Source organism: Haemaphysalis longicornis, unplaced genomic scaffold (assembly GCF_048455015.1).
Source record: "Haemaphysalis longicornis isolate Haplotype H1 unplaced genomic scaffold, Haemaphysalis longicornis Haplotype H1 scaffold_5, whole genome shotgun sequence".
In the NCBI taxonomy this organism is placed as follows: Eukaryota; Metazoa; Arthropoda; class Arachnida; order Ixodida; family Ixodidae; genus Haemaphysalis; species Haemaphysalis longicornis.
In genome coordinates, this window is record NW_027526385.1 from 164,851,046 (window position 1) to 164,995,224 (window position 144,179).

Here is a 144,179-nt window from a genome sequence, read left to right on the forward strand (position 1 = left end):
CAGGAACAGCGGCCAGGAATGAAGAGCGGTGTTGTGAAGAGCAGCTGCTGGAGATACTGGCTGGGCCGAGCCGGTGTTCAAGAGCGAATTGCCGTTATTCGACGGCACGATGCTTTTCGTTCTCCTCATTCTGCTCGCTGGCACTCGAGCCGTGATGCGCCGGTAAGCAGGTGCTATGCGTGAGGCAATCCCATTTAGCTGCTATTCATGAGAAGAACTCTCGTTGGCTGGAGGCTCACACCTGGAACCCTTCGAATACAGCGGTACTGGGTTGGACGGCTTCGAAACTTGTGATGCATGGGTAGAACTGCCGGGAGCCGTTAACTTACGCATGGTGCAGAGCGACCCCTCCAGAGGCTTCGGCAATGTCGCAAACGTGAGTGGGGTTTGCCTTTTCGGCGCTTGAGTTCGTGTTGACCTCCTGATCTCACAACTCGCTGGAGTAGCTCTTCTGGCAGGGCGGCGCCTTGACTTCCGTCGCTTGTTCGGCGACCGACGAGTGCCGGGTCGGGTGCAGCATCTGGAACCTGTGTTCAGGTATCTGTCCTGACTTCCGTCACAGGCCACGACATTCCTGACCGTCCTGGTGGTAGGCTGCGTGGCCATGCAGGCTTGTATCGGAAGTGTAACCGAACTGTCTTGCGGTTCTGTCGCTGACATCTGCTCCTTGCAGCGTCCAACCAAAGAATGTCTCGGAGGCAGTGAGATTGAGAGTCAACCGCCAGATTCTTCCGTACAAGGCTTCCCAGTATGAGTCGTAGCCAATAAGGGTGCTGACTCGATCCTCCGTGTGGCTGTCTGCCAGCCGAACGTCGGCAGCAGTCAGGTTCCATCCTGCCATCTTACTTACTACATCTCCGTTTACAGGTGTACTGGTCACGGAGCAAATTAGGGGGACCACTAATGCCTCGATTGTGACGCGTCTCCCATCGCGCTGACTCTTCAAAGTGACTGCTACGCGATTGCAACGCACGGATGACCTCGGACGGGAGTCCTCGAAATTAACGAGCGACAAGTCCACGACACCCAGAACTGGGCAACACAATGTACGTGAGAGGTCACGCCGAATACACTGGCGCTGACTGCCCGAATTCAACAGTACGCGGACTAGCAGCTTGTGGCTGGCTCCAATCGTCCACGTCCTCCCGGTTTGGAGCTAGATGCGCGCAGCGTTGCAGTCCCGAGACAATGGGGACGTGACGGTATGAGTTACCTGTACGTCATTCAGCGCACTGACTTCACCCGCTCCGGCCGTTTGACATAGTCTATTCGCAGCTGCCGCCGGCGGGTGTGCTAGGTCGCAGATAACTGTGAGATGTCCTTGGGAGCAACGGATGCAAACCAATGACCTCGACACCTTGCAGCACCGGGCAAAGTGACCCTTCGAGCCGCAACGGAAGCAGATTCCAGCCGTTTGCAACTTGCGGCGCGTTTCTTGAGGCGACATCTGCACCGTGCACTCTTCTATAAGGTGGGTTGCTGCACATAGACGGCACTGCAAATGTAATGGTTGTGACCATGGTTCCACCCTGGTTGGGGGCAGTAAAGAACCTGCTGGTAAGGCAGCAGCCGATGGAAGGCCTGAATCGGAGGTTGGGGCTTCGCGCGTTTCGTGAGGGCGCCGCTCTGGTACCCTGAGATGGTTGAAGTGGCCTTCTTCTCGGACTTTTACCGAGATGTGCAGGAAGTCCAGTATCTTGTCCACCTGCTTCGCCTTTCCGACGAGCTGGCTCTCTCGTTCACTTGCGTCGCACTTTCGGACGAACTGGCTGCTCTGTCCGACGAGGATGCCTCCTTAACCCTCTTTCGGTTCAGGATTCCGAGGTCGCGTGGCAGGGTCTTCATTATTACACGATGGAAGACTACCGCGTATTTCTTCGCTGCCACCCCCAACACTTCAGAGCGTCTACAGGGAAAGATATCTGATCGCCGCTGCTATTCAACTTGGTAATGATCGGCTTGGCCCGTCGCCTGGACGAGCTGCCCGATGTGCGCTACACCGTCTACGCCGACGACATCACGCTGTGGGTGCCGGGCCGCAGCGACGGCCACATCGAGTCGGCGCTGCAGGAGGCGGTGGACGGCATTGAGGAGAGCCTGCGCGGCACGGGTCTCCGGTGCGCCCCGCAAAAGTCGCAGCTCCTGATCCTGCCCCCAACGTGACGTTACCGCAAGAAGACGTCGGCTGAAGCGGAGCGCAGCATCGTGTTGCGCGGGAGCGACAGCACGGCGATTCCCGAAGGGACAAACATCCGCGTCCTCGGCATGCACGTCGAAGCGAGCCGCCGCTTCAACAACACCACGGTAGAACGACTGGTAACGAAGATGGGCATCGCCATGCGCCTCGTTAAGCGACTCGCTACGCGCGCGTGCGGCATGAGAGAGGCGAGCCTGCTGCGCCTGCTGCGGCTGCTGCAGACGTTCGTGGCAAGCGAGGTGGCCTACGTGGGATCATTCCACGACTGGCGGACCCAGGAGCGAGCCAAGATCGACGCGGCGATCCACAAGTCCTACCGGGCGGCTCTGGGCCTACGCAACAGCACGAGCAACGCGGCCCTCGCGTCTGTGGGAGTGCACAACATGCTCTCGGAGATCAGCGAGGCGCAGAGAACGTCGCAACTGGAACGCCTGGTGTCGATCCGGACGGGCAGAAGGCTGCTGCAGCGCGTGGGGATGAGCTGCCGCTTCGACGAGGAGGACGAGCTGGTCCCGCTGCGCGACGACATGGCCAACAGCTTGGTGGTGCCGCCGCCCCCGAAGAACGTCGCGCCGGGACGAAACCCGGAACGGAGAATGGCACGGGCGTGCGCGTCGCCAAAGAGTACAACGAGAGGAGCGATGCGTGTACGTGGACGCTTCCAAACGTCGCGACAAGGAAGACGCCTGCGCGGGGGTGGCGGTGCGTGCCGCCACGGGAGAACTACTGAGCTCGGGCAGCGTGCGCGCCAAATCCGCAAGACAGGCGGTGGAGGCGGCGATCGCGCTGGCCCTGCTCCACCCCGGGACGAGGACAGTGTTCAGCGACTCCAAGTCGGCCATCGCCATCTTCGCCACGGGTACGGTGTGCAGGATGACGATGCGCATCCTTTCCGGCATCGGGGAGGGAGCGCGCCCGAACATCGCAACGACCGTACGGTGGTTCCCGGCCCACATGAGACGGGAGCTCCGCAACGGCCAACGAAACGTCAACGAGGCAGCCGACGCTGCGGCCCGTGATCTCGCCGCGTGCCGGGCCGCGCCAGCGACGGACGCCGACGACGACGAAGAGGACGACGACGCAGAACCCCTGACTACGTACGGTGCGATGCTGTGCTGGTACAGGACAGAAAGGCAGGCGTACCCTCCGCCCCACCCGGGACTCGTGAGAAGAGAGGCAGTGCTTCTACGACAGTTGCAAACCGGGATGGTGCTAACGTCGGCGCTCGCGCGCCACGTGTGCCCGGGCATGTACGAAGACGCGGTGTGCAGTGTTTGTGCGCGTGTGAATGCGGACTTGGCCCACTTGATGTGGGGATGCGAGGAGCACGACCGCAGTGACGGGAGGCCGATCCTCCCTCCGGACGTTACGAACTTGATCCGCTCCTCGGAGCGCGAAAGCCAGCTGAGGGCCATCCAGCGGCTCGAGGCTGCCCTGGGCAAGCAACGGTGAATGGGGAACCCGCACTCCTCTCGGCCTCCTCCCGCGGGAGCGAGGGCTAGGAGCAACCGCGGTGACACTCCGAGTAGCCCGCGCCAACCGGACGCAGTCCTTAGGGTCCGCAAAATACCGCAGTGAGCGGAGAAGACTACGGGACGGTGAAGCCCTGCGTGGCCTGATCCGGCTCCGACTGCAGGAATCTCAATAAAGTCCTTTCTCTCTCTCTCTCTCTCGAAGGCATAGACTCGACGCCTCGATATTGAAGGGTCAGCAGGATGAGTTGGTGTGCAAGCTTGTGCCCTTACGTTAGTAGTATCGGTTGAGATTTAGGACCTGCACCATTTATAATCTTGGACTTCGGCGGGAGGACGAGTTCACTGCAACTGGGCGTACTTCATAATTGTGGTCGCCAATATGAAAAAGTAACTTACGTGGGCAAAGTGCCTCTTCAGGAGCTATTCGCTAAGACCACGCCTTACGAGTGTCGAAATCCAAACTTTGTCTCCTGAGGCAAAATATACAACACATCGACGGAGGTTGTAGCGAACAGCAACGACGCATTGTTGACGTCGAATCATGACACTCGGGATTTCCCATGCTTTTCCTGCTCGTTGGGATACTCCTTGCGCGTGTTCGGGGGTAAAACCACTCGGCAAGTGAGAAAATATCACGTCGAGCATTTTTTTCATGCATCGGTCGTGTACAAAATGAAACGGAGAGAGGCCCGTCGCTTCTTGAGTTCGGGTATTATACGAGAAAGTTAGAAAAAGAAGTACTTCGTCTTATATCCACCTCGATCATTTACGTAAGTGCTGTGCAGCGGTGCTGTGCAGCGGTGGCTGTTGTTGCTCATGCGGAGTATGTTCAGGGGGAGTTCGGAGGTGAATGCACAGACGCGATCTGTGATGAACCCTTTGGGAGCACCATTTCGTCAAACAAACGTTTCTATAAAAACTGTATTTTAAGGTCTAGTTCTGAACGGGTGCCTTTTTAGATGGGAGAATTCTAGGCTGACGGGTTGGGTAATTTTCCTCTGGCATTCCTGGTTTGTTTGCGTGCAATGGCGGACTGATTTGGAAAGACGAGGCAAGCACTAGTTTTCCCGCATGCGCGCTAATGAGCACCTGAAGCCACGAAGTCCAGCGGTTTGGTGGTCATGGCCCGCGTCTATGATCTCTTCGGGAAGGTATCCAGCACGATGAGGAGCCATGAACTATCAATCAGGTTAATGATATCCCTGTAATGGGCGTTATGCCGAAGACCGCACGATAGTACCATAAGCCAAAAACATTATGAAGGTCTACTTGTTTGTCTCAGACGTACGCAATCACCTTAAGCAGCTAAGCATTTTGTCCATCTCTGCAATTCAATCTCTGTTGCTGTAAATAGCCATCTGTTGAAGCTGGAAGGGCAAGCGATCTGTTGCACTTTCAGCAATAGATACCTTTTCACCTCCCGGATTTCCTACGACTAAATAGTCATTTCAACACATCTTCGCACAACGCGCCTCCAGGAGACCGCGTTGAATACAGAGCAGGTAGGAGATCCTGCCTGTGTGCAACTACACCATAACTTCCATTTTTAAGGCAAGAGATAAGTCAAGAAGTGTTATACGAATTAGTGTGATTAGTATATAGGCTCATAGAGGTACCACCGGGTACTACATTCAGTTATGTATAAATCTAAAGTAATAGGCAAACCTGCCGGAAGCACCTTTTCCAGCTCGAAAAATCGACACTAGTACGAATACAAGAATAGGACCTCTTCCTACAATTCTTATGGAGGTCTGATATAAGTATTGTTACATGCGGGGAACGATGGTTTATTGCGAAGTAAACAAGGGGTTGCTCAGTATGTCCGACTGCCGCCGCTACCGCTACCAACCTCGTCTTCGTCTACCTTGCCAGCATCTTCTCTTAAAATCGTTGGTCAATTCCTTGGGTCACTTGACCTTACGGACCCTGAGTAGACAGGGTAACATTCCCCCCGGTGGAGAAGCTACCCTCCGGGCTACTCAAGGGATGCCGCATGAGTAGCAGGGTTTGAGTCGGGGCGACGTGAACTGTTTGAGATTTGCTGCTTCGTCTGCCATTTTCAAGGAGCCGTGAGATGACGTAGTTCACATCGCTTATACGATTCAAAACCACAAATGGCCCTGTGGAGTGTGCCAGCAGCTTCTCAGACCAACCGCGTTGTCGGAGGGGGGTCCACAGCCATACAGAATCTCCTCTTTTGAATGAGTTGTCTCGGTGGCAGCTGTAGTAGAGCAACTTCGACCGGTCTTGCGAGGCCAGTGTACGTAATGCAGCAATTCGACGGGCTTCTTCAGCGAGACGGAGAGTCTTGGCTACGCTGCGGTCATCGTTTAGAGAAAACGGGAAAATCGTGTACAAAGTGCTGGGCGTTGGACGCACATAGATTGTAGAAAAGGCTGTATCCTGTGGTCTCGTGGCGGGCGGTATTGTATGCGTACGTAATGAAGGGCAAGATGGCTTCCCAGTTTTTGTGTTTAGAATCAGTGTACATAGCTATCATGTTAGTAAGTGTCCTATTGGTGCGCTCAGTGAGGCCGTTCGTTTGCGGATGATAAGGGGTTAAGTGCTGGAGCGGCGAGAAAGAATACCAGAGCAGTTCTTCGAAAACATCAGCGGTGAATTGGCACCCATGGTAACTAATGATGACCCGAGGGGGGCCGTGCCGGAGCAGAATACGGTGCAAAAGAAAGTTTGAGACCTCGGTGGCAGTAGCTGATGGGAGCGCAGCTGTCTCTGTGTAACGGGAAAGGTAATCCACGCAGACAATTATCCAACGGTTACCGTGAGCTCACCGTGGCAATGGACCGTGCAGGTCGATACCAACTTTCTCAAATGGAGAGTGCGGTGGGTTTACCGGGTGCAGTTGACCAAGTGGCCTTGACGCTGGAGTCTTGTGCTTTGTCATGCGGGGCACCTTGCGACGTATCGTTCTGTAGCCTGACGCGTTTTAGGCCAGTAAAAGCACTGGCGCGTGCGGAGAAGGGTCCGAGCAAGTCCCATGTGGCCCGCAGTGGCATCATCGTGAATGGCGTGGAGAACCGAAATGACTAAGCTTTGGGGAACCACAATAGGCAATCGGGAACCGGTTGACGAGTAATTCTTTTTGTCGAGTAACCCATCGTGCACACAGAAGGAGCTGCGCGTTGGACTAAGACGTGCTGAATTGAACAGTGATGCTTGGTCCGGATCTTGCAGTTGTGCTTTCTGTAATGTATTGAGGTCGGGAATCTCCGTGGTCCACGCTGCAAGATTGTGTCGCGGTTATCAGAATCGCCGTTTGCTGTTTCCTTGGGGAGGCGGGAAAGACAGTCTGCGTCAGAATGTTTGCGGCAGCTCTTGTATGTGACCCTAAAGGTCAATTCTTGAAGACGAAAGCCCACTGGGCAACACGGCCTGAAGGGTCGCGGAGGTTCACAAGCCAACACAGTGAGTGATGGTCCGTAACTACAGTGAAGCTGCGCCCATACAGGTAAGAACGAAAGCGTTGCGTAGCGAATATGACTGCCAGGCACTCTTGCTCCGTAACCGTGTAATTACGCTCGGCTTCGCTGAGCAAACGGCTGGCATAAGCAATAACGTGTTCACGGCCGTCGCGACGTTGAACAATCATGGCACCAATGCCCACTCCAATAGCGTCTGTGTTAACTTCAATAGGAGCCAGGTGGTCGAAATGACGCAGGATTGGCACCGATGTAAGCACAAACTTCAACTGGCGGAAAGATTCATCACATTCTGCAGTCCAGATAAATGGGACGTCTTGCTGAAGCAGGGGCGTTCGGGGAGACCTAATGTCAGCAAATCTGTGCACGAAGCATCGAAAATACGAGCAGAGGCAAAGAAAACATAAATCCTTGACAGATTGACAGACTGTGGTTCCTTGAAGGACGCGAGAGCTTCAGTCTTGTGCGGGGCTGGTCGCACACCAGCCTTGTCAACCTAAAGCCTAAAACAAGGGTTTGGCGCTCGCCGAAACGATATTTTTTTTAGTTTAAGCCGAGTCCAGCGTTCTGTATGGAGTCAAGCACAACAGCTAGGATGAACTGGGGCATCGGTCAGTGCATAAATGGCGGTTGGGGCATATTCGTCGTACAAAGCAATTTTCATACCCTGGAGAAGCACGGTGATTTCGTTGGAGCAGATCACCACCCACACTCTGGCACGGCCATCAGCAACTGAGCGACACAGCGTGAAGCCAGTAGGTTCTTTTTGGCACAGTTTTTATGTAGTGGCTCCACCAAGTCTTCGAACTGGCCTGAACGGATTGTGGGCGAAGTAACAACAATAAATCTTGCAAAAAGCGCTGGTACGGCATAGTATTCTAATAAAGAAAGAGCGGCGATATCAGTCGAATCGTCCATCGGCTGTAAAAGCACATCAAGTGGCAGGTGAATTTCTCCATTCGCCCAATCAACAGTAGCGCCACACTCTTTGGGGAAGTCAATACCAAATATGACATCCTGTGTGGAACGGGGAAGTACAGTGAATTCTGTCTTGAACTTCTCTCCATCGAGATGCACAGCTGCTAAGCAGGTCCCAAGCGGACACAACACTTCGCCTGCAACTCCACGAATTGTAACCAGGTGATCCCAATGAAACATCACCTTTCGGCGAAAACTCTGTTTAAATCTCAAACTCATAACGGAAACCGTAGACCTAGTGTCCACTAAACCGCTTACAGGAATCTCATCAATTATAGCGTACACTTTTTTCTTTAACATTAGGACAGGCAGAGGTATTTCCGAAAAAGACTGTCCCGCGACCTCACCCCAATCGGCCGCCCCGGCTAGTTTCACGGCGGGGACGAGCGACGTGTGGAGAGGACTGCCGTACGCACTGACTCGGGGGTGTGACACTTCTTTCAGAGGCTGGAGAGTTGTTGCGAAGAGATTGCTGGAATGCGTCCTGTCTAGGAGGATGTCCGTAGCCCCCAAAATCGTGAGGGTACGTAGTGCGCGAGAACCGGGGTCGTTGTTCGACTCTAGGTGTTTGGCGACGGCGGCGGCAATAACGGGAAATGTGATCAACCCATCCGTAAAAATAGCAGACCGGAGGTTCTCTGCGAAATTAGGCCTGACCATCTCTGTATTCGAGGGCAGGGCGTCCGACATAGCTTGGGTACTGGGACAGGTATGAAGGCTTGAGGAGCTCATTACGGCTCCTGCTATGCCGGTCGACATGAGGTGCCAGCTGCGGGAATCCCCGAGCGTCATTGAATCAAAACGAGTGTTCCTGGTTGGGAAAGCGTTCGAGGACTCTTCTTTTATTGCACAGCTATCGCGCACGTCGTCAGGGCGCTGAGTCAACTCTGCGTGCCATACGAGTTCTTCTCGCATAATACGACGCACAATCTCGGCGAGGTCGCCTGACGCAGCCACGTCAACTGCAGCGACAGTGGTGAAATTTGCAAGACGTCCAAACTTCGTCGTAACGCGCCACATTTTCAAAGCGTCAAACGTCATGCAGTGCTGGATCACACCGGCCGTAGTGTTGAGCTGATGTTTGCTCATCACAAAATTGTAAACATCTTCAGCGATGCCTTTAAGAAGGTGACCCACTTTGCATTTTTTTTAAACTGGAAAGCAAGTTTTGGTGTGTCTAAAGGCTTATGGAACTAAGAATGATAGGAGCAATGCTTAGCTAGAGCAAGATAGCTTTCTGGCTGACGAAACAAGTTTTCTAAATCATAAAGCCGAAAAAAAAGATATATGCTGGGACTAGCAATGTAGTTAGAAGAAATGACAGCCTATGGTCTACCGGGATAGCAAAGTGGACACCGAAAGACAGCACTGCAAGAACAGCAGGGCCAATACCTTGATCAGGGTAAGAAATTAGGAAGTTCGGAAAAAATGTTTTCGAACAGTGCAGGGCAGGTGTGGTTGGAGGTCAGTGGGCCAGGCCTTTATGCTGTGCTGACTTAAATAGGTGGTTGATGCAGATGATGAAGGCCAAGAGAATGGAGAGTTTGAAGTGGTGGGCGTGTCCTGTTTTGAGTATATTGTTATCGTACTGTGTCCATACCACTTATTATAGGAGGCAAATTACCTTCCGAAAAAATCGGCTGCCTTTTCCGTACTTGATTAGGCCCCTGATCATTCTTTGATCGCAAAAAACGCAAGCAGGGAGAAACGTTTCTGCCTTACGATTGCCTGTCTAAATACGAAGGCATACGATCCAAAACATTCCGGTCATAAACAGTTACCACCAATTAGGCGAACTGGTGAATAAGTGATGGGGCAGTCTGTTTTACTAAAGAAATAGCAGACTGTGTTTATTATAGCTTCAATATGAGTGGGAAACCCGAGTTCTATTGAAAAATGTTGATGCTGACGAGTTGTGACACAGGGCTTGCCCTAGTGTGGAATGGCAAACCAGCTACGCTAATGGGGCCAGAAAATAATTGGTACTTTCCTTCTCAACAAATTATTAACAGCCTGTGTTACTCCTTCGACAAAAGTATGGAAGCACAGTACTTAAAAAAATCGATGTCCTGGTGTTATTACATTACACATATCAGTAACCTGGAAGTATAAAGAAGCAAAACAAACCGTGTAGCAAAATTCAGGCCAGAAGTGAAAAGCTTGTACAAGGAAGTGTACTTCACTAAGAGATGTTCGAGTGTTATTCACTTCTTTGTTAGTTACCCAATAAGATTGGTAAAACTAATACAAAAATTAAAATATAAATTCCGTTGCGCTATCATATTAGGCATCTCATCCGTCTTCAAACAACAATGAGCTGTGTAACGTATAAAACAATTTCGGCCGTAATTATGACCACCCAAAAAAAACGGGCATTAAGATGTGATGCGGACATCTATTTTGTAAACAGTTCCGCGATGTTAGTACCTCTTGTATATGGGTTGCGAATCGTAATAGCAATGGTAAATGTCGATATGGTTGCAGTAGCAAAATAAGCTTCCTATGAGACTCAATTCTCAAGGTGACTTTGCGAACGGTACAAAAATGCCGGCAATGATATATTTACGCTTATACCGCGAACTGACAGATTTAAGTTACCGAGTAGTTTTCCCTGTTCTGGCTAAATATAAAAAGACTGGTGCTCCTCTTTCTATAGGTGGCAAAGCGTATTTCTGAGAAAAGCAGCGGGCTCGCAGTGGCAACTAATAAAGCCTTACCAGTCTGAAAAAGCAAGAAACTGCCAGAGGGAAAAAAAAAGCTGACGCTGTAAGGGGTGTCTCCCTATAAAGGAAACTTACATTAGAAAGTGGCGGCGATTTTATTTGTACTGAGAATTTACGAGGCGTTGGTTGTTATTGCTACTAGACAGGCCGCAGTGCGAAGCATTGAGGAAAAATGCGTGTCTTGGCTGTATCTATACATTACTGTGACTTAGGTACATGAAGTGGGCAATAACAATTTGGGCATAGCTTGTTGACGAGCGAACTAAGTCTACGAGGTGATGAAGACAGTCAGTTTTTGCTAAAAATAAGCAGCCTGTGTTCTTTAGAGCGTGTATATGAGCTCAAAGGGTACACTGAGGGAACGCGCACATGCCACAGCGTAACTTCGTTAGTAATACTTTTCCAAAGACGCGAATAAGATGCATGCACAGGGCTGGAGAATTCAGGACAGGTACAATTCTTTGCCTACAAAATGATCCGATCGCACAAAGTGATAGGTGTGTCTGTTTTGACGAGATCTTTTTTTGTGTGTTTTTTACAGGTTCCGTTCTTGTTTAAAAACGGTAACTAAAGGGTTTTTTTTCGTTTTTACATTATGCGTTAGGGCTGTCTCGTTCCATAAATAGGCTGCTCAAATGGACGGAGAAAATTACTGCCATTTGTTGTTTTCTCGTACAGTGGTTACGGAGATTACTCAACGATGAACCAGTTGTTTGAGTATAAAACATTTGCCATACTGTGAGTTTTACTTCTTTCATATGGGTAGAAAAGCTCCACTGCTACCACCACGACCATCATCATCATCATTACCCTTCTGAGGTCCACTGCAAGAAGAATGGCTCTTCCATTGACCTCCAACCGATCCTACCCTGAACTGCTGGAGTCCACAGTTAAACCCCCCCCCCAGTTCCATATTTCAACCCTCCATCGTGTTATTGGCATTACCCTTCCATACGCATCCCTTGGTATCCCTTTCTCTTACCCTAGTATTCCAACGGTTGTCGCTTGGCCTCGCTACATGGCTAGCACAAGTCCATTTTTTTTCTTCTTTGAACTATATCGCCCACTCTAGTTTGTTCTCTTATCGAGGTAGCTCATTTATTTACCCGGAGTTCTTCCAGTTGGTTTGTAAGGCGCTAAGTTTCAGCTTGGTATGGCATCCCCAGGTGTATGAGCTGGTTTTAATTATTTCTTTTGAGTGATAGAGGCAGCTTACTTTTCAAGTTTTCGACTGCCTGCCGAGTTCTTCCCAACACAGTCGTATTCTGCGAGGGATTTTTCGCTGTTGGTTGGGGTCATCCCTAACCATGTGCCAACGTAGCTATATTCTTTTGCTTCTAGCGTTTCGTTGCCTAAGCTGAAATAATCGTGCTTGGAATGCTCATTCCTCCTTTAATTTATATATGTTCATATATATTGCTAGCCCCACCCCCATTGTTTCTGTTTCTACTTCCTCAGGCATACTTTCTACGTGTTCTCGAGTCTCAATCAGCAAGACTATGTCCACTGCAAACCTCAAATGGATCAGGCATTGAACGCGTATCCCTAGTCTTGTGTTTTTCTCGTCCACCTTTAAAAAATCTATTTTGAAATTCTGTGAATAATTTTGGACAGATGATATCTTACTGTCCTAATCTCTTTCGTATTGCAAATTTATCCCATTTTTTGTGCGGGTGACCCTTCCCGTGCATTCCTCTTATATATTTCCAGATGTCCTGTAGGTTTCCCCTGTTTGATGCTGTTATGGCGGTTATCAAACTCTGGGGTGAGTATGGGATCAAACGCTCTCTCGTGATCTACAAATTCCATGCAAAGGGTTTCTTTGTACTCTGCAGATTTTTATCACTTCGTAGACGACATGTATGTGATCAATGGTGGAGTACCATTTATAACGTCAGCCTGTTTTCTAGGTTGATGGTAATCCAGGCTGTCACATAAGTGGCTAAGTGTAACTTTGTTAAACAGCTTTAAACACACTGAGGGTAGGCTAATGGGTTTGTAACTCATGAGGTCCATGGGATCTCCCTTCCAAAGAGTCAGAATATTGCTGACGTTTTAAAAGGCAAAGGGCAGCTTTTGTCGAGTCTACAAGCATTCTGATAATAGCGGCGCCAGCTTTTTTTAGTAAAGTACATTCTCTATCATTCAAGAGCTCACATTTTGTCACATGTCAAAGAGTCACATGTTTGTCAAAGAGTCAGAATGTTTGTCAAAGAGTCAGAAGTTTATCAAAGAGTTTTTCAAATTTTGTCAAAGAGTCACATGTAGCCTTTTCTAGTTTCATCAGTTTGAGAGCCTTCCCAATTTGCTCTTTGCTTACTAGTGGGACATCGCAAGTTTATCTTGTAGTCTCCGTTTTTTCTCATCGTGTAACGTTGGCGGCGCATATATAAGTTTGAATTGTTCTGCTTGCTTATTCTCTCGTCAAATTTTGCGTAATGTTTTTGCGCTAACCTCTGGGTGCGGAAAAACTGTATTCCCTATGAGTAGCTTCCTGTTGGTTGGTTTAAAACTTTCCCCTACTTGCAGCGTTTTCCCGATCATTGCCGTGCTATATGCAGAAATGTATTTTTTCTGTTGATAAGTTTTTTACAGCTCAGACAATTCAACCCGATCAACCGTACTTGAGACTTTTATGTTCGTACTTTTGGGAATTATTTTTCATTTTCTTATTTCTTTTTTCTCTTTGTTCCTCAGATGTTGCGTTTGGCCTAATATGCGAGAGTAAATGGTTACAGGGTCAATTTGTCGGCTAGTTTGCATGAGAAGGGGCCAAAGCTAGTGCTATCACAGTGAAGGGTTTTGCTTTGAAGATATGTTTAGGACATTTGACACCGAGGAAACAGGAAACAGGTAGGCTGTAGAAATCCGGGTGAAAGGGGATGGTGGGATAGGAAGGATGGAATCTAAAGTACATGGCGCAAGATGCAGCTGTTTATTTACCTTTTCCTCACCTCAGCTTCCACTGGTGTTCAAGTAGCGAGCTCGTCAAACCTGCCACGCATGCCCTGATCGTAGTGGAACATGTGATTTTCGAGTTGCTCTCCCTTGGGCATACCCTTAAACATATATTTTGTGGAAGAACGCCTATGTTTCCTCGAATTTAGGAGAGTTCTAAGTCATTGTGTGACGTTCCCGCCAACAAATATTTACCACATATTGATTTTAGGTACTTTTGTTGGTTTTTGTCTACCGAGTTTGCCATTCTCGGCACTGAGACATCATAAAGCAAGAAAATCAGGAAAATTGAAGTCCAAAGCAAGAATTGCAAAAATCGTAGTCCAAAGGAAGATTCTCTTCCATGCGCTTTTGTCCAAGGGCTGAGCTGAGATTTAATTTTTGAATTTTTGAAGGGAGTAAAACGTTTAGCTATCGTACTTCCAGAGAACATTTCGATGCACTTTGGGAGTCTATATTTTTGTTTACGCTTCGGTTCGGTACCTTCCGTAGTCGGGTTCGCAAAAGGATATCCGTCACTCCGGTTTCCTTGTTCCCCTATCTGAAAGAATTATACAGTCAGAAACATTTGGTAAGCAGCTGACTGCGACTGTTACTACTTTGTTCTTTCGTGGGTTGCGGAGTCGCTGTATACCCCGATGTCATGATTTTGGAATTTTTCTGAAATGAACTCATTTCTACCATTGCACCTTTTACTGCGTTAGTTTGGGTTCATGTTTTTAGAAGAGGGTGATTATGCAGAATAGCTGGATTGGGGATATGTCCAGCTTGGCACAGAGTTGTTTTTCATAGGACTAGCCAGTCTTCGGTACGATTGCCCATTCTCATTTTGTTTCCCCGCTTCCTTGGTGCTAGGAGCGTGGCTTATCTGATTTCTTCACAGGCGTTAGGAATACACAATCTGAAGCCTATTCAATCATCACCATCATCAGCACGTTTAGGTCGACTACGGGATGAAGGCCTCTCCCATTGACCTGCAGCTTTCTCGTCTTGCGCTAGCGGAGTCGGTTCTTTGCTTCCCAAAGTTGTTTCTTCCGTTCATTGAGGTATTATCTTTTCTTTTTAACGAGACCTTTCTCTGCCTGCCAATTCTGTTACCGCTGTAGTCCAATGGTTGCCAGTTCCCTTTACGGTCAACATTGCGAGGTTGAAGCCTGCCTTATCAGCTGCACTGAAGATGGCGTTTCTTTTATTTTCTTCGGTGCGCGTAAATTTGTTTTATGGTAGGCTTGGCAATATCCGGCTCACTATCAGTGGCTGAAAGACCCTTACCGTTTTTCTTTCGTAATATTCTGCTCTGCTCTTAGTTAGGCGCTTGAAGTTGTGGGAAAACAGTTAACAAATTTCCCTTTTTTTGGCGATTGTGAAATTCGCTAGGCCGCTGTACGCTAGTCACGCGGAGCATCCTTACGGCCTTTTTTTCAGGAGGACATCCGTGCCAATTTTAGTGTTATTTTAAATATGCCGGGTGGTATCATTCAGCTTTTTCCAAATGTAGCTTGCAGCAGAGACACACCACACCAATGTTGAAAAGCGGTGTGAGCATTTATGCGAACATAACGCGGCACTCTTTTCGCAGCGGTTTCCTCCATTCCTCCTTGGATGGCCCCTTTTGCATTAACCGCCTACTGGCGGGAAAAGGGTTAGTGGAAATAGGGGAAAGGGGGGAATGGGTGCACTCATGTAGCACTCAGTAAAAGTGAGTGAATATGTTTGGGAGAACATGATTGGGAACAAGTGGCCGTGGTGCCCACATTGCTCCTGCAGTGGGTACAACGACACTGAAGATGGTGATACTGTTCGGGTTTTAGTCTAGATCGCTATGCTCATATTCAATGCCTTTTTTATTTATGAGGCTGTAATTATTTCTTCGCCGAGTGTTTTAGTTCGGTGACGCAATGCTGGTGCCCGGATAAGTTTTTGTGGAAAACACGCCGGGGTGTAATAGTGGGTAAAGCGTTGCGCAGCTAGGAATAAGTATGCGGTTTCGATTCCTGGGCATTGCGGCCGTTTTCCTTATTGAAGCGACAAATTACAATGCCCGTCTTTCAAGGTTTTGGGAGAGCCGAATCATCTCCCAGTGGTTAACATTCTTCAGGTCTATCCACTACCGTGTGCCTCGCAGCGCAGTTGTAGCTTCTCTGTGTCAATAAACGGAAAAGGTATTATTATATTCTGGTGGAAAAACGCGTACGTGTGTAGCGTCAGTTGCCGAGACGGCTGGTGACCATGTTTCTCGAGTATGCTACCCCTGCCTGGGTGTTAACGAACTTCACTGCGCAGGCGCACCTGCTGCTGAACCTGGTAGTCCGTTTCTTCCTCTCCGTGGTAGTATCATTATCCTCCTTTCCAAACTTTGCTTGCGTGTGTGTCACACTCCATATACAGAAAAACCCGCAAATCTTTTAGCTTTAGTAGTACCTTCTAGGTAGCAGCGATGGCGGATTTCTACGGACTCATGGTGGCTACCGCTCATAGCGGAGAGCCAGCAGCTACGCGGAAATACAACATGAGTTAAAAACGCTATCCTGCAGAAACTGAGAATAAAATACACAGTCCGTGATTTTCAATACGCATCCTACATCGCACTTTTTGTAACTGTAGCCAGGTGATAAGGCGTAACAAATTTGTTTATGGCCCCGCGTAAAGTGAAGACAGTGTGCCCAGCTATACACAAATAGGGTAAATCTACAGTAAAGATAGCAAATCTGAGTATTAAGAAAGAAAAAATTGGGCCAGTTTGTAAAAGAATACTGGGTAAATTATACTAGCACAAGCCCAAAAGAAAGAAAACCACATTACGAGTGCTATCCTTAACCTGAGATGTTTTATAAAACAAATATACACGCTACATCGTTGGTGAACGCGTCGGAACAGAAAACAATAACACAAAAGTAGCCTTTCTTCATCTCGACGAGGGCGAAACCCGCGGCGGTGGATCAGTGGCTAAGGCATTTCGCTGGTGAGCACGAGGTCATAAGTTTGATTCCCTGCTGTGGCGTCCGCTTTTCTAATGGAGGCGAAGAGCTACAATGCCCATTTGTACAAGATTTCGGCGCACGTTAAAGATGGTCAGGTGGTCAAAATAATTCCGGAGCACCTACTTCGGCGCGCCTTATCGCCTGCGTTGCATGGGCGCGTGAAAGCTCTACCATCAATAAATTAGACGTGTGCGAGTTATTGTTTGCTTCCGAAACCACACCTCTTTTTCGGAGAATACCACAGAAGGGGAGCGGATACACGCGTCACTTTCTTGGCCACTACTAGACTTTTCATATTCTCGTTTTTCTTCCGTCTCATGCGCCGACCTTGTAGCGCATAAATATATTTTTTTTCCTTCGTCCAAGCTTAATGTTTGACCTGTGGTTTCCTACCTCTTGGGTTCCGTCCTCGCGCTTGTACTACTCAAAGGGAGGGGCAGCCTATTTTTGTCGCGTATATGTTCTCTAGCTCATATGAAAGCAGGTGTTTTATATAGCCCGGTAACCACAAGCAATTTCTAAACAGATTGGGCGAAATACTTTTAATTTGGCAGTAAACTTACTGAAATTTGAAGGGTGGTGGTATGTAGTGTTGAAACTTGACACTACAATGTGTCCCTGTCACGTGAACTGCCAACGTAGCAGCTACTGTATACGTTTATTGACGTATTGACAACCTTTTCACAAAATTATTTGTACAAGGTATATTGTTTATGTAAATCTAAAGAATATTTTGAATTTTTAAAGACACGCCACCCGCCGTCACTGCGTTGCTCTCAGTGTGGGCAACTGAGCCTCCATGCTCAGAATCAACGTCAACGTTCAGTAAACAGACCCAGTGAAGGATCGTTGACGATCTTGCCTGAATAAGGGGCGTTTGTTCTGCCAAAATATTTTCAGTTTCCGAATACGCAAATGGCAGCTTAAAAAAAAGTCGCGCCCGGGGAGCATCGACTTCTCACGTCCACAACGTGAAGCCAGATTCTACCTATCGTCTATCATCAGAGATCGCGCATTCGTGCAAAATAAATCGTTGCAAAAAAACCCATAAATGAAAAGGAAAGCTTGCGACCTAACTTTTTTTGGATGGGGAGAAGTTTTTAATTATCGTTTTTCTTTCGAGAACAGATAAAAGTGTGTTGCCAAGCTACGCTATGTCATGGTTGCCAGCAATATTTTTGGGAGGGACACATACGGCTCGTAGACCTAAAAATGTCGTTGTAGGAAAATCTAGGACAATATCAGCAAAACCCTCTCTTGTCCAGGTGTTTTAAATGATGCGCTTTCATTTCAGATAGAGAATATATACTCGACAAAAATCGGTTCTCTGCTCCTTTAAGTAAACAAGGGTAAATGTGAAGTTGATGGATTTTTGGTCTTTCTACATATAGCATGTGCAGCTTGAACACGTGGCTGATTGGTTGGCTTGAAGGGGGCATATGTAGAATTGTTTGGTGGTGGGCCTCTCCGTACATAGTTCGGACAACGGTGAAACCCAGCATCAAATACGCGTACACCACGAAAGAGCAGGCAAAAACCAAAGTGTGGTGTCCTGCTCTCTCATCGTGGATGTGTCTTCTAGGCTGCTTTTAACCGTTCTTGGAAATGATATTTCTGTTTTCCGTGACAAACTTTTCAGTTCGTAGTAAATGCCCTTCTCGTCTCCTTTCCCAAGCATCTTTTCGCATGACAGCCATTTATGCCCACACAAATTTGTTAATTGTATCCCAAAACTCCGAAGCCACAAGACAAAACATGGTTAGGGAAGACACTGGAGTCAAATTTCGGAACGTTGATGTAAATAACCACAAACCTAACCACTGGGCCAAACCAAAACGCCTGATGGGGTTCAGGCTAACAGTGGTTGGGAACTAAAACATGTAAAGCCCATTGCAAAGAAAACAATGCGTCGCATTGTCAAACTTGAGCCTGGGTTCCTCGCGTTATGAACCGGTGTCTATTCGGTTCACCTATCATCCTTGCTATCTCCCAGCCGGCTAGCTTGTTAACACCAAGCTAGACTTTGCACTCGCAGTTAGACAGGTTACAATAATTAAATAATATTTGTATGTCGTTCACATAGATGGAGCAGAAAATTGATGGTGGCATTGCTTTTCTGAGCGAATTCCTTTTTACAGTAAACACAGCGCAACTCAAAACTCCGCCTTGCGGGATGGCATTTTCGTGCACATGAACCCTAGAGAGTGCACGTCCAACGCTTAGAGTAAAGGTTCTTTCAGACATGTAGCTGGCAAGCGTGTTTAGCATCTTAACCGACATGCCAAAGGACTTCAGGTCACTTAGGGTGGCGTACAACCATGCGGTACGTGCGCTTGTTCCAGAACAAAGAATACCGTCATACAATACTGCTCGTTGAGAAAAGCATCTTTGTTATACGACTATAATGCAACGAGTTGATCGTTAGTAGATCGTTCCGCCCTAAAGCCTGCCGGCAGCTCTCGAGAAGATAGTTCTCTAAGAAGTACTCCAGTCTCCTATTTATGATCTTTTCGAAGAGCTTGCACAGGCAGCTTGTCAGAGCGATCGGACGATAACTCTCTGGAGAAGAAGGCTCTTGCCCCTCCTTTAAAACGTTCACTACGATGGCTTCCCTCCAAGAATCTGGGAGCCGCCCCGAAGGAAATATTTTATTGTAGAGGTGAAGCAGTGTTTGAAGTGTGTCTGCATGTAAGTGTCGTATCATTGTGTATAAAAACCTGTCTGCACCTGGAGCTGAAGGTTTACAAGTACCGAGTGCGACCTTCAGCTAATAAAGTGAAAAGGGGGTCGTATAGGACGAGTTTCACTGATACTGTGTTGCAAGGACTTCACAAATGATGTTTTGTGTTTATTGAAAGCGTTGGTGTAGTGTGCTGAGCTGGACACGTGTTGGAAGTGTTGTGCGAATTGTTAGCCTGGTCCACCAGTGGGTCCCCTGTTGTTCTAACCAGGGTCAGTCGGTGTGTGTGTTTTCATTTTAGTTTTCGTATTCGTGTCCATGCTTTGTGTGTGTCTGTGAATGAATTGATGGAAGTAAGGAGGGTGCACAAACTCTCCCTTTTCTCATCGCGACATACTTGCTTCCCAAAAGCCTTGCCCGTTTTAAAGAAATGAGGTTATCTGACGTGGGGTACCGGCGAAATACACCCCACGCCTTGTTCTTGGCCTTAAGCGCACGCCTACAGTCCTCATTCCACCAGGGCTTCACCTCCTTGGGTTGCACAGGGCACTGCATGCTTGAGAAATGGACTTTTCGGTGGCGGCGAGAATGTGCGCCGTGAGAAGTTGGGCGGCTTCTTCAATGTGTAGGTGAGTTCTCGATGTGTGGTGGGGTTTGAATGTTTCTGTATATTCACACCAGTTCGCTCTAGCTTCATTGAACCTGTTATGGGACGATGAACTGTTCGGGCCTTTACCTAAGTATGTTAATGTGGTTGGGAAGTGGTCACTACCATATGGGTTAGTGCCAACATTCCATTCAAAACAGGGAAAGAGTACTGCAGAGCCAATAGCCAAGTTGAGGTGTGAATAAGTGCTGTGTCTTCTATTATGGTACTTAGGCTTGTTTTTGTTGAATAGGCATGCTCCCAAAGATGTTAGATATTTTTTGATAACGCAACCTCGGGCATCCGTGCGACCAGAGCCACAAAGTGAGTTATGTGCGTGGAAGTCGCCTAAAAGAATTAAAGTTGTGGGTAGCTGATCTACAAGGCCCTCATGAATTCGAGCTCGAGAGCTGGAATTCAGCAGGGGTGTATACTGAGCATAGTGGTATTACCCTATTGAAAATAATGCACGAATGGTAACAGCCTCAAGGACGGCCAGTAACTAGATAGCGTGTCACGCCAAGGACTTTCAGACAATAATGGCCACACCCACGGAAGACGTATCACCATCATCACTATCCTTCCTAAATACCAGGTAACTATTCAAAAATTTGTATATTTGCAATATAAATGTGTTTCTTGTAGACACATGACACTAGGCTGGTTGGAGTGTAGTGTCTAGTACACATCGTCAAGATATTTAGGAAGACCTCTACAGTTCCATTGAAATATGTTTTCATTTCTCATTATTTATTGTGAGAGCTACTGGAGTGTGTATGTTTATGTGTCATCTTTCGGGGCTGTGACTCAGGGTTGGGATTTCGGGCCTTTCTTTAGGCTTGGAAGTCGGACACCGCTCCTTGAGCTGCGTTGCAGGCAGGAACGGCCCGACATCCATCTCTTCGTCAGACGTCGAAGAGGCGCCCGATGTACCGGGCTTCCCGGACTTGGCTCCCTTGAGGGACCCATCGTTTGACCCAGCACCGCCGAGTACGTCGGGAGCGCCAGAGGTGGCAAGAGTGGTGCGGTGGCTGTGGGAGTCGATGTAGGCCCCCGGTGTCCATCCCCTCGGCACCCTCCAATGCACTAGTGGAAGGGGAATCAGGAGTGGGAGCGTCACCGGTCCCGACGCATGCGGTTGGCACCACAACCGCTGCTTCCTCAGCAAGCGGCTTGGTGGCGGGTTGGGCTGCCTGAAGCAATCCAGCGGGGCGTATAGGAGGGACCGGGTCAGACTCCCTCATCTGGGTCCCTGTGGAAACCAGATGCCACTCCACCCCCCCTGCGAGCTGCGTCGGCGTACCTCCCAAGGGGGAAAGAGGCGAACCTCTTTCGCGCCTCAGGAAAGGCGATGTTCTCAGTTACCTTGGTGTTTATTATCTTTTTGTCCAGTAGGAATTTTTCACACTTGCATGCCGCATGCGCCCCCCCCCCCCAGTTCTCACAAGTGAGGGTGTCGGACGGGCAGTTGTCGCTCGAACGATCGTGCGCCGCGCATTTGGCACAGGTCATTTGGTCCCGGCAAGAGTTTGTACTATGCCCGAACCGCTGGCACTTAAAACAGCGCCCTGGGTTCAGTATGAACGGACGGATGGAGCTTTAAATGAAGCCAGCATTTATGTGTTGCAGAATTGCTGAGTGGTCAAAGGTCAAGAATATGTGTTTGGCGGTAATATCCTTGTCTCTGCGGATGGTGATGCGTCTCACGGCAGTGACGCCCTGATACTTCGAGCCCGCGAGGCGATCCGCATCCGTTTCGTTGAGATCTGTCTCCGATATCACACCCACCGAGCTGTTGAGGCTCCAATAGGGTGTGACCCTGCTGTCGAGATCAGCCAGTCTAGTCTGAGCTAGAAGCTTTGAGGACTCCTGCGTTTCAGTTACCTCGATCAGGCGTTCACCAGTCCTTTGTTTTTGGCATTATACGCATTTCTATTAGAGCTTCAAGATATATGGCGATCAAGAAGACTGACCGCGAGGCAAGAGGGTGGGCTTGACTGATTGACTCCATGAAAAGAAATTGGGAGTAATTATTCGGTTCAGGAAATGTTAAATATGGCAATGAGTAAAAGATACTTCGCTGCGGCCCCTTCTGAGGGACCGGTCACGTTTGGAGGGGGGGGTTAAAAATACCATACAGAATAGTAAACAACAGGTAGACGAGGGTACTTTCTGTGTCAGACTTACCCTGATAGCTGAGGAGGCCCTGGGGCTCCCTGCCTGGTAAAGAGACAGGGAGCGCACCCCGGGAGCTTGACTTGGGCTCCGCCGGCCTTTCTTTGTGGTTTCTGCCCTTCACGTTACAACTCGTAGCCATGGTAGATTACAGCAAGAGGATGAGGGCTCGGGGTCCGCGATGTCGCCAACACCATCACCAAGTTTGCTCAAGGGGCCCCGCGCGGGGTGGGTGGGGTATTGATAAATTCAGATGTCTTCGGACGTTACAAAATCAGTTTTAATTATTATCCTTGGGGTCCACGAAAATTCGCCAATAGACTGACCTCAAGGAAATGGAGGAAAAGTAGGAAGCTGAATGGTGGCAGTGTATGGCGTCGTCAATGCGGGCAGCCTGTAAACATTTTTTATTGCAGCACTGAAGCGCCAATAATAAATGTAAAACCACAATTAACCGCAGTTTTTTCACAAGAATAACAGGCTCTGTCCAGGAAAAGCAGAAGTCTTGAATAACGCCGTTCGTAGGCATTTCCTGGAGTGGTCTTTTTATTGCTCGTCACTCCGACGGTGAAAAACTGTAACATTTTTGGCGAATTGGGCGTGCGCTTCTGTGATGTGTTGAGTGGTAAGTCCGATTATCAGGAATTGCAGAAAATGTCTCTGCTGATGAAAATCGAAGAAACCCGCGTACTCGGCGAGAAAATCAGTTAGAGCCCGGCGTTCATCGGGTTCAAGAGGTTTGTTAATAATGTGCAGCAACTCGAAGGGGCCCATTTGGCAGTGCTAACAAATCTACAAGAACTTTCAGTTTAAAGTCTTCGTGGGCCAGTTTCAGACAACGAGGAAGTACGACTGTTCGGCTGGAGTTGTTAACCGTCCAAAACTGCGACGGACCGTGGATAAATAAAATGTCGGCACGGGAAACTGGGACGTTCTTTTTGGCACAGTTCTGGGGTGTAGCCACAACTACAGCGTCGAAATGACGAAGCGAGGATCTCGGTCATGAAACATTCATGAATAGTGCACACAGCGGTGGAATGACTGTGTCCTCTAAAACGCAAATTGTGCTCTGATGGTGAGCAATGTCTTGAACAAGTGCGGATAATGCAGCCCCATAAAAGAGAACTTCGGCACTTTTACAGTCACATTTGGCACCGCAATCCTTTAGGAGCTCCGTGAACGCCTTCCTGAAGTACTAATTTTCGCAGGGAATATTCACCAAGTATACTACACGAAGGCGCAGCGACTCCCCACCCACACCACAAAATGTAGCCACGTGGTCCGTACTAAACATCACGCACTGTCCAAGCCTCTTTTAAAATCATACTCATGAATTTCGGACGTAACAAAATATTTGAGAGCCAAAAATTGTTGAGAACAATTCGAAATCAAATAAATGATGGTCGTCAATGTTATTAAAACCACCGCTATCTCATCAAGGTTTTCGTTCTGTTAATTCAAAAATATCAAACCGACAAAGTCACGCTTTCTGTCAAAAAAGGCTACAGAATTAGTTCAATAGCGTAGCGAAGTCTTCAAGCATTCCACTCAGAAATTTATGAACCAGGAATGCCTCGTTGAAAGTGAACTGACGTTTAGGCCTTTGACCCAGTCAAAAAATACAAACTTTACAAACCATTATTAAAGAGTATTTAGAGAAGAGCGGCAGCTTTCCCACATCAAAGCTGCGCCAAAAGGGCTAAAATCTTTCGCTAAAAGTGCGTACAGCGTTGGCTGATTGTGCGGTCAATCGAACCTGATGTCAGTAAGCACTAAGACTCTCAAACAAAGAACCAACTCATATGACAATTTTTCGCAAACTAATCCAAACCCATCGACAAACGATTTAAATTAATTTTGATATGTGGTTTGTGAGACAAAGGTATTTGATGTACTCCTTTTCTCCAAATGGTGAGTGTACTGCCCTATTTAAAACCGGCAGTTTTGGCGATTTCCCAATAAGCATTCAAACCCAATAAACACCCGTTTTTAAGCACGCATGTTTTTCTCCGAGCTCTTACCAGCGCATTTAAGTGAACGAGTCTCTGTACGGGAAAAATGCATTAGCTATTTTACAGGGCCCATGGGTCCTTTCAATATAGCTTTCGAATTTATTGAAAACATTATATAAAAATGATTGTATTGGGGCGGGTAAGGTATTTCATTGTATGACACAAAGGCATTCATGTTTTGCAATATTTCCAAATGTGCTGGTGTACCGTTATTCAACTTGATGCTTTCACTATGCTTGACGAAATAAAGGTTTAATGTGATTCTAGTCTTTTTTTAATAATTGTTGGTAAAAATGTCTATTTATAACAAGGACAAAACTCTCCTAACACTAGGATGCAGATATTACAAAGGACTACATTTATTCCCCTCACCGTGTTCCTGGGATTCTCATTCCGAAAATTTATGAAACCCAGATTCTGCTCAGCAGCATCGACGGCTTCATTAACGCATTTCAGTATGATACCAAACAATCATTTGAAATAAAGGTAAGTAAGCTCCTTTTTTTAAGTTTTCCGTTTTATACGGGACCAACTTCTTCAGTAGATTTATTTCCTTCGTTTTTGATGCAGGACAAACTTGTTCGGAAGATTTTGTTCAATTAGATGAGGTTGTTTTATTCATAGTTTGTGAATGTGTGCTGTATTTTAGAGAATAAAACCATCTTTTGACGAAATTGTATCGTATATTACATGTTTGTCAATTCATATTCCGCCGGTAATGAGCGTAATATTTTACAGGTATGGAATAAGTGTTGGAAAGCTTAGGTTGCTTAGGTAAATTGAAGGCAACGTAAGACAATATAAAACCGAATTTTTCACTGCTATCTGTTATTTCCTCTTTTTATTGGTTTTCTTGCATTTGCGCTATAACGCTTCAACCGTTCTTCAGTTGGTTCATTCACTTACTTTGTTTACAGCGGGAATTATGTGATCAAGCAGCTTGGATCGTGTACAGCTTCCCTATTGTCGAGATTCATCCCTGGTTTGTGTCCACGTTTCTATTTTTTTTAATTTCAACTTCATTTTGTCGGCTTTTTAAGTGTGCATTTTCTCTGTCAAATGTCCAGATTCCTGCTTATCCTTCAAAGTGTGTTTGTGTCGCTCAAATAGGGAGAACTCTTTTTTTTGTGTCAACAGAGGAAGATAGCAATGTTGGTATATCACTAGGCTACATTTGAGGAATCCCGGGTTCAAGTACTTACGATCACAAATGTGCTTACTTTGTTTATATCCAACAATGTCGCTTTTTGACGCAAAGTTGCACCCACTACAATGAAGTCGCTGTATCGCCCTGATGCTATAAAAATGACACTGTTGCATCATAATCGTCGACAGCATATCTGGGTACACTGCAGGATGAAGGCATCTCCCAGTAACCTTTAACTGCTTCGGTCCTGCGCTGCGTGAGTCCATTTTACCCCTGAATTTCATTATTTCTTTCCTTTAGCGAGTTGATGGCCTTCCACTTGTAGTCTTGCCTCTTGGTATCGATTCTTATACTGCCATGGTACCCATGCCAATGCGTTGTAAAACATAGCGAACCCAAGTCCCTTTTTTTCTGAACATGAACAATGAGACCCTCAATTCGACTTTGCTTTATAATCCAGGCTGCTAGTTTTGTGCCCATAAACGTTGCTGCTAACAGGGTTCTCGAGATGACATGAAGGGCGGACCTATGCTTCCTCTCCAGTTGTTTGGTAAGCTGAAAAGTTTCTGCACCGCGTGTTATCACCGGCAAGTTGCGTTGGTCGAATACTTTTTAGGGATAATGGTAGCTTGCTCTCCATACGTTCTTAGTCCTTGCCGAGTGTACCACAACCCATTACTATTCTGGGTTGAATTTTGTTTTTTGTGGTCGTGGTCTGGGCTGACCACCTGGCAAAGATACCTATAGCTTTCTACGTGTTCCAGTTTTAAGATATCTCTCCTCAAAAATATGGATTCAGTTTGTTGATTTATCGTTACCTAATATATATATTTATGTTTTTGCCTTTAGCACCCTCTGCTGTCGCGCTGGCCTGACCGCCGCTGTAGTCAGTAGGTGCCATACAGCCGCTGGTGGCTGAGGGACGAGTATTTGGTTGGTAAAACACCGAAGGTTTGTCCACCTACTACACCAAGGTGGTCATATCCATCCCTGGTGAGGGGGGTCTATGGGTTCATAAGACCTTTCCAAGCAAGTTTGCAGCTATTTAGTTTAGCCCCTCAGCTACCCAGGCCTGTGTTTGCTTTCACGTCAGACATCCCCGCATACCTGGGGTTTTGACAGCCGAAAAACCAATAAAAGAGCAGAAAAAAAGCAAAGGGATAGAAAAGATGGTGAGGAAGTCGAAAGTATGATGGAATCCCGTCTGGCCGGTAGGGTACATTAGGAACAAAATAAAGACTCCGAGCAGTCCAGACAATACGTACTGACGTTTCGGCTTCCAGCACGGAAGCCTTGTTCACAATAAATGCCTCACAAGAAGTGGGTCGTTTAAGTGGGCTTGTGTAATCGCTGCAAAAAGCATGCGTGATCGGGTGTAGATTTCCGTCGTTACGATTGAGTGTGTTAGATATGGTATGAATGATTAGTGATTCTAGATGTAGCCGTGATGCTGTCACTTTTTTTGTTGCGACGATTCTTGCATTGTCCCCATCAATCTTGTTGTCATTCACAACCGCGTGTTCGGCTAAAGCATTGTTGCGGACACTGTTATTCTTTACGCCACGTGCGCGCTGCTGCAGATGATTCTTATAATTCCCTGATTCCCCGATATACACGCCGCAAAAGTCTGCACAAGGTATCTCGTATATCACACCGGGGAAGCGCTCCTTGGGCAAGAGGTCCTTGACTCTCACGAGCTCATGGCGAATATTTTTGGCTGGAATGTGGGCCACCTGCACGTCATATTCCCGTAGGACACGTGCCAAATATTCAATTGTTCCTGGAAGGTAGGGCACAGGAGCTCCCCTTTTCGGGGCAGGAGGCGTGTCCAGTTGTCCCCGTCGGGTCAGTTGGCGTTCCGTTGCGCTTATAAAGCGTTTCGGGAAGCCCCAGCTAGCCAGGTCGTCCCGTACCTTAGCAGTGTCCTCCGCCGCATCCTCGGGCTTAGAGCCCAATCTTTCGGACGATGCAGTAGCATGCTAACAACAGCCCTCTTGTTGGGAAGCGGGGTGCGCGGAGCTCAATATCAGGTAGCGGCCTGTGTGTGTTTCCTTGCGGTACACGTTAAAACTTAGCTTCTGTATCGGTGCGATAAGATAGACGCAAATGCGCGCCTTATGTTTGCTAGGCACGAGGCGTGCCCTTTCTGCTGTTCCCCTTTCCCCCAACCCACGCTATAAAAGCATATAATCTACGGCTGAATAAACCGATTTGCATTGCGTTCCAGAAGGCTGCCTTGTCTCGTTCGTCGTTCATCGTCGCGAGACGATACATGGTGTCAGAAGCGGCTACCAGACGAAATGGAACTTCTGAAGCCACCAGACCGACTGCGCACGACCGGCGATACAAGCAAGAACTGGCAGCTTTTCAAGCAAAAACTGGAGCTATACCTCACAGTGGTGCAGCCGCATGACAAGCCCTTATCGGATGCTGCAAAAACGGCGACGCTGCTGAGCCTTGCTGGGGAGGAGGCCATCGAAATCTACAACAACTTCGCATTCAAAGAAGGTGAGAACAACCAGAACTACGTGGCCGTTGTGAAGAAGTTTGACGTCTACTGGGAGGCTCAAAGAAATGAAGTGTACGAGCACTACATCTTCAGGAAAAGAACACAGTCGGAGGGAGAAACCTTCGAGCACTTCTGGGGAGATGTGAAGAAGCAAGCGCGGTTCTGCAACTTTGGGACCTTGACCGACTCCATTATTTGCGACCAAATCGTGATTGGCATAAGCAGCGACAGCCTCCGTGGGAAACTGCTACGTGACAACCAACTTACGTTGGCGAATGCGGTACAACTCTGCAAGGCATCCGAGGCAGCAGCCATCCAGAACGAAGCATGGGTGACCAAAGAAATGGAAGTGCATCCAGTGAACCGAGCTATGCAGCAGAAAAAAACAGTATGACGGTGCCGCACCCGAGAAAGTCAAGGGCTGCAGATGTGGACGGCTTCACAAGCCGCTACGCTGCCCCGCATATGGCAAAACTTGTAGGGCATGTAAGGTGAAAAACCACCTTGCTGCCTGTTGCCGCAGGACTGAACAAGCCCGTATGCTAAAAAGCGACGACGAAGACTTTGACGTCCTTGATATCGGCGTCAACAGCGTGGGAAAGCAGTGAGACTGGATCGTGAAGACGGGCATCAACGGCGTACAAGTAGCCCTCAAAGTGGGCACCGGATCCCAGGCGAATCTTCTTCCTTTGTCCGTCTACAAGAAGATGCAACCGAAGACGCCCCTCAAGCACAGTCGTTCAATTCTGCGGTCGTACAGCGGGTGCGAAATCAAATACATTGCTGTTATCAGCGTTGAAGTGACCATTGGCGAGCAGTGCAGCGTTCAAGATTTTTTCATTGTCAAAAAGGGCCGACAGGCGTTGCTGGGCCTGCAAGGAAGCGAGCTGCTGGGTTTGCTGGCTCGTAACGTGGACTTGGTTGTGACAAACAGCTCTGAAGAACTGGTGCAAGAGTTCAACGACATTTTCAAAGGCACCGGTTGCATGCAACGTTAGTACAAAATGAAGGTTTGGGATGACGCCATTCCCGTGGTGCAGGCAGCTCGAAGGGTTCCGTTGGCGCTGAAAGAGCCGCTGCGCGAAGAATTGGGACGCATGGAACAATCCAGCATCATAGTAAAAAAAAACGAACCAACAGACTGGATGAGTCCCTTGGTTATCGTTGAAAAGAAAGACGGGAGCCTTAGAGTGTGCATGGACCCGAGAAGAATCAATGCGTGCCTAAAAAGAGAACACTACGAATGTCGAGCCGCGACCACATAGAAGCAGAGCTGTCCGGCGCCAAGGTATTCACTCGCCTTGATGCTAAAGCCGGGTTTCACCAAATCTCTCTCGACGATAAAACTTCAAAGATTTGCTGCTTTGCCACCCCTTTTGGCAGGTACAGGTTTTTGAGGCTGCCGTTTGGCATCTCGTCCGCGTCGCAAGTGTTTCAAAAGATTTTGTGCGAAATTTTATACTCTCTGCCCTGCGTTCACGTCTATGTCGATGATATTTTGGTCTGTGGGGAGTCACGCGAGCAGCATGATCAGCGCTTAAGGGCAGTGCTCGAAACAGCAAAACGGGCGGGCCTAACCTTTAACGCCGACAAATGCACAGTAGGCGTCCAGGAAATTGAATTTCTCAGTGATGTCATATCTGGTGACGGAATCAAACCCAACCGTGCCTTTGTGGATAGCGTAAGACAGATGTCTGTTCCCTCGGACGAGCTCGGGGTGCAGCGTTTGCTCGGTGTCGCAAAATATTTTTCAAAATACATTTCTTTTCTGGCTTACAAAACGTCAGCATTGCGCAGCTTAACCAAGCGTGACGCAATATTTGAGCGGACACTTAACCACGCAAAATAATGGCAAGAAATTTGCGAAGCTCTTTGCAAAGGGCCACTGCTGGCGATATTCCACCCAACCAAGGGAATCAGTGACGTAAGATGCGTCAATGAGCGGAGTAGGGTCGGCACTACTGCAGCGTCATGACGATAACTGGCGTCCGGTGGCATACGCATCGCGAACGCTCACATCAGCTGAACAGCGCTATTCTCAGATAGAGAAAGAGGCACTTGCTACAACCTTCGGTTGTGAAAAGTTTCATTACTTTATCTACGGCCGCAAGACGACCTTAGAAACAGACCATAGACCGCTAATCGCAATCGCCCAGAAAGCGATAGGTGAAATGCCACCCAGACTACAACGGTTTTTTTTAGATTGCTAAAATATGACTTCGTGATGCAATACGTTCCAGGCAAGCAACTCGTTCTTGCCGATATGTTGTCGCGGGCCCCAGCTGACCTCCCTGATGACACGCCGGAAAGAAACGACGTCGAGGTCCATGCAGTGAGTACTGTAGCTGCTTTCGTAGGTGAAAGCATGATGAAACGGCTTGCCGAAGAAACGGAAAAAGACTGCTACTTGCATGCGGTGATGGAGCGCCTCCGTCGCGGCATGCCTATCAATGGGGAGCTCAAACCATTTGAGTATGAACTTTCTGTCGTTCAAGGAATTCTACTGAAAGGGAGCAAGGTAGTAATTCCGGAAGCCATGAGGAAAGACATGCTGCGACGCATTCATCAAGGCCACATGGGCAAATGCAAATGCAAGGCAAGGGCGCGAAGATTTGTATTTTGGCCTCAGATCAATGCCGAAATAGCCAATCTGGTTCGAGCATGCAGTGCGTGTAGGCGATATGCATAGAGTCAACCAAGCGAGCCTCTCATTATGAAACAGACACCAGCCTTTCCATTGCACAGAGTAGGCGTTGACTTGTTCCAGTTCGACGGCAAGTTGTATGTGGCTGTTTATGATGCCCTTTCAAATTTTCCAGAGGTGGAAGAGCTGCTCGACACTTCATCGGAGATGGTCGTCGCCAAGATGAAGGCCATATTTGCGAGATATAGAATCCCCACCCAACTCTGCAGCGATAACGGACCTCAGTTTGCCAGCCGTGAGTTCGCCCGGTTCGCAGCGCAGTACGACTTTGAACACGTGACCTCAAGCCCAGGCTTCCCGCGGTCGAATCGACTGGCCAAAAAGGGGGTTCAGGTGGTAAAACGAATAATGAAAAAAAGTCAAGTGCAAGACGACTTTTGGCTCGGTCTCCTAAGCTACAGGTCAACACCTTTAAAAGACAGGTGCAGCCAGCGTTTCGAGTGCTAAAACACGTAGAGAACGACCGTTCAAGAGGCCCCCTTCCGCCTCTCGAAAGGGGACAGGTGGTGCGAATCAAAAATAGATCTTGGGATGCAAAAGCGAAGGTCGTCACACAGGTTCATCCGAGGTCCTACCAGGTTGTTACGGAAGACAACAGATTTCTCCGCAGGAACAGGCAGCATCTGCTGCCTACGAATGAACCTTTCAACCAAGGCAGTTTATCAGACGACGAAGATGACGGCAGAATAAATGAAGGTTTGCCTCTATCAGGTTTGCGTCTAGCGTCGTGCCTAACTTCACAGCAGAGCGCAGGCCTGACTACTACGCAAAATTACACACTTCCGCTACGAAGATCGGCTCGACAGAGGCAGCCCCCACAGCGTCTTCGATATGATTCGCAGTTCAATCAAATGCCCTAGACCATCGGTGTCCCGCTTGTTTTCCTTAAAGGAGAAAGATGTATCGGTGCGATAAGATAGACGCAAATGCGCGCCTTATGTTTGCTAGGCACGCGGCGTGCCCGTTCTGCTTTTCCCCTTTCTCCCAACCCACGCTATATAAGCCTATAATCTACGGCTGAATAAACCGATTTGCATTGCGGTCCAGAAGGCTGCCTTGTCTCGTCCGTCGTTCATCGCCGCGATACGATACAGCCTCTAGCCCTGCCGAGACACGAGGACGCCCAGGAAGGGAAGTTTGCATCGGCCTCCTTTTCTAACGTGAACTGAACGGCACGTTCCATACTGTTGAGGTGGGCGAGCAAAGTGTTCGCCTAGTTTTTATGAACGACGCAAAAAAAATCGTCGACGTAACGCCAGAACACTTCTGGGTGAGGGGCAAAGAAGGCTAGCGCGCGTGCTTCCAGCGCTTACATGGTCAGGTTCGCCGCCGTGACCGAAATAGCGGCCGTGACCGAAATATTGTATATGTGGCGGTGGACACAGCAAAGGTACGGGATGACCTGGCTAGCTGCGGTTACCCAAAACTCTTTATAAGCGCAACGGAACGCCAACTGACCCGACGGGAACAACTGGACGCGCCTCCTGTCCCGATGAAGCGAGCTCGTATGCCCTACCTTCCAGGAACAAGTGGATGTTTGGCACAAGTTCTACGGGAATATGACATGCACGTGGCCCACGTTCCAGCCAGAAAGATATGCCGTGAGCTCGTGAGAGTCAAGGACCACTTGCCCAAGGAGCGCGTCGCCGGTGGAATGTAAGAGATGCCTTGTGCAGACTGCAGCGGCGTGTATATCGGGGAATCAGTGAATTATAACAATTGTCTGCAGCAGCACGCACCTGACATAAAGAATAAGGGCGTCCGCAACAATGCTTTACCCAAACACGCCGTCGTGAACGACCACAAGATTGATAGGGACAATGCAAGAATCCTCTAAACAGAAAATGTTACAGCATCACGGCTACACCTGGAATCCCTAAATATTCAGACCACAGGTAACACAGTCAATCGTAACGACGGAAATCTAAACCGGATCTACGCACGCTCTTTGCAGCGATTACTCAAGCCCACTTAAACGACCCACTTCTGCTGATCCATTTATTGTGAACAAGGCTTCCGTGCTGGAAACCGAAACGCCAGTACGTTTTGTTTGGACTGGTCGGCGTCTTTTTTTCGCTCCTAAAAGATGGTAAGAAAACAAACGAACAGAAAAAGAAAAGAAAGAGGAAGGATGGTTGCGTGTGTGATTTTATATCGTGCTCCTATTCAGCCCTCTGAAACGTGTATACAGGGAATAACAAGGTACCTTTTAAAATGGGGAGGAATTTGTCGCGGTCGCTTTGCAGTACTACATAATCTCGGAGCGAGGAAAGGCCGAGCGACTTAGCAAATGAACAGGTACCATGGCTGTATTCCTCGAACGAATGAGGGAGGCGTGCAGCTGTTTGATAAGATAATCCCGCAAAGGCCTTTGTTTATTGTATATAGGCGACATCGTCTGTAGGAAGCGGATGAATTAGTGATAAGCTTTGAAATTACGGGATGGCCCTCCGAAACGTTACAGCGCAGCTGTCACTGAATATGCTTCAAAACCAAAACAAAAAGACAAGCACTTGTGGAGAAGCGAGGTCACTACCACTTTTAAAGTATTCCATCAGCTTTCACCCTCGTATTCTAGAATTCAGCGAAAAAGATGCCAGCGTGTGCAGTTTTACACTTTCGATTTAATGACACGCATTCGAAACAATCCACACGCGGTATAAGATATTAAGGCCGCCGAAGCAGACAAAGTCTGCTCACAGACAAGACAAGTAGAAATGCAAGGAGAACGCCCTTGTCCTGGCTACATGTTATTCTTCACAATACTCTGCCACGTACTAAGTTGAAGGTATTTGAAACACCTACATAAACGCAACCGTGTGCAGCAATCCTAATTCGTACACCACTAACTGCTCTCGTAACCGTGTACACGTCGAAGTGAAGCCCGCAAAAGAAGACATAATATTCTCACTGGCCGGCCGTGCGCAAAAGAGGAGAAAACCTACCTAATCAGCTAATTTATGTTACCTAATATGCTCTGCTACTAATTTGCACGTGTTAAAATAGCTAATAAAAAAACAGCGCCCGCAGCAATTTTATTTTGGATGCGATGACACTACTCTAAACTGCGCAAATGTGGGAGTACGGAAGAAAATGCAACCGTAACAGCTTTAATCTACTCACTTAAAGGTCGCTCACTATTTAGGAGAGAACGCTATCGTCTGGCTAAATCTTATTTCTCGCAATACTTCGCCACCTACTATTTTGTAGGTTTTCGAAATAGCTACTAAGAAGCCAGCGTGATCAGCAATTGTTCTTTGGACACAATAAAACACTAGTAGTAGTTCATACGCTTTGAAATGTAAAGGCTGCAGAAGGAGGCTTAATCTACCCACGAACCGCGCGCAAGAAAATGAGAGAACGCACCCATACTGCCTAATGTTGTTCGTCGCAGTACTGAGCCACTAATAAATTGAAGGTGTTCGAAATAGCTATGAATAAGCTACAACGTGCAGTATTTGTATCCTGGATGAGACGCCACACCCTCGTCACACCGCACAAGCGGGCGAAAAGAATAGAAGGCCACAGCAGCAGTCACATTCCACTCACGGAAAGGGCACGCGCAAATGAGAGGAGCATGCACCTGTAATGACCAAATTTATTTCCTGAATATAATACACCAAATACCAAGTTTCAGGTGTTTGAAATAGCCACTAAGAAGGCAGCGTACGCAAAAATTCTACTTTGAACTCGTTTGCACACTCGTTACAGTGCAGATGCGGGAGAAGAAAAAAAGATAGGTGCATAAGCAGGGTAATCGACTCATAGACAGAGTGCGTGCGAATGAGGCGGCAGTGCACATGCCTTGGCTAAAGTTATTCCTATTAATACTCCGCAACTTAGTCAGTTGTATGTGTTTACTTTAGTTACTAAGGAGCCATGGTGTGCAGCAATAGTATGGGGGTGGGATGCCACACTATCGTAACAGTGCACAAGCGGGAGAATTGACAGAGGTACGTAGAAGCAAGCATACGCCACTCACGGAAAGCCCGCCCGCAAATGAGAAAACGAACGCAACATGGCTCACTGCTATTCTTCAAATTACTTCGATACTTACTGATTTCAAGGTGTTCGAAAATGCTTCTAGGAAACCAGCTTGTGCAGCTATTCTGCTGTGGACTTGACAACATACCCTGGTAACAGGGTACGAGCGGTAGAAAAAAAAAACGCCGCTGAAGCAGGCATAATCCACTGACGCAATTTGCGCTTGCGACTGGCGAGAGAACGCACCCCTTCTTGATAAAAATACTCCTCACAATGTTCCACAACTTACGAAGTTGCAGGTCTTCGAACTATCTGCTAAGAAGCCAGCTCGCACAATTGTACTTTGGACGCGACGAACACCCTCTCAGAAGTGCACACATGGCAGAAGAAAAGGAAGGCTAACGAAAGAGGCATAATCTAAACACCGGCAGGCCGCGCACGATAGAGGAGAGAAATGACCCACCCTTGGTAAATATTACAGCGGAAAACCTTGTAGTGCTTTGTGTATGTATGTGTTGGGTTTTACCGCGCTGCTGTTCCCGGCTGTGTTGTTTGTGCCAAGCAAAGCGCTGGTTCAATTCATTTTATTGCGCAATGGTATCACATTTGATGGGGAGAGTGTTTGGCCCAGTCGTTACTGGACTAGGATAATCTCCTGTGATCTCCAGTGCTCATGATTTATTTCGATGGTGCGAGAAACGATCACGCCCAAAGATAAATGCTCGACGATCAGACGCCACATTTTAATAGCCAACAGTTGCCTGTCCACATCACTTTGTTGGTTGCTGCTTCGCCGCTTCTGTATTTTTTGAGTTGTAGGGGAGCACAAGTTGGCTCCAAACAAACGCGTTTTTTAAAGAAAGCTGCGTTGTCTTTTGCTAAGTGACATGTGGTGTATGTGCTGGGTATATGCACCCTAAGCCTTCGACCAGCCGACAAGAAGTCCAACTCGTGTCATTCGCTGACAGCAAGATCTTCAGCAGCAGTCTAGACTCCGTCCGTATAAAGTGACGAAAGAAGACGTCATGAAAGCCACCATGATCACCGCAGGCACCATAACCAGACCTATCAATCCTGGCCCCGTTCTTCAGCTACCCAGAGAGTATCCCCCTTTATACCATGGACCACTTTCGGAGGACTGCGAAGTCTGGCTGACGCAAGCGAATGGGTCAAGCTCTTTAACAGATGAGACGACGCGGAGTGAAGATTCAGCTCGCACCTTTTTCGAAACCATGACATCTTCTTTGAGTCTTACAACAAATTCGGTATACAATTTTTAATGACATTTACCACATTTGGGCTAAAAGATCGGCCGCAGTGCGGTTGCAGACGCAGATAGAACGAAAGCTCGGTTGGGTTCGTCGAAGAGATTAAGATACTTTTCAGGCGTGTTGATCCTTGCATGGCGAAAGAAAAGAAGTTACAATTTTTAATGTGCGGTGTGAAGGTGGAAATGTTTTCTGGACTTGTCCGAGGTCCGCCCAAAACCGTCGCAGAATTTATGATCAAAGCCAACTCCATTGCGAAGGCTCTCGAAACATCCTAAGCAGTAATACTGCCACTTTGTTGGCAGGGCGAATGCGAACTACGTCGGCAGCATGCGGAGTCCGGCAGATAGCCTACGCGGGGCTAGTGTATAGGGAACAGCTGCGGAACCTTCTTTCGACACCGCCGCAACCACAAGACGCTTTACCGAAGCAATTAGGGAGGAAGTACAGCAAGCACTGGGAACTTGTACGACGCTTAGAAATACTCCGCTAGCGATGGACATGGCCTACGCGGCTGCTGTCTGTCGACCTGGCCCACATAAACCCTATCGTGACCACGCACTATACCGTGGTCCCATGTAACCGGTCCAACCACTTTCGGTGGATCCCCCTGCCCAAAGGGAGACCGGGATAACGCCCGGTAATCGTCCGCAGAGCTACCTCTGCGGAGACGTCGACCACATCTACCGCCGCTACCCTTACAAGAGGCTCGGTTTGCGAGCATTCTGCTTGAATGCACCACGCCTCTACCCGGTCACTTGCCCACGGTGATGGAACAATACCTGCAACGAAACAAACCGACGTCAAGCGTGCTTCAACCGTTCACCATCACCCTACCCACAGTGATCGCCAAGCCATCAAAGCAATGCAGGCTCACTCGTGGCAGGTCCTCAAGCCCGCGTAGGGAAAACTGAAATAGCAACCTCTGGAGGTAAAACTTCACAACGGCGGGAAAATGACAACCCTCCACAGACGTCAGTCTCGACGTTGGCGAGAATGACGAAAAAGAGTGACCAAAGTTTGCTTATTGACCGCGGTTTCTCTATCGCAAAGAGGCATTAAACGCTTTAAGCGATGCCAATCGCACGTTTCGCTCAGTAATTTTACGGAGGAATACCAGCACTTAAACAAGTTCGCTGCAGTTGCGTTCCTCGAAGAAACGCAAGATGCAAATGACGTAATTGTGGTCACGAAATTTGAATGCGCACCCGAAATTGCCTCAAAGTTTCCGCATCCCTTATTCGTGAATCTGGCACTATCGCGAGACTGACGAAACAAATTATTATCTTTGCTGCATCGCTGCAGCTATTCTTCGCCGAACTCAAAATAACGTCAGACACCTGTAGACAAGCACCGAATAATAACCGAAGATAAAGGCCGACCTACCCGACAGTCACCGTACCGCGCGTCTTAAAAAAAACGGTAAGCTATCCGGGCACAGGTGAGAGACACTCTCAGCAACGACATTACACAGCCATCGAAAACTCCCTGGGCTGCGCCAGTCACACTCGTGATTAAAAAAAGATGGCATTTTAAGATGATCGGTTCACTACCGGGCACTGGACAGAATCACCAATAAGCACCTAAACCCCCTGCCACAAATCGACGATGTCCTCGAACTCCTCTGCAGCGCTAAGTACTTTTCACGGAATAATCTCAAGACAACCAGCTGAAAATTTAAGGTGACGACAGACATCGAGAAATGCCCACAATTGTAACTTCAGACGGCCTTTACGAGTTCAAGGGGATGCCGTTTGGGCTGTGCATGGCCCCAGAAACGTTTCAAAGAGTCATGGACACTCTGCTAGGTTGTCCTAAGCGGCACACCTGTCTCGTATACCTCGACAACGCTGTAGTATTCACCGGAACTTTGAGCAAAAGACTTGAAAGGTTGGAGTCTGTACTTGAGGCCATTCGCACTTCGAGGTTATCGCTGAAGCCAGAAAAGCGCCGCTCCGCACACGAGGAAGTAAAGTTTTTGGGCCGTGCCGTGAATGCCGCAGGAGTCTTCCCTCACACGGCGAATATTTCCGCAATAGTAAACTTCCCAAGATGGAAAGGCAACAAGGGCGTACAAAGATGTCTCGTCTCGGACAGTGTGCATACTATTGGCTCTTTGTCGCAAGCCTCGCACGCATTACATAGCCACTTACACGTGTAAGCGAATATAGGACCCATTTAGCAGAAAAAACGGCCACGAAAAAGCAATCTTGAAGCTGCAACAACGCCTTTAAAAACCGCCCGAGCTCGCTCAGTTCAACAAAAATGGCGAAACAGAAAAGAACGGCGACCCCATTGACTATGCTTGCTTGCCGCCATCGTCAGAAAGAAAGCTGTTCCAAAATCTAATCACCTACGACACACGTGGTATGTCGACGGAAGAGAAAAACTACGCGGGTCACGAGAAAGAGTGCATTGCTAATATATCGTCCATTTCAAATTATTGCCCTCGCGTGTGCGGTAGATCATTCAAGTTTTGTACAGACCACCATGTGCTGTGGTACCTCCTCATATTGAACGACCCGTCTGGCCGTCTTGAGCGGTGTAGTTTGCGCCTGCATGAGTTCGACATGACAATCGTCCATAAATATGGCAGGATACGCTCTGACGCAGCCTGTCAGCCATGCCTTGTCGACTTACCACCACAAGACTGCCGTGAAGACAGGTCGTTCTTCGGAGCTGGGACGAAGAGTCACCTAGCCGCCTAGCAGCCTGCCTACCCCGACTTGCGCGTCATGATCGACTACTTCCAAGCACCAAATGCCGCCGTAGCTAGCACCTTAGAAAACGCAACTTGCCGGCATTCATCCTAAAAAACTCCGTCCTTGCGAAGAAAAATTTCAACCCGGGAACGAGATGGAATTTTTTTGTTGTCATCCCCGAAGACCTTAGTGAGGAAATTTTGAAGCCTGCCACGGCGACTCGTCTTCTGGACATCTTAACACAGCTCGCCCTAGTAAATAAATCAAGACTCAGTTCTCCCAGAGTCTCCATACATACCACGTCATCCACTACGTCCGGGGCTTCCTTGACTATCAGCGACAAAAAACGATACCGACGACTCCCGCCGAAATACTGCAGCCAATGGCCGTCCATTTGAGGCAACTCTGACTGATTAGATTAGACCTTATCGGCCGTTCTTTATGTCACAGTCCCAGAACAAGTGTACTGGCGTAGCAACCGACGACGTGACGCGCTACGCAGAGACCGCTTCTTCTCACAAAAAGACTGCACAAGAACTCGGGAAATTCTTACAAAACCAAGTTATTCTGCGACATGAAGCCCATGTCCTACCCACTGATCGCGGAACGGTGTTCACGGCGGAGCTAATGCAAGGCCTCCTACATTACGGCAACACGCAGCACCACCAGACAACTTATCACCTTCCGAAGAATGGACTAACTGCACACCTAAAGAAGCTAAACAAGGCAATGGCTGATATGCTACGTTGAGTAGAAACATTCCACAAAATACTCCCTTATGGCACGTTCGCGTACACTACAGCTGTCCAGGAAACTACGCGCATGACTCCATTCGACCTTGTCTATGGTCGACAGCCAAAGACGATTCGCGACTGCATGCTGCCACACGTAGACGACGGTGACCTCAACTGGGGTGTGACCTCAACTGGGTGACCTCAACTGGGATACCATGGACCTGCAGGTAGCGGGTTCCGTATGATAAACTTTCGACGTGGAGACGCCGATTATAAACTGGGTGATTCTATGCGCTTTTGGACCCCGAAACAGTAACGCAGACTTAGTGACAAGCATCTGCGACGTATTCCGGTCTATACCTAAGTCTGCAACGTGTTGGCCAATTTACCTACGGAGGGATCCCCGACAGTGATTCCGGCACATCACGACGATGCAAGCATCCCGATGTCGTCCACGTGGTTCTGTAAAATCCTTAGTACGTAAGAGGACATGTTTTCTTTGTTCAGACTGTTGTCTTATTTTAACATCGGCTCGATGTACTCTTACAAGAAGTAGTGCCGCGAACCTTGCATTGGTTTGTTTTTGTTTGTGTGGTGTTTTAGGGTCCGGTGGTTCCCGGCACTGTTATCCGTGTGCACGGCAAAGCCCGTGTTTCCTTCTTCTTTATTCCACACGAGTCATCTTATTTGATAGGGAGAGTGTTTCGCCCCGTCGTTACTGTTCTAGAATAATGCACTGTGATCCCCAGTTTTATTGATGTAATTCCACGCTTCGAGAAACGATTAGGCCCAAAGATAAATACTCGGTGAGCAGATGCCGCGGTAGTCAATTTCACAATAATCGCCTGCGCACGTCTTTTTGTTGGCTGCTGCTTCGCTGCCTCTGCATCATTTGAATTTTTATGGGAGCACAAGTTCGCTCCGATGAACTTGCCTTTCTTCCAAGACAGCTGCATCTTGTTTGTGTATTTGACAATATTATTTACAATAATATAAAACTTACTAAGTTTCGGGGGTTGAATTAGCTACTAAGACGCCTGCATGCGATCAATTGTACTTTGGATGCCAGGTCACCCACTCGTACCAGTGCACACGTGGGAGAAGAGAAAAGAACACCAGAGAAGCAGGCGTTATCTTCTCACGTACACGGCATGCGAGAACATGAGAGAGCGCCCCTATTTTTGCGGAACTTTATTCCTTGCATTGCTCCCCACTTACTAGTTTTCAGGGTTTGGAGGCAGCTATAAGAAGCGAGCGCACATAGCAAGTGTACTTTGCCCGGGATAATACGCTCGTAGTATTCACACGTGGGAGAAAAAAAAAGGGGCTGTAAAAGCAGGCACAATCGACTTGTGGACAAGGCGCCCTCGGATGAGGAAAAAAACTCCACCGCAATGGGCAAATGGTGACCGATTACAATACTTCGCCACTTACAAAGGTGGATGTTTTCGAATCAGCTACGCAAAAGCCTAACAGGGAACCGCATTGCGTGCTACAGATATCGTGTAGGTGTAAGCAATCGGCATTGTATATGTCCAGAAGACGTGCTACTGGTGTCTAAATTACGTCTATTGCATGTTTCGACAACTACAAAAAAACCGTCTAAATCACGTGAAAATATTTCAGAATGCATTTGTCAACGTAAGTTTATAAGCTGCCTGCAGGATGTTACCTTAGTTGTGCATTTAATAGCTACTGTAGTGGTAGGTATGCAGGACCTATAGGTATATATATCCGGCATGCTTTTTATGTCCTCAGGAGAAACATATGTTTGTTAATTCTACGTCTGGTCTACAATATTATGGTGGTGGTGAGTTGGACACGTATGCATTAACTCTACTCTGTTTTGAGGGTACTTAGAGCTTTTTACAGTTACGTTCCCAATTGTGCGATCAGGTTGTGAGCGTATGAATTCAAATTTCTGAATCGCGGATTATTCTTTCTTTGCTTTTTGTAGCACAGAACCGTATTTGTATTAAGGATCTTCGATTGCTTTATATCGGCTGTGTTAAGCGGTAACCACGTACGGTTGTGGGCTGAATCCCATGCAGTCACGTACTCTGTGCAACATGGAGGCGAACAGATACAACGCACACGTTGAAGCATGTTCTCGAATGTATGACAAGGCCAGCTGTTTGAGTGGGCACTGCAAAGCATAAAAACCAGTCGGGCTTGTTGGTTCATGCCAGTATTTACAGCGCACAGACGCAAGGACAAAGAGGAACGTTACAACACACGCGCTTGTGCCGTAACATTCCACTGCGCACTTCGTACGTCTGCGCTGCAAATAATTGTCACTTGAAAGTTGTTACTGTCTGGAACAAATCACAGCCGCTGCCCCACACTCTTTTGTTTCTTCACAAATACGGGCGCTGTTAGGTGACCCCAGAGCATGCAACCAGCTGCCTCTGCAAGCAACAAAACTGCTGTTGAGTTCTCTCTTCATGATGACAAGCCAGTGTGGTTTCTTCGTAAACCGAAAGGTTTACTGAGTATATGTGCTTTCCCATGCCAAAGCTGCAAGACACAATATCGAGGAATAGTGTCTCTTCGTCAGAACCAAACTTCTTCAGCACTAAGCAGAAAGAGTTCGCAGTGCCCTGTGCCTTAATAATGGGTCTAAGCTGACACATTCCAGCACAGAGCTAATATTAAAAATATGTTGCTCTGCTATGAGATGAAGTGAATCTGCTATGTATTACCACGGGCGCTGGATGAGAGGCGCACTGACGTGCAACCTGCCGCGTGCTCCCAAACCGGCGTGAGGGTGCCTAGTACCCATCGCTGCCGCGGCGGCGCCACCGTTCCGGGACTGGTTGCGGTGAGCGCAGCCCGCGGGACGCCGGCTTTTGGGCCGCTTATTTCGAAGTGTGGGCTTATCATCGGCGTTCCACGCTCCGCATAAGGCATTTACCAGCACTAATGTTACGCCTGTTAAAAGACAAAGACGATTAGCGGCGGCCGAGCTTAATTTGGTCAAGGTGGAAGTTAAATTCCATTCACAGCAGCAGCATTACGCGTTGATAGTGTGGCTTCTGTCTTGCATTGCTGTGTCGTTGTGTCTCACGTCGCCCGGCATGCTGCTTGTGACCTCACGCACGGCAGAGATTTACGTTTTGTCTGCAAGCTGCGACTGCAGAGAATATATTAAAATTCCCGACAAGCAGAAACAATGTTTTTGTGGCGGCGCTTGTTATTTATGAGTGCCAACACTTCTCAATGTTTAAGACGTAACCAACTTTTATGTAGGTTTTTCCTCGTGTACTAAATAAAACACCCCAATTCGTAATAATCTCACGGCACATATGACTTGATTACACGTTATTTAGTTATGAAGTAATACTAATATCATGTCGGCCCTTTTTTATTTTGATAATACATATATATACACTTGAATAAAAAGCGATTCCAGTTTCTACCTGATATTTTTACTTCTTCCCTGTAGCCTCTAAAAAAATTAAGGAGAGCAGATGGGATTTCCGGGTCGACAAAAAACTTTGAAAAAAATATTTGGCGAGTTTGGCAAGCTAAATTTTTGCCCGGACACGAAAGAAAAAAGCGAAATTGTACAGAAATTCCAAAAATTGCCTAATAATGCGTAAGCATTCGAACACCGCTTTTCCACTTCACGTTTTCTTGTTTTCTTTGCTATTTTAAACCAACAATTGTACATCTTGAATATCATAATTATTAATTGTTCTAACTGCGTGAATTACACATTATTTGTGCAGATACAAGGCATTGCACTTGTTGCATTACGTAGAGATTATGCTAGGGTACTCAAAAAAGAAAGGTGACGTAATAATAACGTATGTGAAAATTTTCTTACGCTACGAAAATTAATTCGAATTGTAGCGCAGTATGTTCACAGATCAAAACTAGCGCAACGTCTTTAGAGCGCACTAATTTGAGCGCATACTGGTGCTGCTCCAGGAGCCCGGCCGTTAGCTTCAGGGATAAATGCGTATGGGTTTAAATCGGGGGTGAAATAACGGAGGATGTAGCGCTTGTTCTCATCGCAAAGTTTGAAAAATGCTTAGCAACGTGGACCGCGTACGCACTGTTTCTTGAACACAGCACGGTGCATTTATTTTTCTTTCTATACAACCTCGAGCTGTAATCAAGTTTTCATAGCGCGTTTAAAGGCATTGTCGTGCCTGCGAAAATAAAACAACCCAAATCTCTATGCGCGGCAAGACATGATCGGGCCAGTATAAGAGTATCAAAAAAAAAAGACACGCATAGCAAAATGTCTAGTCTTTTCAAATCCTTTTTCGACCATCCTATCGCCTGTCCTCGTTTTATGAGGTGCGCATTCCGCCCGGCCAACATGTTTTTGCAAAGAAGTGTCTTTAGGCAAGCTTTAATCCGCCGCCGGCAAATATTCATCGCTCTCCCGTGTGTCGACACCGCGTTTCCCGAGAAAAGGTGACATTTTTGAAATTTCGGACGAATAAAGTCCCACCAAATACCTGCCGCTTGAACTGTAACTAATGAACTTGCGGCTTTAAACTGTGCAACGCGGTTTACATGCTGTGTGTGAGACGCTTTGTACAAAGCTAACCGGTGGTTATTATGTTTTTGTTGAATATTATCTTTTTTTAACAATGTTGTCGAATATGGAGCATCTTTATAGATTTGTTAGATTTAAAATGTATTGCCTATATCTCATTCAAGAATTATTTTAACTTCTGGCTGCTTCAGTCACGGCCGGGCGGCTGGATCGAGCGACAGACTGGCACACTTACATACATACGGACAGACAGTTTTCGCGGTTGAGTAGCCCAGGAAGGACAACCACATCTTTAAAACCCGTGCGCTGGCTGTCTCTCTCAGTCGGTGCAAGCGCTCGCCTACGGGGACCGCCCCGCTCCGTCCCGAAACCAGTCCCCGAACGCTAGCGCCGCGAGGGAGTCAAGCGGCGGCAAACGTAACCACCGCCACTCACGCCCTCGCCCGTTGAAATCCGGGCGACGCGGCAGGCCGCACCTTGCGGGCGCTCTCATCCAGCGGCCGTGGTATTACATAAGTGTTGAGAATTGTAAATAGCAAGCAGTTTTAGAACTTTGACCATTTTGAAATGGCGTATATATCAAGCGCAGCGTGGCACGCATCCAACCACCTAAGCGTACTTTCTTTCCCTCACCCATGTTCTGTATTTTGTAACGCATTGATTCATAAAACAGTGGAGTATAAGTGTGTGGTATCAACAGCGCAAACATGTGCTTGTGGTAACTGCTTCAGGTGGCACAGAAAATTTATGGCCACCAGAACGCGCAACCACAGATGAACAGAAGCTTGTCATCAATTAAAACTTCACGTCAGGAAAAGGCAGAAATCAGTAACAGCCAGACTGCACTGATGAGCTTTATCTCTCTTGGCACAATAGAACCGAATCTTGCAATGTGGGCTGCCCCAGAGACTGATAAAAAAACACGGCTGCACATGACCCTATAAAAAGGAACTACCAAGTCCTTTATAGGTACAAACTCTGACCTTATGAAACGAAACTAAAAAGTTGATTAGAGTTACAAACTTTGGCACTGCTTAATATTGAGGATATTTATACTGGCACTATAATGTACTAATAAACAATAGTGACCTAGAAATACGAATATGTTATTCAAATTCCGAATGCAAAATGCGACTTGGCACAAGAAAACACAGAAATAAAAAATAGAAATTCTGAGAAAGCACACTAATAATGGCCACAAAGAAACATTTCTCTTCCTCCTCAACAGAGCCATGAAGACAAAATACAAGTTTGCTTTATTCGGAAGATTTGGCATTTAATAGTGTACCCAGCTCTTGTCCGGATGTAAACGATGTTTTATTCACTGACAAATAATTCATTAGACATAAAGGTTTTATTTTCCCTCTAAATCGTGTTTTTGTTGTCTGCAATGACCCCATTGAGCCTACAGCATTTGCAGCTGACTGGAAAGCCTTGTTTCCCGTTAGTGAACCCAAATGGCGACCCCATACCGTGGCAAGCCAGTTTCTGTCTTTGTGTCAGGGAGAAAATAATCGTTTCCTGCAAGCGAGTGCTCGCCAGACAATTGTGGTGACGTAAGACATCGTTGCCAGTATCGTCTAAAATACCCCACAGCACCGGATTCATGTGCATTTAAACCAAGCATGTTTCGCCCAGTACCAACAGCAGTACGCATCGGTACTTATATGGTTACGTTTACTTTTGTAACTTCCACTGTCTGTCCCACCATTCTTACTGCTTTAAAATGAATATGGCCTAAAATTAAGCGCAAATAGCCCGTTCAGCAGGCGTATAGGCTTTGCTTAATTTGCGTTTGCTTTTGCCGGCCTCCGCAAAATGGAGATCTGGCTCGTACGCCATCATAGGCTTTGTAGCCGGAAATGATAAAGTGGGTCGCATGGCCTTTGTTTTCTTCCTACTTTATACATCCTATTTGAATGAAGTTTACATTAAAATGGTGTCAGTATTGTTCTAACGAGGTAACGTTTTGAATCGACCAAACTTGTGTTTAGTCTTCATGACTCATTTAGAAAAGATATATTTATATATATAGATATGGTAAAAGAGCCCTGATCAAAACTAATTAACTGTGACTACGAAAGATTTGTATCACGAGACAACTCATTATTGCTTTATAAAAACAGGATATGGTAAAAGAGCCCTGATCAAAACTAATTAACTGTGACTACGAAAGATTTGTATCACGAGACAACTCATTATTGCTTTATAAAAACAGGATATCAACACAATACTGAGGTTTTAAAAATATTAATGCCGCCAAAAACAGCATACAGATTCTAAAGCTTATTGTTTCTCGTTTAAAGAGCCGTACATTATGTCCAACTATTACACAAAGATACAAAGGCGATCGAAAACCACTGAAACCCTAATGGCAAAACGCTTGAAGACCAACTGAAGCATTTTTCAAGCTAGCTGATGAATTCATGTTAATTTGTAGGAGATAAGCGTAAATACCGAGAAAAGTATTTCTATACAGAGGCACAATTAACACCAGCTTAAAGGCACGTTGACGTCAGTCATTCTCTCAGACTTGTAGTGTCTCTTTTATCCTGCTTCTTCATGGGGCTCAAGCCTAAAATGAGTAAAGGCAAAAACAGATATTTTTATGAACATGGGGATCTTCCATAAGAAGTGCTTCCTAGGCCACCGGGACGTGCACCAAGCGGCCGCCAAGCTCTGTTGCATACCTGCCATAAGCACCAGTACCAGAAGGCATAAACAATGGTGAGCAGGAATACAGGTCTCGCTGTCTTGATCGGGTGCAGTAAAAAATAGTGAGCGGTACTGCACAAACCTTTGGAGTTTTCCCTCACTGAGGATGCATTATGCTCATAGCAATATTTTCTCGATACATTCGGAATACAGGAATATTTTCTCAATACATTCATGCTCCTTCAACACGTGTTGCAAAACTCCTTCATGCCAGCTGTGTAGCAGTGTCTGCACAGCAGTGTCTGCAGGTGTACGCCCCGTGCTGGCTTTTATGCCGGAAAGCATATAAAGGCCCACAGCTTGAACAGTGAAGGGCTACGCTATGATGCATAGAAATATCGAATTTAAACTTTTCCGCCTGTTATTTCGCACATCTGAAAAGTGAGAATAAAAGAAATCTTAAAGACAAGGAGGGCATTTGATTTCATGCGATTCCGGTTGTCAAACCATTGCATGCTTTTTTGTGTTCCCATGACTTTGCCCAATTTGGTTCGAACTCGGAATGGTGCGTGGGTTTTAAAACTGCTGCAGGAAAGCCACCATAAAATCGAGAACACGAGAAAATGTAGTGCTGCTCGTTGGTACCAGAGGTTACAATACTGCCAATAGAATACATATAAGCTGTCTCTCAACCGCGATAATATTATTCACTTGTCGCTGTGGTTTGCACTTTTGTCGTCCTGAATTTCGAATGCCAGCGAGTCTTGATGGAAACCCAGAAAAGAAAAATCCTCCCTATGTCAACATCACCAGTTATGTCAATTAAATTGGGTGATGGTTCCAAAACCGGTTGCTCTAAATGGACCGAAACTCACAAAACATTAATTGCTGCCCCGGTTTGCCTTCTGGGTGCAGATTGTGATTTCTAGAAACCCATTTCGATGATGCAAGAGTGTATGTGGGTGAGCTGATTTTGTTCTTATTTGACCGCTTTTATGTGCTTAACGACAACATGGTTCGATGCATAATGATAGGACAAAACAATTTTGTTTTCTGGATTAAATGCAATAAAGCTTAACCTAGACATGTAAGCATGCCTAGAAGAAAGCGCTATAAATAAATTGATAGCACGTTGACACCTCCAATCAGGTTATAATCTCGACACTTGGATGTTTTTTTTCACACCTGCAAAACAAGTACAGCGGCAACTGTAACAATCAAACCGCATGTTCACGTCAGCAGCACGACAACTTACTGCGCTGCCATGGCATGTTAAAGGAACTCAGACATGTTTATGATAACGTAAAAATGTAAGCTAAAGCATCGGGCCCCACTACACGAACCCCGAAGTGCAAAATAAAAGTGACAGGTAGAAGTGCACAACTACTGAGGGTGATTCCCACAACTGCTGTTACATTCCGAACCCGAGACTTCACCTTTCCACGACAGGCCATCCGTGCGAGTAAGCTTTGAAGCTATAAGCAGTAGCTATCAGAGCAACTCGTCATTACCCTGACTACAGCTCTTTTCCGCCCATAGCTGGCTCATGCAGCAGGAGCGTGAAAAGGTAAACGGCAGCCCAACGCAACACTACTTTGGGCCGAGTTATAATCACTGAGCGGGCGGCAGCATGAAAGTGCGAAAGATATTCTACCTCCGTCTTCTTTATTCCAGCAACATGCGAGAGTCTGTGGTCACTATTGACGGCACCAGCGCGATATCGAGTGCTGCTGCTCTCGGTACAATCGCTACCACCTGAGATCTTCTGACCAAAACAGTACTTGTTTTCATAGGTTCGAAATAGGCTTTTATGACAGCTTTACAGCTGAAATGTTCTTGAGTAGGATACAATTGCCAAATCCTCAAAAAAAGACTTTGATGGCTCCACAAATCACAACTAGGGTATAGTGCCCCATTCTCTATGCCTGTACCTTCATTTTACCTAAAAATGCTGGCTTTGGAGTCCAGCACATTGATTAGTTGTTCTCTGAATATAGAAAGGTATTTTGGAATTTGAAATCACACAGAACATAAGTTAAAAAGGAAAGGCATTTCCGAATCTAGTTTCGAAGTTACAATGGCAAAAATCGAATACCTCAAGAGATGAAATTTGCCCGTACACTCGCAGTATTCGTTTTTTTTGGAGCATTTTATTAGTTGTGTGCACGACAGGTGAGAGCCCCAAAATAAAGTTTATTTTCTCTTACCTGCCACTTTGCACAGAAAGGAGGAAAATGTCCCTCAAATGACGTGCCGCATTTGTGGCAAAAGCGCGGCAATTTCTGTGGGGGCGACAAAATTTGGCCGAGTCCGAACGACCAAAGCAATCAGGTGACTAACGCGGGAGAAATCGCCTCACTTCTACAGCTCCAGCCGCACGTGTGAACAGGCATTACGAGTTCTATTTTGGAAAACAGAGGAAGGGGGAGGGCTAGAAAAGAAGCACTTTTTGCTCATTGGCCGAGAAGGAGAGGTTAGGTTCACTAAACAAAGTAACCACTTATGCAAGAGTGAGACAAGTAATTTAACACCCGACAATAGGAGAATCATAGAGGTACCCACACTATAGCCATTCATGTTCTTAGGGAACACGAGTGCTTGAATGCTTTTCTGCTCATCAAATCCTACAATCCTGCCATGTAAAATCTTTATCCCCTAGACTAGAGGCCTCACAAAGAATCACCAGGCCGCGGGGAAAATCTTTGGAGGGGCATCAGGCTCCATTGTGGAAATAGCAAGGCGCATTTGCTTTACCTGTCTTGGGTCACGGAAATCGGCGTGATAATTAATAATGCTGACTACTTTCATATCAATGGTCAAGCCGTTAACCTGCTGCGTTGAAGGCTGCTTACCTGAGTAGAGCGGGAACAAGTGACAAGGCGTCGCGATTTCACTCTCCATATAATGCAACAATTTCGCGCAACATAGAGGAGTGTCATCCTTTGAAAAGAATTTAGAGAAATTGCCTTTTTGTTACTGTATGCCCTTGCGGATAAAGAACATTCTCACCGATACGCTATCTGGTTGCTTACCGAATGCTTCGTAGACGGAAAAACATAACATAATAATCTGTACACAGATAGTGTAGAGAGCATGCTTCATACTTATCTGCCGCTTCAATGGTCGGATGCACGCTGTAATCCCTACGTACAATCGCAGAGGTTAAATCGTTTTCTTGACATGCTGCCTACATTTTGTGTACATTAGAAATGAATAAGGTTTTGGGAACAATAGCTCGCTCATAATTCCCAGTGAGTGGCCGCAAGAAACCAAGCTAGTGAAAGCTGCTTTGCGATTTTTTGTATGTCTCTTTTCTTAAGCGAAAGGCGGTGCGGCAGGGAGGTGTTGCTTGATACTTGCCCAGGGCCACTTCTGGATTTTAAAGCACGTGAGAAGCACCACCGTTTTTTTTCTTATGAGCATTTTTATTTTTTTATTACCCCGGAAACTTTTATATACATAAAAAAATGGCCACAAATGATATAAAAAGGCCTTGGCAGCATCTGCCTGTAACTATACCATAAACTTATGTAACTGTACCAGATATCATGAAGTTCTCACAGAACGGCCACCGAAAGTACAGACATAAGACAACAATACAGGATGGGCCCACTTTCGGTTCCGAAGCAAAAAAACTAAAAACCAGCAAAACCTACAGAGATATCAAGAAAAAATAGGCGATACGCGAAGTTTCGGGTTCAAGTGTGGGAAGGACAATTACGTGACTGTAGAAAATATGAGTAGATGATTGGCGGTTATTTTGCCCCCACCTCCGTGGTACAGCCGTCGATTTGAGGGGGTGGGAAACTTTGGGATATTGCAATAAAAAATATTTCGTTGCTGAAGGGGGTGGCTGGTGTTTCGGGGGACGGCGTCTTCTGTGAACTTTTTTCGTATGTCAACTATGTGTATATTGTACACAAAAAATATGTCGAAGTTCCATTATATATATTCTTGTTGTGACTGCGATTCTGCTACTGCCTGTGAAACGAGTGTGGTAAAAATGTTCAAAAAATATGAAAGATTTCTTCACTGTCGTTCCAATTGTAACATTCAATCCAACATTAACCTTGTTTCAGCACTAACAAAAACAAATGAGAGACACAAGGAACAATGACTTCAGTTCACGGTATTCAATAATGTCCAGGCTTAGAGTGCTCTCCCAAGGTCTCTGCTGATATGCTCTGCACTTCACGGTTGCCACAAAGGCAACCAATGAAGACGCCTAATTGAATGGAAGCTGGAAAGAAGTAATTCGCCAGCTGTACAAGGTGTACTTTTCCAAAGCATCGAAATGTCTTTGCTGCTTTTAGCACAGGGTTAAGTGTTAACAGGTGGTAGAAATTATTTCGACATGGTTACCACTATATCTCCATCATGCCGTGCAAAGAGGCCTCAAACGTTCGTGCCTACGGAATGCAACCACCCATCGCTATGGCCTTCGGTTTAGGTTTTTTGGCACGTTAACTTTCTTTAGAACAGAGAAGCATCGTTCTGACAGCTTTTAAGGTCATGGTGTAAAATTGTTTATCAAGGATCAGAGCTGCATCTGCGCGAGGCTCAAGGAACCATCTGTGAGAGGACCCAAAAGAATATAAACCATCATGCTATGCAACTCACCTGAAATCTCACATGTGGGGAAATTCTGAGAAATTCGTCAGAATCAAACGCACATGGCTGATAGTTTCACGCGTGCATCCTGCCTTCTAACGATTTTTATTATGGCAGTTCTCCATTTTAGTAACAGTATGCCAGCAGTGCCTACACATTTTACCGTCTGATGCGCAGTCCGAAAGGACTGGCACGGAGGAAAATATCGAGCCGTTTGCACTAACGTGAACACTAGAGAAGGGTGCAGCATGCGGGTTGAAAATGTATGCTTGGCGGCTAGAAAATATTGCCTTTGTACATGAAACCGTTGGTGACAGAGGCGTACAGCTCTTCAGAAAAATCTCGTGTCTTTGAAGCGCGAAGCGTTCTAGCTCGAGGAATTGGAAAACAAGTAACCCGGTGTGTTCCTTTATTACGCGTTTTCGCGCACACAGATCAAACGTTTTTAGCGCGGGAAGATGAAAAACAAGTGTCCCGATGTTTTGTTTTAGTGCGCTATAAATTCTAGCGTTAGCCGTTAGAAAAATATGGCAGCATCTTCACTCCACTGAATTTTGGTTAGGGTGCGGAGTGCAGGAACTCGACATGCATCCAAGTTGCTCCCCGAATAACATGGTATTTGGGACCCGACCGTCATTCGATTTGAGCCGTGAGTTGTACCTTGATTATTCCTGAAATGAAACTTCAACTCACGGCTGAAATCAAAGTTTTGCATGATTTTAGCTTGGTGGTTGTGCGCGAATGGATGGACTCGGACGGACGTTGGGAGGTCCTAAGGTACTCCGCGCCGTTACATCCGAGGGAGTAAGCCATTTGACTCTCGGGTACTAACTCACGGTCGTAGCCGAATGGGTAAGACGACCGAGACTAACTCATTACATTTCCTGCCACCGAAGCGTGCGGACGCGCAATCATGTCCTCCACCGGAGCGTAAACAGCGACCCAGTATGGCCACGGAAACAGGGTAGATGTAGAGAAGATAATTAGTATCAAATTATTTTGCCTCAGTTGCCTACAGGACGTATTGTTCCAAATATGTTGTTTCTTCACGGGGAAATAAAACCCCTACAGTTTCGTGTAGAAGACTTCCACGACATGGTCGGCCGTGTTGGTACGCTCCCCGACGTGATTGCGCTGGGCGCGTACGAAATCAACCAGGTGTGGTCGAAAACCTTCAAGAGTGCCGAGGCCACAAAGAAAATTCCAGCGACCCGTGAGAAGAAGGTTAGGGGACGTCGCCGTCTCGTCATCAACCTGCAAGACTGCTAAGTGAGGCTAAGGCTACATATTCTACTGCAAGGCGTTGAAGAAGAGGAAGCCCGGGCAGCGCTCGCTACGTTCGGCAAGGTCATCGAGATCACCAAAGAAAGATGGTGGGTACAAGGAGTCCTTTAGAAGAGATCTACGACGAGGGGGTGACGCTGAAGCTAAAATCGGTCGTGAGTTTGGAAGGTTTGTCCCATCCAATTTGTGCGGCGAGGGAGCTGACCCTCCACGTCATACCGGGGAGCCGATGCAATGCCTACACTGCCAGGGAACGGGTCACGTCCGAAGATGCTGCAAAGTGCCACGCTGCTTCTCCTGGGGCCAGCGTTTCGGCCACTCAGAAGCGGAGTGCGTTCGCACTTGCGCGGCGCTCACTGGGCCTGTGGAATGCGAGGAAGTTCACGAGCACCTCATAGACGGGATCGAGGCGGAAGCGTCCGTAGAAGACACGGGACACCATTCGACTGCGGAGGATTCTACAAAAACAAGAGAATTCCCTCAGAGCTCGGAGCCGAGGATTTAGGACGACGAAGGCGTAGCGGTGTGTCAGCCACCTACGGGAGACCCCAAGCACCAGGCCGAAGCGGCGTCTCAGCCGTCAACGGGGGACGCCAAGCACGAGCCCGCAGAGATGCTAAGTGGTACAGGAGGCACAGTCAAGTGCCAGCTTAACACGTCGGGCGAAAAGGGCGGCCACAAAACCGCAGTCAGCAGGAATGACCCGCCACTGAAAACGAACCGGGGGCGATGGCTGTTATCTAAGTCTCGAACAAACGTTCATCGACATCAGGGGCTTCCAGAGACACCTTCTCCGTAGCAACTTCCGCCGGAGTCTTTGGCTGTGGTTAAAAACACGTAGCATCGTCTTCACGTGTCAGGTAAGCCCCAAGCGCCCGGTCTGTAGCCTTCATTACTGAACGGTAACAAGTAGGTCCATGAGCGTAGCAACGTTAAATGTCCGGCTGGTGGCATCTCGACAGGAAAGTCAGGTTTACCATATGTTAACAGAGCAGGACATTGATGTTGTAGCAGTTGAGGAGATAAAAGTCGAGGGGGTGGAGAAGACCGCGGGGGTGGTGCGTCATTTCTCGTCGAGGTACTATGCTTGCGTGAGTCATGCTGTGGAGACCTTCGCGTGATGACTACTGTTGCTGAAGGAACTACCGGGCCTGGCTGTGGAGGGTGCGACGTAGGCTCGTTCGGGCAGGCTTGTTGTGTGTGATTGCATTCTTGATGATGTCAACTTTCAAATTGTATGTGTATACGCTCCAAATACTGCAAATGACACGGGATTTTTTTTTGTTACTCTCAGGCAACACGCTGATACAGAGAGATTGCTCATTGTAATAGGGGAATTACACTGTGTACTTTCTGCCCGGAATAAAACAAATAACAACGCGCATAAAAATGCTAGTACTAATTTGTTATCCGAAACTGTAGCGGATTATTAACTTGTTGCTGTTGGAAAATGACAGCCGATTAACCACTTTCAAGGTTTCAGCCAAGCGAGGCTGGATAGGAATTACGTTTCGCTGAATTCAATACAGAAATGCCAAAGCTATGATATGCACGTGGTTTCTTTTTTCGATCATTGTTGGGTAAAATGTAGCATCGCGGTCAAGAAAGAGCCCCCTTTACAAGGGACCTATAAAAAAAAACTTCAAGAGGGCCGTGGCCGCAAAGAAAATTCCAGCAACCCGTGAGAAGAAGGTGAGGGTACGGCGCCGTCTCGTCATCAACCTGCAAGACTGCTAAGTGAGGCCTAGGCTACATATCCTACTGCACGGCGTTGAAGAAGAGGAAGTCCGGGCAGTGCTCGCTACGTTCGGCAAGGTCATCGAGATCACCAAAGAAAGATGGTGGGTACAAGGGGTCCTTTAGAAAAGATCTACGACGAGGGGGGTGACGCTGAAGCTAAAATCGGTCGTGAGTTTGGAAGGTTTGTCCCATCGAATTTTCGCGGCTAGGGAGCTAGGGAGGACAAAACATTTACGACGTTTGTTAAAAAGAAAATTGCTGAACATGAAGAAACACATAGTGATATCGGCGTGCTGTTGGAGTTAGGCAAGCAACAGATAAAAATAAAAGCCAAAGAACGGTGTAGCCGTATTAGATATGAAGGAGCCAAAAAGGAAAGCCTAATTAAAGAAAAACCCACAAAAATATATGTTAGAGGAGGGCAGAATTCCTGGGTGGCAAGGACGACATTGGACAGAGAAAGCACAATCTTGAACTTATCTAAGAAGTACACTATCGCGGTGCCCTTGTACGCGCGAAACCAGAGTTATGGGCAGTAGGTGAGGCGCCCGAAACGCCTGTGCTCGTAACACAAAAACCACATGCACAACACAATAACATCCATGATATAACATACATGGGTAAAGTAGCGCCTGAAAAAAGCGAAATCGGTGACGCTTTTCACGAGTATTACCACGCGCTGTTCCGTCTTAAGGCGGTGGACGCCGAAACCTTCAAGAGGGACTAACTTGACGTGCTGCCTCGTTTGTAAGACGATATGAAGGACTGGCTTAAACGACCTATGTCGGAAGACAAAGTGAAATGTGCTATTGAAAGTCTGAACTTGGGAAAGTCGCCGGGGACGGACGGGTTATGCATGGCTTTTTATAAGATGTTTAAATGCGAGATGATACCCGTGCTAACAAAAGATGCTTATAGCAGCGTAAGATGATAAAACACTGCCCCTTCCACGTCCCACACAGTCCTCATTCTTAAGACAGATGAAGTGGAGAAACTTAAACTTGTCAAGTCATACTGGCAAATAATATTAACAAACGTTGACTACAAAATCTTTATGAATGTTTCAGCAGAAATGCTTCCAAGTGGTGTCCAAAAAACAGTAGGGCCACATCAAACGTGTGGAATTAGGGATGAAAAATTTATACAAATATCCCTAAAGCAAAGTATGTGCTCGAGTGTTGCGATGTCTGGAAAACGGTGGTGGCAGTACTGCAGATTGACCTGAAAAAAATTCACCCCACCTCCCCTAAGGGAACCGTGAGGAAATGCGAATGCACCGGGATCAGCCCGGCGCCGCTTCCGCTTGGTCACGGCCTCGCGCATCTTCACCTGAGGATCGACCGAGCGAACGGGAGAGTGGGGCGAGCGTCGAGAGGAGAAGCACCGAAGCACCGCGCCTACCCGCGCCAACACTCTCCCACACACGCGGGAGCTCCGGCAAGCTCCCGCGATGCGAGCGCCCTCACACGCCCGAGCGCGCTCCTCCTCTCCACTCACTCGCCGCTGATCCGCCCGCACCACCTTCTCCGGTTGCTAGGGGAGAGGAGGAGCGCGTGCGCTCCCAGCTGTTGCTATGGGAGAGGGGGTGAGAGCGGAGAGATAACACCTGCGGGCGCGTGGACGCCGCACGGCGCCTGACATGGCTCGACTAAGAAATGCATTCGCATATCAATAGCGTTTTAGTGTGTGTCACACGAGATATTGTTTTGTATTTTCGACCATGTGAACGTTGGATTTGTTAATAAAGAGGGCGTCATTCTGGTGAACGGCAATTGCACTACGCGGCTGATCGTGAAGAAAAAGTTGGGAGCACCAACTGATGTGCAGCGTTCTGTGCGCCAGTGCTGCCCCTTCAGCCCCCCATTGTATTGCGTATACATAGAAGCACTGTGCATGAGTATTATCAGTAATAGTGCCGCCTGAGGTTTCTGACAGAATCAGTCAGAAGCCAAACTTTTGGCTCACGCAAACGCCGTGGGCGTTTTTTATATAAACGAAGAAAGTGTTTCGTTGGTAGTTGACACGGTCAAAAATTTGGCATGGTGAGTTTTGTGAACTGGGCAAACTGCCTAGAATTTTTATATGGGAAATGGTCATCAACACCGTCAGCCTTTGCTATTGTTAGTTGGGGAAACACCCTAGTGAAGTAGGTGGGTGTTGAACTGGAATATTACAGGGATAGTGAACCATACTGGCGTAGCCAGACACAGGCGTTGACGGGTAGACCGGGAAATGGAAGGGCGCAGGTTTGTCACTTCTTGCAAGAGCCAATTCGTTTACGGAAGAGAAGGTATATTATGAAGGTACTGCATTGTTTGCGAAGCAACGTCGAAAGGTTTCAGCGGTAAATTGCGGTGTTCCTTTGGGGATCAACGTTGGAGAGCTGCAGAACAAACCTGTTTTGATGAGTTCGAGATGATGACTTGGGGCTGGCGCAACTGTATGAGCGACATCTGGTGAACCGGTTTTTGCTTTTGCGAGATGTTCGCTAGCCGCTTTTGCAAAATATCATGCAAGCACGGCTGGCGCGTGCTATGCCAGAGTATCTAGCGTCGACAAGGTGCATGCCAGGCGGCATGAATGGGTATTTGATGGAAATAGTCATGATGGCCCGTTTCCTATTCACAGGTTTTCCTGCCGGGTATCTGCCCTCTATAACAAGCAAAAAACTGTACAAGGTCATTTGCTATGTTGTTTTCCCTGTCCCTGTGTATCGGTCTCATTACCCTTCTCGTCCAGGCGTAAATGTGCTGAAGCGCGTCAAAAGAATTGAGGTTCACCCTGGAGTGAAAACGTTTTTCTTCAAATTGCCCACAGACACTTTGTCTGTCGGAACCTGAATGCAGGATAGAGGGTTATTTGTGACACGGCGAACTCAGTGTCCAATTTGCAAGAAGCCAGAAACGATAGAGCACGTTTTTCTGCATTGTTGTTCTGTGGTATTTTTGTGCGATGTTCTCCAGAGAACCCTTCATAAGGAGTTCCCGCTGAGCCCCAATTGCATACGCTTTCTAGCTGTCAAAAACGAAGGAGGGGCACCCTTGGACCTCGTTATGTTGTAGGCCTTGCATAGCAAATGGTGCTCCCTCATGGCCTGGCCCCACGGAGATGTGGACGCACGCCCTAAGCGGGAACGTTTTCGTGATTCATATCACAGTACGTAGCAGTGCAGAATAGCAAGGCAACCCGCCGCGGTGGCTCAGTAGCTAAGGCGTTGCGCTGCTGAGCACGAGGTCGCGGGTTCGATTCCCGGCCGCGGCGGCCGCTTTTCTGATGGAGGCGAAAAGCAAAAACGCCCGTGTGTACGAGATTTCGGCGCACTTTAAAGATCCCCAGGTGGTCAAAATTAATCCGGAGCCCTCCACTACGGCGCGCCTCATCGCCTGCGTTGCGTCGGCGCGTTAAACCCCACAATCAGAATAGCAAGGCATACCCTCCTGATTGGCTGTCGGGGATGGAACCCTTGACTACACCTAGAAAATTTTAGGAAGACACGGGCCTCCGTAGGTTGGTGGTTTGTCGGTGGAGTTGCTCATGTAAATAATTTTGCTTTGTGTTTCTTGGCCGTGTCGAAGACCGGCGTCAAAGAAAGAAAAACGGACACTCTGTCTGGTCTACCAGACACAGGCTCGAATCCTGTCGGTGCTTATGTAATTTTGCGATTGCAAATGCTATGCGCACGGACGCGGACGGACATTGTGCGGTTCTTGGGTACTCCGCACATAAAAGTGTCCTAGTGTTTTAATACCATGGCTACACAAGACCACGACAACAAGAGAAGCCGACAGCCCGAGCCCATAACAGGCTTCTCCCCTAAAAAGAAGACAGGGCAAGGGGAGGTGGAGAATTGAAATTGAAGAGTTGTAGAATAAAAGTGCTGTGTGGGCAGAGTGCACCACACTGTTAGCAAAGAAGAGGCCTACCTAAAGGGCTAAAAAGACCCAAATTGCGAAATTGTGACGTTCGCAAAAATACAATAAGCATATTTCACGGTTTGACTATATCACAGATAAACTAGAGCATCATGGTTTTTTTTGTGCAAGTGTTCTCAGGTGACTTCCCAAGAACTTTGACATGTATTTATTCATCCATCTGTAATGCACGGCAAGATGGGCTTTATAGGTTTATATGGCACATATAGGCAGTTCTATGAAAGGCCAATTATATAACAAACGACTGTGAAGAGATGACACTATTCTCCACGGCTTCTAAGGTAAACATACATACGGAGTTACAAGGAGATATAGGTCCCTCGAATAAGCCCTATCTGCCAAATCACATTAGGAAGCCTCTTTCATTCAATGATATTATACTGCTCAACATTTGTCAGATCGCATCCTTTTGAGTGTTTTATGGAGTCATTTCCTTTCAATAATGTGCCCGTTCTTTGCAGTGGTGTTTTGTACTCAATATCTTGAGTGTCCATTCTCCAGATTTTGTCTTTACCAATATTTGCTCTCCAGCAACACCATTTTCTCTCGTTTCTCCCATTACTAATGCATGAGAATTCCTTGATGATTCCCACGAGAAATCTGTCTTTCTTTACATTCACTCTCTGCACTCAGTGCTTACTTCCCATTCCTGTATAGTTTAACTTGTCTTCGAGTCCTGGAGATTGTTAATGTACGCGTCGCACTAAACTCTTTGTTTCCACTTTCTCAACTTTGGTGACAGAAAGGAGCATTTAAAACAATGCTGTCACAGAAAGTGTTTGCCAATAAATGTAAGCTGTTACTTCTCACAGGCTCGCTTTCTTTGAAAAGTTGCAGTTTGATCAAAAATGAAGAATTGGTAAAATCCCTTCTTGTCTTTCCAAAGTGCTTCAACGAAATGTTTTATGTTGCGGCAATAGTTGAAAATGTTTTCCGTGCATAAGCTGTCATGTCACAGACATGTCATGTACAATCATGTCTTAGGCTGTTTGGACTCGGGTGCTAACCTTTCTCAAACAAGTGCATATCAGGACTCGAGGGTGTGGTGCAAGCTCGTGATTGCTCATTTTAAAAAGACACAGCAAAAGTCAATGGGAAAAGCAACAACTGAAATGGCCAAGAAAGCTATTGGATATATCCTTTCGCATTTAAAGGTATTGACAGCTTAGTGAGACAGATTTTGTGTACCGGGTATTGATTGTTTGAAGGGTTTGCGCGCCGAAGCAACGGAAGCGATGAGGTGCGCTATATTGGAGGGCTACCGATTAATTTTGACCACCGGGGGATATTCAACGTGTGCCAAAATCTCGCACACATGGGTGTTGTTGCTTTTCGCCTCCATCAGAAAAGCAACCGCCACGGCCTGGTGTCTATAATTAAGCAATTTGGCAACTTCATTTTACACTTTACAGCCAAGCACATACCAAATATCAACATAGAAGCAATTGTGAACTACCTTCCCTCCGAATGCAAACAGGTGGACACAGCAGTCTGAACTACAAAGAACATATATCTTTGACCCATGCTTTAGTTGGTAATCATTGAAAACTTTAGCTGTCAATTTCTTCGTTTGGCAACACTCAAATAGCCACGAACATGGCTGATCGCGCTACGGACATGGCGTGGCTCATGCCGCTTTGGCCGCACGTCGAAGAAAAATATAACACAGACGTGCCTGCTCCGTTTCAACCGATTTTTAACAGTGGTGTCATCGAAGTTGTTATTAAAGCACTCCCATTGGAGTCGAGGCATTACTTTGCGTTCGGCGGGTTAGAGCTTGGAATGTCCAACCCATATCATGCGCTTGGGTGCATGATATGGGTTGGACAAAAAGGGTGCGTCATCCTCGGTTCACAAATGCCGCTGCAGGTGTGCAGCCACACATGGCACCGTATGACACACAATTAGGGTATGAACCATTCGTGCTTTCCAAGCTCCGTTCTATGAGACATTCCATTGAAGCTCAATGTCAGCTGGTAATTTACTTGAACTTTTTCTCCCACCGATTTTTAAAACATCCATTTATAAAGTAATAATACAGCAAAATCTCAGTACAGAAGTCACATGATTAGAGGTTTTTGATTATTCAAAACGGTGTCAAAAATTCAATTATATGTTAATTTTGCTGAACCGCAGCGCACATCTTTCGAGCTTCACTGCACAGCATAAACGTGTTATGCAGTGAAAGCAAGTACGCGTGCAAGACATCAAATGAACAAAAGTTCTTTGAACCTTAAAACCCTTGGCTTCTCAGCATTGCTTCAAGCTTCGAATGATGTTTACTGCCTTATTCTTGAGCTCAGCAGGAAAGCTCAATATTAAGGAAGACCAAATGCAATATCTATACATCCCTTTGTAATGTGGCTTTATTCTACTCATAATAGTTGGGTCCCCGCTGCCACTTATTTTATTTTGCATTCTTTTTTCTTCATGAAAAATGATCCCACATAGCAATACCAAGAACTGTACACATCACAGAACAATGCTGATGAGTTCCCTGGTGAAGCCTATGGTTGAAATGTGATGACATTGTTTCTATAGCAGTATTTTATCATTAGTCGCTTGTGCATGGTGCCTTGCAATATGTCCCTGCTGGTGGATGTGGGGTCATTTTTAATGTTGCAAATGAAAATCCAACAGCCAGTGCCCATTAGTTTCGTCTAGTATTATGAGGTGCTTTATGGGAAGCATCAAACCCGTCTATACCCCTTTTTAGAGTTGACTAGAAGTAAAATAAAAAAAACATTATCGATAAAAAGTTCAACATCTTTTTATCAGCAGCTTTAGTGTTGCTACTTTCCACATATAGGTTTTTTCTGCTTTTCTTATTGACATTTCTGTTTTGCTGAGAAGGTGCATAACCAATGAAATCTTTTCTCTAACCTTTGGTAGCTATGCAAGTGTTAGAAAATATTTTACTAAATAAGGCAGCTTCAACTGAGAATAGTTGCATTAAGAAACATTAAAATCAATTTAAACTGATCATAAATTTCTGGCTGATTTTACACAAAGCTGCACATGGGATATGAAGTGCACCGCAGAGGAGGGCTCTCGATTAGCTTTGGCAACTTTGGAATATTTATTATGTACTGAATCGCCACACATGGCCATTTTCACTTTCTGCCTCCACCAGGAAAATGGCCACCAAATTAGATTGCTATTCTTACTAGTATTTGACGTATATGTTAAAATAATCTCGAGTATTATAGCCACAAAATTATTCTTTACAACAGCACCCAGCGGGTGCTGGTATAGAGAGATTGTGCACTACACCAGACACTGTACTACACTGTCGACACCTTTAAAATCTACAATGACTTCTACAAAGCAAGCTTATACTGGTATAATATTTCATACCATAATTACTGTGTGTTCAGAGCTCACGTGTGAAGTACGGATACTGCTGGCTCATCAAAAATTGAGGACGAGCACCCTTCCAGGTTCTGAAAAAAAAGAGAAAAATGCTTTAAACAGCATTAAGAAACAGGGTTGAAAGAAAATGAGCAAGAAATTATTTTAAAATATGGAAAGCAATGCAAAGAAAAATTTATTTCATCTGCATGTGCAGAAAACACGATCTCATTAAGGCTGGTATTGGGGTCTTACTCGGTTAAAAAGAGCAGAGCGCACTAATATAAATCCATCAGGGATCCTTCACAGCCGAAAATTGCTTGAGCACCTAAACTAATCACTGTTCAACAAACTCAAAAATATTAGAATTTGTGAAAAAACAGCGGTATGGAAAGAACACAGTCAAAAAAGAACAACGGGGCTAGCTTGTCCCGTTGTTCTCTTCTGTATTCGTTGTTTTCCGCTGATATTTCGTCTATTCAAACCAACTAGACCAGTCCGACGCCTTGGTATTGTTAAAATATTGATTGGCAATCCTTACAGAAAGTTGGAAACAAAGAAAGTGTACGGCAGGTGACAAAACGAAAACGAAAGCAGATGGGTTAACTTTTAATTTGAAGTGATAATATCAATAATAATGACTTGGATGAAAGTGAGCAGCAACGAAAGGACCATGATGCTAGCCCGACAGTCAATTTTGAAGCGAAATATCCGCTTTCAACGTAACATAGGCCAAACATGCAACAAGGCAACCCTTTAGGCACACAAAAACATACCATAATCGTTAAAAAAGTACAATTTAATTGAGAGAAATTGACCACAACAGATTGGAATTGGCGACCAGATACAGTTTCAGAAATACAAAGCGGCATCATTAAAAAATTTATGGTTCATGTGCAGAAACTGCTCATATCGAAAATTGAGATCTACATATATAGGACTTGCATGAATGTGCAAAGCAGCTTAATGAAAGTAGATGGGCTTCACCTACCACACTCTAATATGGTTATAAGACAAAATTTAGCACATGTGTAGGCTCCGGTTAGAACGGCAGATATGAATTTTGTTTTTGTGTATACCTAGTATTTTAAACGTTTATTAACTTGCAGAAAGAACTGTTGCTCGGCTGCAATTAAAGCTTTGTTGAGCGTCGTAGAGAAAACACAGAACAAGGGATACAATGAGATCCTGTGTTTTCTCTACTGCGCTCAACAAAGTTTTAATGGATTACCAACTCGCCCGTACCCACACGTTGTTACAACAAAAGCTTGCACAAGAAAAAGATCGCAATAAGACTAACACCATCATTAAATTCCCGAGCAGAAGCAATGACTACGGAAATTTCTGGCTTGAAATGTAGAATCGCAAAAAAGCCATTTTCAAGAGGGAACCTAATGGCTGCAGGTTTACTTTACCACAGATGGAATGATTATGTTGTCTTCATTACGAGCCTTGACTGCTAAAAAGTTCTGCAATACCATGGTCAGCCACACTTGAACAGCAGTTTAACCGGAACAAATTTATCTCGAGAAACTTGGATAAATTTTATAATGCGTGTTAGATGAAACAGAATAAATTTTTACCATCACAAGCTGAAGCTCCGCATATCCAAACTTTGGCTCATCTACAGCACAAGGTTGGCTCAACTGCACAGCCCAATAAATCTGCAGACATCCTACACAGAGGAAAAGAAACCCTACTAATGGCTTAAAGGGACACTAAAGGCTGAATAACTGTTAGCCCCAACTGAAATACCATGCCTGGCTCTCAGTTTTTGAATATCTTGTGTTAGGGCTGTTTGAGTCTTTCCGGCAAGCTCCAGGTGTCGCCAATGTAAGTGGCGGGGCGTTGTGCACAAGAAAAATTGTAGATGACCTGTGATTATTCTTTTTGTGGTTGCACTTTTGGTCGTGGCGTAAGACATTAGCAGTGTTATGCCGCAACCAAACACATAAGTGGGCAATGGAAGACCTTCTTCACGATAATTCAGTGTATCATTTCGCTCGCCCCTTCAACACAAAGTAGGCTGATGCAGGGGGGCCAATAGGTCAGTGGAGAGACAATAAACGTAGGCGTAGGATTGCTGACCGGCAGCGTTAGAGGAGCAAAACTTTTTGGCTGTCCCCCCGTCAGTGAATACAGCATTTCATGTTGTGAATAAAGCTGTAGATGTAGCCGTTTTGCTCTAGGTCTGTGATATGTCTTTATCCTCTCATATATTTTCCCGAGCAAGCCGCGCATAGAAGAGCCAGAACTAAAGAAGCCTTGTGTGAAATTGAATGGTACGACGTTAAGTGAAGGTAGCATCCAGTGTCGGTTATTTTCCATACAAGACACTGAGCCTAATTGATTGGGGTGTTTTTTGTGAAAACTAGGATCAGCAAGACATTTCCTATTATTCTTATTATCGTGATCTGAATTGCTGGCTCAGTTGACTTGAGTTGTCCCAGGAAGTTAACTGTGCCCATTGGGTGCAGAAAGCAAATTAAGACTGGACTCTACCTTAAATTTATTCCTACCACCCGGTTTCGTATTACAATGCCGTAGCTTTGGTTCTTCAATGCAGGGCAAGAGCTGTATGCCCGAGAGAAAAAATACAATTAAGCAAGAAAGGAAAACCTATTGCTGTGCTCAAGAAAAACGCTGCACCACCAAGTTTGTTCAATGCGTTAGAAGCAGTAATCCTCGATGTAGCGACAACCATGAAATTTAATTCCTTACACGTCGCTGGCAAAAAAAGTTCCCTCCAATCACCAACACCTCCCCTGCAACCTTCTTTATCAACAACCCGCAAGCACCTGTCTAAGGTATGGTAAAAGGGTACGCTAGACAATACCATGTATTTTCAAAAAGAAAGATAGTCCCACCGCCCACAAACCTACGTCAACTTTATTATGACTGGTGCCATGATCGGAATGACTATATAATAATTAAAAGCACAAATCACCATTTCAAAAATCTCTTGTGCGTGATGCCCCGTCAAATACAACGGCGATACCCCAAACTTCTCGAGACAACATTCGCAGCACAAGAGCAACGTAAGAAATCGAACATACAAGTGCATTAGATGAACAGTGCAAGAAAGCAGATCACCATACCGACTTTCGAAAGGTGCAGGTGATAGACACCGCGAAAGAAATTACTCCAAAGTCCTCCTTGAACCAGTGCACACGCAATCAAACTGGAGAAAGATGAGCAGATATGTAGCTGCCCTACCCCCTATTTGTGCCCCAGCCTCTGATCCCCTGCAGTAAAAAAATTTGTTCATATGTAGAACTATTGCTCTTGGTCAAACATAGACAGTCCTAATAAAGGAGCCAAGTTGGTTCGGAAACGTTGGGAACACTTCGGATAAAGTGCTTGGTTAGAGTAGTATATTTCTTTCCATCAAAGACAACGAAAAATTACAATGCAGTGCTTAGTTTGTTTTGTTCAAAAGATGTTGTGTTTTATAGTGCCCCGACCGTTTGTTCAGCAGCGAGTGATGCTGCATTTACTGTGAAATTATTCAATTTAGGTTACAATTTTTATTCCCCCATTATATCGTGTGTTTTAGGATGTTAGCAACGAAGTCATCGGTGAGTGTAATCAAACGAACTAATACTGCGTCACTCGGGTCTGTAGCCTTGCTAGCCGTCAGTACTCCCAGGTGGACCTACCATACTTATCCACGGACCGTTGTCTGCCGTTGCTTTGTTTTTGACCGTATCTACACCTGGCTTGTTTTTGTTACTTTAGAAAGTGATCGTTTTGTGAAACATGGGGTATCCCCAAAAAACAAGGTTACGTAAGACACCATCGCTTGCAACAATCAGTCCGTGCCATGCAAGACAACTTCAGTGCAGCGGAGTGCTGTTTGGCTAAAACGGGCGCAGTGCACGCAGGACCAACAGCAGTGCGCATCGGTACTTGTGTGTTTACATGTATTTTAGTACCTTTCATTGTCAAAATGAATATGCGTTACATTTAAGCGCAAATATCTGGTTCGGCAAGCTTATAAGCCCTGCCCCCGTTTGCGTTTACTTTTGCCAGCCTCAGCCAATCGCACAGCTGGGTACATATGACATCATGGGTTCTGTTGTGAGAAATGAGCTAGAGGGTCGCATGGAAATTTTTTTTCCTAATTATATAGCTTATTCAAGCGAAGTTCTCTTTATGATTGGTGTAAGAAATATTCTAACAAGGCACTCTTTCGAATGAACCAAAATTTTGTTTTGTCTGCATGGCCCCCCTTCGCAAATGCAAGGCGGCAATTTTTTTATTTAGGCTGCCTTCATGCACACTGTAGAGCTCTATTACAACCATAAACACTACGTGACTCCTGACATATTTAGAGTTGCCATAAAAATCAAATATACAAAGAAAAATCATTGCACACTCCACAATGTCCAAAAAGCAAAAGAATAATGTTCGGGTGAGCTACCTAAAACACTGCCACACAAGACCTCTGTGATGTTATGAGGTTTCGGAGACTCGAGACGAGGTACTCGGAGGTACAGATCAGAGACTGCAGCATGGGGTTTCGTAACTATACGAGGAAGAACATTTATGACTGACAATAAAGATGCCGGGAGGCGCAACACAAACGGATACAGAGTACAATTGAAATGTTCAGGTGGCGGAAATGATGCGGACAACGGAACAGTCCAATTCGTAACCGATAAACAAAGCGGAATGCGTGCAGTCTTACGATTCAACAAGTCTCGCTGCGGTCGCAGAGGCGAAGTGTTGACATCTGTGTTGTCAGGTGAAGCAGCGGATGCAGAGAGCTGCGGCATGATGCTTCCTCGGCCTCTTGTGGAGGGTGCGGACGTTGTGCCTGACTGTCCGGTCGACAGACGCAGGAAACCGTGGTTCTGGCCGTCCGGTCGACAAGCCGCAGAACCTTACGACTTGATCACTAACAGCGAGTGCGCTGCGCTGCCCTCCGATTCTCAACGTCTTCTTTCTCCTCTGCTTTCCTTTCATCATCACGATACCATTCAACCATCATTGTCTTTGTTGCACCGCACACCTCTAGTGGATTTTCCATAGTCTTTTGATTTTTACACCCTATCACATCACAATACTCCCCCCTCAAAGAAAGTTGCTGGGGCAAAGCCACACACACTTTCAAAAATAAAAATCAAAAGAACAAGGTCACATTCTAGGAAGTGTCTCGGAGTCTCGTCACAGTCATTTCTAACTACTGAAACTCGCACTAAAGTTCACAGGTTCATCCTGGAGGGACGCATCAGAGAAGAGCATACAAGTCCGAAGTCAGGAAAGGGGTCGTGCCGTTGGAAGCCGATTGGTTCAGCACATTCTTCCTTTCTCCTGTACTTCCAAAGGAGCTGACCACCAAGTTTCACATGTCGTGCCCTCATCCATGACTTGTCTGTCTTTGGGCTACCGTGTGATCCTGGGACAGATTTGTGGCCATAATTAATTCTCTGTTCACCCGGACTGTTTGTTGGCCCTTCCGCATCTGGGTTCTTCTTAGATGAAAGCGGTTGGCGGCCGAAACTCCTGAAAGTTCTCACTTGGCTTCGTTTAGCTCTCGGCTGTCTTGTAACCGTTCGTTCTTTTGCACCGACGGAGCGCTTCTCACGTCGATTCAGCATGCTAGCTTTGCGCTTGAGTACCCTCCGCTTCAAGAACAAAGGTATGCTCAACTTCCTCCTGGCGCGTTTTAGGCTCTGCTGTACTTCACGGCTTTTGGGGTTGTTCGAACCTGAGGTGTAGGAAGGCCTCTTCTCTTTTTTGGGCTTGTGTTTGCCTTCCCTCATTTTCCTCCACTCTGGAGAAAGGTTGGATTCCCTTTGGGTCTGACTGTATTGAATTTCAAAACACTCAGTTCTGGAAGATTCAGGACCTTTGTCAACTGAGCAAAACGGCGTATCTCTTCGGGTGATCGCTTCGCCTATAGCTGAAGCTTCTTTCACCACAATGTCTGATGATTTGGAGTCATCAACATTCAGAGATTTGCCTTCTGGACACCTAGCATGGGCCTCTTGAGGCACTAGTTTGCTTTCGAACTTGAAGGTTGGTATCCATGTGCTAAAAGTACTCTCATTAGCCGGTATTTCGCCATCCTGTTGGAGTCCTCCTCCAAAGGTTCCTTGAGCTGAACTGTCGACACTTTCTGGCCTGGAAAGATGCACCTGGCTGTCTGGTTCACGACCATCTACCAACTTGTAAGGGCCTGCCTTCGTGTTGGCAACCAAAGAGGATTCAGCCACCTTTCTCTTATACAGGTTTTCGAGAACTGCTAACTGGCGGTTCAGGTCTGCTAGCTTCTTTTCGTGGGCTTCCCTTAGCGGCTGCTCTTCAGCCTTGCGCTGTGCTTTCTACTTTTCTCTGTCTTTTTCGCGTTGTGCTTTCAATCTGGGACGCTCACTCTCGACCCACATGCGAAGTTCCAGCCCTTTGAGTCCCAGTCGGACTCCATCAGCAATAAGCTTTTCCAGTTCCTCGAGCCCCATGTTAACAATCTCAACCCTGTAGATCCTTTCCACTTGTCTGAGCCTGACTGTCCAAGGTGTTATGGGAGAGTCCTGTCGCGGACGCCACTTTGTGATGTTATGAGGTTTCGGAGACTCGAGACGAGGTACTCGGAGATACAGATCAGAGACTGCAGCACGGGGTTTCGTAACTATGCGAGGGAGAACATTCCTGACTGACAATAAAGATGCCGGGAGGCGCAACACAAATGGATACAGAGTACAATTGAAATGTTCAGGTGGCGGAAATGATGCGGACAACGGAACAGTCCATTTCGTAACCGATAAACAAAGTGGAATGGGTGCAGTCTTACGATTCAACAAGTCTCGCTGCGGTCGCAGAGGCGAAGTGTTGACATCTGTGTTGTCAGGTGAAGCAGCGGATTCAGAGAGCTGCGGCACGATGCTTCCTCGGCCTCTTGTGGAGGGTGCGGACGTGGTGCCTGACTGTCCGGTCGACAGACGCAGGACACCGTGGTTCTGGCCGTCCGGTCGACAAGCCGCAGAACCTTACGACTTGATCACTAACAGCGATTGCGCTGCGCTGCCCTCCGATTCTCAACGTCTTCTTTCTCCTCCTCTGCTTTCCTCTTCGTCATCACGATACCATTCAACCATGATTTTCTTTGTTGCACCGCACACCTCTAGTGGATTTTCCATAGTCTTTTGATTTTTACACCCTATCACATCACAACCTCATTCATCAAGGCAAACTAATAAAAATAATGTCTAGTTCACAGCCACTACGCATCTCCACTAATTCATTTGTTTAGAGCTAACGTGCGTCCACGCAAGTTTGGTGTGTAAACCCACTGCCACAAAACTAACCCGCCTGAATCACCACTTGATATACATTGAGGAATTCTTTGAATTGGTTTATTGTAGCAAGCTGTCTAGTTTAATTCCTTATTTCTATTGGCATTTTCTAGCTCCTAAAATCGCAGACCAGATACCTTTTACTACGGGTCATACACTGGTGACAATGAATATTTGATTTTACTTTAGAGAATTTTTATTTCTGTTTTATTGCTAACCAGCCAATGACCTGAAAGATCACATGCTCTTAAAAGGTAAGTTGGCATTTTTTTCCTGCTCGTAGCACAACAAATCATCACTTTTTTTATTTTGTTCACAAATTGTAATATTTAGAAAGTGTTCACCCGAATCAGAATGTAACTTCAGAAGCAGCACAAACAACAAGGCCTCAATGACTCTCACGACGTGGTTAACTTGTTTCTTTCACAAATAAACTGATTGCAGCCACACTCCACCCAAGACGAAAGTACCATGCCCTGTATGGAAATGAATATTTAAAAAGCTTCACGAGTTGTTTATGTGCTAAACACATACAATTGTGGCCTTAAAACAGAAGATGCCTATGTGGCACCAATCACTTGGGGCAGTGCTTGATCACAAACTAGGAGAAGCTGAAAAATGCTCCATGCGGTGCTCCAGCCAGTACAAACAACGAAAACGCAAGTTTGTAGGTGGGCCGTTGGCACGCTGCAACTGTTAAGATATTCTTATTTAGTAGAGGCTCTTGTTTTTTTGTAGGGCTGTTTATTTCACCTTTAACAAGCAGCCGAACTCTTGCAGGTTCTACTGTTCGTAGGTGCATAATAAAATGCCGCAATGCAGAACAAATGGTAGGGTTACCGCAATTTTCCTTTTCGGGGAATGAAAGGAATGTAGTTAATCTGCACACAACTACAATCAAACTACTGTTTTAAACTACTTCACTGCTCACATCAGCTTTTGACTGCTGAAGCACACGTTCACGTTGGGCATGGGAGCATTTTTTTAAATGTATGTCCACAACCTAATAAGGCATGAGAAGTCGCCAGAAAACGACGTGTCACCTTTAAATGGCACTAGTCTGTTCAAAACATGTAAATGGGAGAAAAAGACCCATAACGTGAACCGTACTTCCTATATGCCCTGATCTGGTATTGTTTTTATGCAATGCTTACACCTTACTTCAGTACATTAGCCAGTGATCTTTGAAAACTCATTGCGGGCAAGTTGGTTGCTTTCAAGCTCTAGTATCTTGCCTGTAATTGATGTGTTCAACCACTCGCAAATTAGGCGACGACGAAAATGTGGCGGATGCAAGAAAGAATAAGCACACGCCCAATCAGGAGTACGTGCGATATGCACGTCGGTTGCTTGAAAAAGGTGTAATGTATTGCTGAGCGGACTCAATGCTTGCACACGTCTTGGAGCGAACAGCAACGGCCTCGGCAGATGTGTTTGAGTCGTTTTCCTCTGAGGTGGTCAGCTCATAACATCCACGGTGCTTTCATGAAAAAGCGCCAGGCCATGCAATTAGCGCGTTGTAGTCAAGGATAATGAAGCTGATAATTTACGCTTTGAAATCTTTTTCTTTGTGAAAGGTTGTTCCTTCATTGGTGGTCCAGCACAAGTGTGCGTATATTGCAGCATTCAGAACCCCAATCAGGCCTCTTAAGATGGTACAGTCTGTTGAATAACTATTTGAGAAAGTGGACTGCAAGGATTGTTAATTCACACGGTAAACATAAAAAAATGGCTGGACACAGAACTTGTCAGGCTTCGTCAAACAGTAAGCTACAAAACTAATGACATTTTTGTGTAAACAACTAAGAATATGGCTTCGACGTAAACATGACTAACACGGGGAAATTCGTATACATGGTGATTAACTTCTAAGCCCACTATATGACTTTGGGAAAATTTTGAGTATTCCCAAACTAATCAAGGGTGCCATTATGTGGCTACATGTTAGGTTATGCATGGAACGCCAATATTTGTTACAGGGGAGAGAAATTGTACATTCAAGTGATCCAACATTATTGGACTATGATAGCGCAGTGTGATACCAAAACTGTGTCTGAAAACTTAAGTTCTCTCGGACAAACACTGTCGACAATGCTTGTGGATCTTGTCCGGTTGAATGGAGGGACGTGATGTGGTCAGACCTTCTAGAGGTCTAAAACAGAATGACACGTGATTACCACACATGAAACAATAAAAATGATTGGGTGCACGAATGTAACAACGCGGGCAACACAACATTCAGCCAAAATCAATGGCCGCATACAACGGCACCGCACCCATGAAGAGGTGGCTCCCCACAAACGCAACAAAGCTTGCGAGGCGCCCACATTTGCTCACATATGATTCGCTCTCTCTTTTCCAAACATGGCACAAAAGACAGCGGTGAATAACGAAGCCCTAAACGCTGCGCAGCCCTGTTTAGAGAAGTAGCCACCCGTGTTCTGAAAAATATGCGTAGGGCGTGGTTCGCAGTGGTGAACTCTGAAGCTGTTGAATATAGTGCTGCGGGATAGGAAACGTTATGAAGTGTATCTCCACTGCGTTTAGCGATAAATGCAAGCACCACAATCTGCTTACCCACATCGCCTTTATAGAAACAAGCCCTCTAGGTTCAACCTAGCCAGTTCAGGTAAACAATTCACACAGGCGCGGGCTCATGTTAACGAATCATTAAACAGGCCATGGCAGCTACAAACGGCATCCAGTGACAAGCAAGGCGGAAAATGTGACGAGGAAGCTTACATGACAGGAGACGACGCAGTCAGACGTGTTGCTGAGCTAGTTGGCTCATATAACAGAAATAAGATTTAGCGCAGCGGTGAAAAGGACGGGACCGGCGCTAACTCGCAACTGGCTTTAATGGAAAAGACGACATGCATATATACATTCGGCGTAATCACCCACGTGGTTTATATTTTTTAACAGGCATCCGGGGAGGGCACTTATCAGCAAACATCAAGAAACTTATCCAAGAACGGACATTCTTTTGCGTATTTTGCGTAGATTAACATCGATGGCACGCTCGCGCAGTTATCGCCCTTTCGTTGATATAGAAGGCTTCTGCTGCTTCACGTGCCGTTACGTCCCTGCTTCGTTTCAAAATGTTTGTTTTTTTAAATTCGGCTACACAGTGACATTCCTTGCAGAGGGACGGCAAGTGTGATCCCGTTCCGTTTTTTATGAAAAGGGCGTGCTCTCGTAGTCGCTCATTCACACATCGACCAGTTTGGCCGGTGTATACTTTGCCACAATCCAACGGTATGTGATACAAACCACCTTCAATGCAATTTACAAAAGATTTAGCGTGCTTCATTTCGCATGTTTTGGGAGGCTTCCTTGCAGGGTCGGTTCGTGCGCACAGCGGGCCAAGTTTAAGCGGTGCTGAAAACACGACTGGGACCTTATACCTTGTGGCGACCTTCTTTAGAATATGCTCGACTCGGTGCGCGTATAACTTGAGTGCGTGTTTTTTGTGCAAAGGTTCTGAGTGAGCCTTTTTTAAGGCAGTTTTTGTTTGGCGAAGCAAAGCCTCAGTCACGCCAGTAAGCATTGATCGCGCAAAGCCTGCGGCTTCTAGTCTGGTCATCTGACGGCTAAACCTTTTTCCATGGCATGCTCACATGATTAATAGAGAGCAGATTGGAGGCACAAGGCCGCTATAGCTCGCTTCACAGTCCTGGAGTGTGCAGAATCGTAAGACAGGAGTTTCTAGGCGGTTCGGGGTGAATATTCCCAACAAACGTGGTCGTATAAGAAGTTAAGTTTAATATCTAAACGCTGGAGACTACTGTAAACGGGTAGCTCATGAGTAAAAGTGAAACCCTTTCCATTCCAAATAAAAAGGTCTTAAATTTCAGCCACAGTGTTTTGGCAGGTGTTGTTTCTTGGATAGAACCAGAAAATCGTCAACGTACATTAAAATCTTAAAACCTTGTCAGAGTTAAGTGAGTTACTCAAGTCACGGTTAACACTCACCGAGAAAATGATGCACACTACAGGCGCTACACACAAGCTGATGCAAATGCCTTTCTTTCGAACGAAGAGCTTGTCGTCAAGAGACATGCACGTCGCAATTTGGTTGAATTCAAGTAGGACCAAAAAGTGAGTGACGGAAATACCTGCTGCATTTTCGAAGGCTATATCACCATTTGCTTCAATTCATACAACAACCGCGGGGAAGAATTCACTTTCTGGTACGGAATAAAACAAATTTTCGACATAAACCGAGAAGGCGTAGCCTACGTCCGTGTGCCCCTTATTGAACTGATTTCTGTGGTACAATTCTTAGTATTAAATGAATCATTTATGCACAAGCTGCTAACCTGCTTCAGAAGGTAGCAACTGACAAGTGGTTGCGAAGAATCTCGCTTACAATGCTCCTGAAGGGGATACCAACTTTATACGTTTTGGCAATGAAAAGAACAGTTAGGCTGCTTTTCTTACTTTCCCCAATGCCCTTACAACTTTGGTAAGTTCAGGGCTTTTGCAAATGGCTACAGCCTTATTCTTCTGCTTTGCGGCACTCCCGTTTGTCGTGATAAAGTTCTTGGTCGACAGGCAGGCTGGCCTTGTCATTGAACACTCCGGAGTTCAGCACCACGAATCCTCCTTCTTTGTCACTCTGTAGAAGTCTTAGGTAATTGTTCTTAAAATGGGAGGCAACGTCGTCCAAATTGTGGCGATGGGGTGTTGCAGAGGGCGCGTTACGAAGAAGGCTGTCGACTCCCCGTCGTCCTCTTGGGCTTTCTTGGCTACACGCCTATTCAAGGCTAGCAGTTCGTGGGTGGCATCCTCTTTTCCACACTGTATTTGGGTCCTTCCTGGAGAAGGCCGGCTATTCCCTCAGGAACATGGTCATCCCCGACGACCTTCAGAGTTCCATCCCCACTCACTTTGCCACCAGTAGCCCTCAGTAGGTGAACCAAAGTTGCCCACCACCTAAATCCTGTAGTGTCCACAGCAAGACGTCTGTAGATCTGGAGGTTCCTGCTACCAATTCATTCAGGGTCCCGTATGAAGCACAGCACTCGAAGCCAGTCGTACAGCATTCGTACCTGATGCCTCAGCTCTGAACGCAGGATTCTGCACAGCTGCTTCACATGTCCAAGTGAAGCGGCTGTCCAAGGTCCCACTCGAATATTTAGCACCGCATAAACTTGGCACACTACGCGCACGAACTGACCCTGCAAGGAAACCTCCCAAAACATGCGAAAAGAAGCACGCTAAACCTTTTGTAAAGGGCATTGAAGGTGTTGCGTATCAAATACCATTGAATTTTTGCAGAGTATACATCGGCGAAACCTGTCGATGTGTGAATAAGAGACTACAAGAGCACGCCCTTTCTGTGAAAAATGGGACGGGATCACACTTGCCGTCCCATTGCAAGTAATGCCACTGTGTACCCGAATTTGACAAAACAGAAAAAGTTGAAATGAAGTCGGAACGTAACGGCACGTGAAGTAGCGGAAGCCTTCTACATCAAGCGAAAGGGAGACAACTGTGTGAGCGTGCCATCGATGCTAATCTACGCAAAAGGATGTGCGGTCTTGGATAACTTTCTTGGTGTTTGTTAATATTTGCCCTCACCTGATGCCTGTTAAAAAAATTTAAACCAGTTGTTATTAAAATTAAAATTTTAAACTCGCAAAAACCAGTTGCGAGTTAGCGCCAGTCCCGAGCTTTTCATGATCCGTGTCTTTCGCTGCGCTAAATCTTATTTCTGTAAACGACGCAGAAGAGCGAGCGACCTTCAGGGCAAGCGCCAAACGATATTAGCCATCTTCAAGCGCAAAGTTGTTCTCAAACACTTCATCGCAAATTCGAACACGACAGACATATCCGAATACGACGAGGGGCCCAATTAATCAGAATAACTACGCTTGTGTAACAGCACTTGACAGGTAACAACCGACGCCAGACGGGTCACAAGGCGATTCAGAATGTTCCGTGCATGACTCCGCACGCCGTACTCAGGGGTATCGGCCGTTGGCAGTATATTGGTAAGCAAATTACAACGACAACGTAATAAATAATTGCCTCTATTACTGAATATATCAGTAACTTTGGAGTTTTATTATTTATAGTGCGTGTTACAATAAAGAAGCCTAAATTTTTATAGTTTACAAACAAAAAACGTGGTTTTTCGCGCACGATTTCAAGAAAAAAACACAGCAGATGGCAAGATAACACTTTGAAATGAAATTTGGCACGGTTTTTTTGCTATTCTATTAGTATTTTGCTTCTACTTATTTAGCACCAGATTTCATGCTCCCTCCCTCCACAACGTTTGTATTCTTTTTGATATCTGCCTTGTTCTCCAGCGTTGTTTTTCTAGAAAAGACTAACTGGTCTGTTTTTTGCATTTTCAAGCATTATTCATGGTCGCTAACAATCATAATGTAATCATATTTTGATTTCTAGTACGTTATACTCCACTAAGCGAAGAGAATGACTGTTGTAAGAGGGGGTGCTATGATTGTGGGGGGGGTGCGGGAGAAGAACACGGAACGATTGAATGATGATACAGATGTCACAATTAAAGGTTATGCTGTTGTCCGTGCAAGGCTGTTGAAAAAAAGTGGAAGGGAGAGTGTTATTCTGCGGCTGTTCGTAATAAGCAAGGCCAGACATTTTTTTCCTTGTGTCAACGTCGGTGCCGCGCTGCTATATATTGAATTTCACAAAGAGTTTTAATTGTGCCCATGGTAAACGCTTTCATTTTCGGTTGTATAGTTTTCCTTTTGAATAATAATAACAATAAGAATATAATATTAATAATAAAATTAATAATAATAATAATAGGAAGAAGAAGAAGAAGAAGAACAAGAACAAGAAGAAGAGGAAGAAGAAGAAGAAAAAGAAAAAGGAAAAAAAGGAAAAGAAAGAAGAAAAGGAAACGAAAAAGAAACGAAAACGAAAGAAAAAGAGAAAGCGAAAACGAGAAAGACAAAGAGAAAGAAAAAAAGAAAGAAAGAAAAAGAAAAGGAAAAAAAAGAAACAGGAAAAGAGGAATAAAACGAAGAAGAGGAAGAAGAACAAGAAGAAGAGAAAAAAGAAGAAGAAGAAGAAGAAGAAAGAAGAAGTTTATTCAATCTTACAAGAAGATGAAGTTAACAAAGCAGAATTATACAGACGAGGGTCCCATAGTCAAGAGTGCAAGGGGACCCGGGAAAAATAAATTTATTTTTCATTTTCAATTCGCGAAACAAGATTTAAATGAACAATTATAAAAACTGTTTTTTCATCATAAAATACGAAACCCTCATTCAAAGACTGCGCAGGTTTGCGAAAGCCCTGTTACTGCATAATAGTATTCAATTTCGCTGAAGACATTGATGCCTTGCCTAAAAAGTTTATTTACAGGACTAAAAAGGCATTCAGAAGCCTTCTCCTCCCATATACCCACACATGAAAATAAAACTTGTGATGCACTCGAAGAAGTATTGTAGTGCTGAGTGAGATCTAAACATTCTGTTTGTGTTGTGCAAATTCGCACCTTCTACCAGCATATTTTACCCTTCGTTTTAATACCCAAACCATAGGGTGCTGTGGTGAACACCCTAATAGTCTATCAATACTGTAGTGGCAAGCCACATTGCCAGCGGCAGCAGCGTGATGCAGGCCCACTTGCGCGCTCACCCGCCTAAGGGCTCGCGGGCCCCTGGCATCAGTATATAGAGACCCCACGGCATCCCGAATACACTGGCCTTCCTATGTGGTCTGACCCTCTCTGTTTAAATGCCTCCGTGGCAAGCGCTCTACAGTTGGTGACCCGGACGGATATCCCTCCAACCGAAGTTGCAGGCACTACAAGCAGCCGGTAATGAGATCGCCGGCCTGGATATCCACTTGCCGCCGTATTGGGAACACAACCCGGCCATCTGGTTCCTACTGGCCGAGTCACAGTTTGCGCTGTCTGGCTTCACCTCCTAAGAACGCAAGTTTTACTACGTCGTCATATCAGTACCCGCGACTACTGTGGAAGATGTTGTGGACATTCTCACCATCTTTATACGCAACCCTGCAGTAACAACCTACGACCAGCTCAAAGCCGGGCTCCTCGAACATACAGCAGCATCTGAGCGCACGTGCCTACAGCAGCTACTTCACACCGAAGAGCTTGGTGACCGCAGACAGAGCCAACTCCTGCGGTGCTTGACCCAACTCCGCGGCTCACGTGCCCTACCCATGGACGGCGCGTTGCTGCGCGAGCTCTTTCTGCAGTGCCTGCCTGCCAACGTGCAAATGGTCCTCGCAACAGCGTCATTCATGTATCTCTCTTCGCTCGCATCCCTGGCCTACAAGGCACTGAAAAAAGCCAGCACAGCTTCATTAATTGCTGCTGTGACCGCAACGCCAGAATCACCCGCCCCTCGCACGACGCCAGCTCCTGCCAACGAATCTGCGTCTCCGTCGCCTGCCAGTGCTTATCACCTGTTCGTACGACTGGAGCAACTCGTTGTCGCGGCGACGATGCAAAACAGCTCAACACATTCTCTTCGCCCGTCACGCCAACGCCATTGCTCGTCTTCCCCACACCGTGATGCCGTTCGTGGACGCAGCCCTACATCAACCCCTGGTGTATGTTTCTACCACCGCCGTTTCGACGCAGACGCTCGCCACTGCCTTTTACCATGCTCATGGACGGGAAACGGCCCGGCGGACCGCTAGCGGCGACGACCGGTTCTGGCCCCATTGAAGTATGTTGCCTGTTTCACATCGTCGATCGCACCACCGGACAAACGTTTCTCGTCGACACGGGAGCGCAAGTCAGCGTGTTGCCAGCTTCACGCCACGACCGCACCTCCAACGCAGTCTTCTACCTCCAGGCAGTGAACAGCACGTGCATTCCCGTTTTCGTGCAGCGACCCCTGACTTTCTGGGTCTTCGCAGTACTTTTTGGTGAATTTGTGCGATCGCGGACGGTCGCTTTGCCATCCTTGGTGCGGACTTTCTCACCAAACATGGCCTCGTTGTCGACGTCAAGCGATGACGACTTCTCTACACCACAACCCTCCTCTCAATTCAAGGCGTCGTAGCGACAGCAGCTGCTTACGTAGCGCCTTCCTGCGCTACAGTTGCTGGAGAACCGTTTGCCGCCCTGCTAAAAGAGTTCCCCACCGGCATGCTACCACATGACTGGGCTCATCCTGTGACTCACGACGTCCGTCATCATAATACCACTACCGAACAATTCTTTTGCTTTCGTCTGCATTTGGGACGATGAAAAGGCTTGCTTGGTGGTTTGTTTCGGACGATGAGAACCTATGGGTAAGTGTGCGAATTCAGTGTGTGACATTTCAGCCACCTTGCCGTCGCCTTCTACAGAGCGTCTTGTGTCGCGTACCCCAGGTACGTGTCTTCAGCTTGCAGGCGACGAATGACAACCTCTTCTTCTTCCTCTTCTCCTTGTAGGGTAGCAACGAACGCACTGAACATTTTGACCTCTTCGGCCAATCTTTGGTTGGCTAATCCCTAGGGAGATTCTGCCGCAATTATCATCATTCCGCCGTGCATGGCAGCAACAAGTTACGGGACAGGGCCCTAACAAGAGTCTTAAACTCGCAGGTGATGAACGACCACCTCTTCTTCTTCGTCTCCTTCTTTTTGGGTAGCAACGAACGCGTTGAACGTTTTGACCTGAGCGAGTGTCAGAGCGAGCGGTGCAGAAGCGGGTTGGGCTGCCCGGGGCAACCCTGGGGGGAGGACACCGGACCAAGTGTGACTCACGGTACTGAGTCTCCACCTAAACCGCTCCACCACTCCGCCCCCCGGCCAGCTACGTCGGCGTACCTCCCCAGAAGGAAAGAGGCGAACCTCTTTCGCGCCTCTTGGAAGGTTATGTTCTCAGTGACATTCACATTTATGATCGCCTCCTCCTGCTTATATTTTTCGCATTTTCGAGAGTAGGCGGCGTGTGGTTCCTGGCAGTTGGCGCAGGCGAGGGTTGATGATAGACAATTGTCAGATGGATGATCATGCTGGGTACACTTTACGCAGGTCAGACGGCCACGGCAGAAGTTGGTTCCGTGCCCGAAGAGCAGGCACTTAAAACAGCGGCGCGGGTTTGGAATGTAGGGCTGGACATTACAATGTACCAAACCTGCATTGACGTACTCTGGGAGTCTGGTCGGGTCAAAAGTAAGGTTAATGTGCTTGGCCAATACTACTACTCATAGTTGTGCACCTCACAGCTGTCACGCCCTGATTTCTCAGGCCATCCAGCACCTCAGCATCTATCTTATTCTTGAGGTCTAGTTCGGAAATGACAACTTGAGAACTCTTCAGGCTCCAGTGGGGTGTCGCCCGCATTTCAATATTAGCTATGCGAGCTTGTTCAACGAGTATCTTGGCGTGCTGTTAGTTGTGTACTTCAAATAGAATTTCTCCAGTTCTTTGTTTTTGGCCTTATATTTGTCACTAAAGATGCCATCCAGAAATTTCGATATCAGGAACAAGGACTGTGATGCAAGACGCTTTTCTTGTTCAGTGAATTCCTACACCAAAAAACGGGGGTACTTATCGGGCTTTGGAAAACTGAGGCCTGGTAGTGGCGTATATGAACCTTCGGTGCGCCCTTTTTAAGGGGATGATCAAGTTGGGGGTGTGTTTACGATTTACGATAAGGCAACTAAAAGAAGCAGAGTATGGGAGTCATTTCTTCGTCAGCCTTGCCCTAATAGCTGAAGGGGTCCCTGAGCTTCCTGCTCGGTAGACAGAATGGGAGCCCATTCGCCGGAGCTTTACCTGGGCTACGACAGCCACCGCTTCAGGTTTCTACCATTCACCCTAAAACACATCATAACGGTTGATCACAAGTTAAGTATGGGGGCTCGGAGTCCAGGGTGTCACCAATACCGTCCCGAAGATTGCTCGGCGTGGCTCGTGCGGGGACAGAGGGATTGGTCCTTGTAGGGCCACGTCTACGTGATCGAATTGTGTTGCAGGTGGTAAAATTGGGTGCAAGAAACCTGCGGGTTTCAACGGTGGCGTTTTGCTGTGCTGGCATGGATGGAATGCCTTCACGTGATGTTTGAGGAAGGTCGCAAGTTTTGGCCAAGGATATTTCTGGCGTAGTCTAGTGAGAGTTCTCGTAAATCCTAGGTTACCCGACGTGGTTTTATCGTGACAGGCAAACAGAACGAAATTTCGCAGGTCTTCAGGCATGACAAAACGATCGCGTATATATCGCTGTCTTCCGCGCTCTTTTAAGGAACGCCGTTCCGTAAGAACAACAAATCCGATCCTTGCACTTCGCGTCTCGGTAAGGCGTCGTTTTTGCTGTATGGTGGACGTTAACGGCACCAAGCAGTTTCGGCTCGCTGTCTAGTCGCCATATCGGAGGACATTACAGCATCCAAGAAAGCGCTGTCTTCATCAAAGTATTCACACACTTGTTAGAGAGGCGCCCGGGATAGGCAGTCAGCGTCTGGGGGTTTTTGACCAAATTTGTAAACGACGGTCAAACCGAACACCTGCAGTCGTAAACTCCAATGGGCAAGACGAGCTGATGGATCGATGAGATTTGTTAACCAGCAAAAGGAACGATGGTCTGTTATCACTTTCAATTGGGTGACGTAGAGATAGGAGCGAAATTTCCTAAGTGCCCACATGACTCTGAAGCACTGCTTTTTGGTTGTGGAGTAGTTTGACACATAACGCGAGAGTACTGCTTGTGTAGGCTTTTATTCTTTTGTGAGCGTCGGTGTGAAGCTCAGTCGTTGTCTTCATCAAAGTGCGTCAAGACGGCATATATTGCCTGCGTAGGCCCAACTCGTTAAAGCCTTTATGCTGCTAGCTTCATTACAAAACGGGACGTGGTCTCTGGTAAACCGAGTAAGTGGCTCGGGAATTTTCGAAAATGCCTCAGTAAACTGGCGATAGGAAGCGAAGAGACCAAGAAAACGTCGGATGGCCTCTTTATCTCCTCCTTTGGTAAAAGCGGCAATGGCAGCTGTTTTTTTGGATCTGGTCGTGTCACCTTGGCGCTGAATGTAAGCTGTATGAATCCGAAGTGGCATTTGTTGGGTTTCAACGAAAGGCCGTCGAAAGACACTGCCGCGAGCACGTCTCATCTGGGAGAGGTGGTCCACAAGCGTGGTGAAAGAAACTATGACGTCGTATAAACACACATGGCATGTTTCCCAATTCAGGCCGGTCAGTAAGAGTCCATTAGTTGTTGGGATGTGGCTGGGGCAGAACAAAGGCCGAAACGGAGCTGCCTAAACTTGTGAAGCCCATCCGGCGTGCTCAAAACGGTTTTCTTCTGGTTACTTTCGTCGACTTTGATCTGCCACAGCCACTTATGAATTATATTTCCGAAATGTGCTTGGTCCGCCGAAGTCCGCTCAAAAAGTCATTTAGGCATGGTAGAGGATAAACATAGTTTTTTAACACGCTTGAGCTTGCCGTAATCGACAAAAAGCGTAGAGTTCCGTCCTTTTTTCTACCAGGACAACTGGTCATGACAACAGGCTATTGAATAACTGAATACCATCATCGTCACGCATTATTTACACTTGCTTCTGAATAGCTTCGCGTTCTTTGTTAGGCACACAATGCTGCTGCTGTCTTTTGCGCTAAGTATTTTCCTGCGTGATTTTCTGTATAATCTGAAGTGTGTATTTTTCTCAGCGATGGCTATCCAAGTATCCCGAAAAAAATGACTGTGCTCCTGAATAAAATGTCACAAGCACGTGCATTCTTCCTTCGTTTCCTTGCAAGACGCCTCGTGCGATTATATAGTCTTTGCGTGAAGAGGCGCGACAGAGTGCCCGCTGCGACTGCTTCACATCAGGGTATTTCGTGCTGCGAAACCTCGAAAAGACACTTCACCTCAGTGGTATGGGAACATCATTTCTTATGCGAAGGACCTGCCGGCGGTCAGTCAAGGAAAAAGTACAGAGGAAAAGGTACGGAGAGCACTCGCGCAGACCAAGGAACCGTATGACGAACGTTTATCGTTAAATCTCATTCGGGCCATGCACAGGCCGATCGGTGTAATGATATGCCCTCCTGCTGTGCGAATTTCCGCTGCCGTATATGGCGTCGCACCTCGCTCAAAATGATGGGCAACTTACCACTCATGCGGAAGTAGTCGGCGCCAGTGTATACTAACGCATCTACACGACGACCGTATATGTCGACGTAAATATTTAGGGAGCCGTTTTTTCCATCGGCGCCTTTTGTCATCTTAATACCGGGCGTTGACAATGTTAGCAGTGGAAGCCTTGATCATGTCCGCCGTCAGTGATCCCGCCTCCAGTGGCCGCTGCGTCAAGTTTTCTTGATGGGGGCTTCGTGATCGTCTATCTTGGTGACCTTGGTGCTAGCGTGGTGATATTGGCGATTGTTATCTTGGTGCTAGCGTGGTTTGTCGCATCTCGGCGTATAGATTGTGATTGGAAAGTACGGCAGGACGACTGTAGTAGACCGTGCTGCTGTCCAGTAGTCCTCGATACCACGGGGTGATTGGCCAGATAATTGGCTAGGTTGTGTGGCACCAATTGCAAGTTTCCGTAAACCATGCCGTGTGTACGGGCAATTCCGGTACACATGGCTGGCCTCACCGCAGTTGTGAAATATGTGGCGTGGGTCAGGGTTACACAGCCCTCGTTTTGCGTAGTCGTTCACGGATATAGAGGGATGCTCGTCCCGGCTCTGTAGCACGCGGGACGCCATACGGCGGCGATGAAGCGGCGGCTGTACTGAACTTCTCCATGCCTGAGCGTACAGCAGCTTCAAATGTTTGGACGGCGCTGGTGATGTGTCCTCATGAGCTTGCGAATCCCTGAAGTCTTGCTGAACCTGGTCTCAGACCCCGCAAGGGGTAACTCGAGCAATCTTGGTGGCGGTATTGGAGACACTGCGGATCCCGTGACCCTAACACAAGCTGTGACCTAGCGTTGTGATGTGTTTAGAGGTGAAGGGTAAGAAACCACAGATGGTGGTCGTTATAGCACAGGTCAAGCTCCGGCGGTTGGGCTCCCAGTCTGTTTACCAGGCAAGGAGCTTCGGGACCTCTTCAGCTATCACGGCAAGGCTGACGAAGAATGTACCCCTGTTTCCTGCTTTGTTCTTAAGTGATATGGATAATTTAACACCCCCCCAAAAAAACGCGACCGGTCCCTGAAGAGGTGCCGAACCGAAGTCTTCTTTTCTCTATTGGCTTACTTCACATTTCCAAAACCTGACAATTTCTCCCGTGTTTAGTAATGGAATCTCTTGACCAGTAAAAGCCCGTTACTGCAGTTTGTTTTTCTGATATGTAAGTTCCTGGAGGGAATTGCCCCAAAATCGTACAAAGCCAAGAAGCTCAACACAGAAAAAAATTTGATCAAACCTAACAGGCAGTAATTTACAAACTCCTCACGCAACTAGCGTGGTAGATACATGCATAAAGTTCACGCCCTACCGCATGCTGAACCGCCAGGGAGTCACCTCCGATCCTGAGCTGATGAACGAAACAGAGACAGGTCTGCTCGAGGGTCTTCGAGACGAGGGCCTGATGGCAGTACGAAGGCTAAGCATGCGTCGAAGTGATACATAAATCCGTACAAAGCACTTGATCTTGACATTAGACTGCTCAACCTTACCCGAGTAGGTCAATGCAGTCTACATATGATGTGCAGCACGCTGCTTCAAATGGCAGTGGTTCGTGCACGGTACAAAATCTTGCCGTGGCAAGCCAACCTGTGCCAAATGCGGCATACAAGACCCCCCGAAAGATAATTGCAACTCCACCCCCTTCACTTGTGCTCACTGCGGAGAACCACGCGCGGCGTACTCCCGCACCTGTTAGAAATTCAAACAAGAAAACGAAATAATCAATGCGAAAGTAACATAGAACATCACCTTCCTAGAGGCGCGAAAGAAGTTCTCATCTTTCAACCTGCGGAAGTACGGCGACGCAGCTCACCGGGGGCGGAGCGACGTCTGGTTTTGGCAGGGACCCAGTACCGCGAGTCGGACTTGGTCCCGGCTCCGCGCCTTTTTGGTTGCCTCAGGCAGCCCAGCCCTTCGACACACTGCTTGCAGAGGCAGCAGCGGTTGTGGTGCCAACCGCATCCGTCGTGACCGGTGCCACTCCTGCCCCTAATCTCGTCGTCCTCTAGTGAATTGGATGGTGCCGAGGTGATGGATACCGGGGACCCCGCATCGGCTCCCACAGCCACCAGACCACCCGTGCCAGCTCTGGCGCCCCCAATGCCTGCAGTGGTGGCGGCTCAAACGAAGGGACCCGAAGGGGGGCAATTCCAGGGTGCCCGGTCCGTCGGGCACCCCCCTTGAAACCTGACAACAAGATGGATGTTCGGCCCTTCCCGCCTGCAACGCATAGCAAAGAGCGGACCCAGACGTCTAAGCCAACAGAGGCCCAAAAAGCACTTCCGAAAGTAGAAGCCCCGAAAGACGACACATATTGACACACACACACACTTCAGCCGTCCTAAAACGTAGAGAGTGAGAACAGAAAACATCATTCAGTGGAACTGCAGAGGCCTCCTTAAAAATTATGCCGATGTGTATGAAATGCCACATGCCAATCTGCCAAGACTCATGTGTCTCCATGAAACTCACCTGAATTTCAAACAACCTAATTTCTAGATAGTCACATGGTATCCAGAAAGGACAAGGTTTGCCACACACACTATTCGGGTGGTGTTGCCGTTGTTGCCCTAAATTCATTAGCATGCCATCCGGTCTCTTGAAACACTGTCCTTGAGGCTGTAGCAATCCGTACAGTAATATTGCAGTGAACCGTGTACGGGTTTGTGTATTTATTATTTGTTTATTCATTACTTATTTGTACTGCCGGGCCATGCGCTAATATTTTATCAGCGTTCTAAGCAAAGCGCGTCTTCCATTCTTTATTTTGTCGCCACACGGGCTATCACATTTAGATAAGCAGACTGTTTCGCCCTAACGTCACTAGCCCAGAATAATCTTCTGTCATCTACAATGTGCTGGATGTGATTCAAAGGTTCCAGAAAAGCTCACGCCGAAAGATAAAAGCCTGCAGAGCAGAGGCCGCGGCATTCGATCCGATGACACTCGCCTGCGCAAGTCACTTTGTTGACCACTGCTTCGCCGCATGTGTATTCCGAAGAATGGTTGGAAAGTCTTGAACGCGTCCGCATCGTCTACAGGTGGGATGACGAAGAAACTTTCCAGCATGTCTTCTTTTACTTAGAAGATGCTGCTGAAACTTGGTTCGAGAACCATGATAGCTCTAAGACCAACTGGACTCAATTCAAAAAGGAGTTCTTTTAGACGTTAACTGCCGTAGTAATAAAAGAGCGTGCTGCGCTTTTGCTTGAAACGCGAACGCAGCACCCTAACGAAGGTGTCATGATCCTTGTTAAGAGATAAAGCGACTTTTTACCCTTGCGAACCCTGAAATTACCGAAGAAAAGAAACGCAGGTTTCTAATGCGCGAAGTGAAGCAAGAGCTTTTTGCTTGTCTAGTCCGTAACCCGCCGAATAAGGTGGCTGAATTCGCGTCTGAGGCGGCCGGGATGACTACGCTAGAAAACGAACGAGACAGTACGGCCGCCCAGTCAACACCCTGTTCTCGGAGACCATCGGTGCCGCAACTCTGCGCTCCGATACATTGCGCAAGACCATGCGAGCAGTGGTCAAGAAGGAGATTCAGAAACTTTTTTCCAATGACGTTACAACCTCAAGTGGCTCCCCTTACCGACGTAATCTGAGAAGAGGTTCAAAAGTCGCTGGGGACGTCTACCCCGACAGCCCCAAGCGATGACCTACTCTGCAGTTCTTCGGCAAGCCCTCCCTTCTCCAACTCGTCGTCAAGAGGCCGAGCCATACCGCCGTCCAATGCCGCCAGCCCGACAACCTGTAGACCAATACCAGACGCTAAGAAAGACTGACGTGTGGCGAACGCCCTTTAATCGCCCGCTGTGGTACCACTGCGGAGAGGCCGACCACATGTACCATTCGCTGGTCCTACTAAGGGCTCGGTTTGGTTGGATTCTCCATCGAAGCCCTGCGCCCCTGGTACGTCCAGCGCCCTGGTGAGATCGAAGAACACCTGTCCAACACCAACCGAGGACCAGCCCGCTTCAACCGTTCGCCGTCGCAATACCCATATCAGTCACCAATCCACCACAGCACTGCTGACTCCTCACGTGGAAGGTCCACCAGCCAACGCGGGGAAAACTAAAAGCAGCACTTCTGGTGGTAAAGTTCCACAACCGTGGAAAAATGAAAACCCTCCAACGGCGCAGCTACTCGCTGAATACCATGATTGACGACATATCCACAGCCCGACGACCCAATCTAACCCTGACGTGACTCCAGAACACGACGACAGCGAAACGCCGCGACTCGTACCTGACATGACAGACCCTGCCGCTGAGAACACGAAAAAGACTACGACGCATAGTGCCAGACCGTCAACAAGTACAAGCCAAAATACGATGCCCCAACGCACCAGAAACACGAGGAAATCGGCGTCCGACGTTCAGCTGTCCATCGACGGCTTTGATGTAGTCGCCCTCATAGACACGGGAGCCGACTACTCAGTAATGAGCCGACCATTTGCGTCCAAGCTGAAGAAAGTTATGACCAGATGGGACGATCCGCACATTCCCACAGCAGGACGCCACCTCGTGACGCCAAGTGGAAGTGCACATCACGCGTCACTATCAACGGCACAACGTACTCTGCGGCGTTCGTCATTTTGCCTAACTGCTCCCGCGACATATTTCTCGGAATGGACTTTTTGACGGACATTGGCGCAATAACTGATCTACAGACCAAGTCAATATCTTTTGCCTGCGATCACTCCACGACGCCACAGCGGAACCCCGAACACCGTGCTCCTGTAAGGATCGTCGACGATCACGTCACCATGCCACCCCGCCTAAGCTTGATGATCACCATCTACTGTGAAGGAGCTGCTCCTGAAGTCCACGCCATCATGGAGAGTGACCAAAAGTTGCTTCTCGAGCGTGGTGTGTCGGTCGGAAGAGGCATTGCGCGCTTTAAGCAATGCAAATCCTACATTTTAGTCACCGATTTCACCGAGCAGTACCAGCATTTAAACAAGGTCGCTACAATCTTGTTCCTCGAATAAACGTAAGGAGCAGGTGACGTGAACGCAGTCGCCAACTTTCAACGCGCACCCGAAGATACCTCCAAGCTTCTGCATCCCTTCGAAGTAAAACCGGCGCTACCGCAAGCAGAAAGGAACAAGTTATCAGCTTTGCGCGTCGCTACAGCGAGTGTTATTCGTCGAGCTCAAAATTACATCAGACACCTCTGGCGAATCACCAGATAATAACCGATGATGGAGCGCGAACTACACAACAGTCACGGTACCGCGTCTCTTCCCACGAGCGGGAAGCCATCCGGACTCAAGTCGACGACATGCTCAGCGACGACATTATACAGCCATCGAAAAGCCCTGGGCTACGCCGGTTGTTCTGGTGAAGAAAAAAGACGGCACATTAAGGTTTTGCGTTGACTACCGGCGAATGAACAAAGTCACCAAAAAGGACGTATAACCCCTGCCACAAATCGACGACGCCCTCGGCCCCCTCAGCCATGCGACGTACTTCTCATCGATGGATCTCAAGACCGGCTACTGGCAAATTCAGGTGGACGAGATAGACCGAGAGAAGACTGCGTTTAAAATCCTGGACGGCCTATACGAGTTCAAGGTGATGCCGTTTGGGCTGTGCACGGCGCAAGCAACGTTTCAAAGAGTCAAGGACACTGTGCTAGCCGGCCTGAAGTGGCACACCTGTCTCGTACACCTCGACGACGTTGTAGTATTCGCCCTAACTTTCGACGAACGCCTTTCAAGATTACAGTCTGTATTCTAGGGTATTCACACGTCGAGGTTAAGGCTAAAGCCAGAAAAGTGCCGCTTTGCTTATGAGGAACTCACGTTTTTGGGACACATCGTCAACGCCGCGGGAGTCCTGCCTCAACGGGCGAAAACATCAGCCATAGCGAACTTCCCAAGACAGAAAGACAAAAAGGGCGTGTGAAGATTTCTCGGACTGTGCGCATAGAACTGGCGCTTCATCTCAAACTTCGCACGCATTTCAGAGCCACTCACGCGGTTGACAAAAGATAGCACCTCTTTCGCATGGGAAAACACCCAAGAAAAAACATTTTGCAAGCTGCAACAACGCCTGCAAAACCCGCCCGTGCTCGCTCATTTAAACGTAAACGCTTAAAAGAGAAATGCAAACCCACGCCACCAAAATAGGCTTGGGTGTCGTTCTCCTCCAAAACGAAAGCAGTTGCGAAAAAGTAATCGTCTCTGCCAGCCGGGGTCTGTCGAAGGAGGATAAAAATTACCCAGCCTCCAAAAAAGAATGCCTCTCAATTATATGGGCCATTTCGAAATTCCACCCAGACGTGTATGGTAGACCATTGACAGTTCTGACAGACCACCATGCGCTGTGTTGGCTCGCCAATTTGAAGGACGCCTCTGCCCGTCTTGGGCGGTGAAGCTTGCGCCTGCAAGAGTTCGACATTACAATCGTCTATAAGTCTAGTAGGAAACACTCCGGCGCCCACTGCATATTCTGTGCCCCTGTCGGCCCACCACCACAATACTCCAATGAAGACAGCGCGCTCTTCAGAGTCGTTGCGGAGAGCGACCTAGCCGCCCAGCAGCGTGCGGACCCCGACTTGCGCTTCATAATCAACTACCTCGAAAGACGCAATGTCGCCGTGCTAGGGCGTCCAAGCGGAACTTACCAGCATTCAGCCTCAAAAACTCCGTCCTCAGCAAGAACAATTTACACCCAGGAACAAGAACGAATTATCTACTTGTCATCCCCGAAAACATCCTTGACGAAATTTTGGAAGCGTGTCACGACGACCCATCTTCCGTACAATTCGGCACAGCCTGAGCACTGTTGCAAAAATCAAAGGGGAGTACTTCTGACCCGCCTTACATCCGACGTCACCCACTACGTTCGGAGTTGCTGTGACTGCCAGCGACAAAAAACGTAGCCGACAAAACCCGCCGGCTTTATGGAACCAATCGCCGTCCCATCGAAGCCCTTTGAACAGATTGGAATGTACCCTCTAGGCCCGTTCCCAACGTCACAGTCACAGAACAAGTGGATTGTTGTAGCGACAGACTACATGACGCGCTATGCAGAGACCGCCGCTTTTCCGAATAGGACTGCACAAGAACTCGCAAAGTTCTTCATAAAGCAAGTTCTGCTGCGACATGGAGCCCCTGAAGTCCTAATCACGGACGGCGTAACGGCGCTCACTGCAGAGTTTATGCAAGGACGCCACAGCAACACAGATCAGCGAAGAACGACGGCGTTCTACCCGCAAACGAACGGACTTACAGAAAGACTGAACAGTACGATCGCGAATATGCTGTCAGTGTACGTCGACGTTGAACATAAGACTTGGGACGAAGTGCTCACGTATGTCAAGTTTGCGTGAAATACGGCTGTCCAGGAAACTACGCAAATGAAGCCGTTCGAGCTTGTCTACGGAAGACTGCGACTACTATGCTTGACGCAAAGCTTCCGCATGTAGAAGACGACGACCTCAACCCGACGTCCAAGGATACCTTCAGCGTGCGGAGGAGGGCCGCCAGCTCGCTCGAGTTCGTGCAACAGACCGGCAGCTGGTGGATGGTGGAAAACTTACTGTGCAAGATGACGGACATTTTTGTTGTTTGTTAGAACTTTCTTTTATTTTAGCATCGGGTCGATGCACTCTTAGATGGGAGTTTTTCCGCAAACCATGTGTTGTTTTGTTTATTTATTTGTTTATTGTTTGTTTTTACTGCCTGGCAACGCCCGGCTGTTTTATCTGCGTTATAAGCAAAGCGCGTCGTCCGCTCTTTATTTTTATGTCGCACGGACTATCACATTCAAATAAGCAGACTGTTTCGCCATAACGTCGCTAGCCCAGAATAATCTTCTGGGATGTACAATGTTCTGTAGGTGAATCGACGCTTCCAAAAACACTCGTGCCGAATTATAAAAGCCTGCAGAGCAGACTCCGCGGCATTCGATTCGACGACGCTCGAATTCGAGAGTCACTTTGTTGACCACTCCTTTGCCGCCTCGGTATTCTTTTGAGTTATTAGGGGAGCACTAGTTCGCTCCAAAATACTTGTTTCTCATTCAAGACAACTGCGTCGTCCTTTGCTTCATGGCAATATTTATACCTTGATAACGGTATGCTCGATTTACATCTCTCGTAGGTTTGTTTTCGGAGCTACGATTTCGAGGCACTGTTTCACCAGCTACCTGAGCCATACATTCTCACAGGCGACCTTAATCCGCAGAACTTTTTGTGGCTCCTCTCGAACTGAGATCGCCTGTTATAGAAGTTTCAACATCCTATGGAGCAAGCCTTTGAAACAAAAAACAGCGTAGATACCATAACTTAGGACACAATACGTACTCGCATCTTGACTGGGCTATTGGTTATGCAGTTCTTTTTCCATGTCTTCAGTGGGGTGTCGTCACGGGCCTCTACAGTAGTGACCATTTCCCTACTTCACTAACGTATATAGGTAACGGCAAAAGCAGTTTATCTTCCCATGATACGTTTATGAATCAAAAGCAAACTGGAGCCCAGCCATAGAAACATCTAACCTGCACCAGACCTCCATAAAACACCAACACGTGGAGGAAGCCGCCCAACTCATCACGGCGCACATCTTCGAAACCTGCCGAAACTTTATTCCCCAGGCCTCCATTGCGTCCCGCAACCCAAGGAGACCCCGCAGGAGGAATCTGCTAATGCTGATGTTTGCGTGTACTGTGCGACAGCGCGGACCCCGAGCACCCACGCTCAGCTGTGCCGGGCAGTTCCGTGACCGAGTAAAAGAGAGTCTTGGTGGTTGAGCGACGCTGAGTGCTTGGATGTTTAGGGCTCCTTGGCGAAGGCAAGACACCACTTTTGTCTCCGCTTCACATATTCCGCACCTCAGGTCTGACCAGCCCGGTGGGAATCGGCAGTCGCCTTTTCCTGTCCTCACCTTAACCTTTCTCTTTTCTGTCTTCTATATAACAACTTTCCTGGCGTCTCATTCTTTCTCAGTTTTTCTTTTTTCCGGGCGGCTAGGGTTAACATATATGGTAGACGACCCTGAGTACAGCCATAATACACTCGTGGTGCACAGCTGGCGTGGGCAGGACTTGCTAGCGAGTTTCTGTCCCGTCCCCTTTTTGGGCTTCATGGTGGGCTGCTGGCACCATGGCCGAAGAGATTTGTCGTTTTTATGCCCTCTTTTTTCGCCCAACTGATCCCTCTCGTAAAAGAGGGGGCACCGATGCAACTGCTAAGTTCTTCCCAAAAAATCTCGACTTCCCTCTACTTCCTTACCTTTGCATCATGCATACTTCCAGAATCTGTGGAGGTAGAATACACAGAAATGAAACTGAGACCGTGTATTCCAGATACCCGCCGACGATACAAGAGCCAACGATACGGTCACGGCTCGCTAAGCTGAGGGGGACAAGACACCTGCGCAAAATGTGCCTCCAATCAACACCTTGCCGAGAACTGTGAACTCAAAAAACTCGGTGTGAACTGTAAAGGCAACCACGCAGCTTACTCTCGTGTTTGTCCAGCATGAAAAAAAGAAAAAAAGTATCACACTGAAAGTAACTGAAAACCTGGCATTTCGCGAAGCACGGAGGCGACTGACACGAGGGCATACCCAATCCTACTCCGTTGTGGTGCACAGGGCGCGGCATCACAGCTGTCTTCGGCGCCTGCTGCAGCTACACAGAGTGAGGCTGAAGCAAGGCCCCCGCGCCCCCAGTGCAAGGAGCTGGCGCTGCTCCACCACCCCCAAAGTAGGCTGCGCAGACCCGTGGTTTGGCAGTCCCGAAGGCCTCAGCCCACACGGCGACTCCGAACGCTTCAGCACCCGCGCGTCTTGTACGAACATCCAACGTCTCTGGAGAGACAATGGACACAACTGAGGGAGGTTCTCAGCCGTCTACACCGGAGGTTCGGCGGAACTTCCTAGAAAATGAAAAGAAAGGCAAAACCGCTATCACGGGACCGAAAACTTAGTTTTCACTTGACACAAATATAACATGTCATACCTAGTCAACTGGAAAAGTAGAGAACATTCAAATTATATAAACCACGTCAAACAAATATTCGCAACTCATTCAGCGGTAGTCTTGTGCATTCAGGAAACGAACTCTGGTCCTAAACATAATAACACACTGAAAAGATATCAGGTCTTGTTGTGACGGAGAATAGGTGATTAGGCTCTCTGGTGCTGTCACAGTAATTGGAGAAAATGGTGTTGCAGCTCAACAACACAAACTGAAAACTAGGCTAGAAGCAGTCGCTGGCACCCTGCTTGTATTCAAAACAATCACAGTCTGCTGTGTGTACTTGGAACCACAACTCACGGTAACACTGCTTGATCTAGAAGACCTAGTAAATCAGTTACCAGAACCATTCCTAATAGTAGGCGGTTTTAATGCCCACTCATCTTTTTGGGGATGGGAAAATCTGATGCAAGAGGCGAGATTCTAGATTTGATTTTGTTCAATACTGTCTGCCTACTGTATACTGGCAAGCCAACGTACTGCTCTCCAAGCTCAGGAAATATGAGCTCCTTAGATTTATCCTTTAGGTCACCATCTATTTTAGCAATTTTCAATGGGATATTATATAAAACCCATATGGGAGCGATCACCCACCTGTACCCATTAGTATAGCATCATCACTTACCATTACCCGACAGAACCATGCTGGTGGAAACTTCAGGTTGCCGACGGGTGGCGTTTTACTTCGGAAGCAAATTTAGACCACGTTTTTTAGACCCTCTTAGTACTGAAGAATTGAATGAAGTGTTTACATTCCACATTGTAAATTCTGCATGCATAGCTATTCCACAGTCCACGGGAGTGGTGAGGCAAAACTAAAAATTATGGTGGACACAAGAATGTAAGCAGGCAAAAAAGTAACAAAAATAAGCATGGGGGGTCTTTAGAAGGTACCCACCGCCAGAAAATCTAATAAATTTGAAAAAGGTAAGAGCTAAAGCAAGGTACATTCGCCGCAAAGCTGAGAAAGCCCGCGGAAAAATTATGACTCTTCCATAAACAGCTCTGTAACATCGAAGGAGGTATGGTAGCAAATTCATCAGCTAAACGGGACGTACTCCCCCAACACGCTTCCCCTTTTAACAGCACCGGATGTGTAAACAAGCATAGGAAAACAGGCAGATATGCTGGGTGAATACTTCGCTAACGTATCAAGTTCCACACACTAAACACAAGCGTTCTTGTAGTATAAAACACAGCCGAGAAACAACGACTGCCATCATACGGTGGCACAAGCTAAACATACGACAATTTAGGTACACTCCAAAAACTAAAAAGAGCTCATTTGGCTGGTAAGCAGACTGCCCTTGGACCAGAGAATATACATTATGAAATGTTCGCTCATCTATCTGTTCCTGATGTAGAAGCAATTCCGAGGTTTTGAACAAACTTTGGGTGTCAGAAAAATTGCCAGGAGCTTAGCAAAAAGCTTTTATTGTAGTATTCTTAAAATCTGGAAAGCCGCCTACCACCCCTATTAATTACAGACGAGCTGTTTGGGCAAACCTTTTGAATTGGTTGTGAATACCAGCTTCGGGTTTGTCCTACAATCAAATGAACTTCTAGACATTCACCAGTGCGGTTTTAAAAACGCGTGCTCAACAACTGACCATCTTTTCGGCCTCAAAAATGCCGTACGAGAAGCATTTATACACAAACTACACTGTCTTGCTGTGTTTTGTGATCTTGAGAATGCTTACAACGCTACATTGTTGCTTGAATAATGCTGGATTTAATAGAATAAGGCGTCCGTGGAAAAATGCTGAATTGCCTGAATGACTTCATGGCGAATCGTTCATTTCAAGTGGGCCTGAGCTCAACTCTGTCGAGGAATTTTGTAACAGCAGAACGGGGTCCCGGAGTGCTGTATTCCTAGCACAACACTGTTTGTCGTAAAAATCAACTTCATATGCTGAATATTTACAAGGTATATTTTGTATTCGGTCTATGGATGACCATGCAATAGCTTACACATTCTCCAATGTAACGACATGCGAGAGACAAGTACAGTTGACTATAAATAAACTGGCAACATGGGCAGACGGAAATGGTTTCCAGTTTTCACCATACAAAACAGTCGCTATTTTTTTCTCACTCAAACGAGGCCTGCAGAGCGACCCCACCCTACACCTAAATGAAATACATTTACCCATACAAAATGAACACAAATTTCTCTGCATAACATTTGACAAAAAACTCACTTTCCTTCCTCACATCAATATATTGAATATGAAAGCATCTCGAACTCTAAATATACTTATGGTTCAGTCACGAAAACACTGGAGTTCCGACAGGTCTTGCCTTCTACAAGTTTATCGCTCGCTTGTTCTCTCTTACTTAGACTCTGGTTATATTGTGTACGGCTCAGCAATGCAGTTCTACTTGAAACGTCTGGATCTCGTACATAATTTAGGCTTACGACTCTCATCTGGTGCATATAGGACATTACCCATTAGGAGTATTCATGTTGAAACCAATCAACCACCACGTATATACAGAAGAACTATGATCACATGCTCATACATCCTAAAGATCCGTTCACTACTGAAGCATCTGTACTATCCTATAGATACGAAATGCACGTCTACAACATTGTTTAATAATAATCCCCAAGTTATTTGACAATTTCTCCTTCGGTTTGAAGAGAAAGGCCAAGAACTTTGTATACTGGACACATTGCCTGGGACAGCCCAAAGAATTAAACTACCAAACTACCGCCTCGGTATACATTGCCAGCTATGTGCGATTTTACACTGTCACACTTTCAAAAAAAGAAACCTCCGCGTGAATACATAATACAGCCGTTTTTGGCGCTCGATAAAAAATACAATGGCTACACATAATTTCACACAGATGATGTCAAAACATCATGCTATGCTGGGTGTGCAATGATACAAGGTGAATAGGAACAGGTGATCAGTCTACCTCAGTGCGCCTCGGTTTTCACAGTGGAGTCTTATGCCATTGCTGCGGATGCAGAAAGAATAAGGAAGGAAAGCATTCCCAAAACGTGTTATCTAAACAAACTCACTAAGTGAGATCACAACCCTACATTACAAAAATGCCGCGAACCCCAAAATGCCGCGCACCCAATTTAGTGACAGCAAAAACACAGGGAAAGAAAACTAAGTTGTGCTGTGTTGCTAGCCATGTTGGTATTAATGGAAATGAGAAAACCGATGCATCTGCTGCACAGGCCGGTAGCAAAAGAGTATAACGGGTACGTATTCCTCATAGCGACTCTATGAAATTTATACGGAGTAAAGTGAGAGATACATGTCAGTCCTCATGGGATAACAAAAGAAACAACAAACATCACAAGGTTAAACCCACTATAGCAGAGTGGTAATCAAGCTAACAGGAAGAACGCCTCACAGAAGTTATTTTAGGTCGTTTCCGCATAGGACATACACTTCTCACACATAACTGCCTTCTTATGACAGAAGACAAACCGAAATGTGAGCAATGTACCCAATAGCTGACAGTAAATTTCATGTTACTTTCATGTGTGAAATTTAAGATTCTGAGAAAAACATTTTAGGATGTTCTACAACAAATACATTGCATTTCACCCGTCTGCTTTTAGGAGAAAATGCTCTTTGTAAAATTTCCTCCGTTTTTGCTTCTAAACAGGCTGTAACGCTGTACCATGTGGTAACAGTCAGTTATCCACAAAATGCACAAAACCTTCTCTTTGGCGCATGATAGCCTAAGTTGCTTATGTGCCATAACACACAACACAACAAACGCAACCCAAGGAGGCCCTGGTAGAACTAGGACTCTAGGCGGGCGGGAGAGGCCCAGAAAAAGGCGCGGGGTGTCCTTCGCCGGTACCTCACGTTGGATAACCTTATATCGTTAAAACGGCCAAAGACCTTTGGAAAGCGTGTGCGTCGTGAGGCGAAAAGGGAGAGTTGATACGCTTTCTTTCCATCTATTAAAGGAGCCATGACAAAGTACAAAGTACCAGTACAAGTCTGTTTTGTACAAAAGTACAAGTTTGTTTTATTTGAAAGATTTGGTGTTTTAAATTGCCCCCAGCGCTATTCACTAAGAAATAAGCCAATTTTTGTTAACATTTTATTCTCCCACCAAAGCCTGTGCTTCGAGAGGTCGTCCGTGATGGCGTCAGAAAAGCAGGCCTTGAAGTGAACGCCAACGCGGCACTAGCATCCAGCGAACTACAGAGCCATGGTTACCGTCACGTTTACCAGATGGCGCTACCATACCGTGGCTCATATTTGCCCGCCTTTGCTTTGTTTTTACCGTATTTGCACCTGGCCTGTTTTATTACGGCAGAAAGTACTCGTGTTGTGAAACACGGGATATACTCGAAAAACAGGGTCACGTATGACAATGCCTCTTCTTCTAATTGGCCTGTGTCGTGACAGACAACCCGAAAGCGCCATGCTACTGTTCAGTTGCCACAATCAAAATGTGGGCCGTACCAACAATAGCACGCACTGCTACTTCCATGTTTACGTGTGGGTTCAAAGATTCTATGCTTACCACACCATTATTACTTCTATAAAATGGACATATGCACCTAATTTAGGCGAAAATATCTCGTGAAGGAAAGTATAAGCCTTGCACAACTTGCATTTGCTTTTACTGGCCTCCGCCAATCGCAGAGCTGTGTGGTATTACATCATGGGTTCGGTTGCAGGAAATGATCTTGTGAGTCGTATGGACATTGCCGTTTCACTAATTGTGAAGCTTGTTTATAGCGAAGTTTCTCGTACACGTGTGGTCAGTGTGATTCTAATGAGGCAACCTTTGGAATGAACCAAAGCCGTGATTTGTGTTCATGGCTCGTCTAACTCATACGCAGACACTCAAAATGTAAGGACAAGGATACGTAAACCCAAAGGAGAACATATTTATAGCCTGCCCCTGCTCAGTACAACAGCGGGCACACTAGAAGACAAGGCTGATACACTTTTACAAGACTTCCAACACGTTTCCAGCTCTGCAAACTACAGAAATATTTTCCTGAAACATAAAAATGCTTGTCAAAAGAAATTCCTACATAAAAATAATTGTTGCAAAATTTGGTTACAATTCTTAATCTACATTCTGTGAGTTGAGGGCTGCCCTAAGCACATGTAAATCTTCAGCTCCACGCTCAGATACCATTACTACACAATGATACAACACCTTCACCCAGATACTCTTGAAACACTCCTACACGTATACAACAATATATGGCTTTCGGGGCACATTCCAAAGTCTTTAAAGGAGGTTATTCTAGTGGCATTCCTGAAGAAGGCGAAGGACCATTCTTCACCCGCCAGTTATCGACGCATCGCCCTCACAAGCTGGCTGTACAAGCTTCTCGTGAAGATGATAAACAGGAGACTCGGGTACTTTTTAGAGTAGGATGTTCCTCTCGGGAGCTGCCAGGCCAGCTTCGGGTTCGGGCGATCCACAAACGACCAACTCGTTGTGCTTGAGTCGTATATCAAGGATGGCTTTGTCAACAAACAGTTTTGTGCTACGGTTTTTTATCTTAAGAAAGCGTACGATACCGCTTGGCGATACGGGATACTTTGTGACCTAAAGAATTCGGTGTTTCGGGCAATATGTTTACACTCCTTATAGCTACCTGGCACCACGAATATTTTGTGTAAGAGTTGGCACTACCCTTTCAAATGTTTTTGTGCAGGAAAATGGCTTGCCTCAAGGCGACGTTTTAAGCTGCATATTGTGCATAGTCAAGATGAACTCACTTCGAAAGGCGTTGTTAAGAACCATTTCGTGTACAATGTGTGTAGATGATCTTACAATATGCAAATCGGCGAACGCCAGATGCAGCTTGGAGTCAACAAACTAGCTATCTGGGCTGATCACAATGGTTTTAAGCTGAATCCTGTTTAGAGCACTTGTGTTGTGTTTTCGAAAAGGCGTGGGATGAGGCCAGATATAGACATAAAACTGAATGGTGTCTCGATTCTGGTCAAAAAAGAACACAAATTTCCAGGTATATCTGTTGATGAAAAAAATTATCCTATATCCCTTATAAGAAACAACTATAACAAAAATGTCTTCAAAATGAATATTCTTAAGGTCTTCTCCCAACACTCGTATTGTGCTGTTACAAATCTCCCCTTGCCTGCTCGCGCAAACAGTGGAGGCGCGACAAGAGCTAATATTATTTCCAGTGTGGCGGGCCCATTCGTGTGCACGTGTGCTGTAGTTGCTGGAGTTACTGAGCGCACACAGCGGTGCACGAGTACGTTTCAAAGTATATATATTTACTGCATGAACAAGATGAGATTACATGGGGACAGACAACGCTTGACGAGGGGAAAACACAAAAGCTTTACGTATCTATCGGCTTTGTGCGCGCAGGCACTAAGCAGGGGGCGCAAAGGCATTACTACAGGCGCTATGGGGGCACTACAATGTGCGCACGTGCGTACAGGGTGGCTAACGCACGGCGTTAGCTAGACACCCGCCAACCAAAAAATACACAATTGGGGAATTCAGAGGCACACTGTGTGCGGACGCCTAAATCTTATTACGCAACGACAACAAAAAAATCATAGCACGTACGAAAACTGTAAGCGACATAAGGAATACTAGAAGGAGGCATACGCCTTAACCTTAGGCGTGGCTATGGGGCAGGATAAGTGACGTAAAGTTACGGCGAAGTCGAGTCGGCTTCGCCGGGCAGCTGCTTACGTTTTTAGGGGATCCGGGGTTCGGATTCTGACAGGCCATGTGGCCCACGACGACGAGGCGAACACGATCACATATATCAGTCGCTAGTCGTTGCGCCGGGGGGCTACCGACAGACTTCGCTAAAGCCGCGTCCCCCATGTACCCTTCCCAGCTTCTTGCACGTTAAAAAATTTCCGGTCGAGTGCCCCTAGCGCCTCTCGAACACCCTTTTATAAACTTCGCCCGATCGCGCCAATGTCCCACACCATTGCTCCCTCTTTTTATAGAAACGCGGATAACGAATAAACGAATAAAAAACGAATAAAAATAGAAACGAATAAAAATAAGAATAAGAATAGAAACGAATAAAAAAGAAACGCGGGAAAAGTGGACAGGGTGACTCGGGTACAGGAGCGCGGCCAAAAAATGGCCGTCTGCTGCTGGGGAAGCCGTCATGTCGGCCACCCTAATAAAAAAATTGAGGGCCTGGGCGTCCGTTTTTCACACTTCTCCCCTCTAAGGAATATTCTAACGGAATATTATAACCGACACAAACGACAGGCCACCACACTTACACTCCGCTATAAACAGGCGGCTCACTGAACACGTAATAAGAAAAAGTAACAAAAAGTCCGTAACGAGAATCACTGTTCCTGTGGTCGCAGAGTTCCCATTCATCATTGAAACGCGCACAAACAGATCTGATCACGGTCCCATCAGAGCGCTTTTAGTCGGCTGTACTGCGCACATTAACGCCCCACCACGTCGCACACAGAACTGCTCCAGGTTTTTGAGACCGTTGGAGCACTTCGAGACCGTTGTTCCACTTACACGATAACTTACCAAATGATGAACACCGCACACTTCGTTCTCGAGAAAATCCAGAAAACAAACGAACCTCCGCTGTAGCACATTTCACGTGCTTAAAACTCATACGTACGTTACACTGCTCGCAAAAAAGAAAGGACGCACGGTACAACCGAAAAGTCATCCTCATTGATACCAGAAAATCACCTTACACCGGAACTCCATTCGCGTGCTTCGAGGACACACGCCGCACCACTCTCACAAAGAAAAGACTAGAGCATACCCCAACACGCAAATTGTGCTTGACTATCTAAACACGCAAGCTACAGCAAGTTGACTCTCCAGGCTCGGAGAGAGTACATTTCTCGGCAAACGATTCGTGTGACCAGTCCGCTGAGGGAGTAAAAAGCGACAATTTCCCAGATGATTCCTGAACGCCACGTGCGACGGCGACGCCAGCATGATAGACAGCCACGGCCACATATCCTTCTCTCTCCCGTGGGATTCTTGTATCCGCGAGCGCTGGTCTTTACGTGCCTCGCGCATACCGATCATCACTCCCTTACGGGCATGTACTAACTGTAGTCAGAACCTTCAATATTTCAGCACCTCGCCACTCCGCCCACTCCCCTCGACCACGTTTCTCACCCTAACGATATTCTATTTTGCGCTCTGGCTCAGACTCTCCATGGCTCGTTAACTGAGCCTCAGTCTTGTTTGTCTCGACCCCCGGTTCGAACAATTTTGTGCTCCTTGACTGCGCCTCACAGTCTTCTCTCTCAAGCCCTAGCTCAAACACTTCTTGTCCTCTGGACTGCTCCTCACAGAGGCCTCCATCTGACATGCTTCTTGATTGCATATCTCCGCCTCCTGCTCCAACCCTCTCTTTCCTTTGACTCACTAGTTCGCACTCTTTTTTTCACTTTGCCGTATTTGTTTGATCTCTGCAGAATGTTTTCTCTCTTACTCTGTCTATTCCTCTCCGCAAATGTGCCTTTGCCGTTAAGCACATCCGTGTCACCCTTGGCGCCAAGGCCGAGCTCCTTTCTCCACTCCTGTTCGATCCAGAGATGTAGCTGCGCGTCAAATAATTTCCCTTTGTCACTACTTTGTAGCCCCTCGTACTCGTAGTCCCCATCTCGCTACTCGCGCTCACGTGCTATTTTGCTATCCAACCATGCCACAAGAGCGCTCCCTTGAAATCAAACAACTGTAACATTGAGAGCAATCCGGCTTATCTTGCCTATGCCATGAAATGTCAACCTTTCTTTGACGCTGTAGATCTGCCTCTCTTTTCTCCAGGAATATCTATGCTCACTCTGTGGAGAACGTTTTCCCTGCTCCTGTTCGCATTTTTGTACGAATCTCCGCCTTTCCTCCTGGAACACATCGGTGTCACCCTTGACATCTAGTCTGAGCTCTTTCCTGTATTTCTACTCCACCCATAAATCTAGCTGTCTACCGGATAACTTCTCTTCGATGCTAGTCTGCTGTACCTTGAACTCGTAATCCTCATCACGCCCCTCGGGCTCACGTGATATTTCGCTATCCCACCATGCCAGCAAGTGGAATCCCTTCAAGTCCTAAAATGGTGCCAGGGAGAGCAACCTGTTTAACTTTGCCTGCGCCTTGTGAACCAAAACAATGCACGGAGTCCGTGGCTACCTCAGCTACGAATGAATCTTTTGGGCCCCAGCAGCATCGACACTCGACACGTTGCCGACCAGTCCTGTCTCGGATGCCACTTATTGTCACAAACCCACCCTTGCCCGCTCGCGCAAAGAATGGAGGCGCAGTTATTTATTGTTATTTATATTTGCAGTGTGGCCGGCCCGTGCGTGTGCACGTGTGCCAAAGTTGCTGGAGTGACTGAGGGTTCACAAGGGTGGACGAGTACGTTTTAAACAAAATATTTATACTGAATAAACAAGATGAGATTACATGAGTATCGACAATGTTGGACGAAGAAAAAAAAACACAAAACCTTTACGTGGATATCGGCTTTGTGCGCGCAGGCACTAAGCTGGGGGCCCTAAGAGTGCAGGGCGGCTAACGCACGCCGTTAGCTATAGAAACGGCAGATAAAAAACAATACAAAATGGGGGAATATAGAGACACACTCTCCTGGAGGCCTACATCTTAACTCTAGAAACAACAACAAAAAATAATAGCTCCTGCGATAGCTGTAAGCATCATCCAAAACTCTAGGAGGAGGAATACATCGTAACCATAGGCGTGGCTATGGGGCGAGCTCGATGACGGAAAGTCACGGCGAAGTGGAGTCGGCTCCGCCGGGCAGCCGCTTGCGTTCTACGGGGATCCGGAGTGTGGAGTCTGGCCGACATTGTGACCCGCGAAGACGAGGCGAACTCGATCCCTTCTTAGATGAGGCGCTGGTCGTTCCGCCGCGGGCCTACCGACGGACTTCGTTAAAGTCGCGTCAGCCCCGGACCTCTCCCATCATCTTGCACGTTGAAAAACTTCTAGTCGACCCCCTTCGTCCCTGCTCCTACCCCCTTGAATAAACGTCGCCCGATCGCCCTACTGTCCCACACCTTTGCCCCCTCTTTCCCTAGGGCCCCGCCTCCACGCCGCATCTGCGAGTGCGCGGCGGCTCTCGTGATTCGGATGTCGCCTTCCCGGAATTGGAGACGCGGCGAGCAATCCGAACTGTCGCGACCCCGCCACGTGCGCTCTTCGGAGGAGTGACAACGGAGGGCAGGAGAAAGAAAAAAACAAACGCGGGAAAAGTGTACGGAGTAACTGAGGTGTTGAACCGCGACCAAAAGAGGCTGTCCCCTGCTGGGGAAGCCGTCATGTCGGCCGCCCGAATGAAAAAATTGAGGGCCTGGCTTGTCGGTTGTGACAGGTGCTGACAAAAAACTTTCGCTGTGGGTGTTTACCAGAATGGTGGGCTTTCGGTTGGACTATGGGATTATTGTATATGGTTCAGGAAGGGAAACAGCTTTAAAAATGATACACCCAGTGCAGAACTTGGGCCTTCGGCTTGCGAGTGGTGCTTTCAGTATTACACCCATGCAAAGTCTGTACGTCGAGTTCTACGAATGGTGCTTAGGGTACCAGCACAAGTATGTCGATGCACTGTATGCTTTTAAAACTACATTAATGTCTCACCATCCCATTAATGTATAGTGAACAATACGTCTACATCCCAACTGTTTCTAAATCGTCCATCTGTTTCTGCGCCTTTCTTGCTCAGGGCGAAGGGGGAGGCTTGTAAGATTTGTCTCGTTTTTATACACCTTCAAAACATCTGTCATTGACTAAGTAGCACCATGGCATCTTCGCCCTGTAATGTGTGATTTGTCTTTTTCTCAATTTAAGAAGAGCACGGCATCCATACCTGCCATTTTGAAGCATTTCATGTATCTGCAAAGGAAATATCAGGCGGCACAATTTTGTAGTCATGCGTCCAACACGCCCACTATGGTGTGTTGTGCTGCACACGGTTCCAACTTTATTGCTTGTAAAAGCATCAATGTGAACTCCAGCAATTTACGGAAGAAACATAGAGTACATTTCTGGTTTAAAATCATATTACCGAACATAATATCGCTACTTCCATCATTTTCACAAATTCACTTAGCGACATATCTTCATTATCATCCTACAGGTCTTGAAAAAATATGTTGTTAATCTGGTTTTTAAATCTTTGATGTCAGCGTATGCGTCAGATCTGAATGTTACCGTCTGCTGTGTTCCAGGAAACGCTGGGATTGCTGGCAATGAGTTGGCTGATGAACAAACCGCTGTTGCTGCACTCAGAAATACTCTAGACTGATCAACAATACCGTAAACTGACCTCAAGCCACTTATCAGGCAACACCTACGTAAAACATGACAAACACACTGTAGTGAATATTCAGACAGCAAACTACATGTAATAAAGCCACACTTGGGTTGATACACAACTGACTCGAACAACAGACACACCGAAGTCACCTTAGCAAGGTTACGGATATGCAAACACATGTAACACACTCCCACCTGCTCACTAAATAGCCATGAAACATGTGCAGCGGGTGTGGAGAGGCCCTATCCCTAATCCACATATTTATCCAATGCAAGGCACTCGACTCAACATGACGCAAACACTTTCCACAACAATACAGACAGAAAATCCCGTTTCACAGATAACACTTTTTAGAAAACGGGCCATGTTTTTCATAAAGCGCCTTTAGGTTTCTTACTGTTGTCAAGTTTTTGAATCTCATCTCTCACCATGCATCATGACAGCCTGGCTCTTTACACCAGTCATCTTCATTACCCTGTGTTTTACTTTGTTTCATTTTATTGAAATAATTTACTTTTACCTGCATGTTACTTTAATGAACTAATCATTCTTTGGCGCTATTTGCCCTCCGGCGGCCTTGCGCAATTAATATGGAAACATCATCATCATCATCACCTTGTCTTGGACAATGCTCGAGATGGTCCCTGCCGTAGCCTGTGGCGCCATTCCACGAGTTTTATATATCGCCTCGCGCAACACGGACAAGATCAGATGCCGAACACCACCCATGCTGTCACCAAAGGCTACCACTGACAGTACCATGCTGTCACCAAAGGTGTCACCAGTACTATCCACCAGTTTGGAATGCTGTCACAGGTTGGAACGCTGTCGTTTCTATTACGGACCATCGGAAATAAACTCTATGATGGTGTTGGGAGAGTTTTGAACGATACAGCCAAACAATTTCTCTTTCGCGCCATGCACAACGTGGCGTAGTTTCTTTTCCTCTGCGATGTTGGGGTCTGATCGCCTGAAGAGGCGCGTCATAACCTCGACGTACGTGATGAGGCTTTTGTTTGGCAGCCGCACGCGAGAGCGCAGCGCGCGGTCAGAATTTTCTCCAGGATCTATGGTGGCATGCGCTTGAAGGAATTGATGGTAGAATCCTGCCACGCACCCAGCTGGTCTTCCTTTTCTGGAACCTTGTTTTAGCAGTTTTCTAGGCTTAAATGGACGTTTCTATGCTTCTCAACATCGTCCTTCTGGTAGATGCTTTGTACGCGTTTGAATAAGCTCAACAACTCTTCTGCAACTTCGAAAAGAAAGCCGTGGAAAACTTGCGGCTTTCGCGGCTAGTGAAAAACGAACTGGCCTTGCACCCTGCTGTCGCTACATGGCGGCCAAACGGAGAGTATGCACCGGGGCCCCTTGTTGTGGTGGGTAGAACCCCGAACTTGGGAGTGGACCGGTGTCAACTCGTTGGCTGCATTTTGACGCCAGATAAGACTGTCTTCTCGGTGCTTCTAGGAGCCTTTCAGGTCTGTAGCTGACAGCCTCACCATAATTGTCACGCATACATGAAGTACAATTTACCAAATGGCGTTTATTAAAGGGGCACTTGTGCGCAACACAAGACAAAAGGAACAAGCATTGCGAAGCACTGCTCATGTGAGCCAGCGTCACACTCGCTTTCTTTTTCATCTATGAGACATCTCGTGCGTGCTCACGCGACCACCTTCTCGTGAGATCCCCGCGCGACCGTTACGACACAAGGCAGGCACGTGCTTATGCGACGCCAATTGTGCCAGTGCACTTGTCACTATTGTTCACAATCCTCTACCATTTACTCAGTTGCAGGTGTCGGTATTAGCTAATAAGAAGGCAGCCTCAGCAGCAATTTTACTTAGGACGCGCCGATACACACTCAGAGCAGGGTTCATGCGGGAGAAGAGAAAAGGCCACAGAAGCAGGCACACGTTACTCTCAGAGAGCCACGCGCTAATGAGAACCGAAAATACACATTCTTCAGAACAGTTATTCCTCTAAATAGTCGACAACTACGTTTCATGTATTGGAAACAGCTACTAAAAGGCCAGCGTACAGAGCAATTTTACCTTGGATGCGACGAAACATACTCGCAACCACACCCCCACCATAAAGAGAAGAGAGAAGCAAGCACTCACGGTCAGGGTGCACGACAAGTACAACACCCACATCCTGGATAAATATTCCTCAAAATACTGCTCCACTTACCAAGTAGCTGGTGTTCGATTATCTTATAAGCAGAGAACGTGCGCAGCAATTTTACTGTGGACGCAACGACACACCCACGTATCAGTGCACAGAGGCTGAAGAGAAGAGGAGGCTGCAGAAGCCGAAATAATCCACTCATGGAAAATGCGCGTGCAAGTTAGGAGAGAAAGCACAGTCCTGGCTCAGCATGGTTCCTCACAATCCTTTGTCACTTACTCTGTTGCAGTAGTTTTAAGTATCTTACAAAAGGGCTAGCGTGCGTAGCAATTGTACTTTGGGCGCAACGCCACGCGCGTAATTGTACACACGCTGGAGAAAATAAATGAAGACCGCAGAACCAGGCTTAACGATCTCACGGACAGGGCATCGGGTGAAAACACACCAAACCTTGGCAAATGTTATTCCTCACACTATTTTGACACCTATTAGGTTGCTGGTGTTGGAAACAGCTGCTAAGAATGCAGCGTTCGCTGAAATTGTACTATGGACGCGATAACAAACTCGTAACAGTGCACAGTAGGGCTAGGCGAAAAGAAGGCTGCGCAAGCAGACATAATCTACTGACGGAAATGAACAGAGGGAAACAGCAAGAAACGCAACCATCCTCAACTAATTATTCCTCAAACACTCCGCCACTGACTGAATTGCTGGAGTTACAAACCATTTTTGAGAAGCAAACAAGTGCCTATTTGTATCTTGAACGCGATAGCCACACTCGTGGCAGTGTACAGGTGGGAGAATAAAAAAGGTCACAAAAGCAGGCGTAATGTACCCACAGAGATGCTGTGCGGGAACTAGTAAACGCACCCAGCATAGCCAAATGTTTTTTTTTTCTGAATAAACTCTGCCACTTACCAAGTTGCAGTATTGAAATAGCTGCTAAAGTGCCACCGGGAGCAGAAATAATACATTGTACACCACAACTTTGTATTACATTGAACACCACGACAGTGATCAAGCGTCTGTAAAACCAACCATACGTCCATAAAGTCAGGCATATATTAGTCATGGGCAGGGCGAGACCAAATTGCAAGGATGCAACCATCCTAGCTAACAACAACCAAAATATTCCGCACACTACTCACTTGCAGGTGTTCGAAATTGCTGGTAAGAACGGATTGTTTGCAGGAATTCTTCTTTGTACACCACAACAAACTCTTAAAAGTGCACAAGCGGGAAAAGAGAAAAGAAGGCCACACAAGCCGCAGTAATGAACAATTGAACATGGCGCTGAAATATGAGGAGAAAAAAAAACAATTATGGCTTTATATGCCTCACTTACTAGGTTGCAGGTCTTCGGAATACCTTCGAAAATACCGCTTGAGCAGCAGTTCAACTCTGCATTCGGTGACTCTCTTGTAACACGGCACATGCCGCTGAAGTGAGAAAAGGCCCCAGAAGCATGCATATTACACCTACGAAAATGGTGCGCGCCAATCAAAGAAGTAACACATCGTGGTACAGTGTTATTCCTCACATTACGCCGCCACTAATGAAGTTGGAGCTGCTCATAATTGCTCCTAATAATCCATCGTGTGCAGCAATTGTGCGGTGGACACGGCTACACACTCTTGCAGAAGGGCAGGAGCCGCTCAAAACAAAAGTTTGCAATAGCAGGCATAATCTCATCACAGAACGGGTGCGTGCAAATTTAGAGAGCGCTGCCGTCTTGTCTAAATACTATTACTAACAATATATTACCGGTCACTGAGTTGCAGGTGCTCCAAACAGCAAATAAAAAGCCACCGTACGCAACACACGTACCTTGGACACTTTAACACACACTCTTATCAGTGCACAAGGGGAAGAATTGAAATGAAGACCAGAGAAGCAGGCATAATTTATTCTCGGTAAGGGCACGAGAAAACAACGAGAGAATGTAGCCATTATGGCTAAATGGTAATTCTCACCATAATTCCTCACTCACAAGTATGGAGCTGCTTGGAGTAGCTACTAAAAAACAAGAGTCCACAGCTGTTGTATCTGGCCACAACGACACACCTTTGTTACAATTCCCAAAACGGAGAAGAGAAAAAGCTGAAGAACCGCGCAGACAGGACTGAAGAATGAGGACACAACTATATTCATCTGGAGTAAAAATTATTCCCCACAATACTCCACAACTATCCATGTTTAAGGTGTTTGCCACAGCTACTATGTTGCCACGGAGCGCAGCAATTCTGCTCTAAACGCGACGACACACACACGTAACAACGTGCTCGCTGGAGAAGAGAAACGATGACCACAGTAGCAGGCACAGTGTACTCCCAGAAAGTGTGAGCTATGATGAGAGGACGCATACGTCCTGGATAAATGTTATTTTTATCAATATTACTCTGTTTATCAAAAAGCTGGTGTTTAAAGTATCTACCAAGAAGACAGATTAAGCAGCAATAGTACTCTAGATGCACCGACACACCCTCGTATCAGTGCAGAAGCAGCTCAAAAAACACAGGCAGAAAACGCCAGCATAATCCACAAACTCAAAAGTGCGCGCGCAAAAGAGAACGTATCATGCTGGCTCAATGGTATTCTTAAAAAAAAACTAATTTGCAGGTGTTAGAATTATCTCTCAAATGAGCCAGCGTGCACAGAACCTGTGCGTTGGACTCGACGGCACACACTCGTAACAGTGCACACTTGGGAAAATAGAAAAAAAGACAGCAATAGCAGATATAATGAACTCATTACAGTGCGCTCGAGAATAAAGTTTCTGTACACTCGTAACAGTGCGCACGAGAGGGAAGAAAAACCAAACGCACACGTATTCTACTAACGGAGAGGGCGTGCTGGAATTAGAAACAAGCTTAACATTGCTGAGTGAATGTTATTCCTCAAAATACTCTGCCACTTTTCAAGGTGCAGCTGTTCAAAATGTCAAATAAAAGCCCATGGTTTGACAATCCTTATTTGTAAACAACGTCCCAAGAAGTCCATTATGATACAGTTTGTTTTAGTGATGAGGGATATAATTTTATCTGGGCGAGAGGAGTTAAGACCATTTGTCTATACACGCAAAAATGTGTTGACGGGAATATAAAACGTACACTATACAAACAAAAATCAGGCTAATCTAATAACATCAGTTTTATGACAAAAAGTCCCAGTGACAAATGTTCGCGCTCACGCCGCCCGAGTGCGACGTCCGCCTCCTGCAGTGGGCTGCAGGCGCAGGAAACTGGTCGGTAGCGTTGCTGTGGTCGGGCGATGACGCTGATGTCGTTTTGCGCTCGCTAATTGAAACCCGCTGCTTTTCCAAAGCTATCGACTCTTCACTAATCTTGATAAAGCGAAAGAGGCATGGTTCGGCAGGAAGATCTCCTGGACGTTAAAGCCCACCCAGGAGCTTCCACGAGGAAGGTTTGGCTTCACAGCAAAGATGTTGAAGGCGTTCTCCCCCAGCCGAGAGCTTCTTGGATCCCATGCCCCTTCCTGCCTACTGCGGTCGAAACCTCTTGCTCTTTTTTCCCTTGATTGTCGACCTCTGCACGCTCCCGTCGTCACCAACGGCACATGCGCATCGTACTCTTCACTTTTCTTGCTGCAAATGATGGCACTTCAAAGCCCCTACTCCCATCCGTAAAATCAGGAATACTTTTCTCACGGGCAGGGCGTCACTAAAGGGTAGAAAACGCACCTATCCTAGCTAAATATTTTTCATCGAAATAACCCGCCACGTACTCAGTTGCAGGTGTTAAAAATACGAACTAAAGAGGTTGCGTTTCAGGCAATGCTTCTGCAGGCGTTATAACACACTCGTAACACTGCACACGTGGGAGAAGAGATAAGAAAGCCACAGAAGCCTAGCGGAATGTACTTACCTAACAGGGCGCTGCAAAAATAGGCACAGAAAAACCCATTATGCCCAAATATTATTCCTCACATACTAATTTGCAGGTTTTCGGAATAGGTATTAAACATACAGCGTGGGTATCAATTGTACCCTGGGTGCGACGACGCGTATTCGTAACAGTGGTCATGCGGGAGAAGAGAAAAGAATACCAGATAAGCAGGCATAAGAAGGCATAAGCAGGCAACGAGCCACTAGACAGTGCTTCTTACCGAAACATGGTCAAGATACAGCACAGATGTGTATCAGCTTGCCGGGTATAAAACGTACTAATTAAATCGTTCGGTTCTACGGGGTGGAGTAGTAAATATTTTGGTCAAACATATGTATGATTGCGAATTACTCGAAGATGTTTCGATTCTAAACCAAGACTTCGAAATTTTAACGGTTCGCATGCAAAGCTACTTGTTGGTTGTGGGTTATCGGCCTCCAAACGGAAAGATAGCACCTTTTCTGGACTACCTAGAAAAGATTTTTTCGTTCATAAATATGAATCATTACAATATTATACTAGGTGGGGACATTAACATTGATATGATGAATTCTTCTTTGCAAACAAACAACCTATGTGTTCTAATGAGTACTTATGGTGTCAGAAACACAATTCGCACGCCGACGAGAGTGACAGAAGGTTCATCCTCATTGTTTGACGTCTTAATTGCCAATATTGGTGCAAGTAGAAATAAATCAGGTTTACTGATCTCAGATCTCAGTGACCATTTTCCTATATTTCTATGCACCAAAGGGCAGTTAAGCAAACGGAAGTCACGGTGCACATATTTTGTTCAACACATGACGCAACGCAGCCTTTCCGGGTTTAATGATAAAATTGCCAACTCACTGTGTGATCAAGTTCTTTTAAGCGTAGATGCAAGCCTTGCTTACGACAGGTTTATGAAAATTTTAAAACCACTTTATCGGAAGAGTTTTCTGCTAGTAAAAGTTAGGCAGAGTAAAAAAATTCGAAAACCGTGGGTAAGTGCAGAACGTGTCGCGAGAATTCGAGAAAAAAATAACTTGTTCCAGAAGTTCATCAAAACAAAACGTAGGAAAATACTACTACAATACAAAGCCTATCGTAATCGTCTAGATAAAGATGAAACGAAAGCGCGATGGGAATATTTAGATAATCTTTTTAGTGTTACAGCAGGACAGACGGATGTAGTTTGGCGCAAGCTAAACACGATGTTAAACAACATTGCGCCTGGAAAAGTCTCTTTAATAAAGAAAAACGATATAGAGGTAACGGGAAAACCCCTTGCGGATGGTTTCAATGAATACTTCACTAAAGTTGGCTACACCACCACTAATAACGAACTAGCAAACTTTCCAAGAAACAGTAACTCGAAGTTCCTGACTCCAGTAAGTGAAACGGAGATCATAAATATAATATTAAGTTTAAGGAGCAGTAGCGCCAAGGATATCGGTGGTATTCAAATAAAACCAATCAAGCATGTTGCGCCCGTGCTTGGTCCTTGTTTAGTGCATATATCTAATTTATGTTTGGAGCAGGCTGTATTTCCTAGTAAACTGCAGGTCGCTCGAGTAAGCATTCTGCATAAAAAAGGTGACAAAAATGACATGGGAAATTACCGTCCCATATCAATCCTCCGGGTCTTTTCGAAAGTCTTGGAAGAAGATATTTTACAGAAAAAGTCCGTGTTTGAAGGAAAACTTAAGTTGCTGTCTGACTCCAAGTTCGGTTTTTGTAAGGGCTTCTGTACTGAACTTGCGCTCTTAACACAGAAAGAACATATCTTAAGCCAACTGGACGATGAAAAGTTAGTCTTGGGCCTATATATTGATTTCTCGAAGGCTTTCGGCACTATCAACGATGAGCTACTGATTAGGAAGCTAGAACATTATGGCATTCGGGATAAAGCCGGCGCTATAATACAATACTACCTAAAACATTGTGCTTAAAGTGTAGCTCTAGATGACTGTCTCTGCGATTCACTTCAGGTTTCACATGGCGTGCCACAAGGTAGCATCCTAGGCCCTTTCTTTTTAATATGTACGTGAACAATGTTTACAATATTGTCCTGTCGGCTCTCTTTATAAATTATGCCGATGAGACAAGTATTTTCTTTTCCGGGCAATCAAGCGATGAGTTAATAGCTGCAGCAAATGTAGCACTAATTAAACTTGACGAATGCACCCAGAAAAACAGCTTACGTTCACAAAACAAAAGCAGTGATATTTATACTAAAAACAAAAACATAGTTTCACAAACTCATAATTTATTGCGGTCGACTCCTGTTGAATTTGCACCTAGCTTTAAGATTCTCGGCATTATTTTCCAAGAAACTATGTCGTGGGTTGCCCACTTAGACTTCTTTGTAAAAAAAGCTATCTCAGTTAGTAGGCATAGTCTCTCGCAACAGCCATGTATTCCCTCGCCATATTCTGATGTTGATTTACAATAGCCTTTTCTCTTCTAGACTCAACTACTATCACTTGGTATGGGCGCCAACAACTAAATATAATGTAGACAGACTACTCATTCTACAAAAAAACGTTTTACGAGCTGTTGGAAATGTACCGATGCACCATCATACAAGCGACTTATTCACATAATACAATATTGTCCTAGCCACGAAATGTTACGACTATCGACTTTGCAAGGTATATAAACAAGAAAGTAAACGCGGTGATAGTTTCATTCAAAAATAGCTAAACTGGAAAAAAACTGTAGAAACATATATTACGCGTCATTTTGAGCCATGAAAAATCACGATTACTAGAACTACATGCGGTCTACAAATGTTAAAAAACAGACTACCTCGGCTATTAACCACTTTGGATGCTAGAAACGTCAAGCTTCAGACCATCAGTTTTAGGGCATTCCGAGACAATTTCAAAATGTAGTACATGCCTTTTGTTGCCTCTCTCAATTTGTCATTGGCTAATTCGTCATCTTTGGCTCTAGTGGTGTTAGTTTGTACATTGTGTTAATTTGTTTGATATGTGTCAATATGCTAATTTTGTGTGCGTGCGCTATCAAGCGCAAATATGTTATAAAAAATGTCGAAGTTATCATTTGGTGTGAGGCAGCGTGTCTAACACTAATGATACAGAGATCTTTTGTGGTTTTTTCTTTTATTTCGAATAAAATGCGGTTTTATTGCTCTGTTTGTGTATCATGCCTTTTTTATATATCATGCCCACGTATGCCAATTTTATATATCATGTCATCACGAATTTTATGTGTCATGCCATGGACACATGGACACAGCGGCCTTGTCAAGCTGACTTCGCTAAGCTTTTTCCGAAGGTCTCCTGCATCATGCAACTGATGTGAACTGAAGTTCTATTCTATTCTATTCTATTCTATTCTATTTTATTCTATTTATTATATTCTATTTTATATCACGCACGGAAAGGGCGTTGCAAATGAACGAATGAGCCCAGCATAACCTAGTGTTATTCCTGACATTACCTCTCCAATTACGATGTTGCAGCAGTTTAAAATAACTGCTAAGAATTCAGCGGGCAGAGCAGCTCGGCTGTGGAGTCCACAGCCCAGGTGCCCACTGTGTCGTCGTGTCCACAGTACACACCCTTGTAACAGGGCAGAAACAGGTGAAGAGAAAACGTCACCGAAACCAGCATAACTACTCTCGGAAACGGTGTGCTCACCATTCCTGACGACGTGTTATTCCTAAGAATATTCCACTTGTCATAAAGGTGCACGTTTTCGAAGTGGATTCTAGAAAGTCAGCGTTCGTATATATTGTACTTCTTGCGCAACAACATATTCTCGTAACAGTGCGCACGCGGGAGTCGGAAGTAGTAATATAATCTAGTCACGGAGATGGCGCTCCCAAAAGCCAGAACACACCTGTCTTGGTTAAATGTTATTCCTCACAATAATTAACACTTAGTAAGGTGCAGGTGCTCGAAAAAGTTTTAAGAAGCGAGCGTAGACAAACAGTGTACCTAGGATGCGGTGGCACATTCTTCTAATAGTCCTCAAATGGGCACCCTAAATAATCTTGGTGGCAGTATTGGCAACACCGGGGACCCCAAGCCCTCAACATAAGCTGCAAACTAACGTGGGTATGTGTTTTAGGTTTAAAGGTAGAAACCTCAAACGGTGGCCGTCGAAGCTCACGTCAAGCTCCGACGTATGGGCTGCTTGTCTGCTTACCAGGCAGGGAGCTCCGCGGTCACTCTCGGTATCAGGGTAACCCGAGCGATCAAAGTACCCCCGTCCCCTGCTTTTTCCAATGCCATATGGTAACTAGAAAACACCCCTCCAATCATGGTCTGACCCTGAAAAGCGACCGCACGAAAATAGCTTTTCTACGTGTTTTTGGCATGAACCCCCAAAACCTGACAGCCACATCCGCTTTTAGATGCAAAGCGCCTTATGGTCGGGGCTATGTCCCTCCCTTGTCGTTGTCGTTGTTGCGCCCTCCACACCCCTATCCGCATGCTCAGCTTGCTGAACGCCCGGTTCATTCTATGGGTCCTGGAGTGACAGTGTCGCCGGTGTGTTCTTGAGCCGCCACGAGACGAGGACGCTTCCCCTTTAAGGGCTCCTGGAGCGACAGTGTTGACGGTGTCTTCCTGGGCCGGCCGGAGACGAGCGCGCTTCACGCGCCTTTGACGTTTCATTGTCGTCTGCAGCGGCATGCTTGGATGAGTCTCGGCAGGCCGTGATTGCAAGCAGACCACAACCATCCGGGGAATGCGCATCGACCTGATCTTCAGCAACTTTAGGTTTCATTCACTACAACAGCCTTTCACTTTACATTTAACAGACCGAAAAGGCGGTCGTAATCAAAGTGGAATGCCAACCACAGCACGACGTCACCTACGTTGACCATGATGATGATATTCCTTAAAAAAGACAAACTCTTAGCACGTGCAACGTCTCAGTCTCTCTCTCTTTAATAGATCTCCACTCTAACACCCCCACCCCCTCTGATAAAATACACAATCTTCCCGTAGGGTAACCCTGACTTGTATGCAAAAGAGCAATGGGGTGAACGCAATTTCCCATTTCATAGTTACAGTAGGTGTAAAGTGTGGTAGTTACCCGGGAAACTAAGCGGTAAACCTCAACCTCAAAAAAACGACGAACTTAAAACTAATGGGCACTTGAATCGAGCCCATTATTGCTTCGCATACCACTTAGGGTTCTCCTACGGGAAGATGGTGTACTTTTTTTATAGTTGAACCAGTTGACCAATCCATGCCCCTTTTTTCACAATTCATATTCCCTGTATTTAAGTTTTTTAGAGCCAGCCTTGGCAAGAGATACAATAGTAAAACCTTGAAACTGGGGAGGTCTTAGTTGAGGTCAACCCACAGCAGCAAGGCACAACTCTCATCAGGGAAACCCGCATGACAGTCCTGGTTTTCAGAGTCACACCCCACCACAGCTTTAAAAGCTTCAAGGGTGTGATACTTAAGCCAGATCTCCTAACCGAGACAGTGACCGATCTGCCCGAAGGCCTAAAAGAGAAAAAAGTGACAGCAGTAAAGTGCATTCTCATTAGAAGAGATAACAAAGGAATAGCCACCAAACACCGGATACAGACTTTTACCGCTGCACACTTCCTGAGCATGTCAACAAAGGTTTCATTCGTGGTTTTGTCCTCCCGTGCATCCCGAACCTCCAGCGATGCTTTAACTGACAGCGGTTAGGGCATGATTCCAACTCTTGCCATGAGAGAACATGTGCCAAAAGCGCCAACCATAATCATCTATCCGACAACTACACTCAACCATCTACACCTGTCCCAACACACAGGGTCCACACGCAACATACTCTCGCTCTTGCGAAAGGTTTCCACTAGAGATAAAATTATTAACTTAAAGGTAATGGAATACATCACCTTTCCAGAGGCGCGAACGAGGTTCACTTCTTTCCTCCTGGGGGGGAGAAAGAGAGAGAAACAACCTTTATTAGAGCCTGCTGTGAAGACGCGGCTAGTACGTCGCAATAGCTGAGCCCCTGCCAGGGCTGCTCACACAACCTCCGTGGAGGCGGCATTTGCAGGCCGGTGGCGTTCGGGGCCAGCCATTGCCAGCTGGACAGCCTAGAGTTGGTCTTCGTAGTTTCCATTCTTCATGGCGTTCATGAATCTTGGCGGAATTGTAGTGTTTCTGGCTTCTTGCGGGTAATTTTCACAATCCCATAGGATCTGGGCAATGGTGGCTCTCTCTCTCTGTTGCATAGTGTACACATATCACTAACATATACCTCTGGGCAGATGTGTTTGGCTACCACTGGAGTCATTAATGAACAAGTCTGCAATTGTCTATAAATCACTGCTTTCCTCCTGGGGAAGTACGCCGAAGCAGTTTGCCGGAGGGTGGTGTTGCGTCTGGTGTTCACAGGGACCCAGTTCAAGGAGTCTGACATGGTCCCGCCCCCACCCCCTTCAAGGTTGCCTCACGCAGCCCAACCTGTCACAACACCTCTTGCTGAGGCCGCAGTGGTGGTGGTGCAAACACCTTCTATCGGGACTGGTGCCGCGCCCGTCTCTGACTCCTCGTCCTCCAGTGCGCTGGAGGGTGCCGAGGGGATAAACACCGGGGGCCCCTCATGAGCTCCCACAAACACCGCACCGCCGGTGGCACCTCAGGCGCCCTGTACGCCCTCGGTGGTAGAGCCGCAAACGAAGGGTCATCAAGGCGGGCCAAGTCCAGGGGGCCCGGTCTATCGGTCACCCCTCTGACATCCGACGAAGAGATAGATGTCGCGACTTTTCTGCCTGCAATGCACAGGAAGGAGCGGCCTCCGATGTCCAAGCCAACATAAAGGTAAAAAAATCCCGGAATAACAGCCCCGAAAGACGACACATGAACACACACACACACACACTTCAGTTATTCTTAAATAATAGAAACAGAAAACATCATCCCGTGAAACTGAAGAGGCCTCCTTAAATATTCTGACGACGTGTATGAGATTATGAATTCCAATGAGCCAAGTATCATGTGCCTCTGAGACATCCACCTCAATTCCAAACAAACAAATTTCCTAAACATTTACATGGTATTGAGAAAGTACAGATTTGAACGTACACAGGCGGTGTGGCCATTGCCGCCCGAAAATCAAAAGCATGCCACCCTGTCTCTTTGAACAATGTGTTTGAGGCTGTAGCAATCTGTACGATAATATCAAACGCTATTTTACATTTCTCCTAATCTTGAACTGCTGAGCTACGATTTCGAGGCACTGTTTGACCATCTACCTGAGCCATACATCCTCACAGGCGACCCTAATGCGCACAACTCCTTGTGGCTCTTCCCGAACGGATGCCTAAGGTCGCCTGATAGATAAGTTTCTTACATCCTCTGAAGCATGACTTTTGAACAAAAAACAGGCTACCTACCATAACTTAGGACACCATACTTATTCGCTTCTTGACTGGGCTATTGGTTATGCAGGTCTCTTTCCATGTCTTGAGTAGGATGTGGGCATGAACCCATAAGGTAATGACCACTTCCCCACTTCACTAAAGTATATAGGAAAGGTCCCAGCAGTCTACCTTCCCACAATAGGCTTAACAAAAGTAAACTGGAGTACATTCAAAGAAACATCTAAACTACACCACACATCCATACACCACCTAAACGTGAAGGAAGCATCCCCACTCATCATGGCACACATGCTCGACGCCGCGGAAAAGTCCACTCACCACGCCTCTTGTGCCCCGCGATGTGAAAGGAGGCCTTGATATAATGAGGACTGCAGCCGTGTGCGCGAGGCCCAGAACAAGGCGTGGGGTATCCTCTGTTTGTAGCCCACATTGCAGAACCCCATCTCCTTTAAATGGGCAAAAGCAATTGGGAAGCATCTGCGCCGTGCGCAGAAAGGGAGAGCTGGCACGCCTTCCTTACGTCCATAAACTCATACACAGACACACACAAGCTATGGACACGAATACGAAAACTTAAAGCACAACCGACACAGCGCCTGCCCCTTGTAAGCCCAACAGTGGACACTTGAAGACCAGGCTGATCCCCTAGCACAACACTTCCAACACGTGTCAAGTTCTGCTCCCTACACAAACACTTTCATGAAACACAAAAATGGCTAGAAAAGATTCCCTTACATGACAAAGACAAATGAAAATCTGCATACAACTGCGAATTGACACTTCATGATTTAAGAGCTGCCCTGAGCGCACGTAAGCCTTCAGCTCTGGGTGGAGACAACATTACATACACAATGATGCAACACATACATGCAGACACACTGGAAACACTTTTCCACTAATAAATTATGATATGGCTTTCGGGGTGCATCCCCATGTCTTGGAGGAAAGCGATATAGTAGCCTTCCTTAAAGAGGAAATGAATCCCACATTACCCGCTAGTTATTGTCCCATCGCATTGACAAGCGGCCTGTTCATGCATCTTGGGAACATGGTTGACAGAAGGCTAGTGTACTTTTTGTAGAGGGGCTAGCCAGGCTTCATGTTGGAGCGATCCACAAATGGTTAACCTGTGGCCTGAGAGTCATATATAAGAGCTACCTTTGTTCACAAACAATATTGCATGACCCTATTTTTTGACATTCACGAAGCATGTGACATGGCATGGCACTTTGGCATCCTCATTGGCATGAAATCTTTTGGTATATCCGGTAACATGTTGAACATACCTGAAAGCTACTTGTCTAACCGAACATTTCGGGTGAGAGTAGGTGCTGCACTGTCCAGAGTTTTTCTTTTGTGAAGGAGAACTCACTAGGCAAAGCACTGCTCAGACAATCTCTTACTCTAAGTATGTAGACAATGCGCAGATATCTTTCAAATCCTGTAGTATGTCCATTTGCGACAGCCACATCAAGTTTGATGTTATTAAACTGGCTAGCCGGGTAGATCAAAATGTATTTTAAATTGAATCCTCAATACGTACCTGCGTCGTATGTTTAAACAGGCGCGGGATCCGCGATGATCCCGACAATAAACTAAAGGCAACTCGATACCTGTAAAAAACGAACAGACGTTTTTAGGTGTAATTATAGACAAACAACTCACGTTCATTCCCCACATCAAAGAGCTCAAATATAAATGCTAGATAATAATGAACACGCTTAAAATGCTGTCCTATCAGATTAGGGTGCGGGCAAACAAATTCCTTCAGTTTGGTGGAATCTCGCTTGGACTATGGGAGTGTGGTTTAGTGGTAGGCCACAAGAACAGCAGTCAAATTGCTCGACCCGGTACTGCACGTGGGGCTCCACCTTCTGTTTGGCGCGTTCTGCACTAGGCCTGTCCAGAGTCTTAACACAGAGTGTGACAAATGGTGGTTATCGCACCAGTGGACCTAAGTTGACTTGTTATATGCTTTTAAAGTTTCATCAATGTTTGACCATCCCTTTAAACATATTTTATACATGCCTGCACATTCCCAGATATTTTTAAATCGCCCAACCATCTTCGCACCTTTCTCACTCAGAGTCAGGGAGCAGGTGTCTCAACTTACTGTCTCCTTTTTAGATACTTATAAAACATCCTGTAGCACGCTTTCACCCCCTGGCCAGTTCGCCCTGTGCTATGCGACTTGTCATTGGAAACATTGGAAAAACTGCAGTTCGAAGAATAGCAATCCTACAGGACTTGTAGCTTTTGCAGGACAAATATCGCTCTGCAGAATTGTACAGTGATGCGTCCAAAACATCATCCACTGTGTCCTGTGCTGCGCACGGTCCCAATTGTAATGCAAGGAGACCCATGAATATAAACACCAGTATCTTCACGGCGGAGCCGCATGCCATTTTTCTTGTTGCAAGTTATATTATTGAACGTAACATTTATACTGCCATTTATACCAACTCGTTGAGTGTGGTACAAGCATTGCATCCACAAATCATCGAAAAACTATGTCATCAGTGTCGTCCGAAAGACCATTATCTCTGCGTACGTCTCGAGTCTTGAACTGACTGTGTATTGGGTGCCTAGCCCCTCTGATAGCCCGTAATGAGACCGTGGATCAGATGGACACTGCTTCTGCACTTCCATATCTACTGGACATAGCAACGGTACCCTAAATTGACCTCAAACCGCACATCACAAAGAACTATCGCAATACTTGACAAGCAGACTGGAATACACAAGCAGAAAACAAGTTACACCTAATAACACCACACTTGGGACCATACACAACGGACACACGCAACAGACACACACAAGTCGCCTTCGCCAGGTCACGGATGGGCCACACTCATGCGACGCACTCGCATCGGCTCACTAGCTCTCTAAGACCCGTGCGTAGCAGGTGTGGGGAGGGCCCATCCGTAGTCCACATCCTAACCACATGCAAGGCACTCCACACAACAAGTCACAGATACTTCACAGAACTTTACAGAGAACACCTTCCGCTACATGATTCCTTGTTTTTGGGTGACGATGCCACGGTTTTTATACCTTGTAAACCTGACTTCCTATCATGCGTAATCAAAACTGGCACTATACACCAGCCATCACCATCGCCATTATTTGATTTTATTGTTATTGTGGCTTACACAGTTTAGTAGTTACTCTTTTCTGTTATATACTTTTGTTTGGTGCTCTTTGCTACAGCCGGACTTGCGCAAAATAAATCCATTCATCATCATCATCATCATCTTCATGAGCGGAGTCAACAAAAGGCAATATGTCGAAGATAAGCAATCTGATGAGCGCCTAATAAAAGGCAGCCGCCTAATTTAAATTTCGCTTTATGTTTCCCGCTTTTGCTATAAATCTTGAAGTGCAGTTTGATTTTGAACCCCGTACCAAAGCCGATATGCTATTTTAGCAATTCAGCAATGGTAATGATAATGGTTGAGTGGGCCGTGGAGAAATATACTAAGGAACCATCTCCGTGTCTGTTTAAAAAGAACAATATTGGCCCATATAGCTGCTATGATTGAAATTTCGAAACCTCCATATAATATCGATGGTGTCGCATGATTTTGCACGTGCTTCTGAGCTAAGGTGTTTGTAACCATGCTTCCCTAGTTGCTGCTGCTAAGTTTTTCACGTACGGCTGCGGAATCATTCCAAACATTTCCTAAGGCATTGTGGCAGCTGTTTTGAGTCTCGCTTTCTGGAAACAATTACCTCAAGCGACAAATTAGACCGGCGTTCCTTCCGGCTTCAACTCAATCTTAGATTTGAACAGGTATTCGATCAAAGCAAGGCCATGAAGCTGCCAAAAAAACTCGTGGAGGGCGAATTTTGTTGTGAGGAAAGGCCGTAAAAGTTGGCGGTTTCTCCAGTGGTAAACGTAGCAATCGAACATATAGTCTTCCCCAAGTTTAAATTTTTCTCTGGTGCCTTTGCAAAAATCGTTTTTACGGAGAAGGCTGTGCCAGCATCCGCTTCCTCAGGGCTAATTTCGGCCAAGGGAGCACTGGGGTGTCTGCGCGTTCAACCACCTTGCGGGCTGTTTTAAACACACCGCCGACACGTAGCTTTCTTAGAACAGCTGCGGGGAATTCCAACGCAATGCCTGTCCGGAATGTTGGGGACGACGTCGACGGAAGATGCAGACGTTGTATTGCAGGACAGTCTTTTCTGTAGCGGGAGCTCCCTCTAAACGATGAATGGTACGAGTACCAACAGCGGTATCTGAGACCCCACACGGGCCACCTTCAATAGTATTAGTGACAGTATTTGTGACACTACGAACCCCGACCTCCCAAGCATAAGCTGTATGCAGCTGTGACCTTGTGTTTATATTTGGAGGGGGAGAATCCACGAAGGGTGGCCATCGGAGGCCAGGTCAAGCTCTGGTGGATAGGCGTCCTGTTTGTTTACCACGCAGGTAGCGCCGGGACCTCTCTCGGTATCAGGGTAAACTCAGCGATGAAAGTACCCCCGTCCTATCCTTCTTCCTATGCTGTCTGGATAAATCAAAACCCCCCTCAAAACGGGATTGGTCCCTTAAAAGGGGCCGCACCAAAGTTTCCTTCCCATCCCTACGAACCATCAACACTTCGAAACCTGACAACTATCCCCTCGTTTGGTCCTTGAACCAGTAGATAAATCGAAACCCGTCTCCTCACAGTCCGTATTCCTCGTCTCCAAGTTCCTTGAAGAAATCATTGGCAACTCTTTCGAAGCAAAAAACTACGAACAGGAAAAGTGTGGGTTGAAGTCAAGAGGCAGCAGGAAGCCACAAATCTTCTCTCCGAGAACTTCTACTTCCCATAGGTGCGAAACAGGTTCATCTCTTTCTCTCTGGGAGAGATACAGTGTCGCAGCTCGACCTGGGCGGAGGCGCGTTGGCTTTTTTCGGGGACCCCGTAGCGCGCGCCGGACTTGGCCCCGCCTTCACCCCTTAACGGATTGCCTTCTGCGGCCCAACCCCCCTCCGCACAACTCGTTGAGCCAGCAGCGGCTGTGGTGACAACCACATCGGTTGGGGATAGCGTGCATTCACTGTTTCCTCTTAACCGTGCCAAAGCATAAGCGAGGGCACAGAGGAGATGGAGGCGGATGCAGTGGCAGCGCACCCTCATCCACTTTGCTGCCTGCGCCATCTGTGATGCTCCCCACGCCGTCGGCACTGGTGGCGCAGGCAAAGAACTACCGAAAGAGTTCCAAGCGTAGGGGGCCTAGTCCGCTAGGCACCCTCTTGACTTCAGATGACGACATGAACGTCGGGCTGTTGCTGCTTGTATTACTCCGGAAGGAACGGGCTGCGGCGTCCAGTTCAGTAGAGAAGGTGAACAATCCCCTTCCAAAAGTGCAAGCCCTGAAAGTCGAGACATAAACACGCACATATCCCAGCAGCTCTAAACCTAAATAATGCGAAGAGAAAATATATGCAATGAAACTGCAGAGGCCTACTTAAAGATCCTCATAATGTCTATGAGATATTCCATTCCAGTCAGCTAGGTGTGATGTGTCTTCAAGAAACACATTTAAACTCCGGGCACAAAAAATTCTTGAATACTTCCGTGGTATTTAGTAAGGACAGATATGGTGGTGGCATATCCTCAGGTGGTGTGGGCATCATTGTCTGAAAGTCCTTGGCGTGCCACACTCTCTAAATAAAGACCATCCTGGAGGCTGTGGGCACTCTAACCATAATCTTAAAAAGGCTTATAACAATATGCTCCCTTTACATCCCTGCTTATTTCCAGCTCTCGAGTTCAGATTTTGAGGATCGGGTAGATCAGTTGCCCGAACTATTCTTTCTAATAGGCGAACTTTATGCTCACAAGTTTTGTTGGGGCCTTCCCCGCACGGATCCCCAGGGTCTCCTGATAGAGAAGTTCCTAAAATCTTCTGTAGTATACATGTTCATCAAGCAACAGCCAGCATAACTATAGCTTAGGACAAAATACATACTCAAAAAGATGCAGCGGTTGCATAGAGCTAGAGCATCCGCCTCGCGCTCAGAAGGACCGTGGTTCGAATCACGGTGCCAGGCATTTCCCAGCGGATTAAAAAAAAAGAATATCCGCGTATTGATAGAATTGCAGAATGGGACTTGCAGTGTGGCCTGACCGCATCGAACACTGCCGCCAACGCGTCCCTCACCAGAGCAGGACTAACCACCGTGGTGTAGTAACGGCCACAACCTTCAATGAATAACCCAATGAGTAACGGCCAATTAACCCACGGCCCTCAGCTCCGAGTGGCTGCGAACCAACTGAGCACGGCGGCGGCCAGACCTCTGAAGCAGCAGAGGGTGCTAAGAATACCTGGACCCGGAGAGGCCGCCATTCAAATCTTAAACTAGCAATGTTTAACACGTAACCCTATTTGCGAAGCGAGTCTAGAGGTGTTGTTCAAGGAATTAAAGGGCAATAATTGGGATGTCATAGAACGTAGTGAGTCTAGGAGGACCGTTGAAGCCCTTACGGATCTGAAAATGGACACCGCCCTTGTTGCCGTGGGCTAGTGGACAGAACAGAACTGGGAGTGGGATTTTCATTCAATGAAACCATAGCTGGACACATAGAAGAACAATATAGCATTAACGAAAGGGCGCAGGTCTTCTAATTACGCTCAATAAGAGGTACAGGATAAAGGTTGTACAGAGTTACGTACCCCACATCCAGCCATGACGATCAGGTAGTAGAACGACTCTATGAAGACGTGTCGGCAAAGGCTAAAGTAAAAAACACAGTACACCGCAGTTATGGGGGCTTCAATGCTGAAGTACGCAAAAAACAGGCGGGAGACAAGGCAGTTCGGAACTATGGTCTGTGCTGTAGAAATAGCAGAGGGAACCTACTAGTCTAATTCGCGGAACGGAATAACCTACGCATAATGAGTACCTTCTTCTGCAAACGGGAAAGCCGGAAGTGAACGTGGAGGAGCCCGAAAGGGCAGCATAAAATAGAAATAGACCTTATAGGAAACGATAACACTGGCGTCGGGAAGGATGTGGAAGTGCTCGTAAGGGTACCTTCACATTGTAAGATCTCGAACTATGCTAGATTTGAGGAGGGACCGCAACAAGCTAGTACGAAAGAAGGCGACTAATAAGCTAATCGTACGACATAAATTTGAAGAATTCAGGATCGCGCTGCAGAACCGATATTCAACTCGAACTGAGGAAGCAGAGCTTACGATACAGAAAACCAGTGACCTTACACCCATTATCACGGGGTGTGCAGTAAAAGTTGGGGGAACGACGGCTAGACAGGATACTCGCAAACTTCCTAGGAGACGAAATATCTTTTTAGGCAATGGAAAACCATGACAATCTTCACCCCAGCAGAGAAAGAACTAGCGGACCTTTTGAAGTTGTTCAATAAGCGTAGGACAGCTGACATACGGAAATGTAATACGTGTAAATAACGGAGGTAGCCTGAAAGCAGCGAAGAGGCTACTTGGCGTAGGGAAAAATCAGATTTATACATTTAGGACAAGCAAGGCATTGCCATCCCAAATAAGGATACAAAAGTCACAGCAGCCGAGGAGTGCTTAGGGGTCGGCACAGTAGCGGAGACATCCAGGATAATGCCAAACGAGAAAGTAGTTGAGAGGAGATAGACATCCCACCAGTAACGACCGAAGAAGTCAGGAAGGCTTTGAAAGAAATGAAAGGGGGCAAAACACCTGGTTAGGATCAGATAACAGCAGACCTCTTCAAGAATGGCAGAGAAATTGTACTTGAAAAACTGGCAAACCTGTATACGCAATGCCTAATGACCGCAAAAGTACCGGAATCTTAGCAGAATGCTAAAATCATTCCAATCCATTAATAAGGTGACATGAAGAACTTGGAAAATTACAGGCAGATCAGCTTACTGTCAGTCGTCTACGATGGACTTACCAAGGTAATCGGTTACAGAATTTCTGCAACCTTAGATTTTAGTCAACCTAAAGAACATGGAGGGTTCAGTAAAGGCTATTCAACGATGAACCATCTATTCACACAATCAATCATCTGATACAAAAGTTTTCTTAGTATATCAAACCCCCATATATAGCCTTCATAGAATTTGACAAAGCATTGGACTCGGTGGAAACCCCAGCAATCATTTAGACATTACGGAACCAAGGGTAGATAAGCATTATGTAGGAATGCTAGAGGTTATCTAGAATAGGTCCAACGCTACCATCACCCTCCGTAAGGAGAGCTGCAAAATTTCTAAAAGGAAGGATGTCAGACAAGGAGACACAATCTCTCCAATGTTATTCACAGCATCTTTACAAGTATTCAGAACGCTGGATAGGGAACAGGTGGGAGTAAGGGTTAATAGACAATATTTCTGTAAGCTCAGATTTGCTGATCACGTTGCCTTGCTAAGTAGATCGGGGGACGAATTGGAAATCATGCTTTCAGCACTGGACGAACAGAGTAGAACCATGGGCCTGAAAATTATTATTCAGAAAACCAAAGTAATGATCATTACCCAAGGATAGCACAGCTAATTGAGATAGGTGGCGAGGCAATGGAAGTGGTCAGCGAATATATCTACTTAGGAAAAGTTGTGCCCTCCGATCCCAACCAGCAGACAGAGATTATATCGAAGGACAAGAATGGGATGAAGTACATACGGCAGACATTCTCAGATAATGAATTCCAGCCTAGCATTGTCCCTGAAGAAGAAAGTGTATCACAGCTGCATCTTACCCGTACTAACCTACGGGCAGAAACTTCGAGGCTCACTAAGAGAGTTCACCTTAAATTGAGAACGACTCAGCCGGAAGGAGCGGGCCACGCTGGCCCACATCCTAAAAGACTGCATCAGCGCTAACAATGCCAACAATGCCGACGTTCTCCCGCCCCACATAGAGGAGGCGAAGAGATCCAACGACTACGGCGTGCAAACGCAATGCCGTCCAACAGATTCTTGCGGCGGTCGAGTGGCAGCGACCGGACGGGCCGGAGGCAGAAAGGGGGAACCCGAGTACACCGAAGACCAGCGGGAGTGACTCTCGCCGCTAAGAAGACGTCCGGCCTCGTCGACCCAAGACTCCATCCGAAGAGGGTGGGGTAGGGGTTACTGCAGGAAGCTTAATAAAGTTGTTGTCTCTCTCTATCTCTACAGAGAACACATTCCTATACAACCTTCATTCTTTCTAGCGGGTGATCTCATAATTCATCTACAACGTATCTTTATGTTTCTGGCCGAAATAAAACTTTACACTTCCATCCTTTCACGCGGAATGTTTTTTTCACCTAGCTTCATCTCACACACAAACAAACTGGCCTTCTACACCAGCCATCTTCATTGTCTTTTACTGATTTTACTGTTGTTTTTTTAACTACTTTTCAGTTCACGTCAAAATTCTTCATACATAACCTCTGTTTGGCGCTCTTCGCCCTAGTTGGCCTTGCACCATAAACATCTAACCATCATATCAGCGGTCTCTAGGAGGGTGCAGTCTCCAAAGTAGCAGTATTGTGTGATCCGCCTTATGCAGTAGTGCAGCGACAATTGGCCCTGAATGCTTCGCCTAATGGCGGTCGCCCCTTGATTTATCCTTCATTGTAGGAAATGGATTTTGAAAAAGGCCACCGGAGACCTTTTTTGGGGCGTGCATATGGCCTGCTCTACAAACGAGGCAACACTTGCCCGCTGTGAACACCACGGTCGTTTTGTTGGCATTTTGAATTTTCGATTCGGGAGCAACGGCTGTGGTTTTGGTTGACTGTGGTGGTGAAGGTCACCTGCAGCTGCCGCTAAATTTCTCCCACAACGACAAGGTGGCCACTCGGTTCAATTAGGAATTCGTCGCACTATTTTGTAGCGAGATTTACACAATCCTTACTTTTAAAATACACATTGCTTTCTTTTAACCTAACACGACCATTCACAAAAGTGCACTACAGAAAATCCATCTTCTGTTGCGGGTATGATGAGGGCGGGCCAATTGGGCGAAGCAATGCTTTATGTGATCCAAAGTGAATGTGGTCAATGTTGAAAGACAAAGTTCAAAATACACATAAATGCACCAAAAAAGAACTGTGGCTAAGTCAAGTTACTCCAGGGGCTCCCAGAAAGCATATCAAGCGATTAAAAGCACTTACCATTGTAATAAGCGAAAATTTGTTTCTCTCGTCATTTTGCTGATGTTTATCCTATGGCGGTATTTCAGCAGCGTCAAAACAGTGGGGATTATATACTTTGGCTCAGGTTGCATGAGTGAAATCTTTGCTTTTTAAAAAGATTTTTCTTAAGATTGAGGCTTCACATTTTTTAAGGTCCCTCTGGGTAAAATAGGCAACGTGTTCAAACTGCTTAAGCCAGTACTCTACCTCAATGAACACGAAATAATGGAGTTTGTCCATACTGCGTGGATGACTAAATTTTAGCTAATCGGCAGCTACCGGTGCCATTACTTGAAGTCGGAGTACTTGAGTGTGAGTGCGTCGCAAGGAACGGGGTCATACTTAGAATAGAGGAAGAGTTTGGGGAGGCAGCTTCAATAAAACGGTGTGCCTGCAAACGTTGGCGAGATGGGTGCAAGAACAGGTGGCATTAACCAGCTTCTCTAACAATCTGGCGTGTAGACAATACTCGCCCATAATAACAACAGAATAAAAATAAAATAAAAAAACCATGATCCTTGAAGAATGGGGGGAGGTTGAAAAGCGTAAATTGGCAAGTTCCAGGCATGTGAGATACGTCCTTTTTCTTCGCCATCATCGCTCCATAGTTCAAATGTGAGTGTCCTTATCCACAAGTGACCTAACTACATAAAGGATGACGGTAGAAGTATGTAATGCTCCGTAATTTCGGACTCATGCTTTCTCAAACAATTCGTTATAAGAAATTGTTAGATATACTTTAAACTTGTATCATTATATTTTATTCAGCAAAAAGGCGGTGTACTGCACCCCTTCTTTGCAGAGGTTTCAACACTTTTGGGTCGCTTTGCACAGTCAGATGCTCGTGGTGAAGGGTATGGTTAACACCAATGCAACCATAAACAGTCGATCTGATGGTGCAGAGTTGAATAAAAGTATTTAGATGGTTTTAGGCAAGGTGTACTACTCTACTACGGACCACTTTGTAGGCCCTTCAAAAGGTGAGGGAAGAACCAATCACTACTCCTTTGATAATTTTCTTCCAAAACGACCTCCATATCAGACGTCGTCTTCATGTATTTTTGTAATATTTTCATAAAGAGGGCTGACATGCTAATAAGTACAACAGCGGTGGAAACATATTCCTGAGTTGAACTTTCAGGGATCACACCTTTGTTAAATGGGCTCAAAGGTTGTAGACAGTATTGCACTGGCGCGTTGAAAAAGGTGACCATACCAGGGATTCAATCAAGTTTATTTCGATTGTAGTAGAGACCCACTTTTCTTGTTCAGTGGGGGCGGGACAGAGGACGATCCTTCTCGCGCGTCAGTGCACTCGTTGGCGTGCGTAATCATGCTGCTGATGCTTTGTTTTGCCGCTACTGGGATCACCCTCTAGAGGAGCTAAATGGCCCCTGTTTACTATGTGATCAGTCCGCAAACGTGGGAGCAGTAGAAGGCGACGAATAGGAGGCAATCCACCATTGGCGTTGGTGACCAATTCAACGCTCTTTTCTCTCATATACACAAAGTCATAACCCAACTGTGGACTGTGATATAATATTCAACGGAAATGGTATAACTCTTTATTTCATTTAAGAGCCATCTGCCGGAAGGCACCCCAAAATTGGCTCTACCTGATTCAACATATAAAATTACAGGACAAAACGCATTTCTGAATATTCAAACCCTAAAAGTGATTGTTTCGTTACCGTAGTCGTTGAACACTAACATGGCGCCAGAATGGCTTCCGCTCTATTGAAAGGAAAAGTGAAGAACGTATGGTTTTCTATGAGGTTTCAATTCCGGCACAACGAAGCCCAGCAGTTATCACAGTGCCAATGCGCTGACACGCCACCGTGTAAGAGACTAATGTGGGTCTAAATGCGCAGAATCAAAAGCGAAGAGACGCAAGCACGATGCAGCAGTAAAAAAGTTTATCGTTGGTATACTTTAACTTCTGTAGCGGTGGGACGACAATTTGCACATGCTTACAAACATTTTGCAAGGTGTTACAACAAGAATTTTTAGAATACGTATTTATTGTTAGGGCAGTTTTATTTGTGCCCACAAATGCACACAGTAGTAATAGTCAAGTCGTCAGTAGAAAAGCCCGGAGAATTGGTCCGAAGTAAAAGACAAGCAGTGTGCACCCAAATGACGCAAACGTTTCCACGAACAACCATAAGTTGTTTTGTTTCGGTGGCTCACCTAAGAATATTCTTTCTTGGTAAGACTATGAATTGGTTCAGGCAGGACATTTAAAGTTTGGTATCCAGTCAAACGCACTCTAGCCGAAAGGACTCTAAAGTAATTGCACAACCTGTGAAAAAAATTTCAACATTGAACGGTTAGCAACCAGGACAATGGCCACTACATTCGGGCTACATCAGTCATCTTGCACCGCCTTTTTGCTCACTTGAAAGAAGGCAAATTACGACCACAACAGTATCTTTCTAGAATGATTATAATGTTGTTGTAGTACAATACTGTGTTGTACATGATTCAGTAGAGCACACACCCTACGCAGTGTTCGGGTTCTCTAATGACAACCAAGCATTAAATACTAAAAGAGATATCTAACGAACATGTTCCCGCGGCAAACCACAAAAATTCAGTGCTGGCTTGAGATATGAGAAAACAAATCAGGAGCATATCAATTCTAGGATATTATTTTCCTCAACAAAAGTAACAAAACTGGAGGTAAAGGAATTATTTCGTTTCTCTAGCATGCAACGGTTGAAATGTTTAATTTTGATGTGACGCTCGTAATATACAACGCTAAAATTTTCTGTTTATTCTTTGCAGATGAGAAAGGTATTCGCCCAGAACCTAAAATGCATCGTTTTTGATGACATGGGCGAAGACGGCATACCAGCCAAATGGGAGTTTGGAGGCGTCAACGTAGAATGGAAGCCGTACGAATTCCTTGACGTAGTAGTTAATGAGATAAGGAGATTTGCAGGGGGATGCTGGCCAAACAAAGAGCAGAGCGTGTAGTCTTCATTACGCAAAGCTGCAGAAACATAATAAACTTCAATAAAGACATTTCTCTATTTCATACGTATACCTTATTTTCTGCCAACAACACCAGATATTTCTTGCAAGTAGCATTGAAAAATATTTCCCAAGCCAATGCTGTACCGCGGCTGCCGAAAGGCTCATCAGATTCTGCGTGACCATTCTTTTTGGGAATGTTCACGCAGAACGAAATTGCCAAATGAATACACATGCTAGGTTATGATGATGATAATTGGATGTTTAAGGCGCAAGGCCAACTAGGGCGAAGAGCCCCAAAGCAATGGTTATGTATGACGGTTGCAGATGTAACCCCTAAGATTGCTCAACAAGAGCAGAGATTAAAATAGTAAAATCAGTGAGACAATGAGGATGGCTGGTGTAAAAGGCGAGGGTGTGATAGTGCAGGGCATGAAACTATGTGCAAGAATTACGCATGATAGGAAATGAGTTGTAAAAATTTTATTTTGCTTAGAAACCTCAAAGTGCGTTGTAGAGGGACTATGGGATCATCTGCTAAAAACAGTGCTGGGTGTAGTGGGATGTGTTGTCTGCATCTGTGGAGTGCTCTGCATGTAATGAGAATGTGAATTACGGATAGGCCCTCCCCACACCTGCTACACAAGGGTCTTGGAGAACCAGTGAGCAGATGGGAGTGTATTGCGTGTGTGTGGCCTATCCGCAATCTAGCTAGTGCAACTTCAATGAATCTGTTGTGTGAGTCAGTAGTGTATGGTCCTAGGTGTGGTTTAATTGTGTGTAACTTGTTGTCTGTCTGTGGGCTCCAGTTGGCGTGCCAGGTTTTGCGAAGGTGTTCTCTTATGTACGGCATCAGGTTGGCGTACGGTAATTTTGTAATGTTCACTGTGTTTGTGAGTGCCTCAGCGGCAGCCATTTTGTCTGTGGTCTAATTTTCTGCAATCCCACAGTGACCCGGTACCCAACATACAATCACTTCGAGATTTTCGGCATATGCTGACATTAAAGTCTTAAAACTAGATTTATGACGTAATTTTAAGAACGCTTTTGGGATGATAATGCACGTTCAACGCTGAGTGAATCTGTGTAGATGATGAACTTTTGAATGTGATGTTGAACAGTATGACCAGCAACAACAAAAATGCCATACGCTTCCGCGGTGAAGATTCTCGAATTTACATGCATCGATGTAGAGGCCGTAAAGTTGGGTCCGCGCGCAGCACAACACACCGCAATAGAAGTTTTCCTTGCATCACTGGAAAATTCTGCAGCCTGGAATCTTTGCTGCAGATACTGAAAATGTTGTGAAATCGCAATTTGTGGTACCCTGCTTTTCTGCAATTGTGTAAACGACAGGTCACACGATACAGGCCGAAATTGCCAGTGGGCTATAAAGTCAATGGTAGATGTTCTGAACGTGTCCAAAAACGAGATTGACAGTTCTGAAGCTTCCCTTCTCACCCTAAGTGAGAAAGGTAGAGACCGAGATGGGCGATTTAAAAAAAGCTGTTACGTGGATGTATCCATAAAAACAGGTTTAAAAGGATGGTTGTCAATTGATGATATTTTACAAGCATATAAAAGATCAACATAAATTCGCTGGTACTCCAGGCACCACTTGTCACACTCCACATACAGGCTTTGAACAGGGCTTGTACGGAAAGCACCGCACGAGAGGCGAAGCCCCAGATGCAGCACTGGGTTGAGCATTTTTAGCGCTGTTTTTGTAGCCGACCCGTAGACAACACTAGCGTAATCCAAACAAGACCCTACCAAAGCGGAATAAAGGCGCAGAAGGAGTTGTTTATCTGCACCGTATGATTGGTGAGACAGGACTTTCAAAATAATAATTGTTTTTAGACATTGTTGTTTTAGCTGTTTGATGTGAGATATTAATGGGAGTTTTTCATTCATCACCACACCCAAAAACTTATATTCTTTTTTAACAGGGATTGGGTCACCATTGAGGTTTATTTCAGGATCGGGCCTTGCTCCACGTCTCCTTTAGAATACGACACAGGTACTTTTTGAGGGATTAAGTTTGAAACCACTTTCGTCTGCCCAGCCAGAGTGTTTCTTTACCAAAAGCTGGACTTCAGCTTCACATATTTATTTATTCATTTACCCTAAAGGCCCTTACGGGCATTACATAGGGGTCGCAATGAAAAAAAGAACACATTGCAACATTAAAAACAGCAACACCAAAAAAAATGCGAATACAAATACATTCATGTCGAAATGCATAGTTTCAAAAAAAGGGTAAACAAAAGGCGCACAACAGTTATCCAATTCCTAAAATGCGAGGGCTAAAAAATGACCCAGGTTCAAAATAACACAAACATCGAACAACTGAACCAATCTAAGAGGTTAAAAAATGACACAAACACTGAAAAATGATTTATACATTGAGGAATAACTGCAACTCTTTGATAAATGAGTCGTGATTACTGAGGGTGGCGATGTTACCTGGGAGCTGATTCCAGTGACGAATAGCAAGTAAGAGTGGCGAAAAGAAAAACAGGTTGGTACGCGCGAATATTGGTTGAACTTTGAATGCATGATCTAAACGGGAAAAAACGCGACCAGCGGGTCTTATGTGCGAGGCAGCGAAAGAAGACTGGCTGTGGTATAGCCTATGAAAAACCGATAAAAGACTATAAAGCCGGCATTGTTGTAGAGGTGGTAAGTTCAGGGATTGTTTCATTTCTGTTATACTTGATGTTCGTGAGTAGTTCCTGAGAATGAATCGGGCAGCTTTATTTTGGAGTGCCTCAAGTTTATTTACGAGATACGACTGATGGGGGTTCCAGAGTAGCGCTGCATATTCAATCTTTGATCGAACAAGTGTTTGGTAGGCCAGAAGCTTTGTGGATGTGTTAGCTGAATGCAGATTGCGCCTAATGAATTCGAGTGATTTAGAAGCTTTGCTGGTTATTGTATCGATATGGTGATTCCAGGTTAGATCAGACGTTATGTGGACCCCCAAGTATTTTACCATGGTTACGGTTTGTACAGGCATACTATTGAGAAAATAGTGACGGGGCTCAGACGCGCTAGTTTTGGTAAATGTTATGGCGTTAGTTTTGGGCACATTTACTTCCATCTGCCAATCCCTACACCATTTCGTCAGTTGATTAAGGTCTGCTTGCAAGGATAAGAAATCTTGGGGGTTTTTAATTTGCTTATAAATGACGCAGTCATCCGCAAATAATGGGATAGTAGAAGAGATAGTAGTGTTAATGTCATTGATATATATTAAAAATAAGATAGGACCCAAGACTGAGCCCTGTGGAACACCGGAGGTTACTTGAGCTAAAGAGGAGGAATGATCATTAATGGTTACTGACTGAAACCGATGGGTTAGGAAGTTCTTAATCCACCTGTTAATCTTAGGGTTTATATTAAGAGCAGAAAGTTTTTCCATTAGACGGATGTGAGGGACTTTGTCGAAGGCCTTGGCGAAATCTATGAATATAGCATCTATTTGTGAGGACGAATGTACTGCATTATGAACATGAGTCATTAATTCGAATCACTGAGTTTCACAAGAACGGCCTCTCAAAAAACCATGTTGATTAGAAAAAAAGAAGCTCTGTTTTGTTAGGTAGCTCATTACGGCAGATGATATTATGTGTTCTAGAAGTTTGCAAACTATGCTGGTTAAGGAAATCGGTCTGTAGTTAAGAGGCACAGATGCGTCGCCTGACTTGAAGATTGGGATAACACGGGCAATTCTCCAAGCAAACGGTACGCATCCTGTGTCTATCGATTGCTGAAATAAAGCAGCTAAGATCGGGGATATGACCACTTTAGTCATTTTTAGTAGTTTGGTGCATATTTCATCGGGGCCTGGTGCAGAGTTGGTCGGGAGTCTATCAATGGCTGCAGCAATACCCTCCTGAGTGATAAGCAAGTCATCCATTGCTGAATCTAATGACTGTAAAGTAAGAGTGGCTGGTAATGGGCTTTCATTTGTAAACACAGAACAAAAAACAGAATTGAATTCCTCTGCAGCCTCTGATGACGAAAGGTCTGTACCATTTTTAGACAATGATATGGACGATGATGATGAGTACTTTGGATTTATCACTTTCCAAAATTTTCTCGTGTTGGTCTGCAGTAGGTTTGTTATATCGTTGTTGAAAACTTTTTTCTTGGCTGCCTCGATTTCTGCTTTGCACAGTTTAGAGTGTTCTTTGTAGCGCTTCCAGTCATCGGCTGAATCAGATCGTCTGGCCTTGGAATAAAGTCGCTTTTTCTTATTGATGCAGCGTTTAACGCCGGTCGTAAACCACGCGCTTTGCGTCGATGACGTAATACTGATTCTTGGAACGTATTTTTCTTTCAGTTCCAGAAGCTTATCGCGAACAATTTGCCAGTTTTCATTTACATTTCTGAGAGCAAAGGAAGTGAAGAACTGCGCGGAAAATGATAACAATTCGGTTTCTATCATGGCGCGGTTCGCGCGGCTGTAATCAAAAATTGTTTTCGTTTTATTCTCGGTTTTGGAGCTTTCTAATGTTACCTCACAATGCACTACGTTGTGATCGCTGATGTTATCTAAAACATGTACGAGCATATTGCTTGATTCTGTGGTCAGCACAAGATCTAAAATTCTGTCGACACGTGTAGGCAATCTGACCATTTGTCTCAAACCAAAGGCAGACAACACATCGAGAAATTCTTGACATTCATGCCTTTTTGTGCTGCCATGTGGTATGCCTGACCGCCAATCAATCCCTGGGTAATTGAAGTCTCCAGCAAGAATTATTGGGTATTCTGGGTACCTGTTTTGTATAAAGCACAGCGATTCGTTTAGGTGCTCAATAAATTTGGGGGAAGAATCTGGCGGACGGTAGCAGACCCCGACAGCACAACGCACAGAGGCAGATACGCGTACTATCACCCATAGGATCTCTATACATGAAATTTTATCGACTAAACGGGCTTGCAAATTCTTTTTAACGGCCACAATAACACCACCACCGCGAGACACTGTTCTATCTTTCCTAAATACAGAAAAGTGTTTAGCCAATGACAACTCGCAATCACTAACATCAGCGGAAAGCCACGTTTCAGTTCCAAGCACAATATCCGCCGAACATGATTCAGTGAACGAGCATAGGAGGTCCTCTTTATTAAATAGGCTGCGAAAATTTGCCAGGAGGATTGACAGCTTTGAGGGCGAACGATTTTTCAGTCACTTTTCTTTAGCAGCCGCGGCGCTTGACTCCCCTAAAAGTGTCTCACCCTGTTCCGTAGCAGGGGTTCCGCGCCTCGGCAAGGGCACGACACCATTATTTACCGGGTCGAGGTGGTAAAGACGGCCATTCAGGAGAAGTTTATCAGAAATTACCTTGTATTTTTCACCTGGTTGCTTCGTTGCGTGGGCAAAGTCTCTCAGCTGTTTTCTGATTAATTGCATTCTTGGAGAAAAGTCTTCCTCGATCCATACACGTGGCGCCAATACGTCTTTCAGCTTCGATGCATTCTTTAGGATGTTATGCTTGTCTTTAAAGTTGAGAAATTTTACAACTACAGGGCGGACAGTTCCTTCTTTCCATTCACCTATTCTGTGTGCCCGCTCGATCTCAGCGACGTCTATGTCTAAGTTTTCGCTAACAAACTTGGTAATCGTTTCCTCAGTCTCTGCCCACGTTTCCGGGCTGGTCTCAGGAAGGCCCTTAAATATGAGGTTATTGCGCCGTATGCGGTTGTCTAGGTCGTCCACAACAAGGCTCGATCGCTGAGTTTGCCTTGAATCTATGTTCCTAAGCTGATCGCATGATTCCTTTACAAGGGAGCTGACACTACTGACGTCTACACGGAGGTCCCTGACAGAATCAGATTGCTCGAGCTCAGACAGGCGTCTTTTGATATCCGTCACACTGAGCTGGAGGTCTTTCAATCTGCCAGATACCTCCTCCTGAAATTTGTGGTTTGATGTTATCAATTCTTTAACAAGTGTCAACACCTGATCTAATTTCTCCGGCCCGGGGTTTGTTTCCACGTCGCCAGCACAGACAAGCAAGTGGGCAAGACAAAACAAGACCAGCGAGAACCTTGCCCCAGTACTCAGATGTCGAGTAAGACTTTCGGCTTGAAGCCACGCCGGACAATCATTGCGCGTAGCGCAACCGGCGCGAACAAAGCAGCCCACTCTAATACGGTACGTGCAAAGATCAACGCCACACGCGAAGCCTTCGGCGGTCAATCGTCTCCCTTTGAGCCACAATCGCACTCACAGGGTCAGGCGTTGGAAACCACGCGTCCACCACAGGCACCAGAAAACAGAAAACACAGACCACAAAATACGTCTGTAGTCCCCTCGAAAGCGGGCAGACAGCTTGCGAGAGAGACGGCGAGCACCGAGCTGCGAGGTGTCACGTTACCTCCCGGCGGAAGAGAACGGTCCCGTGCGTTCCCCTCGGGGGGGGGTGGCATCGAGTAGCTTCGGAGGCTGGAAGATCGCACCCGCTCGAGAAGAAGCGGCTGCTGATGGCGTTGTTGGGTCGCGGTAGAGGCCTCGCCCGTAGTACGCGGCACGCGTGGACGACGGGCGCCGCGGCGGGGACGAACCGAGGCGGCGGGAGCTGGCGGGGCGTTGTCGGCTTGAGGCCTGGCGGGGATTTTGCTTCGCCGGCGGTGTCTGGTGGTGTGTACGCAGCCACTTCTAGGTACCAGCACTACGGCACAAATGCTCAGGGAGGCGGGTGAAGATGAGAGCGGCGGCGGCTGCACCCGTATCGGATCCGTTAGGCTTACTGAGCTTCGAGACTTTCAGGGCCTGAAAAGTCTGTGATACTCACGGTGCGGCAATAAATTTGGAAACAACAGGTGCCGCTTACCTTGTCCGCGCGTGGGGAAGGAACTACTTGACGCACACGTCACGTATCCGGCACATTCGAGGAAATATCGTGGAGCGACGCGAACAAGCGTCCGCGCACAGTGGCGACGGTGGCGCCACTGTGCGCTGTGCGCTGTGGCACTGTGCACTGTGCATTGCGCACTGTGCACTGGGCATTGCGCACTGTGCACTGTGCCCTGTGCGCCACTGTGCGCTATGGCTATGTTACAAGATTTAAAAGATATTTGTACATCATCCACATACACTAAACTGGAGATCGATGGAGGCAATGCTTTCCGAAGCGAATTCATCTTGACGATATGCAGCGTGCAGCTCAAAACTCCGCCTTGAGGCACGCCATTTTCTTCAATGTGAACTCTGGACAGTGCCGACCCGACTCTTACACGAAATGTTCGTTTGGACAGGTAACTATCAAGAGTGTTCAATATATTACCTGTTACAACATACGATTTTACGTCTTCAAGGATGCCGTAACACCATGCCGTATCATGCGCTTTTTCGATGTCGAAAAATACGGTCATGCAATACTGTTGGTGTATAAAGGCATCTTTGGTGTATGATTCAACAACAACAACAATGAACATTTATTGAAAGGGATGGCTCAAGGCCACATGGGGAAGAGGAAGGAGGGGAGATGAAGACCTCAATAGTGTCCTAACATGGAGGAGTCCAGAACGAACCGCCAAAGTGCTGATAAAGTCTGTTTGATGCGGCCCTTCGGACGGATCCAGTCCTCGTAAGCGAGTACCCAGGCAGGCCGATGTGTCTCACGTGGCCCTACGAGACCTATGCAGTCCCATACAAGGTGATGGATGGTTGGCTTCAGTGACTGCCCACATGCGTAGCAGACGTACGTAGGGTCGGATGGTGATGCCAGCGCAGATGAAAGGTCTTCGGAAGCTGCTGCCGTGGAATTGCCGCTCCTCATTGTTCTATTCGAGGCGTGCCTCCACCTGGCCACGACGTCATCTGTTAAAGCGTATCCGGAGCGCGCGCGGTTCAGGAAGACATGTGCAGCGCGGCTAAGCCCAGGAGGCACTGGGTCCGGGTTGATGGGCACTGTTGAAAGGATCTCCTGTCGGCGGCGCTGTTTGCGGCAGCGGCGTTCGCCATCGGGATCAAAGCAGAACTCCTCAGTGTGGGAGCTGTCAAGCTGCGGGCGGAAATTTCGACAAGTTTCGCTCGCCAGCTGATGGGCCCACTCACTACCGAGGGCTCTTGCGTGCCCGGGTGTCAGGCGAACGGTCACAGTAATGCCAGTGCGCAGTCGCAACGTTGCACAGGAACGTTTAATGTTATGGGCGACTGAGTGCCGTCTGGGTGGTCCAATGAGAGAACGTAAAGCCTCTGCGCTGTCCGTAAATATGCTGACGTTTCGGTACGTTTGGGGATCAGCTGCCAGTAGGCGTACAGCCAGCTGGACCCCCTCATCGATGGCACGAAGCTCCAGCGCTGTGGCGGTAGGTGGTGTAGTCATCTTGAAGGTGCGGGTTGTGTCTACGGCCGGTACACGTGCAACGGCGGCGAGGGACGCCGTTTGTAAATGGCGCCGCCACAAAGCAGCCACGAAGACAGAAAGTGTTGATGAGTCTTCTGTGTTCAAGGGAGGGGCGGTGACCAAAGGAACATGTCTATGCGATGGGTAAGTCCCTTGGTGACGTGGAGTGGGTGCTGGCCGTTGCTCAGTAATGAGCTCATCCTCCCAAGGTGGAATGTGCTTATGTATGGTTGGCACAGACGTGTCGAAATCCTCACCGGCATGGCATAGTAAGCGGCGGCCCTGGTGAGTGAGATTGCGACGGTCTTTCGCCCCCTCTGCCCTGGATTGGATTATGCTTTCAAGAGTGGGAAGACCAGCGTACCGATAGAGCTCCTCAATCCTTGTGTGTCGTGGAAGCCCAGTTATAGCTCGAAGCGCTTCCCGGTAAAGGACTTCTAGCTGGTGGGTCTGGTGTTTTGTGAGGGAATAGCACATGGCGCCATATGTGGCTTTGGACACAAGTACACTTTGCCCTAAACGCCGAGCTACGTCCTGCGATGCCCCGCCAAAGGTGTTGGAGATGCGGCGAATGAGGTGCAGGAGGCTACGCCACTGCGGCCGAAGTTGCTTGATCCATTCTGTAGCGCCACCGTTCTGGTGAACGGGCACCCCGGGCACACGCACCCAATCCTGTGGAGCAGGCTGGAGCGAAACGCCGTCAATGGCTAAATGAATCCGGGAGCGTTCTGCAGGTGTGCCCCGTATGGCCAGGAAGTGTGTTTTTGCCAGCGATATTTTCATTCCAGTGGGAGCTAGGAGGGCGCTGAACGTGTCTAGGGCCTTCTGTAATTGACGCATCGCGGCATCGGTTGTGGGGTGGTCACTTGCCTCAGTCCAAATTGTGATGTCATCGGCATAGGCCGTGACATGAACACCTTCCACCGCAGACACCCCATGAATCAACTTCCTGAGAGCCAAATTAAAAAGAATAGGGGAGATGATAGCCCCCTGGGGCACCCCGCAGCAATTGGTGAAGGAAATGGTGTCGTGGCGGCCGGATCGAATCTCGTATGTGCGGTTAGCCAGGAAGCTCCGTATAAAATTGCGTAGCCGCTTACCAGGATAAGCATCTACTAGGGCATCGAGTACCGCTGCGTGTGATACGGTGTCGTAAGCCTTCTGCAAATCAATAGCAACCAGAATGTGTGGCCGCTTATACCGGCTTGCTCGCACCAACTTTCGTAGAAGGTAGAGACTGTCGTGGGTGCTTAAATTTGGTCGGAAGCCTGTCTGAGCCGGGTGGAAGTAGTTGTTTTCTTCTTCCAAGTGATGACTCAGTCGAGTCGAGGCCATCCGCTCAATCAACTTACAGGCGGTAGACGTAGCGAGATTGGACGTAAATTTGCAAGGACTGCAGGATCCTTGCCTGCCTTGGGAATGGGTACCACAACAGCGTGCTTGAGGGCTGAAGGGACGACGCCACTAATCCATATGTCGTTAAGTGCCTGAAGAAGCTCCTCTTTCTGTGCTACTGGCAGATTGCGAAGCATAGACCAAGACACACCGTCTTTTCCTGGTGTGCTAGACACATTGATTTGCTCAAGGGCAACCGTGAGCTCAGCAGATGTAAATGGCATCTCAATCTGTTCGCTGTCGTCCACTGGCTCCAGAGCGTAGATATAAGGTGGCGGTTGAGACGGGGGTTGGGGAAAGAAAATACGTGCCGCCTCTCTTTCGAAGACCTCACGGGATTGCCCAGTTCGAAGTAGCACCGTATCCACTGTACCCTGCAGCTTTGTACGCCCGGCTAGGCTTCGGAAGGTGCTCCACAGTTTCCGGGACCCAGTGTGAGAGGAAAAAGAGTCGCAGTGCTCTTCCCAACGCTTGCGGGCAAGGAGCTTCGCGTATTTTCTAATGTTCGCTGTCTGGTGGCGGAGGCGCACAAGGTCAACATAACTGCGACCACTGGTCCGATAGCGCTCCTGCGAGTCGTCGCGAATATTCCATAGATTGATCAGGTGTCGATCAGGAGCAGGAGTGTCTTGGTCCACTTCGACGACCGTTGTAGCACCATTTGCAGCAATCAAAATGCGATTTAGCAGAATTGTGAGTGAGTCTAAGTTCGCGTTGCGATGTCCTTCTGTTCCGAAAAATTGAAGCTCCCTGAAACGGGGCCAATCTACATACCGGACCTTCTTGTTAATTTTCCGCGCGGTGCCGGAAAGCGTGATCCAAATGGGGTAATGGTCACTTCCCCAAGATGAAGAGTCGCATTTCCATAATGACACCGTTGACGGAGTGGCCCAGGTCAAATCGGGAATGGTGTCCCGCTGGCTCGGCGACTGCCCCAGCCGCGTGGGGCACGACAGATCATTAACAAGGATGAGGTCCGCATCTTCTGCTGATTCCTCGAGGTTGCGGCCGCGGATGTTGGTGACGCGATATCCCCAAGTCGTGCTGAGGGCATTGAAATCACCCCCAATCACAACTTCGTCCCGGGGGTACAGAGCACGCAACTGCCGCATCCAGTCAAAATTTGCACCTGGTAATTGAGGACGCACATAGGTTGATGCCACAAGTAAGGTCCTCCCTCCAAAGGACACGCGGACAGCCACTACTTCCTGAACATCGTTGCACATGCCTGCAGTAGGCACCTGGCACTAATGATTCTAATGAAACAAGCTGATATATTGTGGATCGCCCTGCCCGGAAGCCTGCCTGACAGCCCTGGAGAAGACCATCGTATTCCAGAAAGTACACGAGCCTACGGTTTATCATCTTCTCAAGGAGCTTACACAGGCAGCTTGTCAGGGCGATGGGACGATGACTTGCTGGAGAGGAAGGGTCCTTCCCCTCCTTCAGAAAGGCCACAACTATGGCCTCCTTCCAAGACCTTGAAAGCTTGCCCGAAAGCCATATTCTGTTGTAAAGGTGTAGGAGTGTCTCAAGAGTGTCTGCGTGTAGGTGTTATATAATGGTGTATGTTATGCTGTCTGCCCCTGGATCTGAAGGCTTACAAGTGGCAAGAAAAACCTTCAGCTCATGAAGTGTGAATTCAGAGTTGTAAGCATAATTCGACTTGTTCTTGTCTCGTAAGGGCTTCTTTTCTGCAGATGTTTTGTGTTGCATGAAAGTATTATGTAGTGTGCTGAGCTGGACACTTGTTGGAAATGTTATGCGAGTGTGTTAGCCTGGTCTTCCAGTGTGTCCCCTGTTGTGCTAACCAGGGGCAGGCTGTGTGTCTGTTGTCCTTTTAGTTTTCGTACACGTGTCTACACTTTGTGTGTCTCTGTGTACGAATTGATGGAAGTGGGGAAGATGCACCAACTCTCCCTTTTCGCCTCACAGCGCACTCGCTTCCCGAAAGCTTTTGCCCGTTTAAACTAAATGAGATTATCTGACATGGGGTACTGGCGAAGGACACCCCTCGCCTCGTTCTGGGCCTCTCGCGCTAGCCTGCAGTCCTCGTTCCACCAGGGCCTCCTTGGGGTGCGGGACCCGCTGGAGGCCTGGGAAATAGACTTTTCGGCGGCATCGAGGATGTCCGCCGTGAGGAGTTGGGCGGCTTCCTCCACGTGTAGGTGTTTTATGGATGGGTGGTGTAGTTGAGATGTTTGTGTGAATGTGCCCCAGTTTGCTATTGATTCATTAAACCTTTTATGGGAAGATGGAGTGCATGTGCCTTTACCTATATATGTTAGGGAAGTGGGGAAGTGGGCACTACCATATGGGTCAGTGCCCACGCCCCGTTCAAGACATGAAAAGAGAATTGCAGAACCAATAGCCAAGTCGAGATTTGAGTATGTATTATGTCCTAAGTTATGCTATGTAGGCTGCTTTTTGTTGAAAAGGCATGCTCCCGAAGATGTAAGAAATTTCTCTATCAGGCGACCCCGGGCATTCGTTCTGGAGGAGCCCCAAAGAGAGTTGTGTGCATTAAGGTCGCCTGTTAGGATGTACGGTTCGGGCAGCTGGTCGAGCAGCGCCTCGAAGTCAGAGCTCGAAAGTGCATAATCAGGACGAATGTAAATGGAGCATACCGTTATCAACCTATTAAAAATAATTGTGCGTATTGCTACAGCCTCAGGGACGGTGTTGAGAGCGATAGGGTGGCATACTAGGGATTTCCGGGCTATTATGGCTACACCGCCCGAAGAGTGTGTGCAGCCAACCCTATCCTTTCGGAATACCATGTACCTATTTAAGAAATTTATGTGATTGGGATTCAAATGCGCCTCCTGAAGTCACATCACACTTGGCTGGTTCCAATGCAATATCACATGGACATCATCAAGATTTTTAATTAGGCCTCTACAGTTCCATTGAGTTATATTTTCTCTTCCCATTATGGAGATTTAGAAGCTACTGAAGCCTGTGTGTATGTGTGTTCATGTGTCTTTCGGGGCTGTTACTCTAGGATTTGGCTTTTTGGGCCTTTCTGCTGATGGCTTGGGCGTCGGGGGCCAGTCCTTGCGCTGCGTTGCAGGCAGGAACGGCCCGACATCCATCTCGTTGTCGGATGTCCGAGGGGTGCCCGACGGACCCAGCCTCACGGACTTGGCCCCCCTTCGGGAGCCCTTCGTTTGAGCCGCCACCGCCGCGGGCGTCGGGGACGCCAAGAGTGGCACGGGCGGTGCGGTGGCGGTGGGAGCCGATGCGGGGCCCGTGGTGTACATCACGTCGGTACCCTCCAACGCACTGCAGGACCGGGAGGCGGATGCGGGAGCGGCACCGGTCCCAACAGGAGTGGTTTGCACCAACACCGCTGCTGCCTCAGCAAGCGGCGTGGTGCCAGGTTGGGCTGCGTGAAGCAAGCCAGCGGGGCGCGAGGGTGGGACCAGGTCAGAGTCGCTGAACTGGGTCCCTGTGGACACCAGACGCCACTCCACCCCCCGGCGAGCTGCGTCGGCGTCCCTCGCCAGGGGGAAAGAGGCGAACCTCGTTCGCGCCTCTGGGAAGGTAAGGTTCTCAGTGACTTTCACCTTGATGATCTCCTGCTCCTGTTTGAATTTCTCGCATGTTCTAGAGTAGGCCCAGTGGGGTCCCTGGCAGTTAGCACAGATGAGGGTTTGGGATGGGCAGTTGTCAGATGGATGATCGTGTTGTGCACACTTGGTGCATGTTAGTCGACCACGGCAGGCAGTAGTGGCATGCCCAAACCGCTGGCATTTAAAACACCGGCGCGGGTTGGGGATGTACGGCCTGACGGGGCAATCAATGAAACCTGCATTTACTGATTCAGGAACTGTGGAATGGTCGAAAGTCAAAATACCATGTTTTGTTAGGATTTCCTTGTTATCTCGACGGATCATGATATGCCTCACTGCTGTCACTCCTTGGTTCTTAAAGCCATCCAAGAGATCGGTTTCAGTTTCATTCATCAGATCTGACTCAGAGATCACACCCTGGGAGCTATTGAGGTTGCGCTTCGGTGTGACCCTGATGTCGAGATCTGCGATGCGAGTTTGAGTCAAGAGATTTGTAGCTTGTTGCTTGTCATTCACTTCTACAAGAACTTCTCCTGTTTTAAGTTTTTCGGCTTTGTAGAATAGACCAACAATGCCCTCAAGAAATTTGGAGATACGGAAGACAGACTTTTTGGCAAGGGGGTTCGACGCATCAACAGATTCATTTACCAAAAACATAGCATAGTTGTCCGGCTTTGGGAAACTCGTCGTTGGACACGGAGGAAAGGATACTTCGGTTTAGCCCCTTTTAGGGGGCCGATCTTTGGATTTAGAAAATTTGGAAACCATACGGCATAGTATAAAAGCAGGGAGACGGGGGTATTTTCTCCTTTGACCTTACCCTGGAAGTCAAATAGGTCCCGGAGCTCTCTGCCTGGTAGACAGGCAGGGAGCCCATCAGCCGGAGCTTGAACAAACCTCCGACGGCCACCGTTTACGGCTTCTACCCTTCACCTTTGAACACCTCGCCACGGTTGGACACGGCTTATGTTGGGAGCTCGGGGTCCGCGGTGTCGCTGCTCACCGTCACCATGAATACTCAAGGTGCCCCTTGCGGGGACATCCTAGGTTAGAATACACATGCCACCATGGACTGTGTTAGCCTGGGCTGCCTTCAAAAGAACCCCTCCAGAATGTCTGTGGGTGCGACGTACCCGGAGAAAAGAGCGACAAGGGCAGCCAAGCTTTAAAATCGATATGTGTTCCCTCCACCGCTCTAGATCACAGGTTCAAACTGAAACTAAATACAAAAGATAAACAACCTGCTACGTTCAGAACTTCTTATTGGGCCGA